General features: G+C 33.5%; 27 protein-coding genes, 4 long non-coding RNA genes and 2 other non-coding genes across 50 annotated transcripts in view; 16 read left to right on the top strand and 17 right to left on the bottom strand.

Annotated features, from left to right (window-relative positions):
* LOC103837579 (cyclin-D4-1) overlaps window positions 1-1,326 on the top strand; it is a 3,184-nt gene extending 1,858 nt beyond the window's left edge. Inside the window, exons 5-7 of one of the 4 annotated variants that reach the window (XM_009113933.2) lie at window positions 67-271; window positions 356-474; window positions 997-1,326. In XM_009113933.2, the coding sequence (XP_009112181.1) occupies window positions 67-271; window positions 356-474; window positions 997-1,149 (477 nt within the window). In that variant the 3' untranslated portion in view covers window positions 1,150-1,326. Of the gene's footprint in view, window positions 1-66; window positions 272-355; window positions 475-950 lie in introns of all 4 variants that reach the window. The other 3 variants (XM_033280017.1, XM_033280018.1, XM_009113934.3) reach the window with 3 other exon arrangements.
* Window positions 1,327-4,386: 3,060 nt separating this feature from the next.
* Window positions 4,387-6,942, bottom strand: LOC103837578 (zinc-finger homeodomain protein 1). Its single transcript, XM_009113932.3, has one exon. It carries the CDS (start codon window positions 5,422-5,424, stop codon window positions 4,654-4,656), a length of 771 nt encoding a protein of 256 aa, XP_009112180.1. The 5' UTR covers window positions 5,425-6,942; the 3' UTR covers window positions 4,387-4,653.
* On the top strand, window positions 6,692-7,919 carry LOC103837621. Its single transcript, XM_009113976.1, has 2 exons — window positions 6,692-6,708; window positions 6,986-7,919. Exons 1-2 carry the CDS (start codon window positions 6,692-6,694, stop codon window positions 7,917-7,919), a joined length of 951 nt encoding a protein of 316 aa, XP_009112224.1.
* A 9,683-nt stretch (window positions 7,920-17,602) lies between these two features.
* Window positions 17,603-20,282, bottom strand: LOC103837574. Its single transcript, XR_004451336.1, has 2 exons — window positions 18,940-20,282; window positions 17,603-18,699 (listed from the first exon to the last, which is right to left on the bottom strand). It is a non-coding gene; the product is annotated as an uncharacterized LOC103837574 (long non-coding RNA).
* Window positions 20,283-20,524: 242 nt separating this feature from the next.
* On the top strand, window positions 20,525-24,380 carry LOC103837573 (protein DETOXIFICATION 27). The gene is made up of 9 exons (XM_009113931.3): window positions 20,525-20,945; window positions 21,017-21,304; window positions 21,837-22,090; window positions 22,176-22,262; window positions 22,526-22,582; window positions 23,345-23,583; window positions 23,700-23,818; window positions 23,894-23,983; window positions 24,090-24,380. The coding sequence occupies exons 1-9, from the start codon at window positions 20,679-20,681 to the stop codon at window positions 24,138-24,140; spliced, it is 1,452 nt and encodes a 483-aa protein (XP_009112179.1). The 5' UTR covers window positions 20,525-20,678; the 3' UTR covers window positions 24,141-24,380.
* Window positions 24,110-28,014, bottom strand: LOC117128141. Its single transcript, XR_004451337.1, has 2 exons — window positions 27,286-28,014; window positions 24,110-24,440 (listed from the first exon to the last, which is right to left on the bottom strand). It is a non-coding gene; the product is annotated as an uncharacterized LOC117128141 (long non-coding RNA).
* An 876-nt stretch (window positions 28,015-28,890) lies between these two features.
* LOC103837572 (histone H3.2) lies at window positions 28,891-29,494 on the top strand. The gene has a single exon (XM_009113930.3). It carries the CDS (start codon window positions 28,975-28,977, stop codon window positions 29,383-29,385), a length of 411 nt encoding a protein of 136 aa, XP_009112178.1. The 5' UTR covers window positions 28,891-28,974; the 3' UTR covers window positions 29,386-29,494.
* Window positions 29,495-29,716: 222 nt separating this feature from the next.
* On the top strand, window positions 29,717-35,196 carry LOC103837571 (protein MIZU-KUSSEI 1). Its single transcript, XM_033280330.1, has one exon. It carries the CDS (start codon window positions 34,185-34,187, stop codon window positions 34,929-34,931), a length of 747 nt encoding a protein of 248 aa, XP_033136221.1. The 5' UTR covers window positions 29,717-34,184; the 3' UTR covers window positions 34,932-35,196.
* A 2,711-nt stretch (window positions 35,197-37,907) lies between these two features.
* Window positions 37,908-37,992, top strand: TRNAM-CAU. Its single transcript is given in 2 exon segments — window positions 37,908-37,945; window positions 37,957-37,992. It is a non-coding gene; the product is annotated as a tRNA-Met (tRNA).
* Window positions 37,993-38,571: 579 nt separating this feature from the next.
* On the top strand, window positions 38,572-45,419 carry LOC117128390. The gene is made up of 2 exons (XR_004451689.1): window positions 38,572-39,138; window positions 39,764-45,419. It is a non-coding gene; the product is annotated as an uncharacterized LOC117128390 (long non-coding RNA).
* A 2,511-nt stretch (window positions 45,420-47,930) lies between these two features.
* On the top strand, window positions 47,931-48,655 carry LOC103837570. The gene has a single exon (XM_009113928.3). It carries the CDS (start codon window positions 48,042-48,044, stop codon window positions 48,477-48,479), a length of 438 nt encoding a protein of 145 aa, XP_009112176.1. The 5' UTR covers window positions 47,931-48,041; the 3' UTR covers window positions 48,480-48,655.
* A 351-nt stretch (window positions 48,656-49,006) lies between these two features.
* On the bottom strand, window positions 49,007-50,707 carry LOC103837569 (ras-related protein RABA4a). The gene is made up of 2 exons (XM_009113926.2): window positions 50,386-50,707; window positions 49,007-49,624 (listed from the first exon to the last, which is right to left on the bottom strand). Exons 1-2 carry the CDS (start codon window positions 50,622-50,624, stop codon window positions 49,186-49,188), a joined length of 678 nt encoding a protein of 225 aa, XP_009112174.1. The 5' UTR covers window positions 50,625-50,707; the 3' UTR covers window positions 49,007-49,185.
* A 3,814-nt stretch (window positions 50,708-54,521) lies between these two features.
* On the bottom strand, window positions 54,522-62,965 carry LOC103837568 (transcription factor TGA1). 3 transcript variants are annotated; one of them, XM_033280366.1, is made up of 9 exons: window positions 57,929-62,965; window positions 56,446-56,634; window positions 56,275-56,346; window positions 56,151-56,210; window positions 55,967-56,044; window positions 55,726-55,798; window positions 55,388-55,659; window positions 55,009-55,236; window positions 54,532-54,921 (listed from the first exon to the last, which is right to left on the bottom strand). In XM_033280366.1, the coding sequence occupies exons 2-9, from the start codon at window positions 56,614-56,616 to the stop codon at window positions 54,769-54,771; spliced, it is 1,107 nt and encodes a 368-aa protein (XP_033136257.1). In that variant the 5' UTR covers window positions 56,617-56,634; window positions 57,929-62,965; the 3' UTR covers window positions 54,532-54,768. The 3 variants fall into 3 exon arrangements, with proteins under 3 accessions (XP_033136254.1, XP_033136257.1, XP_033136255.1); XM_033280363.1 differs by having other exon boundaries at window positions 54,522-54,921; window positions 55,388-55,798; window positions 57,929-61,481; XM_033280364.1 differs by having other exon boundaries at window positions 55,388-55,798; window positions 56,446-56,627.
* A 236-nt stretch (window positions 62,966-63,201) lies between these two features.
* On the top strand, window positions 63,202-64,415 carry LOC103837567. The gene has a single exon (XM_009113924.3). It carries the CDS (start codon window positions 64,032-64,034, stop codon window positions 64,251-64,253), a length of 222 nt encoding a protein of 73 aa, XP_009112172.1. The 5' UTR covers window positions 63,202-64,031; the 3' UTR covers window positions 64,254-64,415.
* Window positions 64,416-66,208: 1,793 nt separating this feature from the next.
* LOC103838187 lies at window positions 66,209-70,381 on the top strand. Of its 4 annotated transcripts, none has more exons than XM_033281405.1 (10): window positions 66,209-68,108; window positions 68,204-68,477; window positions 68,561-68,651; window positions 68,762-68,865; window positions 68,955-69,036; window positions 69,127-69,244; window positions 69,323-69,480; window positions 69,550-69,664; window positions 69,752-69,931; window positions 70,013-70,381. In XM_033281405.1, exons 1-10 carry the CDS (start codon window positions 67,965-67,967, stop codon window positions 70,202-70,204), a joined length of 1,458 nt encoding a protein of 485 aa, XP_033137296.1. In that variant the 5' UTR covers window positions 66,209-67,964; the 3' UTR covers window positions 70,205-70,381. The 4 variants fall into 4 exon arrangements, with proteins under 4 accessions (XP_033137296.1, XP_033137295.1, XP_033137294.1 ...); XM_033281404.1 differs by having other exon boundaries at window positions 70,010-70,381; XM_033281403.1 differs by having other exon boundaries at window positions 69,550-69,931.
* Window positions 70,382-71,198: 817 nt separating this feature from the next.
* Window positions 71,199-71,827, bottom strand: LOC103837620. Its single transcript, XM_033281408.1, has 2 exons — window positions 71,591-71,827; window positions 71,199-71,505 (listed from the first exon to the last, which is right to left on the bottom strand). Exons 1-2 carry the CDS (start codon window positions 71,701-71,703, stop codon window positions 71,316-71,318), a joined length of 303 nt encoding a protein of 100 aa, XP_033137299.1. The 5' UTR covers window positions 71,704-71,827; the 3' UTR covers window positions 71,199-71,315.
* On the bottom strand, window positions 71,199-78,934 carry LOC103837565. 2 transcript variants are annotated; one of them, XM_033281406.1, is made up of 2 exons: window positions 75,333-78,934; window positions 71,199-71,960 (listed from the first exon to the last, which is right to left on the bottom strand). In XM_033281406.1, the coding sequence occupies exons 1-2, from the start codon at window positions 76,252-76,254 to the stop codon at window positions 71,911-71,913; spliced, it is 972 nt and encodes a 323-aa protein (XP_033137297.1). In that variant the 5' UTR covers window positions 76,255-78,934; the 3' UTR covers window positions 71,199-71,910. The 2 variants fall into 2 exon arrangements, with proteins under 2 accessions (XP_033137297.1, XP_009112171.1); XM_009113923.3 differs by lacking the exon at window positions 71,199-71,960 and having other exon boundaries at window positions 75,108-78,934.
* A 304-nt stretch (window positions 78,935-79,238) lies between these two features.
* Window positions 79,239-81,191, bottom strand: LOC103837564. 2 transcript variants are annotated; one of them, XM_009113922.3, is made up of 5 exons: window positions 80,933-81,191; window positions 80,041-80,632; window positions 79,893-79,946; window positions 79,675-79,823; window positions 79,239-79,577 (listed from the first exon to the last, which is right to left on the bottom strand). In XM_009113922.3, the coding sequence occupies exons 1-5, from the start codon at window positions 80,936-80,938 to the stop codon at window positions 79,485-79,487; spliced, it is 894 nt and encodes a 297-aa protein (XP_009112170.1). In that variant the 5' UTR covers window positions 80,939-81,191; the 3' UTR covers window positions 79,239-79,484. The 2 variants fall into 2 exon arrangements, with proteins under 2 accessions (XP_009112170.1, XP_033137298.1); XM_033281407.1 differs by having other exon boundaries at window positions 80,804-81,058.
* A 108-nt stretch (window positions 81,192-81,299) lies between these two features.
* LOC103837563 (acyl-coenzyme A oxidase 2, peroxisomal) lies at window positions 81,300-84,751 on the top strand. The gene is made up of 6 exons (XM_009113920.3): window positions 81,300-81,856; window positions 82,269-82,384; window positions 82,457-83,337; window positions 83,413-83,592; window positions 84,063-84,229; window positions 84,303-84,751. The coding sequence occupies exons 1-6, from the start codon at window positions 81,438-81,440 to the stop codon at window positions 84,580-84,582; spliced, it is 2,043 nt and encodes a 680-aa protein (XP_009112168.1). The 5' UTR covers window positions 81,300-81,437; the 3' UTR covers window positions 84,583-84,751.
* Window positions 84,752-85,098: 347 nt separating this feature from the next.
* On the top strand, window positions 85,099-86,918 carry LOC103837562 (UDP-N-acetylglucosamine transporter ROCK1). The gene is made up of 5 exons (XM_009113919.3): window positions 85,099-85,366; window positions 85,595-85,643; window positions 85,718-86,290; window positions 86,378-86,452; window positions 86,522-86,918. Exons 1-5 carry the CDS (start codon window positions 85,248-85,250, stop codon window positions 86,681-86,683), a joined length of 978 nt encoding a protein of 325 aa, XP_009112167.1. The 5' UTR covers window positions 85,099-85,247; the 3' UTR covers window positions 86,684-86,918.
* Window positions 86,919-87,030: 112 nt separating this feature from the next.
* LOC103837561 (ras-related protein RABH1a) lies at window positions 87,031-88,461 on the top strand. The gene is made up of 6 exons (XM_009113918.3): window positions 87,031-87,161; window positions 87,272-87,342; window positions 87,597-87,685; window positions 87,787-87,898; window positions 87,999-88,089; window positions 88,170-88,461. The coding sequence occupies exons 1-6, from the start codon at window positions 87,054-87,056 to the stop codon at window positions 88,311-88,313; spliced, it is 615 nt and encodes a 204-aa protein (XP_009112166.1). The 5' UTR covers window positions 87,031-87,053; the 3' UTR covers window positions 88,314-88,461.
* LOC117128614 lies at window positions 88,353-90,873 on the bottom strand. Of its 3 annotated transcripts, XR_004452004.1 has the most exons (6): window positions 90,387-90,873; window positions 90,240-90,311; window positions 89,728-89,868; window positions 89,350-89,394; window positions 89,058-89,088; window positions 88,778-88,980 (listed from the first exon to the last, which is right to left on the bottom strand). It is a non-coding gene; the product is annotated as an uncharacterized LOC117128614 (long non-coding RNA). The 3 variants fall into 3 exon arrangements; XR_004452006.1 differs by lacking the exons at window positions 88,778-88,980; window positions 89,058-89,088 and adding an exon at window positions 88,353-88,709; XR_004452005.1 differs by lacking the exon at window positions 89,058-89,088 and having other exon boundaries at window positions 88,777-88,980.
* A 22-nt stretch (window positions 90,874-90,895) lies between these two features.
* LOC103837560 (E3 ubiquitin-protein ligase CIP8) lies at window positions 90,896-92,001 on the top strand. Its single transcript, XM_009113917.3, has one exon. The coding sequence runs from the start codon at window positions 90,950-90,952 to the stop codon at window positions 91,856-91,858; it is 909 nt and encodes a 302-aa protein (XP_009112165.1). The 5' UTR covers window positions 90,896-90,949; the 3' UTR covers window positions 91,859-92,001.
* A 950-nt stretch (window positions 92,002-92,951) lies between these two features.
* On the top strand, window positions 92,952-97,007 carry LOC103837558 (4-alpha-glucanotransferase DPE1, chloroplastic/amyloplastic). Its single transcript, XM_009113916.3, has 16 exons — window positions 92,952-93,386; window positions 93,691-93,741; window positions 93,819-93,907; window positions 93,991-94,051; window positions 94,337-94,415; window positions 94,514-94,650; window positions 94,749-94,907; window positions 95,009-95,085; window positions 95,391-95,530; window positions 95,622-95,653; window positions 95,732-95,806; window positions 95,992-96,064; window positions 96,154-96,242; window positions 96,327-96,371; window positions 96,476-96,628; window positions 96,729-97,007. Exons 1-16 carry the CDS (start codon window positions 93,033-93,035, stop codon window positions 96,831-96,833), a joined length of 1,719 nt encoding a protein of 572 aa, XP_009112164.2. The 5' UTR covers window positions 92,952-93,032; the 3' UTR covers window positions 96,834-97,007.
* Window positions 97,008-97,048: 41 nt separating this feature from the next.
* On the bottom strand, window positions 97,049-97,129 carry TRNAL-AAG. The gene has a single exon. It is a non-coding gene; the product is annotated as a tRNA-Leu (tRNA).
* A 266-nt stretch (window positions 97,130-97,395) lies between these two features.
* LOC103837557 lies at window positions 97,396-99,091 on the bottom strand. The gene is made up of 3 exons (XM_009113914.3): window positions 98,902-99,091; window positions 98,464-98,748; window positions 97,396-97,739 (listed from the first exon to the last, which is right to left on the bottom strand). Exons 1-3 carry the CDS (start codon window positions 98,917-98,919, stop codon window positions 97,692-97,694), a joined length of 351 nt encoding a protein of 116 aa, XP_009112162.1. The 5' UTR covers window positions 98,920-99,091; the 3' UTR covers window positions 97,396-97,691.
* Window positions 99,092-99,391: 300 nt separating this feature from the next.
* On the bottom strand, window positions 99,392-101,363 carry LOC103837556 (small GTPase LIP1). Its single transcript, XM_009113913.3, has 7 exons — window positions 100,970-101,363; window positions 100,808-100,899; window positions 100,582-100,723; window positions 100,204-100,511; window positions 100,071-100,124; window positions 99,870-99,994; window positions 99,392-99,789 (listed from the first exon to the last, which is right to left on the bottom strand). Exons 1-7 carry the CDS (start codon window positions 101,061-101,063, stop codon window positions 99,576-99,578), a joined length of 1,029 nt encoding a protein of 342 aa, XP_009112161.1. The 5' UTR covers window positions 101,064-101,363; the 3' UTR covers window positions 99,392-99,575.
* Window positions 101,364-101,568: 205 nt separating this feature from the next.
* Window positions 101,569-105,136, bottom strand: LOC103837554 (probable WRKY transcription factor 51). Of its 2 annotated transcripts, none has more exons than XM_009113911.2 (3): window positions 102,539-105,136; window positions 102,295-102,453; window positions 101,569-101,884 (listed from the first exon to the last, which is right to left on the bottom strand). In XM_009113911.2, exons 1-3 carry the CDS (start codon window positions 102,778-102,780, stop codon window positions 101,665-101,667), a joined length of 621 nt encoding a protein of 206 aa, XP_009112159.1. In that variant the 5' UTR covers window positions 102,781-105,136; the 3' UTR covers window positions 101,569-101,664. The 2 variants fall into 2 exon arrangements, with proteins under 2 accessions (XP_009112159.1, XP_009112160.1); XM_009113912.2 differs by having other exon boundaries at window positions 102,295-102,435.
* Window positions 105,137-105,393: 257 nt separating this feature from the next.
* Window positions 105,394-105,866, bottom strand: LOC103837553 (CLAVATA3/ESR (CLE)-related protein 21). Its single transcript, XM_009113910.3, has one exon. The coding sequence runs from the start codon at window positions 105,810-105,812 to the stop codon at window positions 105,489-105,491; it is 324 nt and encodes a 107-aa protein (XP_009112158.1). The 5' UTR covers window positions 105,813-105,866; the 3' UTR covers window positions 105,394-105,488.
* Window positions 105,394-109,729, bottom strand: LOC103837552 (glucan endo-1,3-beta-glucosidase 8). Its single transcript, XM_009113909.3, has 4 exons — window positions 108,899-109,729; window positions 107,978-108,434; window positions 107,678-107,880; window positions 105,394-107,248 (listed from the first exon to the last, which is right to left on the bottom strand). Exons 1-4 carry the CDS (start codon window positions 109,243-109,245, stop codon window positions 106,798-106,800), a joined length of 1,458 nt encoding a protein of 485 aa, XP_009112157.1. The 5' UTR covers window positions 109,246-109,729; the 3' UTR covers window positions 105,394-106,797.
* Window positions 109,730-112,036: 2,307 nt separating this feature from the next.
* On the bottom strand, window positions 112,037-117,596 carry LOC103837551 (ethylene-responsive transcription factor ABR1). Of its 5 annotated transcripts, XR_004450818.1 has the most exons (4): window positions 115,514-117,596; window positions 112,883-114,657; window positions 112,726-112,802; window positions 112,037-112,645 (listed from the first exon to the last, which is right to left on the bottom strand). XR_004450818.1 is itself a non-coding variant. In XM_009113908.2 (2 exons), exons 1-2 carry the CDS (start codon window positions 115,926-115,928, stop codon window positions 113,927-113,929), a joined length of 1,146 nt encoding a protein of 381 aa, XP_009112156.1. In that variant the 5' UTR covers window positions 115,929-117,596; the 3' UTR covers window positions 112,037-113,926. The 5 variants fall into 5 exon arrangements, 1 of the variants encoding a protein (XP_009112156.1); XR_626924.2 differs by having other exon boundaries at window positions 112,726-114,657; XR_004450817.1 differs by having other exon boundaries at window positions 112,037-112,802.
* Window positions 117,597-122,226: 4,630 nt separating this feature from the next.
* LOC103837549 (cellulose synthase A catalytic subunit 6 [UDP-forming]) lies at window positions 122,227-128,094 on the bottom strand. The gene is made up of 14 exons (XM_009113907.2): window positions 127,592-128,094; window positions 127,138-127,333; window positions 126,840-127,045; window positions 126,657-126,762; window positions 126,393-126,558; window positions 126,040-126,306; window positions 125,538-125,883; window positions 124,902-125,039; window positions 124,701-124,826; window positions 124,405-124,617; window positions 124,055-124,331; window positions 123,789-123,985; window positions 123,355-123,705; window positions 122,227-123,097 (listed from the first exon to the last, which is right to left on the bottom strand). The coding sequence occupies exons 1-14, from the start codon at window positions 127,670-127,672 to the stop codon at window positions 122,516-122,518; spliced, it is 3,252 nt and encodes a 1,083-aa protein (XP_009112155.2). The 5' UTR covers window positions 127,673-128,094; the 3' UTR covers window positions 122,227-122,515.
* Window positions 128,095-128,463: 369 nt separating this feature from the next.
* On the top strand, window positions 128,464-131,435 carry LOC117127878. The gene has a single exon (XM_033278727.1). It carries the CDS (start codon window positions 129,828-129,830, stop codon window positions 131,376-131,378), a length of 1,551 nt encoding a protein of 516 aa, XP_033134618.1. The 5' UTR covers window positions 128,464-129,827; the 3' UTR covers window positions 131,379-131,435.
* The last annotated feature ends 4,562 nt before the right edge of the window (window positions 131,436-135,997 follow it).

The raw sequence follows: 135,997 nt of genomic DNA, 5'->3' as shown, positions 1-135,997 counted from the left end.
CTCTCCCAAAACTAAGTCCTAATGCTCTTTTTATCGGTTGCGGTTTTTGATCACATTCCTGAACAGGTTGGAGATCCTCAGTTTATGTTTGAGCCTAAATCAATCCAAAGAATGGAGCTTTTGGTGTTGAACAGATTGGAATGGAGATTGAGAGCGATAACTCCATGCTCATACATAAGATATTTCCTGAGAAAGATGAGTAAATGTGATCAAGAGCCATCCAACACATTGATATCCAGATCACTACAAGTGATAGCCAGCAAAACCAAAGGTGGAAAGTACTTATTTTTCTTCATCACTTTGTTTTTTTGTGCCATTTTGGAGTATAATGGTGTGGTTGTGTGTGAGTGAGCAGGTATTGGCTTTTTGGATTTTAGACCTTCTGAAGTTGCTGCTGCAGTGGCACTTTCTGTTTCTGGAGAAATGCACACAGTTCACTTTGACAACTCTCCTCTTTTCTCACTACTTCAAAAGGTAAAAGTTTCTCCACCAAAATCATATATCTTTTTTTAGTATCAATCTAAAGCAGCAATTGGGTGTTCAGTTTCAAGGAAATGCCAGTTATGGAGAAGATTGAAATCATTAAAAATGACACATATATATATATATATATATATATATATATATGTGTGTGTGTGTGTGTGTGTGCACTAACTGATGCCTAATTATAGTTTATGAAAAGCAGAAGAAAGAAAAAAAACAAAGAGAAAGTGGTTTATGTGTCTTGAGACATTTGACTTCCAATACTAATGGAAGACCACTTTAAAGTTTATTATTCTATAGCTGTGTGTCTTGTGACTCATTCTCTCTCACACACTCTAGTCACATCTATTACCAAATTTTGCCTCCACAGTGCATGTTGTGGTTTGGTTGATTATGGTTTCCAATAAGGTCATCCTTTTATACACAGAATTGCTGTTGAGCTCTATATGTTTGTGTTTTGTGTTCAGGAGACGAAACAAAGTGTCAAGCTTTTAAAAACTTTGTTGGTTGCAGGAGAGAGTGAAGAAAATTGGGGATATGATAGGGAGTGATGGCTCAGGCTTATGTTCACAAACACCAAATGGGGTTTTAGAAGTATCAGCTTCTTGTTTCAGCTTTAAGACTCATGATTCTTCTTCTTCCTCCCATACAACACATCTTTCCTAAATTTCTCTGTTCTTATAATCGAATTTGTTATTATTATTATTATTATTATTATTATTATTATTATTATTATTATTATTATGTGTGATAAGAGGTTGAAAAAGAAAAATAATCATAGCATAATTTCAAATAAAAGAACAGTATTTATATTCCAATATTTTAATTTATGATATGAAGACTTTCTGTTGGTAAGTAAGATAGAAAAACAGGAAATATATTTTTTTTCCTGTTCCCGCCAAATAAAATAACGGGAAAAACGTTTCGCTTTCCGTTGATCGCTCGGACTCTCGTAGTATACTTTCTGTTCAAGACGGTGTCGTTTAAGTGATTAAGGCAAGGCGCGCATAGCACGTATGGGCTGAGTATTGGGCTTTTAAGTCTTTGACTTAACGTAAGAAACCACATCTATTGCTAATGGGCCAATATTACATTTGTTTAGCTTTGCCACAAAAAATATATTTGCTGTTTAAGGGGTCGTTTTCGGTATCCGCATGAAACGTATATGTACGTACTAATGTACTATACACATTCGGAATTCGTAATCGGGGAGTATACATAGTTACATACACTCAAGATGTGTGTGTGTCAGTGGGTGTGCATGTGCGAAATTCGAAATGAAAAATTATTTGGACATTGGACTTACTTAAGTAAAGACAACAATACAAAACAAATAAACTTTTATAAATCTTCTTTCCCTGGGCTTCATCATCATGAGTCGTCGTAGTCATTCAACTGTCTAAAACATGTTTTATTTATTATTTTTTCCTTCAAAAAGTTTCCAAAGGCTATAGTTTTTTAAAAAAATTGTGAAAATTCCAAATCTTCAACTACGATTTCATCGAATACTACACATAATAAAATTTCCGAAATTCTAATTAAAAATAAACTTCAAATACTAAAGAAATTTGAATGCAGGGATCAGAACTTAAGAGAATCCTTCATTCAGTACCATTGCATGCTTAAAACACTTTTCGTTTTGCATCAAATTGTATTTTTAAGTACATAGATCGAACAATCATTTGAATTATGGTTACTAAGTGACTAATTAACTACATTGTGAAAAAGTTACTGAGTAATATACTTAATTTGAGTAAAATGGAAAAGTGATTCCTTGCACGTGAATCACCATCAGTGTCCCTAATTAGGGAAATACATTTGAAGCTAATATCATGGAATAGTATGTAATTCAAAGGGGGGAAAACGCTAGCTGGTACTTTTCAATACGCAATCAAATCGAGTTTGCTTTTTTTTCTTCACTTTGCAATATAATAATATTATTTGTTTTCAAACCTAGCTTGAAAGGGTGGTAATAATACCCTGCTTGTGGGTCTCATTTAGATTCCCTAAATGAACCAGAACGACAGTAACTATTCCACAGTGAAGACACTGAGAATGATGATGATCATCATCATCATGAATTGATGATATACACGCATGTATATATGTTTGGTACACGATATTCACATTTTGATGAGTCGTTGCCCTATGGGTTTATGCGTATTGACTGAAAGATTCCGTGAAGAGGACCACAGTCATGTTACTGTCATCTGATCAAAACATTTTACACCAATAATTCAATTTGAGATCACAACAGAAAAGTGTTTCACTACTTCCTATGAACATTTATTGCATATCTCCAGACTCCCACGTCTGGTACGAACAGTTCTCATTACTTCAGCAGCGATTTAACATTTTTACTTCTAAATAAATAAATAAACTGAAAGCGCATAAGTATGTTTATATATGTCACCTATCATTAAATTTTCTTATACTAGTTGATTGTGGTTATGGGATCAATGGATAATTGGAGATTACCAAAATCAAGCTTTGTGGTGAATTAGCTAGGATCTTTTGGTAATATCTATAATAAATAATTGTATTCGAATTCTGTATCAATTTAAAAACATGGGCTAAAAAACAAAGACTTGGTCTTTTTAACTAATTAACCACACTCTTCGGATATTCTTAGATGTTTTTTTCATGTTTCCCTTCAAAAAGTAAATAGAGAGAACGACGACAAAAGATAGGAGAAACAGTTTAGTTAGGTTTTGAAGTAATTAGCTAACTATCACGCTAAAATTTGTAGATTAACAAACGTTAATTACTCTTTATTCTCAAACATGAACTGATCAAAGGCGACAAAGTACAGCTGCACGCGTTTGAACTTTATGAAAATAAAATGTTAGACCCAACAAGAAAAGAGAAAATTGTTTAGAGGACCACAAAGTCATCTTCACTCTTGGAGTGTGCAGCTTTAGCTTTGACAAGAGGGCGTAGAGATTGCCTTATCAAGCAAAAGCATCTCTCTCTCTCAGGATATCTTTTGTGTATATTTGTCTATTTCTCTCTCTATTTTCATTGGAGATAGAGAGAGAAGATGAAGATCGTTGAGACAAGAAAAACTGAATATGGAAGTGGCCGTGAGATGGGGACTCGAATCTTATCTCCCTCTTCTTTCCTTTTTCAATCATTTTGGTTCCCTCTTTCCTCTGCATAGAATTACAGCATAACTAGAAACCCTAATTCATTCATTTGAATTTAGTTTCTTTTCCATTTGGTATCTGGAGTTTTTCACAGCCCGTTAATTTGAATAAAACTACGAGGCTCAATCACTTGTACATTTACTATAACTTCTTACATTTGACGTTGTTACTACTAAATGATTTGTTTAAGAGGATATTAAACATACGTATCAAATGGAAAAAGGTCATTTATCTATGAAAATAAATGTAAAATGAGCCAAATTAACTTTTGAGTAGTATATATGTAGAAATTAAACATACAAAAAGTGAAATAAAGAATGATTACTGTTCTTTAACTAGAAAACAAACAAAATTGATTCCAGGTGAGAGTGTAGGGATTTGGTAGAACATCGTCATTGATATAATGTAGTTATGTATCTGTGCCCATATGTTTTTATCTCTTCTCAGTTCTGCTTCCAAAGAGCCCACATGTCACCTTCCCCAGATATACATTTTCTAATTTGTGTGTAAATAATGATCAAGAAAATATATTAACTCTTACAAATGTAGAACTTCAGAGACAAGAACATGATCAGATTTATAAATGCGTACGTGCGTAAGTGGAATATTAATGGTGAAGCAAGTAAATATAATAACTCTGCAGACACCAAGAACTTAAGAAATAAGAACAATGTCAACCAGTGCTTATTAAGGAAGCACTAACTGAGAAGATTACACACAAAAACAGTAATTATGCACTAACAAATACACATAAATATAAATAAACGAGTTTATATGTATATAAATTCATAGACAAACATGCTAAAGTTAAAGTTTAAACACTGACACATGTGATGTTACTAAAGACCTCACTAGCTTAGACAACTCAAGGATTTGCTAAGAAGAGACTATGGCTGTTAATAACGAAAAACGCAATTAATTAACCAGAAAGATAATCAACAACATCGTTATCAAACGAAAATGGGTACAAACTAAACAATAGTAGTGATCAAGAAATTCAAGAATCATGCATGGTTGCTCTTCTTCACGATGGAGGAGGAAGAGTGTGATTCTGATGCTGATCAAGTGGTGATGAAGACGACATACCACGAGTGTGTTTGTTGTTATGTAACCAAACCTTAAGAACTTGTCTCGGAACTCCAGTCTCTTGGCAAAACCTCTGAATCACTTCATCATCTTGTCTCTGAATTCTCCAACCAATCCTCTCAGCTAAACCTAACATCCTCTCCTTCTGCTCCGCCGTGAACTTTGTCCTAAACCTCTTCCTGATCCCTCCTGCCTCCGCAGAAGAAGTCTCCATTCGATCTTCTGCTGGTGGAGGAAGAGCCAGCTGGACAGGAGAAGCTTGTGGCGGTGATGGTCTGTAACTCACCGGAGCTGGAACACGGTAGGATCCCCGCGGCGGCGGCGGCGGCGCGAGGTGGTGGAAGTAAGGTAATTCCTTCCGGTGGAAGTTACGGTGACAGCCACAAGCGGCGCATTTTAGGGCGTCGATGGTACCTTCGGTTCCAGCTGGCATAAACTCACGACAACCATCCACCGCGTGTCCTCCTATGTTCACCGCTTGATTCTTGAGACACTCTCGGAACCTGAACCTAGAACCGCCGTGAACCACCATGAAACCTCCACCCCCCGTTAAGTTTGTTCCGGCGGTGTCAGGACTTTCAGTAGAGGCCTTGAGGACGCAAGACGATGGAGGAAGAGGAGGAGAGTCGTAAACGGCGTTGTCTTCTTCTTCCTCCTGAAGATTCATTTCTTCTTCTTCCTCGTCGTTGCTGTTGTCTTCAAAGTTCATTGAGTCAAGTGGAGATGGTGAGCTAGAGGTTATCTCTTTCTCTTTATATCTTTCTCTTTTATCTCTTTATTTGGATTTAGCTTTTGAGAAAGGGTTTTATGTTCAATATTTTCAAATATTTAAAGATGTTTTAGAAGATTTTTGTTGTTATTTCATACATGTTTTAATATATTTAAATAAGAGTTTAATTTTATCAAAATTATGTAGTAAATTATATTTCACTATTTTATTTATAATTACATAAATTAACTTTATATTTTATTTTAATGATATTTTCTAAAAAAGATAAAAGAAAAAATATATGCGTATTGAGTCAAAACTATCATGTCTTATAAAAATGAAAGATATATATTTTGATATTGGAGATCGTAATCTAATAAATATGTCCTCAACTACACTTTGTTAGACTTTCTTTTATCTTTATATTGTTTTACCTTTCTAGTTTTAAATATAACTTCAACAGTAAGTTAAAACAATGTAGCCTTGTTTTGGTCAACTAAGCAGTAGAGCCAATATAATTAATTAGTTAGTATCACTACTTCAGTCAATTTGGTATTAGGATAGCTTTTTGGGAAATAAGAAAGTGAATAAAATTTAAATAAACACGATAATTATTTTTGTCCATATGCCAATGGTATAATACAAATTCATTAATATTTCTGCAATAAAGTGATGGGCAGTCTAATCACATCAAAATCAGTAATGCCCTTAATAATTTCAAGGTCTGAATTTTTGTTGGCGACTTTTCAAAAAAAATTACAATTCACTATAAATAAAACAAAATATTGTATTATTTTGGGTGATGAAATAAAACAAAGTTTAATACATCGAGTGTAGATAATTTGCGAAGGTTGAAAGAAAAAACGTAAGAGGTGGATCATTATTAACCGCCTGATTAATTAACACATGCTGACGTTAATCTGTGGTACCAGATTTTTCGTTTGTCTTTTTCTTTTTTGTATCAAACGATATGATTAAGTACTAATACTCATACAAGTTATCTCTAATGACTAATCTCTTCATAAATTCAGGCGTGTCATTCGTGTTCCTATCAGAATAACAGTATTATACGATTGAACGAGGATGTTTTGCATATGTAGTAAATGCTAATGTTCTGTAGAACCTCAAATTACCAAAGTAAAGATTAAGTCTTGAGAGTGATCAAAATAACTCATAGACGCGAGAGCTAAGTAAAATTCTGATGTTACGAACAAAAATGTACTCTCAAAGGAAGAAATAGGAAAATGGACACTGAAAGACGTTTGAGATGACGTGCGCTTACCTGTACTTGTCAGCTGTCAGGAAACCGCTTTCCTGCGTTGAGACACACAGATGATTGGTCTCCGTTCATTATTCATGCACGGAATTATTTTTACATTTTTACAAACAAATACAAAAAAAAATTCAGATCTATAACACGATAGATGGAATGACTTCCTCTTGAGGGGGGCTTAGGTTTGAGAGACCTTACTACTTGGAACCAGACTCTTTCTCTCAAGCTGATATGACTGCTTCACTGCGAAGATGAATCCTTGTGGGCTTCTTGGACAAAAACAAATAGGATAAAAGGCGAAAGCATTTGGAGCATTGATGAGGAAAAACAGCGTTCTTGGATTTGGAAATCCATCCTTCACCTCCGACCTTTAGCAGAACGTTTCATAAGGTGTGAAGTGGGAAATGGAACTTCGGCCAGTTTCTGGTTCGATAACTGGCTGCCCTTAGGTCCTTTGATCAATTTCTTTGGTTATAATGGTCCTCAGCATATTGGTGTCCCTCTTCATGCCAAGATTAGAGAAATTTGTCCTAATGAAGGTTGGCTCCTACGGCCTGCTAGATCACCTAAAGAGCAACTTCAGATCTTACTCTGCACGTTGCCTCTACCAGCCCGATCCCTTGTTCCTGATGTTTATAAATGGTGTGTTAATGATCTCAGTTTAGCAAAGTTCACCACCAGTCTTACTTGGGAAGCCATAAGGAATAGAGGTGAACAAGCTGTTTGGGCTCCTTATGTCCGGTTCAAAGGCCACATTCCACGCCACGCCTTTCACATGTGGGTTACTCAGCAGGACAGGTTGCCTACTCGCGCAAGGCTTGCTACTTGGGATCCAGGTATTGATGCATCTTGTCTCCTTTGTGTTGGATGTGTGGAGACAAGGGACCATTTATTTCTCAGATGTAGTTTCAGTGAACAAGTGTGGCACCTCATAACCAAACGTCTAGGCTATCGGCCTACTCTGTTCCATACTTGGACAGCTTTTGGTGACTGGCTTAGTTCACCGGATTCTACCTGCCCCACAACGCTCCGTCGACTTGCTGCACAAGCAACTATATACAAGCTTTGGTCAGAGCGTAATAACCGTCTTCATAACGAAACTTCCTCTACGCCTCAAAGGATCTTCAAAGACCTGGACAGGCTAATCCGGAACTCAATCCTTGCAAGGAAAGAGCGAAGGAAATTTAGAGGTCTAATGCAAGTTTGGCTAAAGCATTCTTGATTGTTAGTTAGTGATATTAAATCCTAACTTGGAAGTCTGTTGGTGTTTTTAATTTTTTTTTGGGCATCATTAGGCTTGACAGCATAACTCTTTGTTTGTACAAATTAGCTTCATTTTAATGAAATTCACATATTTATCAAAAAAAAAAAAAAAAAAAAATGACTTCCTCTTGAGAATATGTAAAACGTAATTTCGGAATGCTAATAATTTCAAAAGATAGTTTAAGTAGAGAATATATGTATATATAAGTCGCACTGAAATTATAAAACTAAAAGAGACGGTAGCAGCTTTATACCAAAACAGAATTTTAGATAATATTTTCATACGCTTACCTCTTGAAAGCAAGCGTGAGGAGACAACTTTATGATGATTTACAATTCTGAATTGTCACAGCCCATATCGACCTCTATTACCTATCTAGCTGGAAATATATTTTGAAATGGGTATAATAATAGGACTAGTAGTTCGAAGTTTATATACAATCAATTATATATCTTACGAATAAATTGTGAAATTTTACACTAAAAAGCCCTTTCTCAAAAAAAAAATTACACTAAAATAAAAAGCCAAAAAGGCACAGGCATGGCTAAGTTACTAGGGCATCAGGATTCGCGGTAGTTTGAAAAAAAAAAGTAAAACTCTGATACAAGTGGAACTTGTAGATTATCATGGGAATCCATTCGACCATAATTACATCAAAAGGACATTAATGTAACTCCGCTTCTTTAGTGCACATCCATCTTTTTTTCTCACATCATTTTTCTAGAATGAAAAGGGAGTATGAAAATTACCGTTTTTTATTTTTTGTAGAGAAATAAAGAATAAAAATATTCATTATTAAATTTGAAAATAAATATTTATTCATTTTCATTCTTGCAATTTTATTTTTTTACGTTTTTTTTCTATTCATTCCTCTTGTTTCCAGAATGGTCATCAATCGAACCCTAAGTAATATATATAAAGTGGAAAATATTCTATTAATAAGAAATGTTTTCACCAACTACCTATAAAAAAGGCTTCGATAAAGAATTTTGGTAAAAAAAGAGTTTCATAAAATGGGTGTTTCAAAGAGAAGAAAAGGCTTCGATAAAGAATTTTGGTTCAAAAAAAAAAGACAAGTAACATGATTTTTTTAATAAATCTAAACTATTAAAATTGAAATATATTTAGTACTTAACCTTAATTGATTTTAGAAATTATTCTTTATGCCACTGACCTTATCTTAAACTATCACTAGTAATCATTAATAGGTTTTCACCATAATGCTTAACAACTAACAAGTCCATTACGATGAATTAAAATACCAAATAATTAACTATTTATGTCAAACAAATAAAGCTTGGTTTAATAATAAATACAACTCGACCTTCTGTTGCGACCACATTGACAAGACCACATTAATGAATCTCTACACAAGTTTTAAACACAAGTCTTAGCAAAAAAAAAAAAACCAAGTGCATAAGTTATTACTTCTAAGTTACAACTATTAAAATTAAAAATTGCTACCAAATTTTTGTAGTTATGTAATAATCAAAAACATTACTCCACCTTATATGTGTAACATGAAAATAAAATTGTGAAATTATCCGATCTAGTATGGAGTAAGTGTATATAAGATATAATTTGACTTATTCAGCTATTTGAAATTTCATATATAAAATTGAATATACAGTACATTAATTACCTCCAAAAAATATTCCAAATCATCAGAAATTTATTATTATTTTCTAAAAAGTATTTGGTTTCGGAAAAGACATGTTAATATACATACTAACTGATTATAAATACAAACAAGAAATAACTTATGCAATATATCATTTTGATTTGTATGAACAATGTCATACAAATAAAAATTTTAAAATTGTTAAAAAAATTATAAATGTATAACATTATAAATTGAAAAACCACCTGCACTAGCATGCAGGTCAAAGTCTAATAAGTGTTAAAAACAAATAACGGAAATAAGAAAAAAAAATTATTTTGTAAGAGTTAAGAACAATCTGTTTAAAGATCCACATTTGTACCAAAAAATTATAAAAATATATAATGGCAAATCTAACAGTTTAAATTTATTGGAATCATCTTGTGAATGTATCAGAAACGAAAGAGTAATCTATCATTTTTCTATCCTCTGCATCCAACCAAATTAGACGGGAGAGGAGGACTCTTTCATCTGGAGACCATTGGAGTCCGGGGAATATTCAACAAGATCGGGGTACTAGCATGCCTTATCACCAAGACCAATGCCATCTACTGGCAACCCTGCAACACAGACAGATTTCAAGTGGGTTAGAGACCCTTGGGCAATCAAATGCGTACCAAAGTTAAAGGTTCTCCTCTGGTTGAGTATTCAAGGAGCATTACCAGTGGGCGAGGCCCTGAAGACAAGAGGAATAACAGACATCAAATGTCCACGTTGTGGCCTAGATGAATCTCCCTCCCATGTCTTCTTCTCGTGTAGCTTTGCACAGCAAGTGTGGAAACTAATCCCCCTATCCGCTACAATCTCCACAACTGCGATGGATGATATAAAACTGGCTCTGAAACGCTTCCAAAGTATATTTTGTCTTCTGCCCTCGGATTTCTCTGGCAATATCCTACCATGGGTTGCTTGGGCCTTATGGGTATCAAGGAATCAATTGGTGTTTGAGAACAGAGTAATCAATCAGGAGGATACGGCCGCAAAAGGAAAATAATGGTTAAAAACGCATGAGAAAGAAGAAATCTCACCAAAGACGATGGCAAGCTCAGTACTGACTACTGAAGAACCCTTAGGTTCAACCCTCGGATTTCTCTGGCAATATCCTACCATGGGTTGCTTGGGCCTTATGGGTATCAAGGAATCAATTGGTGTTTGAGAACAGAGTAATCAATCAGGAGGATACGGCCGCAAAAGGAAAATAATGGTTAAAAACGCATGAGAAAGAAGAAATCTCACCAAAGACGATGGCAAGCTCAGTACTGACTACTGAAGAACCCTTAGGTTCAACCATCGGAGAACACTAGCAGATGTAATACCGATTCCGCGTGGAATAAAGCATCCAAAGCTGTTGGCTTGGCTTGTATCTTCAGAAACAACGCGGGAATTGAGGTTCACTGAGCTTCCTGGAACCAAGATTTCGTCACTTCACCGCTAATGGCTGAGGCGATGGCGGTTCGATTGGCCCTTTTCACGGCAGCATCTATGGATATCTCCGATCTTCAGGTCCTGTTGTAGGCACAGGGGGGGTAACCCACGAATTGATAAAAATGGTGGAACCAAGGTTTCAACCTGAAAACAAAGAGAACCGATTTTTATGAGTTTTTAGTTTTTATGATGCAAACAGAAACAAATATGAAAACGAATGAGATAATGATGATAATGATAATAAAACAAGATAAATAAACAAAGGATATGATGGAATCAAGCTGCTGGATGTGTATCACTCTTAGCTTGATTAGATGATGAACTGAAATGGATTTGCGGAGGAAGGTTTGATTGAATCTCTCAATCTGATGGAAAGATGGATCGAAGTGATTGACTCTCTCAATCTGTGTACTGAGCTTGTTTGATTTGCACAAACAAACTAGACTCACGAAATCAATAAGACAACAAAGAATCTCTCTTTGAATCCTAAAGACCGATATTTTATATAAAGAACAATTTTGATAAAACTGAATAAACTTTTTATTAACTTGGTGATTAAGGGTTTATCTTTACAATGGACGTCTAGGAGCTTATATAATGCTCAGAGACAAAGGTACTAACTTTCTAAAACAAATAGAAAAGGAAACAAATCAAAACTAAGAAAAAAATCGAAAACTAGCCGTTGGAGCCTTTTGTGGGATTTTGGCTCCAAGTAAAGAATCTGATCTTTCTTGAACCTGGATGGTTTAAGGGGATAAGAGAGCTTTCTTGGGACCTTCTTGAATGCTTGATAGATTCTTATCTCGTCCTTGCCTTGGTAGAAAAAGAGCTGTTGGAGTTTGAATGCAAGAGACTCCAAATAAGGCAGCTTGGTGATAATGGGGATCTTCTTATTCCTATGTGGGCTGGTGCATGGATGAAGTTGTAGAACTCTTCTGGCTCGTGTATAATGTCTCCTGGATGTCTTGGTTTAGTCTGGATGTCGTCTGGTTCTCCTGGTTGGATTGGAATTGCTTGGAATGGATCAAACCGAAAGATTGTCCAATCTTTCCATAAATAGCTCCGGTTTGATTTAAGTGATTCTCCATTGAACCGACTGATCTCCTGGGTTCTGGTGCAGCTAAGGACTTCTGTAATACCTCTTGATTGGTTGAAATGATCTCCTTGTCGCCAATTTCTGGTTTGAAGCTGATTGAACCGGTTAGCTTCCAATTGAGGCGAGTGTAGCACTGGTTTGACCGGTTCTGGAAAATTGAACATATCTTCTGATTTCCGTGTCCATTTCTCCTGATTTTTGGCTTTCTGGAAAGCTGAAAGAATGCTCTTGAATTTGATGACGGGCTTTGCTTCAGACCGCTCCTTACTTGAGCTTAAATCTCCTTCTAAAGTCGCATACTCGCAGATGGACGGACTGAGAAACCTCTGAGTTGTAAAATTTATAACTTCTTGCTCCGTGAATATTTTGGCCCAATTCCAATTGGTCTGAACTCCATCTTGAGTGTAGAATCCATAAAAATTAGCCTGGTGATTTAAACCCTCCTGGTTTGTAAGATGTGGTATTTTTAGTGCACGTATGTCCTGGTTTGCGTCTTGGCTGGTTGAGTAGGGCTTTGGGTTGACCTCCGGTTCAGTTGCTGATCTGATGACCACATCAGGTCCGCTCCGATAATCAAACGCTCCTTAGAGCTATCACTCGCAAACAACCGATCAAAGAGATCTACGGCATCTTAGCTGATATCAACCGTCTTTCTCTTTCGTTTGCTTTTCTTTCTTTTGTGTTTACCCTCCATTATGAGAATGCAGAAACTGGTGGGCTTGCCAAAAGCTCCCTCAGGGTATTTCTTTCTATAAGCGGGCCTCCTATAGACTGAAATTGGGTCCCGGCCCACTTTTATCCTTAATATATGTATTTTCGATCAAAAAAAATCTATCATTTTTTTCAATCAAGATTCCTGATATTACAAACAAGTATATCCAGTGTCATATCTTGGTCCATTAATAGAAACAAGCAACAAAAGCAAATTAAGATGTTGTAGCAGAGAAGCCTTAATGAGGATTTTAAACTATCAACTTGTAGACTATACTTTAAACACTGCATTGCAATAGTCTCTGATAAGAAACTGAAACATTAAATTAATAAATAATTCAAAAAGGATGAGAGATAGTGAAAAAGAGAAGAGTCTGTTTTTCTTTGAGATATTATACAAAACTGTAAAATATTAAATAGCCAAATGTCATTTTGTAAGTGGGTTTACTTTTAAAATACAAATTTTAGTTACATAATAATTTATAAGTATTAATATTTAATATATGAGATATGCATTATATATACTAGAGATTTTTTCCGCGCTTCGCGCGGATTGTGTCTTATAAATTTATTTTATTTATAATATTATTTGTCGGTTTGTTTCTTTTACATTAATTTTTTGTTTTTCCAATGTTAGTTTTTCTTAATTTAAATTTATATGTTTATAGTTTTTCTTTTTTCTGGTTGTAGATGGAGAATTATATTTTTTATTGATGGTTTTTGTATGTGACATAAACTTTTTGAAATTTTAAAATAATGTTATATATAGTACAATTAACACATTAAAGAAGAGAAACATATTTAAGCACATTTTATACAGGTTTTATATACATAATTTTAAACATTATATATGTATATATTATAAGTTTGAAACATGTAAATGTTTTCTAAAGTTAAATACTTGTTCTGAGTTTACATAACTTATCGAAAGTTTTATCTTTTTAAAATTTAAATCACAGAAAAAATCAAAAAGTCAGTATAGATGGGTTTTCTTGGGCTTTTAAATCAACACTGAAAATTTACATGAATCATATAACAACAGTTTTATAAACAACTCGATAAAATTTGACCGAGCCAAAGATTTTCACACAATATGTTCTTTCTTCTTCAAATTGCGAAGAGCCTATAGGCACAAGAAAAAAATCATAATTTTTGTTTTCACTTATATAACATTTTTTTTCCTTTACACACGGAATTTATTACACTGCTATAAGCAATTGAGAACTCTATTCATATAAGATTCACATCTATGTATTTTGACAAAGAAGAATTTTAGCCATCTTTAGTTTCGGAATGAATCAACTTTAGTCATATATACTATATTTTCTCTATGATTCAAATCTTACAATTTTAATATATGTGCAGATTTCCATGTGAAAAAACATGCACGCCATCTATCGTTCAACCTATTACTTTTTCCAAAGTAAACACTATAATCCTCGTTTGGTTAGCTCCACAAACTAATCTCTTTGGATCAGTGTAACCTTTCAGAAAATGATAATCTTAACATCTTACAAAAAAAACAACACATATTGACTTATTTATATGAATATATATATTATTTTAAATCATTATAGTGGACGAAGAAATCACCATAATTTGTACAACAAATTTTCTTAGATTCACTTCATCATATTCACCATTTTACCATTTTAATTACATAATTTTATATGAGCTTCTTCACCTTTCCCGGTTATTTTCTCTTTATTTATAACTACAATATAAAGTTATAAACTATATATATATATATATATTATAAATTAATAATTTATTTACTCTTAAAGTAACGATTAAAAATAGAACATAATTCAATATAGATATATGATTCTATTAATAAATTAGCAGTTACAAATTTGAAATTTTTAGAAATATCAAAAGTTTTATATTAGTTAATTATCTTCTAAATGACATTTATTTTTAATTCTTTTTGGATGAGAATATTTTGGCTGAGGTGGATAGTCTCAAAAGCCTTGAATTTAGTCCCTTTTATATAGTAGGATTATGTCACTATTGATGCTCTTAGAACATTCTCATTGATTAAAATATTAAAATTAAGTGAAAAGTAAAGAATATAAATTTAAAAATAAACGAGAGAAATTTTTTTCGGAGACACTCTCTCTTTTTAGATCCCAAAAGATTCACTCGCAATGTACCCCATTATTATTGATTATAGATTTTACAGAAATAAATAAAAATAGTAATATATTTAGTTTTTGCGGAATTTATGTGGGTATCTAAACTAAAGATGTTTTTTTTTTAAAAACACACAAAAAAGATGTTTTTAGGTTCTATTTTTTTTAACTACCTCGTTTAGGTTCTATCTAAACATTCATACGTCGATCTTGGATACACTATAATAAAACCTTTTACAGATGGGCAGCCTTCCCCTGTTTGGGCTATTGCTGGTCCAGCGTATTTATTGTTTTATATGATGGACCTATTATTAATTGCGATAATTTAAATCAGTATATGACTATTGGCATCCACACATTTATTAGGAAACATATGACAGATGGGGCAGCCTTCCCCTTTTACAGATGGACCGCTACATCTTCGGCGAGCCATAGGAAACGAAACTGGTAAGCCAACAAATCACGACGACAAAAATTTCGGACTATTGCATCCACAAATTTATTTGTTGATTTATTTTTCACTCACACAGTTATGAAGATGTCTTATAAAACTAGTCGAGTTGTTGTTGTCACACACTCATCAGTGACAGGCCCGGCCCTAGGCTAAAACCCGTAAAATAAGAGTTTTGGGTGCCAGAATAAATAAGTAAATTATGGGCGCCAAATTATCCAAAGGTTCCTTTAGCCTAGTGGCTTTAGGAGACAAAAATAAATGATCTTCAACCATAAGTCGAAGATTCGATATCCAGCTTGGGCTTTCATATTTGCTTTTAATATTTTTGATAATAACAACTGATTTAGTCACGTTCCTTTTTTACAAGATATAAGCTTTGAATGGTGACCAAGGAACGGAAGGGAACACTGAATTCCTTATCATTCTCAAAAAAAATCACCCTTCATAAGGAATAGTTTTTCCTTTTTATTCCTCTCCATTCCCTTTTTTGTAGAAAACTATATAACAAAAGCATTCCTTGTTAAATTTGATAAGGAACAAATATTCTTTTTCATTCCTGCAATTTTATTCCTATATGTTCCTTTCCTATTCGTTCCTCGTGTTCCCGAAAAGTCACCAGTCGGAGCCATAATTTCTTTCTTTTCAATAATTTAGTTTGTTTATATATGCATACAAAATCTAAAATAGAGACTAGATAAAAAAAACTGTATGTCTTTTTTCGGTTCATCTCAAACAGATTCTTTTTTTTTCTCTGAAAAATGGTATCTTCTATGATTATTTGATCGTCGATGCACAATGGAATTGTTGAATCTCACCTTTTTTCCTCTTTTTTATTTATTTTTTATTTTTTCTTTTTTGAAACTTTTATAATATGGATTACGATTTATGGAGTTTGAACAAACATAACATTATCATTAAGTTATGTTTCTGAAAATTATAAAACTAGATAAAATTATGCACAATAAAGTTAATGTTAATCTGAATTGATAACTAAAATTGCATTTTTCTCTTTCTGTGTACGTTATAATTTTCATTCAATCACTAATATTTCTCTGATTTCAGGTTTTTATACAAATTTTTTAAATGATTAAACAAACTGAAGATAATATTAATTGTATATATAAGATGGTTGAGACACAGGTTGTAAAATAAAATAAAAGTTTATATTCTATTAGTGTTTTGCATTATTCTAATTTAATATTTAAAATGTAATATAAAAAGTTAATAATATATGAGGGGCACCATTTTTTATATGTGCTTTAAGCATCATTTCGGTCCGGACCGGCACTGATCAGTGATTCCACGTACGGAAAATAATTGAACACTAGGAGGGGAATGGTTTTATTTTATTTTAGGTATTTGACAACCAGACACATAACCATCGATCATTGGGTAAGCGGTGGGATATCACTTGTTGCAAACCATATAGTGTTACCACGTGACTCGGACTTCTGAACTCTGTACCTTTTTATCCAATGTTTATTCAGCTTATTATAATTCACTGGAGGCATAGCCTCCGCGCAAGCGCGGAGCTGTGTACATTGATGCGTTTTGTAGATTTGTATAAAGAATTTTGTCGTTTGTTTTTTCTTTGTTTTTGAACTTTTGTTTTTTTATCTATAATAGTGATGAATGTAATAGTGGAAGGCACACAACTTGATTAGGTTGATATTAGAATAACCGGTATTTTTTTATGTGTTCTTGGTAATGATTTGATCAACCATCAGTATTTTTATCGCTTCCATATTCAAATGCCAAAGTTCTTTGGATTGATTAATGTGTACTTAGATAGTGGCTAGTATATCACTGAAAATAGTGTAAGGTAAAAGATATAAAATTTGGTTTTAAAAAAATAGCAAATTATACGAACATAAATTAATTATTTTACCCCGAATTAATTTTAAAATATAGAATTCTAACAAACTTGTTTTAAAAAATTTAAGAACTCTAGAGATTTATAAAATTATATAGTTACAAAATTAAAAAATTAGTGGTTTTTGCTGGACTTTGTTAAAAATGTGGTGGAAAAAAAATTTGGAATAGATTGAACAAAAAATAGAATTTGATATAGTTTATGACCTAATATAATGATCAAATAAAATCTGGGTTTTAATGGTATAGTTGTGTGTTTTCATATTTGTCTTTTCATTGTCTGGTGTTGAAAGTAATTAAACACTAAAATATATATCTAATACAAATAAAGTAGTAACATGTTGCTTTGTAACATATTTCCTGTCAGTGCTAACACAAATGCAAATAACATGTTTTTTTTTTTATCTTTTGGCTAATTAAAACTCTTAAACTCCAAAGAGCAAAAAAAAACCTTGTCTTGTTGTCGTTAGTGGGATAGCTTCTGTTAAACTATTCAGATTTGTCTATTTCTTTTTATTCGTATACTCTGTTTTCAGTTTTCTCTTGTGCAAGAACATGTTCTTCTCAACCTGAGACAACTTGAATGGACTTAATGACATCACCAACTTTAACAGCCATAAAATCTTCATTTTGAGTAACGTAGCCGAAGATAGCGTAACGACCGTCCAAGATGTTGGAATTGCTTGGCGTCAGCTCACTCACTTTCAGCACCAAAAACACTTGGCTCGATCCTGGTCATTCTCAAACTCCTGTTCTGCATTACATATAATTTGAATATATATTGTGGGGAAAGTTTGATGTCTTACATCTCTGGATCTCCATGCCATCGTAGAAATGGCGCTCCACCAAGTCCACAAAGTTTCCGGCGGTAACAGGGGCGTTATAGCCATCGAGGACACTGCAGAAAACACAATCCTCAAGGTTGGGGGTTGTCCTTGATCTTGACATTCATGTACACAGTGGCTCTTCCCTTGATAAGATGCATGTTTATATACTCTGCAGGGACTTCATAAGGGAAGCCATCGACCATGTCCTCTTCTATTCTGCAGAGCGCCACAGGACAGGAAGATCTCAGCTGCAGTCATCAAGAAGGGTCTAAATGAGCAAATATATCAGCTTCCTTACTAATCCAAAACCATATTGGTTTTTTTTTTATCTCTCATGCATTACACCTTTGAGTAAACTCATCCACCAACATATTGGAGAATCTCTTTCTCTTTAGGAGCAACCACATCTCTCTTCCAATCTTCGACAATCTGTCGCATATCTTGCACACCAGCTTCCAACTTTTGAATCAGTTCGTAACCATGATCCTTCTTCGCCTCAGCAAAACCCGCCACAATCATGCTTTTCCCTTGCTGCAATGATCCACTTGCTTGTCTCACATTCTACAACAACAACAACAATGGAAAAAAAATGCAGACTTGCATACATTCTTATAATAGATCATACTTGCTCTTCATAGCAGATTAACTAACTGACTTTAATCATGCTTACTTACACCTAATCCATACTTCTAGCCTTTAGACAAATATTGCAAGCAATTAAAACACTGTTCTAACAACTTTTCTCAGACCACTCTCTGATCATCTCCTAGTTTGACTTACTCAGTTTAATTATTAACTAACCTCTTAAGATGACTAACGACTCTTTAGAGATGTAATGCAAGGTTGCCTCCTTCTTTGACTCTAAGTTAACTTTTTCTTTTTCTTTCTCTTTCACTTAAGACTTTGATTCTCTTCTTCTCTGCCCATTGTCTTCACTCTTTCTTGTTTGCAGGGTTTATATCTCGTAATCAATTCTAAACAGCTTTTTCTTAGGAGATCCAACCAAGTTTAGAAACCCCAAAACTGAAATCTCACGGCACAACTGAAATCAAAAAGTCATCCAACTTTTTTGGAAGGGAAAGTGGTCAGATATATTTTTCTTAAGTAAGAAATACCAAAAACATGAGAAGATGTTTAAATTAGGGACTGACCTGTCTTGATTGAACACTTTAGTTTGTGACAGAGCTGTAGAGAAGACCAGACTATAAGACAAAAACAAAACCGAATGGGAAACAATTATCTCTCTTTCACTCTGACTCTCTTCCACATATTACTCCTCTTATGCAAAACTCCTAGTGAGGAAATAGACCACAAGTCTAGTCATTGCTTCACCGTTCTTAAGGTCAGAACCTTGCACATGACGAATTTGGCCAAGATTTGCCATTTGATAAAGAGCTTCACAATTAATAACGAAATTATATATAAATTTCTAAAATATAAATTAGCAAACGTAAATGAAAAAACAGGCAGTTTTGAGTTCGTGTTTGCAAGAGATTGAAGATGTCAAACTTCCTAATCATTGTTCTAAATTTCATCTATAGCAGGAATGGATCTGTGGATCACTAAATTCTGTTGGAAGAGTAAAATCATGTCTTTCAAAAAAAAAAAACAGTGATCGAAAAATATGATGCTCGATAGTATAAGACGACAATACCTTTTCTGCAAGGATAAGGAGAGTGATTCCATAAATTTTCATTTTGCTTGATGTTTCGCGAGTCCAAGAAAAGGAAGGGGAGGCGACCAACGACAGCATCAGACGGAAGTATTTCAAAAGAGGATTTTAGATTTTTGAGAGAAAATAAATTGAGAAAGCGTGTTGGTGATGCTTGATTCCATTTTCCACCTCTCCGATTTATAGTATCTGAGGTTTCGCGAGTAGATACATACAAAGCTAATGCTTTGATTGTAAAATACAAGGTAAGGAAGCGACAGAGTTGAAGACATAGGGGAGGTCGAAAGTTGAAAGAAAGGAGACGGCAAAAAGATATTAGATTCAAGCCTATCTGACGTGTCAAAATAAAATGTTGTGATTGGAAGAATATTTTTAGTGATGTGGATAGCCTAGAATTTCAAAATATCTTACTTTTAGTATTGTGATTAGATCGCAAATCTGACCAAATCCAATTATTAAGACTACTGCAGAATTTTTCATTAATTAAATTATCTGACCAAATCCAATTCTTAAGACTACTGCAGAATTTTCATTAATTAAATTTAACTTTTTCTTTTGAATTCATTGTGTTTTTTGGCGTATCTAGTGTGGTCAAACCTTGGAAACTCTTATTTTTGCCAAAATAATCTAAAAATTTATTATGATGCTATATTTTAAAATGCTATAAATTTCAGATATATATTATATACTGGACAGTAGAAGTAGACATATCGTTTTATAACGTATATGCATTGGAAAAGCCAATTCAGACACTACTTATCTCTAGTAGTCACCTTTCTTTTCACTTCCATTTTTTCTGTTAAATATAAATCCAAAACCAAAAGATAAGAAGAGAGAGAGTTAAAAAAAACGAAAAAGAGGATTGACGATGGGAGGAAGAGGTGGAGGAGAGGAATTAGAGTCACTGTTGAAAAGCCATAACCCGGCGGAGGAAGATGGTCGAGGATTGAAGAAGAGAGTTTGGGTTGAGACAAAGAAGCTATGGCAAATCGTTGGTCCTGCGATGTTCAGTAGATTAACGTCATATTCGATGCTTGTAATAACCCAAGCTTTTGCTGGTCACCTCGGAGATCTTGAACTAGCCGCAATATCCATCGTTAACAACGTTATCATCGGCTTCAACCTTGGCCTCTTGGTAAGTTTTCATTTTTTTCGTGTTTTATTAACTTAATACGATAATACCTAATTAATATAAACGCCGTGCAGCTTGGAATGGCGAGTGCGTTGGAAACGTTGTGTGGGCAGGCATTTGGAGCAAAGAAGTATCATATGTTGGGAGTTTATATGCAGCGTTCTTGGATTGTTCTCTTCTTCTGTTGTCTTTTATTATTACCGACATATCTTTTCACAACTCCGGTTCTCAAATTTCTTGGCCAACCAGACGATATCGCTGAGCTTTCTGGTGTTGTCTCCCTTTGGGCCATCCCTCTCCATTTCTCTTTCGCTTTGTCTTTCCCGCTTCAACGTTTCCTCCAGTGCCAAGTCAAAAACCACGTACGTAATTCGATCTAATCCTTTTTTTTTTGATAATAATGAGTATTCCAACCTCGAGTTTTCTAAATGAGATCTATATCATGGTTCCATATCGCATGGCTAAGCAAATGATAACTTAATTCGTGATAGAAATCGAACATGCTAGTATTAAAATATTACGTTTTGACCCAACATTTTTTTATCACTGGACTACCACCCGTTTGGTTTGATTTAATTGCTTTCTTTTTGACTAAAAGTTTGATTTAATTGTTATAAATGCGAATATTTATTTTGTTGCTTTGTTGTTTTGTTTGGAAACAGTTTTTTTTTTCACATGTTTGTTTCTATGCAGTGATTAAACTAAATTGAAAATATTCAACTTAAAAAAATATCAACTTAGTATTATAATAATTATGTCTAAAATCATAAAAAGACATACACAACGAATGAACGAAAAATACCTATGAATGCTTTTAGGAGTCTAGATTTGTTTATGATAAATCTTTATTTGATAACAAATTTTGTGACTAATCGTTTTTTTGGGGTTATTTAGGTGACTGCCTATTCGGCTGCGGTTTCATTGGTGGTTCACTTTTTGGTTTGTTGGTTGTTTGTTAATGGGCTTAAACTCGGAGTCGTGGGAACTATGGCTACGATTAGCATATCTTGGTGGGTCAACGTTTTTATTACACTGGCTTACTCTGTTTGCGGCGGCTGTCCACTCACTTGGACTGGCTTATCATCCGAAGCCTTCACCGGGCTTTGGGAGTTTCTCAAACTCTCTGCTTCTTCCGGCGTCATGCTTTGGTACCATATGAATATACATGCTTTTGTGACATTGTCTAATGAGCCAGTCACAGTCTTTAACGGTAGATGTTTTGTTTTTGGACAGTTTGGAAAACTGGTATTATCGGATTTTGATTATAGTGACTGGAAATCTTCAAAATGCTCAAATAGCCGTTGACTCATTGTCTATATGGTAAGTCATTTTGTTTTTTTTTTTTAACACAGGTAAGTCATTTTGTTTATGGTAGCTTATTCATTTATACTATCATGATGACTGATGAAGAAAAAGTCATCAATCATATAATCTTATCGCATGGTTACGTCTACTTTTTGGGTTGTTGCGGAAAGGTCATAATTGGCTTTTTTTTTTTACTATCTTTCTCTTGTTTCTAAACAGTATTATATTATACCTTCAAGTATGATTAACTAGTGCAAAAAAAAAAAAACTGTTCGCAGTATGGCAATAAATGGATGGGAGATGATGATTCCTCTCGCTTTCTTCGCCGGAACCGGGTAAAATAAAAGTTCATCTTCTCTATTTACTGATATCTAGATCGGTTTAATCCACTTTGATACTACCATATAAAGTGCTACTTGGAATAACATACTTTTAAAGGAACGTTATTTTCTGGAAGATGTAGGAAACAAAAACATAACATTTCGTATATGGGTTAGATCCGTCTAACTTCTTATATCTTCTTCCGTGTTTGTTTTGTATGCATGCTTCTTGTTTTTTCCCAACATGTCGTGTTGGCTGAATAAGACTTTACGAGGACACAAATTAGAGATGATTCCTCCTTTATATTCTGGCTTTTTGTTGTCCATTTGTTTTTATTGTTATCATGGTGCTTTTGTGTGGAGTATATAGATAACATTTTGAGGCCATAAAATTAGCCGCCTGATTTATGTGATAGGAAATAATTGATCTATAGTTTAATTATACTTAATTAAGGATTAGGTTGTTAACCAACTATTTGTGTGTATGTTAATCTTAATCTAAAACCTTATTAAATTCCTTTATCAAAGAAAGAAAAAAATAATTAGATGAAATATAGAAGAACAGTCAAGATGCTAAAAAATCAATACTTTGATAGCATGCCCTGACGGGATTCCTTCGCAGCTGGTTAGACCGTGAATAGATGGACGCTTCTGATTAATTATATATTTAGATTTTAGAATGAAACCCTTCACAGTCTACTTATTAGCTAAACTTATACAAAATGTTAATCGTCTTTTGACTGATTATACACTAAGATTATACACTAATCATTGCAGTGTACGTGTGGCAAACGAGTTAGGAGCAGGTAACGGGAAAGGAGCAAGATTTGCGACGATTGTATCAGTAACACAATCGTTAATAATCGGATTATTTTTCGGGGTGATAATAATGCTTTTCCATAACCAAATCGCTTGGATATTTTCTTCAAGTGAAGCTGTCTTAGTTGCCGTTAATAAACTCTCTATCCTGTTAGCTTTCACCGTATTTCTTAACAGCATTCAGCCGGTTCTTTCGGGTACGTTACAATTTGATTGTTTTTTTTTTTTTTTTTTGAAACACTCGTTACAATTTGATTATTTAACTTATATATCAAGGCAACGCTTTTTCTGTTAACTTTTCATTTGTGAGTAGGTGTTGCGGTTGGATCAGGCTGGCAATCATACGTGGCATATATAAACTTGGGATGTTATTATTGCATCGGTCTTCCATTTGGATTTCTAATGGGATGGGTTTTTAAATTTGGTGTTATGGTAATGTCAATTTTCATTAATCTATTGTAATTTCTTTTTTTGATATATGTAACTATATATTCTGTGATTTTACAGGGTATTTGGGCTGGTATGATCTTTGGAGGCACTGCAGTTCAGACACTGATCTTATGTTTTATCACATTGCGATGTGATTGGGAAAAAGAGGTAAAATTAATATATTGCATATTTATCTTTGATTCGTTATTAGAATTCAAAAGAAAAAATTATAATTCAAAATTAGATTATAAATTTTTAAAACTAAAATTTGCAGGCGCAAAAGGCAAATGCTCGTGTTAACAAATGGTCCAACACTATAAAATGAGGATTAGAATTGGTAGTGAAAATGTTCCGAGGAGTATATGTAACTCATGCTATACTTAAAGGGTCGAACAACACTCAACAAAAAAATTCTTGTCGTATTTAATGAATAATTTGTAGTTTGATCTTGTGTGTTTAAGATGGTATATCTTGTAATCAAATGTGATACTTAATGTATACTGCTTACAGATGTTATCTGTAAATTTCAGTAAACGCAGTAATACAAAAATGCCTTTGTAAATTTCTTTCTAAAAACTTGTATTGTGTGCCAATATCAGAAAATGGTTACATATTAAACTGGCTACTAGATTTTGATCCGCGCTTGGAAAGCGCGGGTTTGTTTTTGTAATTAAATATATTGTAAACGAATTTCTAATAAGATAGTGTATAAGTTTGAGCACATTTATACAAAACCAGGGACCAAACCGTACCAAGCTGAAAAACCAAAATTGAATTAAATTGCATAAATAATATAGCAAATCATAAATCTATGACCGAAAAATTAAAACAGAACCGAGAACCAAATGAGTACTTGAATTTTTAAATAAAAATTATATATTTAAAAATATTAATTACATTCAATTTTTAAATAACAACATATCCTAAAAATACTATTTATAAACCGGATAACACGAAAACTTGAATTACCCGAATATTTTTATTTGGTTGATAAATAATTTAGTTAACCAAAAGTATAATTTATGTATATAATTATTTATTTCAAATATATATAACTATGTTTAATATAACACATAGTATCAAAACTATTTTCAAAATAATATTATATTTTAAAATAAGTAGATTTTGTTCTAAAACGCAATTCTACTGCTAACATGTTTTAAAGTATCGATATAGTGTTAATAAATAACAAAGTGTTTTCAAAGTTTTAGAAGTTATCACTAACGGATTTATAATTGGTTAGACTAAATATCTAACCGAACCGAAGATAAATAGTCATTTTCTGAAAATATAGCAGATGGAAAGATTGAACCGGTTTTATGTAGATCATAAACATATCTATGGATTTTTATAGGAACTGGTTTGGTATTAAAATAATACAACTAACTTGGAATATTAAGTTGTGACAAACATCGTTTAGTTTGTGAATGATAATGTTGAAGTGTTCATATATATAACATGGTTAATGAAATCGGTTTAGTTAATAAGGTTAGTATAAAATAATGGTTCATTTCTGTAAAAAAATGTATTTTTTACAATCGATATTATATTTTATTTATAGTCTTTGAAGGTATTATCTATTAAATAAATCATAAGTAACCATATACTATATAAATATAGGGTGGACATTATTTAATATTAGCTCAAAATATTTATGATGGAATAATGCGTATATAGTAAACGTATAAGTAGATAATTAGGTTAGTACCATTTTTTATGACTAATTTGCTTTTAATGAAGAATAATTAAGTTAGTAGTATGAGAAATAATATGAATTCTAGTTAAATGAAATAGTTCAACTATGACTTGTTTTAAGTAGATTTTTTAGGACTCCTTCCCTTTTAATAGTATTGACTAGATTTTGACCCGCGCTTTAAAAGCGCGGGTTTTTTAATTATAAAAAAAGTTTGATATGAATTAGTATTTTTTTGATTGTATGTTATTAGTTTACTTGAGATTTTGTATGTATATATTCTTTTGTAAATCTCTCTTAAGTATGGAAATTTTATCCGGATCCAAAAAAAATCAACTGAAACCAAGTAAAAGATATAGGTCTGGTTCGGTTCCGGATACATGGCAAATTACCTATTGGGTATGTTTTTGGACATGCGATCTCGGTTTGGGTCTGGATCTTACCGGAGACCCGATCGGGTACCCAAAGTATGCGAAATATTTTGTTTAGATTAGGTATTTTTGTGTATTTCGGATATGTTGCTGGTGTTACAGATATTCTTTTAACCTTCAAGTTTGGTTTTTCGGTTATAGTTTTGGATAAATTTTTAAAATTTTTAAAATATATTTCAGGAATTTGGATAACTTTTTGGTTCATCGGATCTGATTTCAGGTAAAATTAGTTTTTTGACTATTTGAATATTTTTGGGTATTTGTTTGAATTTTTGGGTGTTTGTTCGGGTTTGGGTGTTTTCGGGTTTGGGTGTTTTCGGGTTTTTGGGTACTTCGGATTTTTTTAGACTGATCCGGACCCGATACATTCCTGAAAATTATAGGTATTTTAGAGATATTTAAATTATGGGTCCGAACCAACCTGGACCCGAAAAAACTAACCCAAACCCAAGCCAAAAAAATTTCAAATATCTAATTGGCTCCAAATTTTTAGGACTCAAAGAACCCAAAATAAAAAAGAACCGCCCGGTACCTAACCCAATGACCCAAATACTCAAGGCTACTCTCTTTCAATATATTTGTGTGTATTTTATAAGAGTTGCATTTGTTCACTTGATAAGACTTAAGATTTGTTTGGCATATTTTTAGCTAACTAAATAGTATAAATTTGTAGGGTTTTAATATTTTTAAAAAATTTATCTTAAATAATAATTTTTTTATTATAAATATTTTCACAAAATTATTTTTTTCGTAATACATATAATTTTTTAACAGATGATTTGTTTATTTTTTTTGTCAAATTTGATTTTGTAAATAGTTGGATATATGTTTGACAATTTTGAATTACATTAAAAATGTTAATTTTTTCAGTGTTCAAAAGTTTATATTTTGTTGATAAGTACTTGCCGTATATTAATAATCAGGTTAAAGGTCGTCGTGAATATTGAAAGATAAGTTATATCAAGGATTAAAATGTTTATATTGAAATCAATATATGGTTCGCAATCTTAAAAAAAAATGAATTTATCAAGGTATTAAATTTAGCAAGAGATAATAATATGATTATGTGGAGGATGATATTGCTTTAATTGTCGTTATTGTATCATGTATTAATATGGCTATTAATAAAAATGTTAGATGGTTAGAGAAAATAAAGGTAGGATCAAAAAAATATTAATGAGTAGGTGCAACAAATTTTTTGTAAACAGATTTTGAGGATGATTTTATTTTAATAGTATAGATTAAAATACATAAAGAAAGACCAAAAAAAGTTAGTCTAATAAAAATGTCTAACAATCTTGTATAAGTAGATTTTTTCAGAATGCTTTCCTTTTAATAGTATAGACAAACTAGTTTTTCATAGTTACATGTATATATTGCTTTTACCACTACTAGTATGTTATCACTTATCACCAATTCACAACTTAACTCAATTTCACTATAATTGTTTGAACATGTTACCATAATCAAATATGGTTTATGTCATTTATGTCTTTTTTGCAATGTGTCTTTCTTTCTTTCTTTTCCATCTCCATGTCAATACGTCGTTATTCTGAGATCAACAGTAGATAATTAACGTAAAGCTAACATATCATATCCAACGGATGATTGATAAAAAAACAAAAAATCAACAAATCAATCAAACTCAGTTGTCCATTCTTCAAAATCTAATCCCCGTTGGGCCATGGTAGTTGCATGACTTACCGAACTCTGACTATATTGTACTCATTTATTCCTATATAGAAAACACAAATCGGTTTGCTAAAGGTTTTTATGTGTTACTAAAATTTGAGAAAAGTTAAAAAATATTTCTCGACGGTTTTACTGGGCCTAACCCGAACTAGTTGCTCCAAAGGCTTTTCTTTGAAGGGCCCAAAAGCTTACATTAAAAGTAGGGGTGTTCAATCCGGATATCGGTTCGGTTTCGGTTCGGTTTTTTTCGGTTTTCGGTATTTCGGTTAGTAAAATATGACTACCATTCTAAATCCATATTTACTTCGGTTTGGTTCGGTTTATATACCGTCGGTTTTCGGTTTATTCGGTTTTATACCAAAAAATATAATTATTTTGTTTGAGATCATATTATATGAATTTTAAAGTCATATTCTCAACACAATCATTTATAAAAAATATATTACATATTCAAATAAATGAACAAAAAAGTAAAAATGCTTCTACCATCAAATAAAATAATCAAATCTATAACTAAAATCAAAATTTGAAATTTTGAAGATAAAAATATGAAACAAAACAGAAACATGAAAGAAATTTTTTTTCACTCTTCTATATTTAGTGTTCATTAAAGTCATGCTTTTTCAATTGAAAATTTTCCATTAATTATTGTCCATCAAATTAATTTATAATCTTCATATTAATTTAGTAAAGATTAAAATAAAGCAAAAATATCAAAAAAAGACTTAGAAAATAAGATGTCTGAATTGCGATGTATTGTTATTTAGTTATATTTCAAGTGTTTTACAAATTAAGGTTTTTTATTACTATAAAATTATGGTAATAGTTATTAACACAAATTTAACTTATGTAACAAATAGATTTTCATGTATTGTTATAAAATAGATACATATTTACATGTTTCTACTTTTAATCGGTTTTGTTCGATTTATTCGGTTTAATCGGTTATATACCAAACCATATCCAAATCCTACGGTTTTTATAAAATTATATCCATTCGGTTTATATGGTATATACCAAAACCAAACCATATTGTCTATTTTGGTTTGGTTCGGTTCGGTACGGTTCGGTTTTACCATATTGAACAGCCCTAATTAAAAGTTTTGAAAAAACGCGCCTAAATCGAAAAATCGCGAACTAATACGATTGGTTGGTTCACATACGACGGGGATCGCTAAACTTAAAACAATCACAGCCGTTGATAATACGAAAGATCTAACGAACGAAAACAATCTACGCTTCTTTTATATATAAACCAATCTCAGTCTCCAAGAAGCTCATCAGCAACAACCAAAACTCTCAGATTCAAAATCTCCTCTCTTTGCTAATCTTCCCTCAACCTCATGGCTCGTACCAAGCAAACGGCGAGAAAATCCACCGGAGGAAAGGCACCAAGGAAGCAGCTCGCGACCAAGGCGGCGAGGAAATCAGCTCCGGCCACCGGAGGAGTGAAGAAGCCGCACAGATTCCGTCCCGGGACGGTGGCACTGAGAGAGATCAGGAAGTACCAGAAGAGCACCGAGCTCCTGATCCGCAAGCTCCCGTTCCAGCGTCTGGTCCGCGAGATCGCGCAGGATTTCAAGACGGATCTGCGTTTCCAGAGCAGCGCCGTCGCGGCGCTCCAGGAGGCGGCGGAAGCGTACCTCGTCGGGCTCTTCGAGGACACGAACCTTTGCGCGATTCACGCGAAGAGGGTCACGATCATGCCTAAGGATATCCAGCTCGCGAGGAGGATCAGAGGCGAGAGAGCTTAAGGAAGATCGAAGCGTTTTTGATTTTGCTTTTGTAGTCAAGTTTGTTGATTAGGTTTGCGTGTATGTTGTTCGATGAATTGCCTCAATGAATCAGTTTTATCATATTCTATCTTAATACTCAAATTCACATTCAACTGTTGATGTGAGATAGATATTTAATAGTAAAAACATAAAAAACACAAAGTAAGGTCTCTGATAATTACCGAGGAGATTAACCATATTAAAATTTTGAAAAACACAAAGATAACAAAAAATCAAAAATTATTTTAGACTACCATAGATATCAAAAAATCTATATGGCTTCAACATCCGTTTGCAAAGGTCGCTTCAACTATTGAATTTTTTTTTGTGGGCCGACATATCGCATTGTGAGTGGACATATTTGTTGTATATATTGCTTTTGATTTTATCTCATCCAATAATTCAAACGCATATTTTATATAATAATTTTTTTAAGAATAATTAAAATTATATCAAAATTAAAGATTTTTTTATCTATAAATAAAAACTACTCACATTTCATTTGGATACAGAAAAAATGTCATTTTTTTTATAATCAAATATTGCTTTTGATATTATTTAAAAATAAGCTTAGTATAATAATTTAAATAAATATTATTAAAATTTAATTTATTTCAGTTTCTAAATTGATTATTACTCCTTCCGTTTCAAAATAGATGATGTTTTAGAGAGTTTTTGATGTTTCAAAATAGATGATGTTTTCATATTTCAACGTACTTTTTAACTTTATCAAAACTGTGTAATCAATTATATTTTGTAGTATGTTTTGTGATTGGTTGAATAATTTTTAATTTATATTTTAATGATGATTTTTAGACAAAAAACAAGTTTCTTAATATTTGCGTCCTAACCCTAAAACTTCGTGTATTTTGAAACAGAAGGAGTAATATGTAATTGTTATGTTTTAAAAAACAAAATTATGAAGTAAAAATTGTGGGGTAGAGTGTTGAATTCTTTAAAACAAAACTATTATAGATGTTTAGAGTGAAATGAATGTTGAATAAATGAAATGAAAAAAAGAAAATATGATGTGAAATGTTAAAAAGGAAAAATGAGAATGTTGAAAATGGAGAAGGTGTTAAATCCATTGTAGATGGTCTTAACTTCAAGAATCATATGATCATGTATAAACGTCGATGATCCTACGACCATGCATAATAGCCGATTTGACTCTACGATGGATTATAAACAGCGTTTTTATTACCTCACAGCAGGGTATATTGCTGATATTTTGAAAACCTGTCTAATCTTACACATTTTACGAAGTATAAATTTGCAGGAGGGTATTGAGCGATCGAAAAGATTAGTTATATCAAAATTAGGGAAAACCCAAAGATAAAAAAAAAGAACAAAATTATAGTACACTTTCAGAGATAATCAATTATAATATGCAGACTTATATAGAGATGAATAAATCTAATTTCATAAACTAATATAGAAATGTATAATAAGCGATCTCGTAATCCCCAAAATCTCCTAATAGTACGTACGAATAGCTGGGTGTTCAGTTATGCACAACCGACTAAAAGTGAGAAAGTTACCACCTACAAATCATAAACAAGAAAAAAATATAAAAACTCACTAATCTCTCGGTGGAATGTCAAGGGATTTCGTATGATGCAAGGAAGCAATCAAGTTGAAAAAGCCTAATATATTTGAGAAAGTTATCAACTTCACCGATCACAACGCACGATAACTATGACAATTTTTTTGGTATCACCAATCACCATAACAGTGAGTCAGTGAACAAGTGTCAAACATATAAAATGTCCCACCACGTTTGAACTTTGGGACATTCAGTAAAAAATTTCTGTAGTGACTGTAAGTGAAGGGGAACAATAAACTCAAGAAAACGACGGACATGTGAGAGGGATCAGCTACAACAAGAAAAAGATAATTTGTTTGTTTTAGTCCAAACAAAAAGTATGAATTCACAAACACAAAAACATGGCTTATATATGAAAGCTTCAGTTGTTGCAGACAATGTCAAAAGTGAAAGATAATATTTCAAAGGTTGATGATATTATGTGTTGCTAACTTTCTATCAATAGTCATTCTAGTGGCACGTTTGGAACAACTAACTTCTGTGAGATTCACACAAAGAGGTTACTATTTTGCAAGGAGGATCAGAGGTGAAAGAGTCTGAGGAGGGAGTGATGATTTGGTGTCTAGTGTTTTTGGGTTTGATGATTTTCAATTTGCGTTCTTTTTTTGGGGTTTATGTAATTTATATCTTTGCATTATTTAGAATTGGTTTGTTGGCGGGATTGTCTATGGCTCCATGTAATATGTTTGTCGAAATTCTCCAAATAATATTCTCATGTTCAGTATATAACGTAGTACTTATCCTAATCATTTATATTTCTGCGCATTCGACGGGATTTGCTATTTGCCCTATTCTTCTTTCTAGTTGAATCATTTATACTTCAAAACATTGGAGACGCCATTATTAAGAAAATTACAATGCTTAGTTAATATATAATATTTTCCTGAAATAGCCCCCTAGATATTATTTTGAGTATGACAAAAGCACTTTCTTATCTTCATGGGGTCATGCATGTGCATTTCAACTGTAGCAAAGGTATAACTTTCCATAAATAGTCGGCCTAGACTTGATCAAAGATATTCCTCTTTTATAATCTCTATACTATGTATTGTAAATGTCGTTGGAGATTGGTGAAAAAGGGTCTTAAACGTGGCCCCTTAATCCTAACATTGGTCACTTAATGCGTGCTTATTTGATTTAATTGCGTTGTTGTTTCCTACTTGTTTGATGGCGTCGGTCAAGATGAAAAGAACAAACGATAAATTACCAAAATAAATTGAAAATCCAAAATAGGTTGTTGGACAGCCGAATAAACTGGGACAATGATATATTGTGTTGTCATTTCTTTTGTATAAATCCAAATATTATAAAGTTTACTGCTTTTGAGTGGAAAGAACCAAGCTAGCAAAATTTTATGAAAAAGCGCAAAAAGACAACGTTTCTCCAACATCCGTCGTTGTGCAAAAGCAAAAATATATGCAAATGCTCCAACGCGGAGATAAATTATTGAAACGAAAAGGTCCAACAAATTAATAATGATGATAAATTTTCCAAAATGTTAATAGAAAATAAACGTGTCAAGTGTCAACTATCCGGTGATATTTTCCTGATTGACCTACGAGGCCACGACTAGGACTCGATCGACCAGAACCATTCATTGTGTGTTACTATCACCGGAGAATTTGATATTCTTACTGGATACGTACCACAGAATAAAATGGTTCGAATGTTGTCCAAATTTAGTGGGAATCATGACGATAAATATTGAGCCAATAATGGTAACAAGGTCAGCCCCTATGGATCAATCCTTGTCGATGGTCGAATAGACGGCTAATTTGGCTTTGTCGTTTATTTATAAGTTTTTGTTTGTCGTATTAAAATTGTGTTAAATTAACCGCAAATATATAACAGAATAACATATCACAAATTTCACATTTAGAAAATATGTAGTTAGGGATTGGTCAATGTATATTTCATTTATTCATGTGTAGTTATGGTTGATGTTGCATACCCTTGACCCTTGTTGTAAATTTGTTGTAGCAATTCTTGTATCCTACTAAATAGTAATAGAATAAAGATGTTTATAGTAGTCTCATGTTATAATAGGTCTTGGATACTTAACACAAACGAATACATGTGGATTATATTTACCCATCTAAGCATTGCATATATATATATGTGCCACAAATATGATTATCCACAAATTAATCAATAATTTCTTTACGGACCAATTTGCCAGCTAAAACGCAAGAAACTAAAACAAAAGAACTACACGAAGAGGGATATGAGAGACGTGTGGATCCATGAACTTGCTGATTATCGCTTACTAAAATTATTAGCAATATTTTTAGTCAAAAAAAAATTTACGAGCAATATTATTGTTTAAATATGCACGAGCATAATCATTAGATAGATAAAAACTATATAGATTACTACAAATTTCTTAATACGTAACATAAGGTAAAATGACGAATAATGATACAAATGATTGGTCATGTCAACTGTGGCTGTACGGAAGTTTCTTAAGCCACCGTGTCATTCTTTTCTAGCCATCAAAATGATTCATACGAATTGAAAAAATCAATACTATAACATTAAATTCATTAATCATGTATTTTTTTCTTACTTCATTAATCAATGTAACAGAAAACATCAATGTTCATATATCATGTTATGCTATTGAACATAGATAAATTAGAGCCATTATTTCTGAAGCTTTCCTTTATAATTAACAGTCACATTCTTTCTTTTGAAAATAAAATTAACAAGCGCATTCTTTAATCAAACCTATATTACATTATTACTGTAAAATATTAATATTACGTCTATATATATTTAATTTTTAAATCTCAAATATCTATATATATATATATATATGTGTGTGTGTGTGTGTTTGGGCGTGTACGTAGGCATGCAGTTGTTCGTTTTATAATACGATAATAATTTTAAGTGATATGTTACAAAAAAAAGTGATAACGACAATAATCTTAGACTAATATATACCATTTAGGCAATTTTAAACACATAAAAGAATTTATTTTTGCTTTGCATAATATTTCTAAAGCAAAAGTACATACTATCATTTTCAATTTAGGACCATTTATCTTCTTTTTTAATGGAAATTTGGGCCTCACCACATAACCATTTCTCTATATATACATCCACCCTACTTAAACCCTAACACACATATGCACTTAAATTCTCATCATTTTCCCATAAATAAAAAAACACCATGTCCTTCACCACAAACCCTCACCGTCGCCGCCTCTCAGCAACCACCACAACTACAGCCGTAGACTGCCATAAACAAGTCCGTTCATGGCGCCTCCTCCGCACCATCGTCCAACTTCTCATCCCATCTTGCTACTGCACACTCGTAAATCCAAATGACAATCAAGAAGACAAATCTCACCGCCAAATCAAACCAAGAACCTCCTCAGTGACCACAAACTCCTCATCTTTCACTGGAACAATCTTTGGTTTCCGACGTGGCAAAGTAAACTTCTGCATCCAAGCAACAAATACCAAAACCCTAAATCCAATCATTGTCCTCTTAGAACTCACCGTCCCTACCGAAGTCTTAGCTCGCGAAATGCAAGGAGGCGTGCTAAGAATCGCTCTTGAATCAAACAATAGTGACAGATATGATTCACATCAAGATTATTCTTCTTTTTCTCTTCTTACAACACCTTTATGGAACATGTACTGCAACGGTCGGAAAGTTGGTTTCGCCATCAAAAGAGAGCCTTCAAAAGCCGAGCTAGCCGCTTTGAAGGTGCTTACTCCGGTGACCGAAGGAGCTGGAGTTGTTAATGGAGAAGAGATTAACCGAGCGAAGAGTGATCATATGATGTACTTAAGAGCGAGTTTTAAACGAGTTTTTGGATCGTTTGATTCAGAATCTTTTCATCTCATCGATCCACATGGGATTATCGGACAAGAACTAAGTATCTTCTTTTTTAGATCGTCACGGAAATGATCTTTGGATCGTTTTGTTTTCGAGCATATGGAAATCAATCGGTGCACTATACGTTGGGATGATATCGAGACTCATTGGTGTTTTTTACTGTTTCGTTTAGGCAAACTAAACCGATTGATGTGAATCTCGTAATGTTCTTTTTTAGCTATGCTTGATTAGATGAAAATGTAATAAGCATAGTTTTTTTAATGATCTCAACTTTTGTATGCAGTAGTGGTGACCATGTGTGTTCATGTGTTTCTTGTAGTGCAAAGGCTTTTAATCATCTATATGATATATCTATGTGTATATCATTACATTTGCTTTCTATTATTATCAATAATTTGGGGAATAAAGTTAATATTTATAGTCGGCCATCTTCGTTACTAGAATGTGCATGCATACAAGCAAACATGATAATTATTATATAACTAATAGCAAAAGCAAATTATACATAGTTACATGTCTTAGATCATTATAATAGTTATAATAGTATAATTTACAAACCAATACACATATATAAATATTTGTATATCATTAGTTATTTCTATCTAAGATGCTAAATTCACATCGTACATATATTCAAACAGTATATATGAAAAATAAGGCATCACTTGTTTAGCTGACTCTCCCATATAATAACACACGATTGAATGCAGTGCTAAATCATCATCCAAGCAACTATAAGCAGACAGTCTTTGAGACTTTGACCATAAACTAAGTAACTAGATTTCCACCCGCACGGTTGTGCGGGTATATATTTTCACATTTATATATGTAGACATTTGTTTTACATAATTATTATATATTTTTAATGTTACTCACATATTTAAATGTTTGTATAATTATGCCAAATATAATAATTTTATAGTTTTCATGCTATAAATTAAACTCATCACATATATATATATATATGTTGCTTATTATATATTTGTCTTATTGAATTTGCGTTTGATTACTAAACTAAATTTTTTAATGCATGAAACAACATATATGAAAACAATTTTGTATTTAATTTATTTATAATCATGATCCGTAATTAAAATCGCTAGATTTTTTTAGTAATTTCTAATGTTTATTAACTTTATATAATAAATTACTGTATATTAAAAAGTTTAAGATAAGTTAAATTTTTATACATGTATTATATAGTTTACTAATATTAATCCGTTCTTCCAACATATTATATTTTTAGCATAAATATTTTATATTTATGAAAATAAAATATGTTAACTTATCAATTTAAAATAATTTTATCATATTTTGTTCAGTGTAACATTTTTATTTTAAAATGATAGATATTATTATAAAATTGGTAAAATAGGATATAGTTTTATTCTTTTAGTAACATTTCATTACTAATTACAAAATTAGTTAAAAATATTTATATTCAATTTATGACAATTAAGATCTTATTATAATCCTTTTCATGAGATTTGTTAGAATTTTATTTTTTTATTTTTAAAATAAAAGATATTATGATTAAAGTAGTTAAAAATATTATGTATATTAGCATTAGTGATATACATTTATTATAAAATTTAAATGATGGTCCAAATAAAAATATCACTCATCAAAAAATCATGATTTTTATTTTATTAGAAAACAAATTTGAAAAAATTAAAATAAAAATAAATATAAATATTTATTTCTAACAAAATCTTTAAAAATTATTAGTAAATGTATTTGTGAAATTAATTAATTTTATTTTATTTAAATTTTCGTTTATAAACCAAAACTATATTCAATTTTAATTTCTAATTATATTTTATGATAATTTAAATTAAAACTAACTAATTTTTGAAAGTAAATTTAAGAAAGATTCTAAGAAGATTTTAAAAAGATTTTGTTAGAACATTTTAAATATATTTATTTGTATTTCAAATAAAAAGATAAATATATTAAAAGATATAATAATAAACTTATGTAAAATATGATATTTTCTAGAAATGGTCCAAACTTAAAAAATCACACATGAAAAGAAGTCATGACTTCTGTTTTAATATATAAGATGAGATCATTCTTCGAAAGAAAATAAAAACTTAAGTTATGAAAGCAAATCGGAAATTATTTGTGAAAACTACACTATTCAACTCGAATACTTTTTGGCTTCCCACGACGAGGCTGAGAAGTAGTCATGAAATTTTAGATATCATTTTTTTCACTCAAAACAATTGTGATACAACTCATATTCATGTTCATAAATAAAACTCATATTCATGTTCACAAATATTCTATACTTGTAGTTTCAAAAAAAAAAAATTCTATACTTGCAACAATTTTGTAAACCAAGTCTATAGTCTTAACTAAAACATCTTTTATTGGGATAATCTTTGTTCTCTTAAATAAAGAAAAACACGTACGTGTGTTGAGGAGGTCAACGAGAGCCGAGACTTATCATGGGAGAATAGTAAGTGTCCACGCGGCGAATCCATCACTACAAGAACACTCACAACTTTTTATTAAAATATTAATTTACAGATACCCAAATAATTTCTTAATGTTACAAAAATTATTCATTCGTGACTTTATACTTTTGTTTGTGCCTAGAGAAAATGGCAAGCTGGTTGTCATAGCTGTTGTTGATTCCCTCTGTCTTTCCAATGTTCTTTTGTTTTTAGCCATACAAAAAGATCAATAATATCACATCATTCTATAAGTATTATGGTGAATCCACAACTTCTTACTCTTTTTTATTCAAACCTGATTACCACAATTTTTGTAGCTAATAATATTTATAGCTACGAAAATGTTGTCGCCAGTCCGCAGCTGTATGGACAATCCTTTAGGCATATGCTCTAAGATCTTACTTTAAAAGTCAAAATGAAGTGAAGTTAATTCATAAGATCTGGTATATATAAAACACATGGATTTATTTGTTTGGTTTTGTGTCTCACATGATCCAGAATATTGCAAGATACTTATATACACTGACATATAACATTAATATTTGTGTTATTTGATAAATGTAACTTCGCATAATCATCATGACAACATGGGGTGGTGGCGCAGTTGGCTAGCGCGTAGGTCTCATAGCTATTGAGTGATCCTGAGGTCGAGAGTTCGAGCCTCTCTCACCCCATATTCTTTCTTTTTACATTCTGTTTTACTTACTTGGGCTGAATGGGCCTTTTGGTATTCTATAAATCGGATTCTAATTTAGAAATTAGGAAACAAAAGTTTTTGTTGATATATGGATATTTTTTTAGAATTTTTTTATCAACGGAATGCATTTTTAGAATAACTTTTCAAAAAAATAACTATTTTAGGAAAGTCATCATTTTGCAGAGAAATATTGTAGATTTGAGATTGTAATTTATAAATTAGGATAACAAGAATTTTATTAAAAGACATACATTTTTTTAGAAATTTTAATCAATAGATTGCATCTTTTAAATAAGTTTTCTAAAAACTACTATTTTGGGAAAGTTATTATTTTTGTAGACAAATATTGTAGATTTGGTATTCAGATTTAGAAATTAGGATAACAAGAGTTTTTGTTGATTGATGGAAGTTCTTTTAAACTTTTTATCAACATAATGCATTTTCAAAATAAATATTCTAAAACCTGCTATTTTAGAAAGTTATCATTTTTGTAGAGAAATATTGTAAATTTAGGATTCTGATTTAGAAATTAGGAAAACAAAATTTTTTGTTGATATATATGCATTCTTTTAGATTTTTTTTTATCAAAGGGGTGCATTTTTAAAAGAGAAATTCTCTAGGATATACCTTTTTTTTTGTCACAAATATAGACCTTAAAAATAAAAATGACCAAAATAGACTTAGATGTTTTATTAAAAGAAGTAAATATACACTTATACCCCTAGGATTAATTAATCTAGACATTAGAGTTTAGAGTTAAGGGGGGGGAGTTTAAGGTTAAGGGTTTAAGGTGTAAGGTTTAAAATTTAGGATTTAGAGTTTAGAGTTGAGGAGTGGGGGGTTTTAGGGATAGGATTTAAATTTTTTAAAATTGAACATTTTCAAAATAGAAAATGCTATTTTGGTCATTTTAGTTTTTGAGCTCTATTTTTGTGACAAAAAACATAAAATGGTATATTTGAGAGAATTGCCATTTTTAAAATATATGTTCTAAAAACAACTAGTTTAGGAAAGTCATCATTTTGTAGAGAAATATTGTAAATTTGAAATTTTAATTTATAAATTAGGATAACAAGAGTTTTTATTGATAGGTGAACATTCTTTTAGAATTTTTGATCAATAGGTTGCATCTTTTAAATAAGTTTTTAAAAAAATTACTAATATAAGAAAGTTATCATTTTTGTAGAGAAATATTGTAGATTTGGGATCGTAATTTAGAAATAAAGATAACATGATTTTTTATTGATAGATGGACATCTTTTTAGAATTTTTGATCAATAAGTTCTGTTTTTAAATAAAATTTCTAAAAACTGCTATTTTGGAAAAGTTATCATTTTTGTATACAAATATTATAGATTTGGTATTCTGATATAGAAATTAGGATAACAAGAGGTTTTGTTGATTGACGGAAGTTCTTTTAGATTTTTTTTATCAACATGATGGATTTCCAAAGTAAATTTTCCAAAACTGCTATTTTAGGAAAGTTATCATTTTTGTTGAGAAATATTGTAGATTTGATAATCTGATTTAAAAATTAGGATAACAAGAGTTTTTGTTGATTGATGGAAGTTCTTTTAGAATTTTTTATCAACATGATGCATTTTCAAAGTAAATTTTCTTAAACTGCTATTTTAGGAAAGTTATCATTTTTGTTGAGATATTGTAGATTTAAGATTCTGATTTAGAATTTATGAAAACAAAAGTTTTTGTTGATGTATGGGCATTCTTTTAGAATTTTTGGTTAATAGGTTGTATCTTTTAAATAAGTTTTCTTAAAAACTGCTCTTTTAGGAAAGTTATCATTTTCGTAGAGAAATATTGTAGATTTGGGATTGTAATTTAGAAATCAGGATAACATGAGTTTTTATTGATAGATAGACATTCTTTTAGAATTTTTCATCGATAGGTTTTGTTTTTAATTTTTTTTTCTAAAAACTGATATTTTGGGAAAGTTATCAATTTTGTAGACAAATATTGTAGATTTGATATTCTGATTTAGAAATTAGGATAACAAGAGGTTTTGTTGATAGACGGAACTTCTTTTAAAATTTTTTATCAACATGATGCATTTTCAAAATAAATTTTCTAAAACTGCTATTTTAGGAAAATTATCATTTTTGTTGAGAAATGTTGTAGATTTAGGATTCTGATTTAGAATTTAGGAAAACAAAAGTTTTTGTTGATGTATGGGCATTTGTTTATAATTTTAAATCAACGAGATGCATTTTTAAAATAAATTTTATAAAAACAACTATTTTAGGAAAGTCATCATTTTGTAGAGAAATATTGTAAATTTGAGATTTTAATTTATAAATTAGGATAACAAGAGTTTTTATTCATAGATGGACATTCTATTAGAACTTTTGATTAATAGATTGCATCTTTTAAATAAGTTTTCTTAAAAACAACTATTTTCGGAAAGTTATCATTTTTGTAGAGAAATATTGTAGATTTGGGATTGTAATTTAGAAATCAGGATAACATGTTTTTTTATTGATAGATGGACTTTTTTTTAAAAATTTTGATCAATAAGTTCTGTTTTTAAATAAATTTTCTAAAAACTGCAATTTTGGAAAAGTTTTCATTTTCGTAGACAAATATTATAGATTTGGTATTCTGAAATAGAAATTAGGATAACAAGAGGTTTTGTTGATTGACGGAAGTTTTTTTAAATGTTTTTAACAACATAATGCATTTTCAAAGTAAATTTTCTAAAACTGCTATTTTAGGAAAGTTATCATTTTTGTTGAGAAATATTGTAGATTTAGGTTTCTCATTTAAAATTTAGGAAATCAAAAGTATTTGTTGATATATGGGCATTCTTTTAAAATTTTTAATCAACGAGATGCATTTTTAAAATAAATTTTATAAAAACTGCTATTTTGAGAAAATTATCATTTTGTAGAGAAATACTGTAAATTTGGGATTGTAATTTATAAATTATGATAAAAGAGTTTTTATTGATAGATGAACATTCTTTTAGAATTTTTGATCAATAAGTACTGTTTTTAAATAAATTTTCTAAAAACTGCTATTTTGTGAAAGTTATCATTTTTGTAGACAAATATTATAGATTTGGTATTCTGATATATAAATTAGGATAACAAAAGGTTTTGTTGATTGACGGAAGTTCTTTTAGAATTATTTTATCAACATGATGCATTTTCAAAATAAATTTTCTAAAATTGCTATTTTAGGAAAATTATCATTTTTGTTAAGAAATATTGTATATTTAAGATTCTGATTTAGAATTTAGGAAAACAAAAGTTTTTGTTGATATATGGGCATTCTTTTTGAATTTTAAATCAACGAGATGCATTTTAAAAATAAATTTTATAAAAACAACTATTTTAGGAAAGTAATAATTTTGTAGAGAAATATTGTAGATTTGGGATTGCAATTTATAAATTAGGATAAGAAGACTTTTTATTGATATATAGACATTCTTTTAGAATTTTTGGTTAATAGGTTGCTTCTTTTAAATAAGTTTTTTAAAAACTGCTATTATAGGAAAGTTATCATTTTTGTTGAGAAATATTGTAGCTTTGGGATTATGATTTAGAAATCAGGATAACATGAAATTTATTGATAGCTGAACATTCTTTTAGAATTTTTGATCAATAGGTTCTGTTTTTAAATAAATCTTCTAAGAACTGTTATTTTGGGAAAGTTATCATTTTTGTAGATATATATTATAGATTTGGTATTCTGATTTAGAAATTAGGAGAACAAGAGGTTTTGTTGATTGATGGAAGTTCTTTTAGAATTTTTTATCAACATAATGCATTTTCAAAATAAATTTTCTAAAACTGCTATTTTAGGAAAGTTATCATTTTTGTAGAGAAATATTGTAGATTTAGGATTCTCATTAGGAATTTTGGAAATCAAAAGTTTTTTTTTTTGATATATGGCCATTCTTTTAGAATTGTTAATCAACATGATGCATTTTTAAATTAAATTTTATAAAAACAACTATCTTAGGAGAGTCATCATTTTGTAGACAGATATTGTAAATTTGGGATTGTAATTTATAAATTAGGATAACAAGAGGTTTTGTTGATTGACGGAAGTTATTTTAGAATTTTTGATCAATAGGTTCTGTTTTTAAATAAATCTTCTAAAAACTGTTATTTGGGAAAGTTATCATTTTTGTAGATATATATTATAGATTTGGTATTCTGATTTAGAAATTAGGATAACATGAGGTTTTGTTGATTGATGGAAGTTCTTTTAGAATTTTTTATCAACATAATGCATTTTCAAAATAAATTTTCTAAAACTGCTATTTTAGGAAAGTTATCATTTTTGTTAAGAAATATTGTAGATTTAGGATTCTCATTAGGAATTTTGGAAATCAAATGTTTTTGTTGACATATGGGCATTCTTTTAGAATTTTTAATCAACGAGATGCATTTTTAAAATAATTTTTTATAAAAGCAACTATTTTAGAAAATGCATTATTTTGTAGAGAAATATTGTAAATTTGGGACTGTAATTTATAAATTAGGATAACAAGAGTTTTATTGATAGATGGACATTCTTTAAAAAAAAATTATGAGTAAGTTCTGTTTTTAAATAAATTTTATAAAAACTGCTATTTTGGGAAAGTTATCATTTTTGTAGACAATTATTATAGATTTGGTATTTTGATATAGAAATTAGGATAACAAGAGGTTTTGTTGATTAACGGAAGTTCTTTTAGAATTTTTTGATCAATAGGTTCTGTTTTTAAATACATTTTCTAACAACTGCTATTTTGGAAAAATTATCATTTTTATAGACAAATATTATAGATTTGGTATTCTGATTTAGAAATTAGGATAACAAGGGGTTTTGTTGATTGATGGAAGTTCTTTTAGAATTTTTTATCAACATGATGCATTTTCAAAATAAATTTTCTAAAACTGATATTTTAGAAAAGTTATCATTTTTGTAGAGAAATATTGTAGATTTAGGATTCTCATTTAGAATTTAGGAAAACAAAAGTTTTTGTCGATATATGGGCATTCTTTTAGAATTTTTAATCTACGGGATGCATTTTTTAAATAAATTTTAGAAAAACAACTATTTTAGGAAATTCATCATTTTGTAGACAGATATTGTAGATTTATGATTGTAATTTATAAATTAGGATAACATGAGTTTTTATTGATAGATGGATATTCTTTTAGAACTTTTGATCAATATGTTCTGTTTTTAAATAAATTTTCTAAAAACCGATATTTTGGGAAAGTTATCATTTTTGTAGACAAATTTTATAGATTTGGTATTCTTATTTAGAAATTAAGATAACAAGAGGTTTTGTTGATTGATGGAAGTTCTTTTAGATTTTTTACTTATATAATATGATTTCACAAAAGCAATCACAATTTTAGTGTTGACTTTTAAGAGATATTAAAAATAGAACCTAAAACTATTTTTTTATGATAAGCATATTTTGATCAAATAATTAAAAAATCTTTTTAAATAGCATATACTTTTAATGAGGTGTATCTATTATATTTTAGCATTACTAAAAATTATTTTTCTTAATATTTATTTTCTTTTTAATTTTATATTTTCTTTATGTTTGTGGAAATTAATATACCCATAATCAAAATACCCAAGCAAATCTGAATTCTCATTTTAAAGATTATTTAAAATAATTTTCAGTTTACCTTTCAATAATTGTTACAATATATTTTTATATATACGCATGAGACTTCATAATATTATCGTTATATTCATCTATGAAATTTTCAATCATATACTTCAGTTTATTTTTATTTAATTCTAAGCACAATATATATTACGAGTTATACATATATAATCGTACTAAAATATATTTACATATTTAGGAAAATAATCAATCTAAATACAAATAAGAATTTAATCAAAATTAACTATATTTATAATAAAATAATATAGTTGAATTCAGATAAACAGATGTAGTCCAATATACCCAAGTGATAAACAAATCAATTATTGATCCAAAAACATCCAAACCGACTATATATAACATATCTAAAATCATATGTCTAACTAAAATAATATAATATTATTAATATAAATTATAGATATAAATTATAAATTGATTTAAAACCAAAATTAAATATCAAGTAATTATAATATATTAATTTTATAAAGATTTATATCGATATATGAGCACGGAAGAACCACCTACTATATTCTTAAGCAAGGAGCGACATTGTCAAAGAAAAAAAATATTTTTGGCAAAAAATGTATTTATAAACAGATATAGACATTAGCGCACAAAAAAACAATTTCTTTTATCTAATATTTTAAAAGCATTATAATGATTATTCTATGTGTTTATTTTTAGTTGTTGTTTTAAGTATATGCACACAGATTAAAAAAATATTTGATTTTACATATTTTCAAAAAGAAAAACATTATTATCTATACACATAATTATATTTCAACTAATATAAAAATAACTGAAAAATATTGTTAATTATTTTTGCATTGAAATTCTAAAAAACATTTATTTCAAAACGAAGATTTTTCTTTACAATGATAATTAAAGTATAATTTTTGCTTAGTCGAAACCACAAGGTTAACTTCTTGAATTTAAAGACGATAACAAACGGATAACCATTAAACGTTTAAGAAGATTCATTGAACTAAAACAGTTTCCCGGATTAGTTAGTAACAAGAGGATCTACTTTGCTATCTGGTCCATCGTAAATCACGCACTCCCACGATCATGAACCGTACAAACTTCTAGACTTTGTCAACCTCGATGTTTCAATTTCCCATAAACTACGGTCGACCTTTTTGAATACAACTCTCACGTGCACATGAAATCGAAGTTTACGGCGCACATTCTTCTAGAAACAAATCAAATACGCACAAGTCAGAGATATAGCTCTTGATAGAATTAAAAGTACACTAACGCGAGGAAAATATAAAATATTTTTTTTTACCAAAAAAAAACGGTTTATATATAAAATAATATTTTTACCAAAAAAAATATATAAAATAATATTGGAGAAAAGAGACGGTATCGCATTGGGCAGGAGTGTTTTTTTTTTGTTACGCGTGACAAGCGAGTCAGGGACCGAGTACACCGGCCACGGTCACCGTCAAATGATACCTAACAAGTGGGTTCCATAGTCATGTTGAGTGTTGGTTTATATCACGACCGTCCATTGAGTTTCTTTTGTTGACCGATCATCTTGCATTATGGTAGTGTGAACGAGAAACTAGATTTTATTAATATCACGCGTTTGAGAAGTGAAATGAAATTGAAATATCTTTGAAAATTTTACATGTAAGAACATCTGTAAATTTAACAATATAATAAATTAAGAAGAAAAAATTCACATTTAAAAATATGTATACTTTTCATACATAAATATACTTTTTATTAAAATGATCAAGTAAAGTAAAAAGATTGGATATCACAATAAATCAAAATTAACCATAAGAACTAGATTTTGACCCGTGCAACGCACGGGTGTTTGTTTTCACTTTTTTATACATAAATTATTGTTTTAGAACATAAGTGATATATATTTTTAATGTTAATCATATAATTAAATATTTATATAACTATTTCAAATACAATAATTTTATAATTTACATGTTATAATTAATTAATTGTTTAAACCTTATGTATTTGCTATTTCTTATTATATATTTATCTTATTGTATTTGCATTTAGTTATTAAGCCAATTAATATATTCATGAGAAAATATATTTAAAAAATATTTTGTATTTAATTTAGGCTAAAGTCTGATCCGTATTTCAAAACTTGATTTCTTTTTACCAATATTTTTATGCTTATTCATTTTAAATGATTTATTATTGTATATATAAAAGTGTAAGATATGTTAATTTTTAGACATGTATTATATAGTTTGTTAATTTTAAGCCGTTCTATCATCATATTATATTTTAAATAAATAGTTTATATTTACGAAAATAAAATTTATAAATTTATCAATTGAATATAATTTTATCATATTTATTTTAGTATAATAATTATATTTTAACGTGATCATGACTATAAAAGTAGATAAAATAGGATATAATTTATTTATTTTCATTTCTGTACGATAACTTAAAATACATTAAGTTATTGTTTAAATATTTTTACACAGATTTATTAGAATTTTAAAAATATAATATATAAATATATATATTATATTTAAAATGAAAATATATTATGATTAAAGTAGTTACAAAGATTTTATATTATTAACTTTAAAGAAATACATGTTAATTTTTATACATGTATTATATAGTTTGATAATGTTAACCCATCTTACCAACATATTATATTTTATTTTTGAACATAAATATTTTATAATTACGAAAATAAAATATATAAATATATAAATTTAATACAATTTTATTAAATTTAGCTCAATATAATAATTTTATTTAGCTCAATATAATAATTTTATTTTAATATGATTGATTATGATTATATAATAAATAAAATATAATAAACTTTTTTATTTTTCATTTTATATAACTGAATATATTAATGTATAATAATATTTTAAACTAATTTCGAAATTAGTGAAAATCTGTAAATATAATTTCGAAAATGAAGATCTTGTAAAAATCTTTTCAAACAGATTTGTTAGACTTTTAAAATAAATATATTTATATTTAAAATGAAAAGATATCAAAAGATATTATGATTAAAATATTTTAAAAATTCTATTTATTATTAGTCTGAATTAAAATGTAGTATGAATTTCTATGAATAGGTCCATTAGGTCCATTTTAAAAAAAATCACACATAAATCAATGTTGTAACTTCTGTTTTAATATATAAGATTGATGAAAGCTAAGTTGTTTATTGACAAGTATAGTTGACAAAAAAAAGACGAGTATATTTCTTTTCTATCCAAACATTTTCTATCCAAACATTTTTATTAAAATGATCGAGTAAAGTAAGGATCTGACTGGTTCAACCGCAGCGGTTGCGGTTGTGGTTGCGGGAGTTTGCGGATGCGGGTGGTTGCGGTTTCTAGCGGTTTTAAGAGATTTGTACGACTGGTTCTGCGGTTAGAAATTGGTGCGTTTGCGGGATACTTATGACTGGTTAACTACCAAATGCAGCAACGGTTAAATAATAAATTAACAATATTTACATTTTATACAATTATAAAAATATCAAAAATAATAATATTATAATAAATATAAAAGTTATATTTAGAAAGTTATACTTTAAATTTTTTTTAAATTATAGAAAATAATTTTATTTTAAAGTTTTATAATATTAATTAAAATATAATAGATATATTTTAGCATTTTTATAATTCTAATTTAATTTTTTATTGAATATTTTTATTTTTGTATTTATATTATTTTGGAAAAAAAAAGAAATTTTTTTTATCCTCCCGCAACCGCCCGCAACCGCAAACGCTAGCTGGAACCAGCTTTTGAATTTATGAAGTTCCGAGCGATTTGGAACGGTTTGAAGCGGTTTGAGCGATTGTTGCAAAACGCCAACAACCGCTACCAACCGCAAAAGCTGCGTTTGCGGGTGGTAGCGGGAAAACCAGTCATACCCTAAAAAGATTAGATACCACAATAAATCAAAATTAACTATAAGAATTGATGAAAGCTAAGTTGTTTATTGACAAAGTATATTTCTTTTCTATCCAAACATTTTCGACAGTATCAGAATAATGAATGATACACAATGTTCAGATTATATCAGAATAATCAACAATCATTTTCTTCAGTTTGACTGGAAAAAAACAATCGTTCTTAATTATATCGTGTTAACTTATTAAATAACCAATCATTTTAGTTTATTGACGTAAAATGAAAATTATAAGTGGGTCCTTTACACGTCAAAGCTATGTGTGTTTCTGCGAAAGCCTTGTCAGTATAGCGAAACGTTAATGAACTTTCTTTGGTTATACCGACGTTGAAGCACACGAGGCAACACCACACAAACTTAGGCACGCACGTGCACGTTCGTGTGTGTATATATATATATTACCTAACATATAGACCTCTCAAAGTGGTAAAGAGAAGACTAAGAAGAAGAAGAGAAAATGGAGTGCAGAAAACACAAGCACCAAGGCAATAGAGGAGTATGCCCTTCTTGTTTAAGGGACAAACTCTCTCGCTTACCAAATACCACGACGTCGTACTACGTCACCAACCGATCTACTTCCTCATCCACCACCGTTTCCTCTTCTCCGTCGTCGCCGGTAAAGGAACTCCACCGGAGAGCTGGCTCCATGTCGATGTCGTTCGCGGTGAGGGAAGCGTTGAGTGGTCAGCTGGTTGAAGGACTGAAGAAAAGCAGATCTATGGCTCATGTTCCCAGGGATTCTTATATCGTTAGGTCATCCAAGAAGGCAACGGAGAAATTAAAACCCACCACGGTGAAGAAGACTGGATTCTGGAAGAAGTTGCTTCACCTGAAAGGGAAGGGCGGTGGTGCCGACGTCGGAGGGTTGGTTGCTTCACGGCAAAGAGTGTATTAATTTAGTATTTTTAGAATTTTCTTTTTGACGTGTACAGCTACAGATTTGAAATAACTAAAAATAATGCTATATACGTAAAAGATACGTAACGCTATGAAATTTCCTGGCATTTGACCAACCAATCCGTGATTTTCTATCAAATCTTGGAAGTATTCAATTTACTTTTCTTCTCTTGATATCTACCTAATTACTCATCTCACGCGTCATGTTGTTCTTTATTGGATTACAAGTATAACAAATCCTTGATGTAGAGACATATCAAAGTTTTACAGAAAAACGTATGATATATACTTGTCTACAAAATTAAATTTGCTTTCCTTTCTCACTCAGCTTTCACCAATCTTTTAACAGTTTTCATTATCTAGAACATCATCAGCGTCCGTGTTCCACTGACCTGCTGGTCACTGATATATAGGCTGGTTCTCTTGGTCGCTAATATATAGATAGGACGAGCAATCAAGTTTGGCAAAGAAGAGAGCGAGAGTGAAGTTCGAGTTCATTTGTTGTCGTTCCAGGACATGGTGGGATTTGGTTTTGTTTATTGTGAATGAAGTTATAACACTAATTCGTTTTAGTTGGATTCAATCCCAAAACACCTCACAAAAGCTGCTAATGAAGCAGTCAACAAATAATAACGACTCTGGATAGTAGAAACATACCAACCAGAATCTAAAACTATGTTTTAAGAACTTGAATTCGTTATAATCTACGAGTTACAACACATGTTACTCTTTGCTGGTATCACCTGACCAGGACCTGGAACAATATCAATCTTCTTACCAGCAAGCGACCCATGTTGTTCTTCTTCACTCACAGCAAGACTTTTCTTGTTCACAATGTTGAAAATCTCGTTCAGGACCGTTGAGAAAGCACTCTCAACATTGGTTGCGTTAAACGCAGACGTCTCCAAGAAGAATAAACCTTCTTTCTCAGCAAACTCTTTAGCGTCTTCGGTTGGGATAGCTCTTTGGTCTTCAAGATCTGACTTGTTCCCTATAAGGATGATCACAATGTTCTTGTCGGCATGAGCACGCAACTCTTCTAGCCATCTTGGAATGTGATCAAAGGTTTGGCGTCTGGTTATGTCGTAAACCAACATCGCCCCAACCGCTCCTCGGTAATATGCGCTTGTTACCGCTCTGTATCTGTTCCATCGATACAAAAGAAACCAAAGTCACAACATATATGCTATAAAGACGCTCTATAATAAAAATGTATTTTATTTATAACCTTTAACAAGCATGAGATTAGGGGACTAGGATACTATAGTGCAAACTACTAAGTGGATTATTCTAGACTGTTAGGCTAATAATTAACGGCAATGACGTTTAAGGGCTGAGATTAATGCCATAAAATTTGTTGATTACAGTAATTATATAAATCTTGATGGACGCCACATTCGAAATTCTTTTTAGGTTTAAGAATACCATATGTATCAAATTAGATATCGTTATAGTTTTCTCACGCAAATTAAGAAAATCATTAAAAAAATTATATATCATTCATTGTTTTTCTTAATTTAGTTAGAGGTAAAACACAAACAAACGATTTTTGTAACAAAATTTTACACCTGTAAATATTAAATACGGGATCTTAAGGTATTCACATAATTAACAAGTACAACTTATTTGTAGCAATTTCTTTAGTTTTTTTTTTCTTAGCATTTTTCACGTTTAAAGTTTTTTGTACAAAGTTGAACCAAGCTGACTACTAGTCTGCATAAGCCTAGTACATAAGAATCACTTTGACGTCTAACACAAAAGCATATAAACTATTCACCTTCCTAATTGCTGCAATTCATCTTCAGATCCCAACAAACGAGTTACTATCTATCGGATCCATGACTAGAATCGTATAAGCTCTAAAGTTCAAGCAAAAAAAGTTACAGAGAAGTTAGTGAGATTACCGTTCTTGGCCGGCGGTATCCCAGATCTGAGCCTTAACGCTCTTGTGATCGATAACAAGCGTCCGAGTCTGGAACTCGACGCCTATAGTAGCCTTCGAATCCAAACTGAACTCGTCCCTCGCGTATCGAGCAAGTATCTGCGACTTCCCAACCGCAGAATCGCCGATCAGAACCACTTTGAACACGTAGTCTATCTTCTGCGACGGGTCTCCGTAACCTCCTCCTCCACCACTCGCCATATTCAATCCTCTGCTTCAAACTTTTTCAACTAGAGCCTTTACCCTAAAGAGAGCTTTTGGAAATTTTAAACGCAGAGAGATCTGATACGGTCGTCTACGTCACTGTCAACTATTGGTCAATATTTTTAATATTATTATTTGTGACGTGTTTTAATATGCATCGTTAGATTCTGGCGGTGGGATTTGACAGATGGATAATTTATCTTTCTGTCAGGCGAATGTTTTTGGGTAAGGCTAGTTAGCGATAATGTAATTAAGAAAAATAGTTGTTTTGACTGCACATGCGGACCTAATTTTTTTGTGAACATTTATTAGTTTATTTTTTATTAATTCAAAACCCAAAATGCTAATTTTTTATTTATATTTTTTTTTTAAATTAAATAAAACATCAAATTATTTATATATGACAAATATTTTTATTTATACAAATATTTTTTATTAATATTTAATTATAAATAATTTCATATCTTAATTTTCAATTTTTATAATAGAAAAATATTATTTCAAGATAACAATACAATATATAAGATAACAACACAATATAATAAGAATTATCTTATTATAATATATACAAAAATTATATTTTTATATGATAATTTCTTATTTATATTTTTTTAAAAATTAAATAAAACATCAAATTATTTATATATGACAAATATTTTTATTTATACAAATGCTTTTTTATTAATATTTAATTATAAATAATTCATATCTTAATTTTCAATTTTTATGAAAAATATTATTTCAAGATAACAATACAATATATAAGATAACAACACAATATAATAAGAATTATCTTATTATAATATATACAGAAATTATCTTTTTATATGATAATTTCTTATTTATATTTTTTAAAAAATTAAATAAAACATCAAATTATTTATATATGACAAATATTTTTATTTATACAAATGCTTTTTTATTAATATTTAATTATAAATAATTTCATATCTTTATTTTCAATTTTTATAATAGAAAAATATTATTTCAATATAACAATACAATATATAAGATAACAACACAATATAATAAGAATTATCTTATTATAATATATACAGAAATTATCTTTTTATTTTTAAATATCTTTTTAGATTTTGGATAATTCTTAGTTTTAATCACTTATATTATTAAAAAATCAAATTCGTTTTTATTTTTTATTAATTTATGTATTTAATTTATTAAGGGTATAATTGATATTAACCACTCTAACTGTTAACGTGAGAGTTCTGTTGCAAAAATTTACTTCGTAAATAATAGTATAGATAGATACAAGGGTTAACTCGCAATTAACTGAAAGGTTTCGCCACTTTAAATTGGACCCTAACAGCTAGTGCTGAGCATTCTCGTTTTCAGGTTCGGGCCGAGCTTCTATTTTTACAAAACCCCAAAGTGGAACCGTATTACAAATCATTTGGGTTTGGTTTGGGTTTAAAGCCCAAAATACCGAAAAATCCCAAAAACATGAATTAAACCCGGAAAACCCAAAAAAATATTCTAGTTATTCGGATTTGTTAAGATATTTTTTATTTATAAATTATATTTTATATGTATTAAAATTAAAAATAATTATTTTTTCAATATATTCAAAAAAAATTCGGGTAACCGTTCGGTTCTCAGTTCGGTCTCGGTTCGGTTTTGGTTTTTTGATTTAGAAATATAGGAACCGTTCAGGTTTTTGTAATTTTCGGTTGGGTTTCGGTCTCGAATTTTTTGGTTCGGTTCCGGTTCGGTTTTCGGATAATATGCCCATGACTACTAACAGCAGAACATTTCCAACCGATGATACTATTTTAGTGTCAAAGTCACTATTTTAGTACTAAATTTTTTGGTGTTTCTAACCACAACACCAAATATTACTGTGAACAAAATATTATTCATTATTATATTATTAAACAAGATTCTATTAGTTTTTAATAGTTTAGTAGAATATTTATTATTTTATAACTACAAGATATTATTAACTAATATTAAAATTGTAAATAAAAGTTATTTAGTCTTATGAGTAATAAGTTCCCTGATTATTAGATATTTTTAGATATATATTTAGGCTTATGTTTTAAAAGTTATGTTGTTGTATGCAATTTTTACCTTTTAGTTTTAATTTTGTAATTTAAATTTCATGTGTTTGAATTAAACTTTTTTATGTATTTTAAAACTACTTTTTATATTTTTCATATAAATCAATATTTTATATTAAATAAATGTTAAAGATAACAAAAGAAATATGGTATATTTATTTTTATTAAAATATCAAATCTAATTATAAAATAATACTATAAGTGAAATACAATCAAATATAATTAAACAATATTTTTTAGTCAAATAATATTGAAGTAAAAAAAGTTTTGAAAAATTTTTTTTTGTCATTGCTACAGTATAACACAAAATATAATGTGACACTGTAGTAAGGAAGAGAATCACACCAAAATAGCGTTGTTTTTGCCGTACGGTTAAAGAGAGAAATCATCAAATGTTGCACTATAATAGTGTTTACTTAAGGTCAACTGGGATATAACAAAATAGCCCGGATATGATTATTATATGTCGTTTTTTTTTCTCAGGCGAAAGTTTTTGGTATTTGATAATGTAATTTCAGATAATACTAAACTATGACCGGTCGTAAATACTCGTTACTCGGCTTATACTCGCTACTCTCCCTATTTTCGTCTTAATTTTTCTAATTATTCGTCATTATCAAATAGTATAATTTAGATATTTGCAAGTATAAAACAAGTAATAAGTATAAAAAAGTTTCCTAACTCGATTTGTATTACCGGTTACTTGCATATAGAAAACAGTTTTGCTGTTATGAAAAGAAAAAAATACTCTTATATCGAAAGATTCTTGTTTTGTTTATTCTTTTTGTTTACAGTACGCACAAATACTTGAATTAGATTTCTCATAACTTTTTTAGTAGAATAAACAAAATAAATTTTCATGTCTATTTCTAGAATATTGTTTAGTATATAATTCATAAATACTCGTAAATATTTATAAGTAACTCACAAATACTCTCAAGTAACAAGTAATATAGCAAAATAAATAACTTGCAAATAACTCATTTTTGATTAAATAGTCTAAATAACAAGTATTCATTTTTAGTAAATCTAAATTATTCGTATAAGTCAAGTATCAAGTATACCAAAAATTGCAAGTAACCAATTTGTGCGCGAAGGTCCAAATCAAAATTAATTGAAAGATGGAAAGCAGGGGAATGGCATCCACAAGAAGAAAGAGACCGACCATCAGAAGATGGCAGGTTGTCAAGCAGATTTTGCAGCTTCAGCTGCTTCTGCTGCAGCCTCTTCTTCTTGAAGCTTCTTGAGAGAAGGAGGTGGTCTCACAAGTCACAACAATGCTCTTCTTCCATTGCCAGTCAAGTTATTTAGAAAACCTCTTCCCTATGACCTATCTCTTCTTCTATCTCCCTCTCTCTCCTCACCATCAATATCCTCGCTACCTATAATACCAACACACAACCAAAACAGCATACATCTTTAGCACCATAACAGGGAGGGATAGAGGTGAAGCTAAAAAGCCAAGAAAGTTAGACAATTTAGTTTCATCGAAAGTGACTCTACTCTACTGCACTTGCCACTTAAAACGACCAGACACGACATTACACAAAGTTCGCGACTTATTGGGTTTAGAAAAAAATTAGAGTAATGACGCATATGAAAAATATTAAAAATGTTTACCGTCTAATTTATTATTATTTTTACTATGCATTTTTCAATAACTAGCAATCATATTCATCAATTCAAAGATTTTCAATTAATGTTTTTAAAAATTATACAACTTATTAAAATCAATTACTAAAAATGCTTTAGAAATATAGAAAATCAATCATGAACAAAAGTTGATCTAACAGATATTTCTTTTGGAATGAGAAAGAGTAGCTAAATTGTTTAGTTTTTTTTCTAAATACAGTACTGGAGTTGTACATAATAATAATCCCTTGACACATAATTCTTTTATATTTACAACTTTTTCAATACATGGTTTTCAAATTTTATGATTCCCGCAGAATTAAAAAAAATAAGTATCAGCAGCAACCCCCATTTTATTATTATGAATAATCCTCTGTTTTACAAAATGCACTCATCTTCATTCTTGTTGTTTTGTATCCAAGAACTCAAATCTAAGTTGGTTCACGATGTCTAGTTGCCCAACTCGAGCTCAACGCTCTAAGCCGTTGAAAATACTCACCAAGAGCCAACAACCCTCGAGCCGCTTGTCGTGTAGTCAAGATCCTATGCATTTGTTGCAACGTCTCATGTCTCAAATGATCAGCCTAATAAACAATAGAAACAATTCAATGAAACTAGTACTACTGTCTTAAAATGTTGTTTTGATTATTAAAGCTAGTATAATCTTTGACCTGATTAACAAAGCTGACCGAAGCTTCTGCTCTCTCCATTGCAGAATTCACCTGAGGAATGTAATTTCCTTCACCTAGTCGTCCACCTGCAACACAATCCGCAAGGGTGTGTTGTAGCTTCTCCATTCCTTGAGATAAAGCGTCTTCTGCTTGCTGGCAAGATTGTCTTAGGTTACATACATCTAGAATCTGCTGATCCGTCATGACATCAAAATGTGGCAAAAGAACCTGCAAAATAAAGATTTAAAAACATTGTATTAGATACGTCAAAAATTGGAAGAGGTATTAAATAATATATCCGTTTATCACTAATTGATTTTAGGTTAACACATTATTATAGTTGTGTTATTTTGATTGTTCTTTGTTACTTGTTTTCTACCTTGATAAGATCCGAGGGTCGAAAGCCGCCAATCCATAGGAAAAAACGTTCTGCAGAAGTTCTCCACATCCCTGACATGACGAAGAAAACATCCTCTTTTGCAGCAGCTGATTTCATCCGGAAAAGATCAAAATAATGTTTCATGGCGATTTCAACAAGCAAACGAAGCTCCACATCGCCGACGTGTCCTTGCAAAACAGTTCTTAGTTCGCATATCTGTTTGTTCTGTTCTTCAATCCATTGTCCATACTCCATCTCAAATGCAGCAATCCCTGTTTTAATCTTGACGTTCAAGTTTTGATTCTTGTCAAGAATACTACCCTGTTCTTGATACAGACCTGGATTCATGTTTTCCGAGAAACCTAGAGAAGTAGTAGTACTAGTATCTATGCCATTCCCAACGTAGAATCCCTGTTATCATCCAACTTTCTATCAGAATTATGGAAGTCGAAAGAAATATATTTTTTAATGACTAAGAGGTTTTGGACCGTACATTGTTAGACTATATTAAACAAACTCATTTGGAGAGTAGAACCCTCACAGCAAGATTTAAAATAAAAATTTGGTTTATTAACTAACCTGTTGTCTAGCACGATCGAGTTCTTGCTCTAACTGTATTAGCTTCAATCTGCTTGTTTCTAGCTGCTGAACATAAGCCTACAAATAAACAAAGAAAAAAAAATCTCCCGTTGAATAAACAAATTGAAACGAGATCAAAACATTATTTTCTAAGGAAGTAAATAGTGTTATAAACTTTTCATACCTTCTTGCGCAAGCGACTTTTCTTGGCAGCTTCGCGGTTCTGCGCAAGCCGTCTCTTTATCTGTAACAATATTAAGATTCAGCATATACGCTGAAATAAAACTGATAGAAGCATTAGTAGTTACCTTATCAGGATGTCTGGACGTGGAAGTTTCTTGATCAAAGATGAGGGGAGTTCCATGGGAAGTATCCTCTGACTAGAGAAAAATAAGGTCGAGAAATGAAAGCTTTTTAGATTTTAAGAAACAAGAACGTTTGTCATTAAGAGATAGAAGAACAATGAAGCAAAAAGGTACCATGTTGTTGTCTAGTTTCTGATTATTCGGTATTATAATGTGGCTTGGGGTGTTGATATTCCCATTGCCAATATTGCTCTTGAAAGTTTCTCCCCACATACCAAATTGATGGAGAGGCTCGTATATATTAACTCTTCTCGGTGGCACGAAATGTGTTGATGTTGAATTCATGCTTCTCTCAACTGCAAACTAAGAAGATGCAATGTTTTTAAAACAATGTGTGATAGCATATAGTTTAGGTCTCAACCAAAAGTTAGATCACACAGAGTCAAATAAATAGTAAAAGTTGTGATGCTTCTCCATAAAAACTATTTCAATCCTCAAAAAAAAAAACAGGACCAGTAACATAACCACTTTATATTCCAGCGATATGTTTATACAAAGACAAAGAAAAATCGTAGAGAGCATGAAGATTCTCTAAGAACTCGGAGAAGACCAAAAGATAACAAGAGTAACATATGTTGCAGGGACAGCTAAAAGAACATAAAGGTTAGAGCACCTCCAACGAGGGTTCTTCCCATTGGAGTTCTTAAGATATGTACTATGTATATATCTATGTATGTATATATTATATAGGTATAAATATTTGTGGAATCCACAACTTTTGTGAAACCCCATAAACAAAGGTTCTTAAAGATTATTAAAATCTCATTTTAAGAACCTTTGTCTATGGGATTCCACAAAAATTGTAGACCCCACAAATACTTATACCTATATAATATATACATAGATATATACATAATACATATTTTAAGAACTCCAATGGAAAGAACCCCCATTGGAAGTGTTCTTATAAACTTTAAGTAACGTTCCCATCACTCAATTTTGCATCCTCCTACAATCCCTGACATCCACCTAGCTATAAAAACAAAATACTGAAACTTGCCTACCCGAAAAAAAAAAAACTTATCCTCAATAGTGTTTGGAAGGTGATACGAGATAAAGATCATAAGCAGAATAAACGCTTCAGAAGTCAAGTTTCCACTTATTGAGAATGTCACTTTATTTCAGCATCAGTAAAGGTGGACCAACAACTTAACAACAAGATTAACAGTTAAATTTTCATCCACTGGTTTACAAAACGTTTGTACGAAAACATAGAAGAAAGGTGAAATAAAAGAACAAGAGATTGCATCAGAAAAGCAAACACAAATCATGAAGCCAGCACACACATAATCCACAAGTGCAGACAGATTGAAACTTCTCAAATACAATACAGTTCTTGAGCATATTCGAATCAGTACCAGCTTCAATTCCAAGCAACCCACAAAAAAATATTGAAACAAACCTAATCAAAACAACTAATAAGATAACAAAAATGGTGTTAGACTTTTAAGTGCTAACAAGATTAGAATGAAACAAATTAGTCAACGCCGTGAAGTCTTTGACTTTTCACTTCTTGTTTTTTTTCCATCTCCCTCGCTTACACTACGGAGAAAACAAAATCTATAGATCGGCTAAGAACAGAGATCTAAAGCCTTACCTTCTGATGGTTACTCGCATCAAGGAGGTGACTTGAAGAAGGCCAACGTTTGTCGCGAAAACCATGAAAGAAGGAAGATATTTAGCGACAAGATCGGACGTAACGCCCACAAGTTCGGAGTTCGAATCCAACCGTAAACAGAAGGGGTTTTAAAAGCTCTTGTTTGTGTCTCAGGAACTCAGGTCTCATCATCTCGAAGAAGTAAAAGAAGAGGAATCATGCGAGAACACGACAACTTTAAATGAGACTTTTGACGTTGTTATTTAAATATTTCCCAACGTCAGAATATAAATTAACAATATACAATATGTAATAAATTAACAATATACAATATGTATTTTTATTTAATTTTGTCCAATAATGTAGCTATGTTAAGTCAATACCAACTATTACATGTTTCTATAGTATTTTTCCTCAACTTTTAATTAATAAAAAGACTATACCATTTTATTGCGTATATTTTTGTTTGGATTGGTGTGAGAAGAAGAAAATAAAACTGTTTTCCGCACTAAGCAAAACTTATCAGAGAAATGAAAAATTAGCGAATTAATATGTATAATTCGAATCTTAATATTCATCAAATGAATGTGATTAAATTAAAAATAAATTTCTTATTCGTTTTATTTTTCAGTTGTCATATGTCTCCACTACCTCTCGCTGATGTGCGCACCAGGTAGATCCATTTTTTAATTCTCTTTAAATTCTCCTTTTTATCCATTTTTCTATACAGTTTTGGTTAGCTGTTACATGATGTACTGTATCATGATATAATATTAATTAACGTCTTAAAGCAAGTAAGCGAACGACAAGCACGACTTCTTCGAAACAATCAACGTTTATTTTAATCTTAAGCTTAAAAATATTAAATCAATTTTTCTTTCTGAATCAACTGCATTTAGCAGCTAACCCAATTTGTATTAATTAGTGGAATATACTAAGTTAGTATTGTGATGTAAATATGGACTTTTAAAAAAAAAAAAAAGTAAAGTAAATATGGTAACATTAATTCATATTTTCTTGTTAATACTAAAAAATCTTAGCGGTCGAGTACGAGTATAATTTATTTTAATATACTGGGTTATAGCCTTTGGGAGTCCAGACAGGCTAGATTGGTAGGGTTAATTGGGTGAAGGAATCACCTAAATAATATATTGCAACTTTGAATTGATGTATTAAAAGTTAAACATATTGGCCCTTCGAGCTCCACGGGAGACATTATGCATTTTTATCTATTATTAAAAATTATTGCTTGGTTGTATAGTCCTGAAGACATAATTAATGAAAAGTTAACATGTCTCGTTGATTCCCACAGTTAGCTTTTGGACCATAACCCATCATCACATATTGATTGTATCTAGCTTAGGAGTTAGACCTAATCAACTGAGATTTTTAGTAGTCTATACATTTTTAGAAGTCTATACAGTTATGTATACTTGCGTGAAATGACGAAATATAGTAACCATTTTGTTTAGGTACTTTACTCCTTAGTTGAATAATTGATGTTCTATAATTTGACTCTGTATTGAAAGGATTACTATTCTAGAGTGTAATTAATGCATTTTGTTCTTAAAATAAAATAAAATTAAAATATAAAACATGACTGGAAGAATTTTACTGAAAATAAATTAAACATTAAACTAATTAAAAACAAAAAAAAAATTCTAAATGAAAGCATGTGTTTATTATTTTTATGTGAAAACTAAAACATCAATTTTGTAAATACAGAAGAAATATTAATCAAAATAATGCATATGGCATTCAGGGTTACAATCAATACATGACGTGAGATGTTTCATGGACATGCATATGCACAGAGAACGAAGATAAATTCCACAAATTAGGTACAATAAAGACGAGTAATATTTTTTTTTAAATTATAATGCATGATCTAATATATTGGATTGTCTAGTAGGAGGAAACTAACTACAACAGGATAAGTTTAAAAAGTAATAACATGTTAAATAATTTGATCGTTTTCTTAAACTTCGATCGTGCAAATGATTTGTGTGAAAAGCTAACGCTACAATTCACATGAGGGTGGCTTTTAGACGTATGAGCGAGCCATGATGGATGAAAGGTATTGGTGAATTTTAGTTTAACTCTATCCACGTATTAATATACAGCAATATTTATTGACGAAAAATATAATATCATAAAAACGAGAAGATAGCAAAAGAGACTTCACGTAAGCTTTTGCCTATTTGTAGAATTATTCTCCAAGTGCCATCTTATAAAGTGGTTTGCCACCACGAGTGGCTACCTCGTGTTTGGATTTTCAGTCTTTCTTTTTTGAACTTGATTTTCAGTCTTTCTTGTTCATATTTTTCGCATAAACGAGGTTTATTTAGCAATAAGATACTTCTTCGTGTATCTAATACATGATGATACCGTTTAAATGACTAAATAGAAGTGATAAACTAATCGTTGATCTGGACTATCAAAGCCACTTCACAATAACTGAGAACTATTGGTACATTTGCACTTGCTTCACTGATGATGGTTATATCAGCTACAAAACTCGATATTAGGCGACAGACACCGCTATTAATGTATATAACTGCAAACAATAAATTAGTAAAATTATTAGTTTAGTACTGACAAGAGCTAGCATGACTAAATCATTGATTTGTAAATAGAATCTTGCTTTCGCGTACCGTATGAATTAATTAAAGATCAGTGATGTAGTGAGTACATGTTGATAAAGTTGGATTCATGGAATGGCACATGCATAAGCCTAATGGAGATACAAACTTTACCAATGGGATAATTAACAAAATATATGAAATCAAATACCAATTTTTTATTAAATATGTATTTTAGAGAGATTAGAGAACTTAGAAGTAAAGCAACATTTGGCCCCCATCATTGGACCATATCTGATTTGTTATATGATAGTATAATTTATTCTTTAATTTATTAAAAGGATTTTGTAGTATAATATAGTGATTATGATAGATCGACATGTGTGCTCATGTATATGCATATAAACAGTGTTCATTGAGCGTTTTGGGTCATTGTTTGCGTCATACGACCATGTAACTTTTTTAAAAAAGACAATGTAATCAGGCGCTTTTATATTCTTAGATTTATTATCTCAAAACCTTATTAATTTATTTTTATACCAAATTATATTTCTCATCTTTTTTTATATCTGATTCTTTGTTAAAAGAGTTATTCGAGAAGAGATTCTCGAAAAAAGAGAGAGGCTACCCAGTAAATTAGTAATGAATTAATAAATAATAATTCAGGGAAAAAAATATTTCAGGGGGTTCATGCCTAGGGCTCGGAAATGTCTTCACATGGTAGAAGTAGATCCACTTATCCATTTAGGTATACAGGTGTAATAAGTTGGGTATTACAGTGAATATATTAGATAAATATTCGATGTTAATATAATATCGGCAACTATACTTGTTTTACAATGGAGATTAGACTCCTAATAGTCGACGAAACAAAAAACAAAGACTCCTAATCGTGTATGCCTTTGGCCTGTTCACCTACCAAAAAAATTCGTGCAAGTACTTGTCATCTAAGCATTCTGTATATATTTTCAGAAATATATGCTCCATTTTGAAATATCCTTTCTCCGTTTCACAAAGAGTTTAACTTAAGGGGGTAATTCAACTGAGAGTTTGATAAATCAACTGATATTCAAACATGAATTTCAAAAACTTATTTAAAATCTACTGTTATTGAACTTAACATTTCGTAGAGTACTTTAAAATCCATTGTTATTGCAAATATTTTAAGTTGTGGAGTTTTAAAGTTTTGAGGTGATTTTAGGGTGTTTGGGTGGAGTTTCTTAGTTAAAAAATTAAAACTCAGATCCTATGGTCTTAGGTTATATTCTAGAGTGGTTTAACAAAAATCACCTAAATCTCTGCAATTTATAGAAATCATCTCAAACTCCATTAAAAGTTAAATCATTTCAAATGTTATATTGAATACACCTCCTTAGATTTTTTCACATATTAAGAAACTGATTGAAATGCATTTATGTTTTTATTAATATTATCTATTTAACCAATAGTATTTTAGATAAATAAATTTATTTATAAAATCAATGCAATCTACAATTAATATATATTGAGCTAAAACTAAGTATAAATTGTATTGAAATTGTAGAATGACATTTTTTATGTAACAAGAAAAAATGCTAAAATGACAATTAATATGAAACAAATGGAATATTTACAAATATTCAGAAATAGCTAATATGTGATAGATTGATAGCCCAGATTTATGGTTCAGTCTTCGGAGTCACAAGTCTAGAAAAATCATATTCTCTCTTTTTTTCTTTCTTTGAAAAACACTTAGAGAGCAAGAAACATGATCATGTATTAGATTCAAGAAAGGGTATTATAGCGTGATCATAACCGTTTACTCCATGCATGAAATGGAATAGTAAATAATGTATAGACATAATCGTTTACTCCAGACAATGTCTTGTTTCCTTTGGTTGTTTTGGCTACTACTAGTATCCGTGCAGCAGTAGGACGCTCGGGTTTGCTGTTTTTTTTGTATGTTCATTTCCAGAGGGTTAGTTTTTTCGTGATCCGCTTTCTCCGTATGAGTTTTCGGTTCAAAAGATGTATACGATCACGGAAGATCAGGTTTGGGACCGACAATCTTTGAGTCTACTTTTCGAATGACGGTATCGTCGCGTGGAAGTTTTCTCTCGTGCATCGATGGTGCATATATCTAGTTTGGTAGTACACTCGTGCTTTGATTCTCTGAGTTGGTTTGTGTTGGGATGGGTTGTTGGAAGCTGCAGTAACTGTAGCTTCTAAATTTGAGAGCATTTATCTTTTGGTAGCTCGTGGCAACCGGTTACTTTATCTTCGGCCTTCCGACCTTGTTTAGTCATAACTCGTTTCGTTGTTTAGCTAGTAAATAGGATGGCCAATCTTTTTTGGTTTTATCTTATTGTTTATCCGTTTGTTTAGTTTCAATTTTGTATTCCGTTAATAGTTTTTTGACAATTTAAGAATTGGTATAATATTTAATATTTTACCAAAAAAAATAAAAAAAATGAGAAAACAGTAGAAATGATGTGAGGCTCTTCAACGGATTAGGCCACATATTATAACGTTGGAAACAATAGTATAGATTATTGGCTATTATAAAAAAAATAAAAATAAAAATAAAAGAAAGACCATTATTGGCTATTTGGGCTTGAAGCAATTTAGGCCTAAGAGCATGAGCATCAGTGAACCCCCTTTGGGGTTCACCTTCTTAATTTTTTATTATTAAAGTTTTTCTTTTTTTTATTTTGATTTTTTTTTTTTAAAAAAAAAAAAAAAAAAAAATTGACCAATCGCGGGCCGCCACGTGTCGTGGGGCCCGCGCTACAGTGATGAACTTTAGGAGAGAGGGTATCATGCAGAAGAGGTGAGAAGGGGTGAGTTCATCACTTTTGCTTTTTTTAATATTTTTTTTTTCTCGTAAAACGTGTGAACCTCCCTCTTGAACCTCTAATGCTCTTGCTCTAAAGAGCTTAATACATCTGTCTTTTCAATAACCGAAGAGTGTCACATTGTCAGGTTTTGACCCATAGTTTTAAGTTTAAATCTGAGACTAAAATTAATATATTTAGGGGATTCACATATAATATTTATAATTTTATGTTAATATAGTTTTTCTTCTTCTTTTTGATGGTCTGATTGGCTGATACAGAGATCTTGATAATCGTTGCCTAATACATTTCTAAACTGAAATATGTTAATCTTGCAAATATTATACGAAAAGTTTAATTTGACAAACCCTATATTGAAAAGAATAGGAACATCAAGCCTTGATTTGTTTTAATTTTATAGTTCTAAACGATAAGCGCTAATTGATTTAAAAGAATTTTTCTGATTTCCTTGAAAAAAAAAAATACAGTAAAACCGCCTATGCCTACCTTTACACAAAACCCACAGCTACCAACAGATTCGGCGCGATTTAAAAACCATTAACGAAATTTTATATTAATAAGAGAAATATTGACTCAACCTTATCCAATCACGTCAAAGCAGTATAAATAAACAAACGTTGGACTGTCTACTGATATATATAACCCGAGAGAATAAATAACCGAAAGCGATAGAGATCATTTGATTCAATGTCGGACATAGCGATATTAGTGGTGGAGGAGTATGAGCGGAGGGTGAGACAGCCGGAGGATTCGAAGGCGGCGACGGTGGACTTTGATTGGTGGAAGAAACTTCCCGGGAAGATGATGACCATAGGAGTCGACGAGAAGAAGATAGAAAGTTTCATGAAGAAGTTTGAGGCCAAGTCTCAGTTTGCTATTGCCATCTCACATGGCGTTTTCTCTGCTTGAAACCAGTTTGTTTATAGCTAATCTCGTTTCTTTATCACTGCTTTGTGCTTTCCTTTTCCTTTGGGAGTTTTATGTAAAAAAGTAAATATCTGAATTAACCAAATGTAATAGTCTGTTTGTTTATTTAAACAAGTAAAAATGTTGCCTAACTATGTTTACATATTTAAATTTTATATGATTAGTACCAACCAGCTCAACACAGCCCAAACTAATATTCTAGTGAGCCTGTGTTGTGTTCATCACGGAACTATATATGTAATTAGCCTACTAGGTAATAAGCTTCTAAAGATGGTGACAATCTGTGTGTTTTGTGAAAATATCAAATATGAATAAAGAACTTTCAACAAAACTGAAGATTACCGGTCGAGTCTGCTGAGATCTTACTATATTCCGAATTTAAGTTTAGAAATAAACTTAACGAGCCATGAATTAAACGAAGTAAAAAGTTGTTTTGGACCACATATAATGACCAAAACGAATGTTCATTTTGGGCCTTCATATCATTAATGGGTTGATTTCGTATTAGGGCGCCGAAATCTAGCATTCAGACCCAGAGCAGAATACTGTAGCTTTAAGATAGTTTATCAGAAGCAAACGAAAATAAAAGGTGGATGTGATAGAAGCATTGCATCATGTGGATTTGTCCCCGTTGAATCATTATTATCATCGTCGTCGTGTCGATAAAATTTCGAAGTCATCCCAAACAAGTTATGATTTCTCACATACTAAGGCCATTGTCAACTTAATAAAAAAAAGTGTGATAATTTTGAATAGAGGTAAAGAATAGTAATTCAACTAGTTTTCTGTAATTTTTTCTTTTCTTTTAGCTAAAAAATCTAACTACTATTTTAGAAATTAATGTGTAATCTGTTAACCTTTGAAAAGTAGTGACTCCCGGAACTCTTGTTTTCTAAATGCGATTTTTATATCCAAAAACCAGAAGAAAAACACTCGTGAGATGTCAATTTTTTTAGCATCTCCAACATAATGGACATACAAACATACACTGGACACGATATGATGCAGTTTGGTTTCATGGTAGACAAATCAATTTCAATCCAACAAACCAAGTAGTATAACACTAGACCCTAGACATATGAAACGTGGCGAGACATCGTCCTAGTCCTTTTGTTAACCCGGACTTTTCAAACATGTTTTTTCTATTATTTGGTATAAAGATTTTGACTTTCACTCTTACATGTTCAAAAACTAGTTTGGGATTTGATATAAAAAAAATCGTGTATATGTATAATCGTCTGGAATATCATTTTACTGATAGTCCGTGGATTGAGTTACTGAACGTTCGTGGATTCAGTTCTTAATAAACCTTCAAATGTATGCGATTGTGGACTTCGTTTAAAATCCGAATTGTGTGTATGAACATTTATTTGACTAGCTGTGATGTTCTCATGGTCACATAATGACAATTAATGTAATTTAACGAACCATAATTGAATAAATAAAAAAAACGATAATAGAAATTAATTGTAACGGGATAAATAAAACTTACGCGCTGCATGACTGAGAGTAAGTTGAATACCGTTCAAAAATAATACAAAAAGTCAAGCATTAACAAATTTATTACTACATTTTTCGTTAACCAATGACCGTTATTTTATTTTTAGTACCTACTACTATATACTTTGTCTCGCTTGTATTCATATGCTATAGCGTCGGAGTTGACATTTGCCCTACTTTATGGACGTGATGATTGTCCAATGTCACATTGGACACTTATAATGCCCATTTGATTCCCAAATTCGTAAACTATAACCTAATTTATTGATTCAAAACGTTATTATAGGATCCAAATCCTACTTAAAGTCGATTATGCCCATTAATAATGGATATCATATCAATTTGTGTATGCATAAAAAGAGTTTTTACCTTTTCAAAATTACGAAATCAGTAGAGAAAATAGTGGGGGAGGGGGGGGGGGGGGGGGGGGGGGGGGGCGTAGCTACTGATGAAAAGGCCTGTCCTGTCGTGCCTATGAAAGAACGCATTATACACTCCAACTTTCTTTTTCTTTCTCGACTAGTGGATCTTGTATCTATATTTTTTTCCTAAGCATGTTAGTTATGGTCTTGTATATAGTATATACAGATATACTAATCTCATAATTTACACTTACCTTTGGAACCGTGCATCTGATGGGAATCGATATTTAGCTACAGGTTTATTTTATAGAATATCTTAATTAATTAGCAGGGATAATTTCTGTTAATATAAAATAATTACCTATATATTTTATGGGAAGATAATTACCTTTGACTGTGTATACTACTGATAATTTTCAACTGAGAAAATAATTTGAGCTCCAGATTTTTAGTCATAAACTAGTTTTTAATTTGTATGACGTAGTTACAGATTGAATATGGATAGATTCATGTTCATAGTTAGATATAATATATATTATATACTTATATGTGTGATGATCAAGTAATCAACGTGGAACATCACTGTAAAACAACAAACCTAATTTAAAAAAAAAAAGCAACAACAAACCTGCTTTTTTTTCTTTTTTTTCATTGTCTCTCTTGTTGCGATATAACTGTTTGCCCTTAAATAGTCTATAAATCTTTGGGTAATTATTTTGATTTCCAGTCTCTAGAAGGAAATATAAATATAGTTTTGTTTTCACAAAAATCTAGGGCTGTTCAATATGGTAAAACCGAACCGTACCGAACCGAACCGAACCGAAATAGACAATATGATTTGGTTTTGGTATATACCATATAAATCGAATGGATATAATTTTATAAAAACTGTAGGATTTGGATATGGTTTGGTATATAACCGAATAAACCGATGAAAAGGCCTGTCCTGTCGTGCCTATGAAAGAACGCATTATACACTCCAACTTTCTTTTTCTTTCTCGACTAGTGGATCTTGTATCTATATTTTTTTCCTAAGCATGTTAGTTATGGTCTTGTATATAGTATATACAGATATACTAATCTCATAATTTACACTTACCTTTGGAACCGTGCATCTGATGGGAATCGATATTTAGCTACAGGTCTATTTTATAGAATATCTTAATTAATTAGCAGGGATAATTTCTGTTAATATAAAATAATTACCTATATATTTTATGGGAAGATAATTACCTTTGACTGTGTATACTACTGATAATTTTCAACTGAGAAAATAATTTGAGCTCCAGATTTTTAGTCATAAACTAGTTTTTAATTTGTATGACGTAGTTACAGATTGAATATGGATAGATTCATGTTCATAGTTAGATATCTATAATAATAAAGTGGAGTTTTCTCCCACCACAAGCTTCCACGTTCTTTTTTTTGATGTGGGCATATGTCGCCACGTGTCGACGCTCAATTGGTTACTTCTTTTTTTTATTTTTTTTTTCTATTATTTGGTTTGGGCTCTTGTGAATGTGGCCCATCTTAAAACACGATCTTCGTCTTCGTCTTCTCCCTTCTCATTCTCCAACGCGAGGCGCAGAGATTCAGTCTGTTCAGTATCCATAACGCATCCTCTTTCAATAACTCTGCAGCTTAACTCCACCTCACCTCTTTTAATCCACTCCTTCCACTTCAATTGTTCAATCAATTCCCCTCTTCGTATTCCATCGTACCTGGCTTAATCCTCACCTATAAATACGACATCTCACCATCTTGCAATGCACACCTCAGATCCGACGAAATTTAGCAGTAAACTCTTTTCTAGCAACCGATTTCGATTCCGATGGCGTTCACTCTTCTTAACGACTTGAGAGCCGGCCGATGCTCCAATACTGCCGAGGTCCGTCTGCTGAGGCTTTGGGAGGCTAGGAATATCAACAAAGGCGGAGAGCTTATGAGTCTTGACATGTTGCTCATCGATGAGAACGTGAGATCCATTTTTTATCTTCTAAAACCTCTTAATAGTTTTTTTTAAATTAATTTTCTATAGATTCTGATGTTTTATCTTCATTTCTCCATCAGTCTACTGTCGTGCACGGAACTGTCTCTGCCCTTCTCCAGCTTAGGTTCAGACAGCGTATGACCGAGGGATCTGTATACACACTAAGCGGCTTCGATGTGACGCGTAGCAGCCCGAAATACCGGCTATCCGATGCGCCTGTTGCCATTCGTTTCAATGATGGCACCGAATTTGAAAAGCTAGCAACGACATCTCGGAGGATACCCTCGGAGCACTTCCGTTTCCGACCGTACGACCAGATACTTGGACTAGCAAACACTGGGAGACAACTCCCCGGTATGTAGTAATTTTGTTATTTTATTATGGCCGTTGTTTACTTATGTCTTGCTCTAACATTTTCCCAATCCATACTATGTCAGACATAATGGGAGAGCTCAGTGCCATTAGGAGCACCATAGCGGACCGAATCCATGGGGCTCAGCGCGTAATGCTAAACTTGCGTCTTGGAAGGTATTTTCAAAATTTTGAATTCCATTTGTTATACTTTAAAACTCTAACGTATCACTGACTCACTTTTTTCTAACATCGTTTATATGAACCGATACTACTGTATGTGTTAGTATCTTTGGCTCCTTGGCCCTTTCATTCCATAACAAGCTCGATGGGTACGGAAGAGAGCCAAGGATCGTTGTTGTAACAGCCGTGAATCCTAAGTTGGTTTCTGGTGAGTTTTCGTGCTGTCATGCAGAGGTTTTTTTTTTTTTTTTGGTTTTGTTGTAATAAACTTATATAAGGTCCCATGTGTTTTTGCAGGAAAGTTATATTTGAATGGTACTTCTGCGACACGTATTTTTTTTTACTCCGAAACTGCTGTTGGAGCGGATGCATTTGCCAGGCAAGCATCCTTTTCCTTATTTGATAACGCAAATTTGACTTTTTTTGCTATTGATTTGTCATAATCGTTTACATGTTATTATCTTCGCAGATTGCCAACTGGTGATACAGACCAGTCAGGGTCTTCATCAAAGGTGGTTCACGCACAGAAGATTGAACCCATGACGGTTTCAGAGCTTAACCAATTTATTTTCACCGCCGATCCTCAGGTTTTTTTGTTCACATGTTCTTTATTTTACTCCTTCCTAGACTGCGCTTAAGATTGTGATTTTCTCTTGATTTGACAGATAATTGAGTTCCTCTGTACAGCCAAGGTGACTGAGATTCAGCTTGATGAGGGTTGGTGTTACATTGGATGCTCCACTTGCTCCAAGAAACTCATCCGAGAGGAGACTTCATTCACATGCGTCCCATGCAATGAAACCAATGCTGTGGCTAAACTGAAGTAAATTATTTTTGCTTGGTGCGTCTTGGTGTCTGTAAAAAAGTACTAAATTTCATTCCAATCCGACAGGTATCGTGTGATTCTCTCCGTGTCAGATGACACTGGTTCAGCAGCTTTCCTTGGTTTTGATGAAGAGGTTGCTAGCCTGACTCATGTTCTTGCTTCTGATGCTGCACAGATCGTGGTATGCCCGCTAATCGACCTCTACGTTTTGAGCGTGAAATGTTTTATTGTATACTTAGTTTACTTATATTTTTCCTACACATTGCAGGGGATAGGTACTAATGCCCAAGTTGACATCGACCTACCTCGCTCGCTCGCTAATCTGGTGGGGAGTACCTACACTTTCCAGCTCAGGTTAAAGGACTTCAATTTTGGTCCAAATCACCGAAGCTTTACCATATCTCGCATTTTCCCCGCACGTGATCTTGCGCCAAAGCCAACTTTTTCTGTGAGTGTACCTGAGTTCTCTTTATTTGTAAGTGACGCTCATATATTGATCTCATATAAAACTATCGGGTGTTGCTAGCAGGAGGGTGGCGAGGATACCGATCAATCTCTCCCCCAATCTGTGGCAACAGGATTAGATGTCAGAGCTGGTATCATAAACAGTGTTGCAGATCAGCTCACCAAAGCTGGTGGTGCACGTCTAGCACATGAAGCAGTAGCATCGGGTGAAGACGCTGGGGAAGCAACTGCACGTAAGAAAGCACGTGTGGAATGAGTGCTAGCTTGGAACCCAAACAACCACGATTAGCCTATGTCATTCTCTGTTTTTTCATATCTGGATTTGCTTTTTTTTTACTTTAGTTTCTGCTTTTTTTTTTTAAAAGTCTTTGCTATGTCATTTTCCAAATATTTCTTAATGAAAACCTATGGGTCGTGGTTGTCCTAATTCCTATTTCTCATGTGCCTAGCATTAATTATTTATTATAGATTATTGTAGATTTAGTTATGTAGAGTTTGAACAAGCTAACTTAACCAGTGTATGAACCATCGTCCTTTATTTTTTTCAGAGTTCTAATGTAAAAGAATATGTTAACCAACTTAAAACATTTGTTTACGTCATGTTAACAAGGTAAATAAAGAACTATTAAAAAGTCACCTCAAATTGTGTGTTTAATTCCCTATAAAGTTTATAAATATTGGGTTTGTGCTATGGGTTATTCATGTATTTATTATTAAACAAATTTTTGACTAAGTTTGCATTGTAGAGTCATATATTACAAAATCAAAACATTAGTATATAAATAAATCCATTACAAAAGTGACTTCAGCGTGGGTATTTAAATTTCCCTCCCTTTCCTCTTATGTCAGTGGAAAAATTTATTTAGCGTGATCGAAAGATCCAAGTGAAACAAAGAGGATTGCATGTAAAAACATTGACCAGCGAATTTCCACTGCTTCTTCGAAGACCTAATGACAAGTACTTTATGTGAAGAACATTTGACAACTTTTAAGCTTTCACATACTTAATATTTTTGTTCTCCCTTATTACTATATGATTTATATATAAATATTTGATCCAGAATATTGGTCTCAGTATGCCATAACAATACGAATATTTTTGTGCTTAAATATAAGCACGATCAAGTCTTTGTTATTTTTGTCTCTACTGTTCCTTGTTCTGTTTTCTTCTCTCTCTCTTATGGATGAAAATGTGTTCTTCTGTTTTCATGGAATTGACAATTTCAGTGAGTAAAGAGTTCATTGTTTTACAATATAAAGTGCTTTTGTATCTTTATTGATGTCTATTTACACAAAGAAGTATGTAAAAATAAAATGTATCAGGACAAAAGAACGATTCAGAGGATTGAACCAATTAGAAGAAGAAATCAACGGGTATTAGCGAGAGCCCAGTTAGCTTCAGTTCCTCTCCTAGGGATGGCATTGATCTTAGTACAAGCATCCACTTGGAAGTTAGCTCCACATATCACACCTTCGCTGTCAATCATCGGCATTGCCTTCATGTTGTCCTCGGGATGTTCAAAACTCTTAAGCCCGATCTCACTATGTACATACTCCCTGCAAAAAAATCACACAACATTAAACACTTCATAAATCACATGTCTTTCTCTCTCAAATGTTGTTTCTTGTGTCTTTGACTTACCAGTAGGGAAAGGAGCAAATGATTTGGCACATCATTTGCTTTATGATCTGACCATCATCAGACATGACAACAGACCCGTCGCCGAGTATTCTCCAGTAAAGACTCTCCTCCATCAGAGCTCAAAGCTGAGAAAACAGAGAAGGTTTGAGTATCGTAGACGACGAAGGCGAAGGCGAAGCTTCCTTCGAGACATCTAATGACTTGATCTGCAGGGTAGGGACCACGATCACGTAGTGTTCAATAAGCTTTGATCACAAACAAGGCCTCGCTTGTGTTCTTCTCCGTGAGTCCGTACTGGCGGTTCAACGTGCAGAGATTGCTTAACCTCCCAAGAAAAATATAGTAGACTTCGTCAATCCCACAGAACAGCCTGAAACACAGATTGCAAGAATCAACATGTATTGTGAAACATGAATCTATGACATGTGTGTTTATATAATATACTCTCTGTTTCACAAAATGTGTAATGTGAAACGGAATGCAAAATGTTTAAAAATAAAAACACAACAAACAGAACTTACACATATCATCAGACTCGCATACAAAAACAATAAAGTGAAACTTTTGAAAGACTAAAATTTCGGTTTCGTTGGATAACTTTTTTTTTTTTCAAAAAAACTCATAAACTGATTCTTATTCAAAATACATCACACTTGACCATAGATATTGAAGTTTATTACGGAAACTCTTTGACCTAAGCCACTTCAAAACAAAGTACGATATAACTGTCGGCTGACCTAAATATGATAAATTTGCATGGAGAAAATATAAAGAAGACAATGAATGATATTTAAAATATAACATCTGCATTCAGCTATGAAAAGAAATACAAAATACATAAATCATCCGAAATATTTTTTCGAAAATCGCAGGCTACAAGAAATGTGAGTCAAACAATATTTGACATAAAAAAAAACAACTCAAAATAATTTATTATTTATTAGTGAATAATTCAACGTAATTAATTCAAGAAAAATAAATTCGGTGACATGATAGTTCATTATATTGCACCATAAAATTAAAAAAAAACCATCAAATGTAACATAAAAAAAAACCACAATTATTAATATATCAGTAACCGGCTAACTGCCATCTAAAAAAGTTCAATATTATATCTTAACCAAAGAGAAAGACTCACAAGAAAACATATTTCTCCACTACATTCAAAAACCAAAAGCAAACAAATAAGATGGTATCAGATACTTCGGTAAACAATTATAACACATATGAAAGCACTGACAGTTCTGACGGAAATTCTTTGGTCTATTTCAAAAACCTTAGCCTACGATATTGCAGCCACTAAGGATGACGAATCAAAGTTAACGAACTAATATTTGGATAACGACAATCCGGAGGTTCATTACATTGAGGGGGTTATATCAGTACATTTCCACTACAAATCTATCAAATGACTCAACCATCTTCGCCAATCCGCAGATGAGAACTATGACAACGGTACATATCTTTATGATATATTAATGTTGTGCAGAAAAAAATTTGAAGAGGAAAAATAATATTTGAATAAGCTGTCTTGGAAAAATAGTCAATATAAATCCGATCAATAAAGAATAACACATACGAACCCGGCGCGTAGCGCCGGAAGACCACTAGTAATATATATTATATACTTATATGTGTGATGATCAAGTAATCAACGTGGAACATCACTGTAAAACAACAAACCTAATTTAAAAAAAAAAAACAACAACAAACCTGCTTTTTTTTCTTTTTTTTCATTGTCTCTCTTGTTGCGATATAACTGTTTGCCCTTAAATAGTCTATAAATCTTTGGGTAATTATTTTGATTTCCAGTCTCTAGAAGGAAATATAAATATAGTTTTGTTTTCACAAAAATGAAAAATCCATGTTTTATCACTCAATTAATTTGTAAATACAAGTTGAGATTTTATTTTTTTTTAATTTATAGAGATATTAATTTACAAAAATTTTCTTATTTAGATTTTTTATTTTAAGATATATTTATTCTAATTTAAGAAAAATATTTGATTTTAATGTATAAACATTACTTGCTATTTATTGAAATTTGACATTTATATTAATTCTATTATATTATTTGTATATGTAATATATATTGCATAGAACTTAAATGTGATTTTAGATCTAATATTACTAAATCTCATTAAAAATATATTAAGTGTTAAAAAATATAAAAATAATTCTACTGTAAATATAAAAAAAAATATAATAATAAGTTTTTACTTATATAAAATATGTATAAATATAAATTTATAATTTTAATGAGACTATATATTTACATATATTTTTAAAAAAAAATTATTATCTTATTATTTTATTGATTTGTGTCAAATTTTGAAGTGGTCCAAAATAAGACCGACGAAATTTATTAGTTTATAAAAATTATTAGTTTGTCGAGTATATAATTTATAAACTGCTAGTTACATTAAAAAGGAAGTTTTATGAGTTGCTTACTTTTACTAATGTTTCTAGAAAGCTTTTGCGTAAATACATAAGTAGAAAAAAGCAGAGATATTTTGAATTGTTGAAGCTAAAACAAAACCATTGATCTCAAAGTACAATAAAGATAGAAGATCTTATAGCATCAATCAAAGGGATTCTTGAAAGAAAATATGAGAGATTGATTATACCTGCTGTCCCCCAAAACGGTATCGTCTTACGCGTCTTAGTGGAGAAAGTGCAATTCTAGCTGACATCTTTTTTTTTCACTGAAAAATGACTAGTATTTTTTGGGGGGGGGGAAATGGGCACTGATCTCTGATCTCACTATGATAATGGAGCTATTCGTGATACAGAGAATGGTTGTTAAGTTTAAGAAATCAAGATTAATTATATTTAGTCAACGCAAATATTATTCGAGAATAAATTCTGGCCATTTCTTTATTCAAAAAAGGAAAGAGTTAAGAAGAAGAAATTGAAATTGAAATCATAATCGAATAATTTGGTTCTGTAGTGCGACTGAAGCAACTGTGCTCAGTAACGTGAAACCCCCGATAGATTTAACCATCGAGTTTAGTTGGATGGATTATAATGACGACAATTATGATTAAATAAATTATGGGACATGGAGTTGTGACGTACTGGATAACGAATGTTTAAATGTCGAATTATGCTGACGACGAACTAATATATTTTTTTAATTTGGCTTATAATACAAAAATTGAAAGATAAGAAGAAAAAGATCAAGTGTTAATTTATGCGAGTTGCAAATAAAAATAAGATGATGAATTTTGGATAAGCGGTGGCTAGCGATTCCCTAGATCTCGCCACAAATCACTCTATCTCTGCTTATTATATCTAGGCAAACAAACTAATAATTCAAGATGAAAAATAATACAATTTAGGGTTCACTCATACACAACCCTAATAACATGAGAGCTACATTTTTCTAGCATGTTAGTTGGGTCCATTGTGATACATACGTTGCTCTTAGTCACATGCTTCTTAATTTTTTTTGTAATTGTCCCTTAACTAAGTGAAATTTCAAACTATACCACGAGGCCAATGAAATTTCAACGTACACAAACCTCGAACTGATATAACACTAGAAGGAAAAACATTGGTCGAAATTCGAATATATAGAAAGTCATTATCATCAGAACATAAAAGATTCCAAAATCTTTCCATTAGATTTTCTTTTCCTTCTTTGTACGAATATAATAATAGATACGATTATAATGTAATAAACAAGGTTAGATTAAATCTAACTAATCTGAAGTAGAGATCCATGATAAGTCCACCGTACCTTCATTTCTCACGACCCCAAAATTATTATTCTCCGTTCCAGAAGCAACCGGTGTCGTGTAAACATCGGATCTTTCAACCGGTACCATGTCTAATCCATGCATAGTATTTAGGGTTGGCTGCGTCATCGATGACGAAGAGGCCATAATGTTTTGAAGCCCTTCAAAGTTTGTTCCCACGTCCACGTGTCCAACACCATTACTTGTTCTCAAGCTCAGCGATTGATCTCTTAAAGGGTTTGCGATGTTTTGCGTGTTCATGTTAAGGAGAAGACTCTGGTGATAATTTGTAGAAGGAGGATTTAGGTAAGGATGACTCGTTGATGATGGTGGGATAAGTTTATGAGGAAACGGTTTCAAGGGTTGTGAGGATGAAGAAGAAGGGCCAAAGAGATCAAATCTAGACCTTGGAAAAGGAGAAGATGATAATCCTGAGAAAGGATTAGAAGGATTACCAGTGAACTCTTGAACCATGGCTCTGAAGTTTGAAGTGTCGGTGGTCAAAACAGTCGTAGGCGCACGTCTCGAGACTCGAGATCTCTTCTTTAGATTCCTTGTTGTGGCCAGACCGTTTTTCTTGTCGGTAGGGACAGAACATATGGGACTACTTGTGTTTGTGTCCGAAGCTACTCTCAGATCTTGTTGAAGTGGATTTGTGAACAAGATTGGTGGTGGTGGTGGCCTAGAGCCATCGGTAGGCTTCATGGTCGTTGTTGACAATAGAGGACTATCTGTTGACCAGCCGGTGTTGAAATAGTTAGCTATGAGGGAGTCAAGCTGTGTTTGACCGGCGATGTTGGCGGAGACGGTGGTTGAGTTGTTGAACAAAGCGGATATTGATTGATCTGCGCGTGAGTCGTACTCTTCTTGGTCTCCACCACCACCGCTTGAGGATTGCATGCTACTACTGTTGCCTGAATCCATGGCAGAGATAAAGAGAGAAAGATAGATGATGGCTTAAGAGAGAGAGATAGGGTTATGATTATTATCTTTTTTGGGTGCAGAGAAACTTCAAGAAGAGGAGAGTGTGAAAGGAACCGATGCGTGTGGGAGAGAGAAGCCAATAAAAAGTGGACATAATTTTTTACACTATTTACCTTTTTCTTTACTTGAAACTTGAAACTTTGAAACGTGGAACTACGGTTAATTACATTTTCGTGTATAAAATTTTGACTGAAAGAGAGAGAGGGGTGATCGAATTAGGTAACTACGTTGTTTGATCGTTCACAAGAGCGGTTCGTGGTAGATACACATGCTAACTAACCTACTGAAATTAAGTATTCTACCACCTATAATATCGAATTAGCAATTTATACTAACACTTCTATTCTAACACCTTTATACAAAGTTCATTGTCATCAACTTGTTGAAACGGTTTATATTTGTTTACACAGCATCATCTATAGCTGTGTGACGCTATATAGGTGTTGTTTTAGCAATTTGTGTAGGTGTTGTTTATAAGACAATTCTCACACCAAAATACCATAGAAAGTTTTAAATACAACTTTTGCCAAAAAGTTTTAGATACAACTTGTTTAAAAGGGCTGTCTATGTTTTTCTAATAAAAACATTTTCCTTAAAAGGTGATTGCCCCAAAAAAAAAGACTACACCAATAAACTTCTAAATGTAATTACTTGACATTAATACAAAATTTTAAAAGTATTGAGATTAAATTCAAAATATATCTTTGTTTTTACCAATGCGTGCTCTGAAGTGTGGTATCTAAATGTGAATGGAATAAGAGAAATGGTAGACGGGATTTACCAACATTGACCTATGGGAGGAACAACTTATTCATGGTTTTACAATTTATTTATTTAGTTTCTAAAAATGATCACTAAATGATAAAAGTGTAAAAGCAATAAGCATTGCTCTTTTATTCTTTTTCAGAAATTATAGTTACCTTTTAAAAATAATATCATATTATAAGAAATTTTTCCTAGATTTAACTATGTAATATTATTATAAGAGATTTTATTTGTATTTTTCTGTCTATTAGAATTATATTGTATCTGTGTTTTCTAAAGTGGAATTTTAATGAAAGGCTAATATCCAACAGTCGGCATCAATATGTACTATATGTACGAGATGCGTAATTACATTTGATTAGTAGAGATACATCAAAAGACACAAGTTGTCAAACAGAGCACATCTTTTGATCGGGTTCATGATGGGTGATGCCTAACCAAATTAAATTTAGAAAATGAACAATGTGTTCCTGATTTAATAGTTATCTTATGGTTGAAATTCATCAAAGGCAAAATACTCCAAGTGTATTCTTACTCTCAAATCTTACAAAGGCATAACATAACAATCAGCTTTGATTTATTTGTTGGTATGTTATGTGTTTTCTTATATTAAAAATGGAATAAAATTACAATTCAAAATATGAAATAAATTTTAAACAGTATTCTTTTCATTAAAATCAAAATGTATTATTTCACTAAAAATGTCAAATATTTTTATTAAGAATATATAACACATAAAATTGTATGATTTTACAAAAGACACTTATAATACAAAGAGAAAACATATAAATAAACCTTATATATTAACCGATCATAACATTGGCATAATGGTTTCTATTAATATTGTCATTGTATTCGAAATCAAATTCGCATAATAGATATCTATTAAAAACTCAAATGCCTTTTTGATCAAACATTTTCTATAAAAAATCCGGTAAATTATGTATTTTGTTTGGACGAACACGTATTTTTGAATTTTCCTTTTCAAGCGATTATCTAAGCTGTTACCCTCAGTTAAGCAATAATTATATTTTCAAATAAAAATTACTTCATCCACTATAAGAATACTTTTGTTTTGTCCGTTAGGTTTTGTTGGTTTCCTCACTGGTTTGATGCTTTGAAATCTAATCATTCGCCGAGCACCATCACATGATATCATAATATCTACATCTACAGAATAATAAGTACACCAAGATCATTCAGTATCTATTGTATTTACTCTTTTTTCATGATATGATTTAATTTACGCGAGTAGGTAATGCAAGCTATCTAAATGATAACTGCTTTGAGTCTTGTAATAACAAGAATATATTCATGTTTACATCAACGTTAGCTTGTAAACAGATCAAAGTGTACAGATGTACCACTATTTTGCTATATATATGATAATTATAAGTGTGGAATAACGCCACGATAGGAATAATACGATGACAGTTAAGCAAGCAGCATTCAACAAAAGAAGAAGGGTGCAGGTAATTGGTCAAAGGTGGTTTGGTTCCCGACAAAGATGACTTAACTATGAGAAGCTCAAGATCCAATGCAGTTGACAAAATGCTCGCGTTCTTTCAAACAAAACCGTTTTGTCAAAATCCTCAAGAACGGGGTTTATTGTTAACCAGGGACCACATCTCGAAAACCGATCCTCGAAGCCGGAGATAAAAAAGAAAGAATGGGCTTTGCAATATACATAGGCCTTAGTTACAAGAGCTCTACACTGTCATATTTTGGTTTGACGCTGTGAGTTTAGAGAAGAGAGGATGAAAAGGAGAGTGTATAGATGCAGAGCAATTAAGGACCGTTCGGCCACTTGTCCTAAAGGACTAAGCATCTGCTCTCTGATCCAGTTGAGAGAACGAGAGAGCCTAGTCATACCATGACTCTGGTTTTGTCCGGTTAGGACTACTTTTATTTATGTAGCTTGTTCATCAGAACACGCTTTGTTACGTAAAAAGAAACATACGTGCTCTCCATAAAAAAAATCTAAAAATGGAATCAATTGGAGAAAGCTACTATCAACTGGGCGGGGATAGTACAATTATTAATGTTTTTTGAGTTATAAAAATGTTTGTACATAAATGAGATTGTGGTAATGCTGTTGTTAGCTTTAAAACATAAAAGAACATTTCCATTTTACTTGGAAATAATTAGAATGCCAATGCTACTAGTTAATTGCCACTTGAACCGCCTGATTAAAAAGGTTTATCAAGGAACAATTGAAGTAATAAAAGGATGAGAAATTAAACAGAGACATGCTCAAGAGACATACACAGAGACCAATATGCTAACAACTCCTAAAGAACAGAGACAACTTGCTAGGAATGACACCATAAGTTATAATACGTACATGAGTTCCTTCAAATATAAAGAAGGTTAGAGAGCCTTACAACATTTTAAACCACCAGTACCTAAGAGTTGTTGTGTTGAGGTGGTTTTGTAGCTCTTTCCAGATCAATCTTGCAATTTTCTCTAAGCTCTTTCATGGCTACAAAGCTATCCTGCTGCAGATTATCAATCACAATCCACCATCAAACACACAGAAGCTCTGGAGAAAACTTTTGTTCTAAGAATCTAGTAGAAGGCTCTGGAGGAACTTACAAGGCGGCTGCCTTCACGAGCCAAGATGTCATTCATGTTAAGAAAGAGAGATGTCCATTGACCCATGACATCAAATTCTACATCTGTTGGCTCTTCTTTACTATTCCTTTGGATCAAGCTACTAGTTTCTTTCTGGCTCTTCTTCAGCACTGTAGTCAAACACAAGTTCATGTAACCATTATCAATCAAGAGTTTTGCAGTGTAATGAGAAGACTTACCAGACAATCGACCTTTGATGTCCTGGTAGTTAAGATCAGACCAGATATATGCAGCTGAAGACATTCATTACATCCACAAAACTAAGTTAGCTACCACTATTAAGAAAGAGACATGATCAGTAAAAAGAACATTGAAGAATCAGACAACCTTTGAGGCAAAAAGAACAAGAGCAAGATCTAAGCTCATCATCAGCTTCCATATCGTGGTTTACAATCCCCACACTGTCAACAGGCAACACGCCCGTTCCTTCAGTAGCCACCATCGCCAACCTATCATCACTTTCTCTATTGCTGCTACCGTACAAAGTCTCCTTCAAGTCTTCACCAGTAACAGCATCGGTTTGACTAGCAAAGTCAGCAACGTTCGAGCCCTTGTTGTCACACTCTCTCTGACTAAGTTCCACCACAGCATCATCACCAACTCTAATACCATCAACTGCATTGGTTTCACCCTGAGACTCCTTTAAATTCTCAGAATCAGCATCAACAACAAGTGAGCCATCGTTTGTATCAGTACTCCTAGTACTCTCCTTGACCAAGTCGTCCACGACTAAACACAACCTCTTGGAAAACTTCACACCAGAGCCTTCACGAGCAAATGTCTTACCGGAATCGTCTCCAGATTTCAAAAGAAAATCACTCAGAATCGAAGATAGTCCTCTCTTGCTTGGAACAATAGTCATATCACACAAAGGGAGACGCGTTTCCTTGGACACTAAGCTGCAGCTATCTCCAGTCATCTTCACAGACAAGCAAACACAAAAAGATGAAAACTTTACCCCAAAAAAACAAAAACCCTAAATTCTAGAGTAACAATTCACAAAAATCAACAAAACCCTAATCGAAAAATTCAATTCGGAAGCAGAAACTGATAGAAAATGAAGAAGAACCCTAAAAAAGAGAACTTTTACCCCAAAAACAAAAACCCTAATCGAAACCTTCAATTTCAGAATCAGACACTGATATGAAATGAAACGATTCGTAGATCAGAAGAAGAAAATTAAAATCAACAAAAGACAAATCGATGGAGTTTGGGTTACTGGCATCTGTCGGAAAAATCTTCGTTTGGTCGGAGAAGAAGAGCTTCGGTCGGAGTAGGGGTGAATTAGGGTTTTTGAGGCGGGAACCTGTGAGGATTATTCGAATAGGCGTTTGGTTAATGGGCCTTAATTGCTTAATATAAGCCCGATAATGTAAAAGCCCAATATTTAAGTGGGCCCTATATTTAACCAATCTTTTTACTCTTTAGACAACGATGTATGTTACTGTACTTGAAGATGAGATCATATCTAGATATCCTCGAGAGGCGCGCCAAAAGCGGTCAAGATTTTATCCACTTATAACTGACCACGTCATCTACCTTGTCCTAAAAACAACTGACCGCGTCATCTACCTTGTCTTTAAAGCATCCCCTTTTAACAAAAAAAAATCTAGAGATTTCGTTTTTTAATGTATTTACCATAATTCAACTAATTGAACGGTCTCCTCTTCATCTTCATCTCCTCCACCGTTTCGAAAATCTTCATTTGATATTTTCTTTCTCTAATGGCGTTGGAAGAGTTTTCCGAGATAGCTGCGGCGAGGAGGATTCAGAGACTGTCGTCACATATCTCTCCCGCTTTAACGGAGCCGCCGCAGCTGCAGACGGAGGCGTGCTCTTCGCGGACGAGGAAGCTGGTGGTCAACGGTCAGGCGTTGTCTCTCTACATGAAGGGGAAGCACAGGGATATTCAGGAGAAAGTGCACGAGTTCTACAACTCTCGTCCCGATTTGCAGACGCCGCTCGAGATCTCCAAGGACGATCATCGAGAGTTGTGTATGAGGCAGCTATATGCGCTTGTGAGAGAAGCTGGTATAAGGCCGTTTAGGTATGTGGCTGATGATCCGGCCAAGTATTTTGCGATCATGGAAGCTGTTGGGAGTGTGGATATGTCGTTTGGGATCAAGATGGGTGTTCAATACAGGTTAGTAGTACCTTAGCTTCATAATCCATTAAAAAAAAATTGAAACATCATGTGGTATTGTTCTTGATGATTAAAGTTGTTATGAACAATAAGTAGATTGACTATAACCCTTTATATACGGTAGAGATTTATTTAGTAATGCTTTCTCTATGGGAAAACATAAGGACAACATTACAGGATGATTTAACCGTCTAGTGGTTTTGATATTATGTAAAAACAAAATTATCATGTGATTTCAACTTAAAATGAATCAAGGGTAACTAGATTTTTTTTTGTCATCAATTAAGGGTAACTAGATTAAACATAGTTTTTTATATATTAATTCATTATTTTTCCAACCACTGATATGTCAGTCATTAACAATGTTTTGTCTTGGGATCTGTCTTTTTATTTTTAATATGTCTATGTATAGTCTTTGGGGAGGCTCTGTGATCAACTTGGGAACAAAGAAGCATAGAGACAAGTATTTCGATGGCATTGACAATCTAGACTACCTCGGTTGCTTTGCTATGACTGAACTCCACCATGGTGAGTGATATCTAATACTGCATGTGTATGTGTCATTACTTCACTAACTATTGTCTTTTTTTTTTCCTTAAGGTTCAAATGTTCAAGGTCTCCAGACCACGGCCACATTTGATCCCATCACAGACGAGTTCATAATCGACACACCACACGATGGAGCCATCAAATGGTGGATAGGAAACGCCGCAGTTCACGGAAAATTCGCCACAGTTTTCGCCAGGCTCATCCTTCCAACGCACGACACCAAAGGAGTCTCAGACATGGGCGTTCACGCCTTCATAGTCCCCATAAGAGACATGAAAACACACCAGACCCTCCCAGGCGTCGAGATTCAAGACTGCGGACAGAAAGTAGGTCTGAACGGAGTCGACAACGGGGCTTTGCGGTTCCGTTCCGTGAGAATCCCACGTGACAATCTCCTCAACCGCTTCGGAGATGTGTCACGAGACGGCAAGTACACAAGCAGCTTACCAACGATCAACAAAAGATTCGGTGCAACACTCGGTGAGCTTGTAGGTGGACGAGTGGCTCTTGCTTACTCATCCGTTGGTGTACTCAAAGTCTCGGCCACTATTGCTATACGTTACTCGTTGTTAAGACAACAGTTTGGTCCTCCGAAGCAACCTGAGGTTAGTATTCTTGATTACCAGTCTCAACAACACAAGTTAATGCCCATGTTGGCTTCTACCTATGCGTACCATTTCGCAACTGTGTACCTCGTGGAGAAATATTCGGAGATGAAGAAGACTAACGATGAGCAGTTAGTTGCTGATGTCCATGCGCTATCTGCTGGTCTCAAATCTTATATAACGTCTTACACGGCTAAGTCGCTCTCGGTCTGTAGAGAAGCTTGTGGAGGACATGGTTATGCAGCTGTTAACCGGTTTGGAGGCTTGAGGAATGATCATGATATATTCCAAACGTTTGAAGGAGACAACACAGTGCTTCTACAACAGGTAAGAAACTTTCCACCTTGTCCTGAGAGTGAATGGCCATGCTTATAGTGTTTTTGTGTTTTTGTTTTCTTGTAGGTGGCTGCTGATTTACTGAAGAGATACAAAGAGAAGTTCCAAGGTGGGACATTAACAGTCACATGGAGTTACTTGAGAGAATCGATGAGCTCTTATTTGGCTCAGCCAAATCCAGTTACAGCTCGTTGGGAGGGTGAAGATCATCTAAGAGATCCTAAGTTCCAACTAGATGCTTTCCGGGTGAGTTTACTTCTTACTGTATATAAACTAGGCACGCGGGTTCGGTTTATTCGGTTTTGCCTAAATCTTGCTTTATTTAAACGGACTAAAGTTTGGTTTGGTATTTGGTTAGTTCGATTTGAAAATCCTCTCAGATTTAACCGAAGTTTTTGAGTTCGGTTAGATCTTGGTTTAATTTTGTTTAAAATTCGGATAAGTTTGGTTAAATTTGGTTAGTTCAGATAGTTCAATTACTCCGGTTCGGATATTTGGTTAGAGTTGGTATGGTTTGGTTATATTTTTTTTTGAAAACATAGAAAACCAAAGTAACTACCAAATAGAATCCGACCCGAACCAAATTTGAACCAAAAACCGAAAATTTTGGTTCGGCTTCGCTGGTTCGATTCGGACAAAAATCCCAGGCCTATAATAAACCTCTCTGGCTCTCGTTGACTTCTTCCATCAACCACACTAACATATTTTCTCCACAGTATCGAACATCACGTCTCCTACAAAGTGTGGCAATGCGTTTGAAGAAACACAGCAAGACACTTGGAACATTCGGTGCATGGAACAGATGCTTGAACCATCTCTTGACACTAGCAGAATCTCACATTGAAACAGTCATTCTCGCCAAGTTCATTGAAGCTGTTAGAAAGTAAGTAACATACAAACACACACATACATCTACCCCTACAAATCAAGTTTAATAAACTGTCTGTTTCTTTCAGGTGTCCGGACCCAAGTGCAAGAGCTGGTCTGAAACTAGTATGTGATCTTTACGCATTGGACCGAATATGGAATGATATAGGAACGTACCGTAACGTGGACTATGTGGCGCCTAACAAAGCCAAGGCGATTCATAAGTTGGCTGAGTATTTGAGTTTCCAAGTAAGGAACGTGGCCAAGGAGCTAGTGGACGCGTTCGAGCTGCCTGATCACGTTACTCGAGCGCCTATTGCTATGCAAGCTGATGCTTATTCACAGTATACTCAAGTTGTTGGATTCTGAAAATGTTGAAACGAATAAATATATTTATGTCTCAAGATTGATGATGATCTCAAGTTTGGAATATGTTATATAGTTACAATGTATTAAAAACAGAGTTAAGAGAACAAACAGAGGAATATTCTGTTGTTTGTTTGTTGATCTAAAGTTATAAAGTGGTTACCTTGCCTAATGCACATTAAATATTTTTTTAAAAGAGAAAATATAAAATAAAAACATGAATTTATTATTATTCTAAATCTAGATATATCAATTATAAATAAATAAAAACTGAGAGAAATACACATAAATCTGAACTTTGGAGTATATATTCTATAGTTACAATGTGTTAAGAACATAGTTGAGGGAATAAAACAGAGGAAAATTCTGTTAATGTTTGTTTGTTGATTCAAAGCTACACACAATCCAGAAATAATATTCTATTTATCTTTTCTAATTGTTTACTAAATATGTTTCTCAATAAAGAAATAATTTTTTTACAGTATCATAATTTATACAACTTGTCAGACAAAACGACACCGTTGTTGTGGATCTTGTCTTAAGAACAGGAAGACGTATAAAGTAAAGTAGAACAGAGGAGAAAGTATCCACCTTTATCACAATAAGTGGTGAATCACCGAAGCAGAGGCGATCTCGTGGATTCACGGTTACCGCCTTACCGGTGATTCATGGCGACGCCTAACGGTGTAAAGAGTCAGTCGAGGATGGGTCCCACGGTCTTGTTTTATTCAATATTGCTTACGCTTCAGTACGGAGCTCAGCCTCTGATCTCCAAACGCTGCATCGGGTAACCATATCTGGACACAACCTATGTAGTCTCTTAATCTCTGATATTTCACTTTCCTGTTATGTAATATCCTGCTCGAAAAAATGCGATCTTGGCTTGAATAAGTCTAGTCTAGAGATGGAATTAGAGTTCTTTGGCATGTGTTAATGTTATAAAATGCGATTGTTACAGTAAAAGCTAAGTCACTTCTTACCATTTGTAAGTGTTGGTTGGATCAATGTTTTTCAGGAAGGAGGTTATTGTAACTTCATCTGTCTTAACGTGCGAGATTGTTAAGGTACTGAATCCTTGTTTTCCTTTCTCCTTTTGCAATTATTATGAAAATTCAGCTGTTACGTCCTTTATTTACAGGTCATATGTGCTCTGATTCTCATGGCAAGAGATGGCAGCTTGAAGGGATTATCAAAAGAGTGGACCTTGATGGGATCTTTGACCGCATCAGGTCTCCCTGCAGCCATATACGCACTCCAGAACAGTTTGCTGCAGATCTCCTACAGGAGCCTTGACTCCTTGACTTTCTCGATCCTGAATCAGACGAAGATCTTCTTCACAGCCTTCTTCACATTCATCATACTAAGACAAAAGCAATCAGTTCAACAAATGGGAGCTTTGTGTTTACTGATCATGGCGGCGGTGCTTCTAAGCGTTGGAGAAGGGTCTAACAAGAGTTCAAGCGGCGGCGTTAATCCTGAACAAGTGCTGTTTTATGGGATTATACCGGTTTTGGTAGCCTCTGTGCTCTCCGGTTTAGCTTCTTCTCTATGTCAGTGGGCTTCTCAGGTGAAGAAGCATTCATCGTACTTGATGACGGTGGAGATGTCTATCGTTGGAAGTCTCTGCTTGTTGGTGAGTACGCTTAAGTCTCCTGATGGTGAAGCGATTAAAAGACATGGTTTCTTTCATGGTTGGACTGCTTTAACCATGGTAACTCCTGAACCATTCTGTTGATGTGAAACAAAAAAACTGTTAGCACTGATTGTTTTTGATGCAATGTGAGTGTTGTTGTTACAGGTTCCAGTTATAAGCAATGCTCTCGGTGGGATTCTCGTTGGCCTAGTTACATCACATGCCGGTGGTGTAAGAAAGGTAAATTCATTTAATTACACAGTCAAATATTCTTCAACAAAAGCTGAAATATAGTTTTTTTTTGAAAAGGGATTTGTGATTGTGTCGGCATTACTTGTGACGGCTCTGCTGCAGTTTGCGTTTGAAGGGAAACCACCTTCATCGTATTGCCTCGTGGCTCTTCCTCTTGTGATCAGTAGTATCTCACAGTACCAGAAATATCCATACATGGATAAGAAGAAGAAGGTCTAAGAAACCTCTTAGCATCTTTTTAGATTCTGCTAAATATCTTAGATGATGATAGTGATTCTTGGACCATTCAAATGAGAATTTGTATTATTACAGTGATAAGTTAACACATTGAATGAGTCTTGTAATGATCTGAATCCGAGTTCTGAGATTTAATTACCACCAGATTTACCAAAACCTTTCAAATATTGTAAAGAAAAAAGAAGAATATTTATGATTCTATTGTTTCCTTTTAATTTTTATATAATCCCATTTAATCTTATACCAAAAATATATCTTACCTTTTTAAATTTAGTATTTGTCAAAATATAATAAGAGAAATGTATAAACGTGATTGGTGTCACCTTCCCTAACAATCCAAAGCCTTCCGAGGATGACACATTTAGGCAATTACAAGCTGGTGTTCCTGGGCGATCAGGCCGTTGGTAAAACCAGCATCATTACTTGTTTCATGTACGGTAACTTTGACACCAATTATCAGGTTCGATTACTCCCCCATCTACATGGTTTCCATTGGAACATTTCTTTTTGGTCATCATTGGAGTTTTATCATGATCCTGATCTGTGGGAGTTTGCTTTTGTATATTGAAGGCTACAATTGGAATTGATTTTTTGTCCAAAACAATGCGGCATGAAGATACAACTTTCCGTCTGCAGTTGTGGTATATCCATCTTTTGATTCTTTTTGTTGTTCTTGTCTTGTAAATGCATCTCACTCATCAATTTATTGGCGCTGCGTAATCTACAATCATTCACTAGCGATACATATTAGAATAACATTCATGGACGATATAGGTTTCTCAGGTTCCATCATCTGATGTTCTACCATTAGCATGTAATTGACTATTAGTGCAGAGACGTTACAATGTCTATGATGTAACATTGTGTTCTTGATATTGTAATAATTGATGCGCAGGGACACGGCTGGACAAGAGAGATTCAAAAGCCTGATACCGAGTTATATCAGAGATTCTTCTGTTGCTGTTATTGTCTATGATGTAGCTAGTAAGACTAATTACTCTATGCAACTTCTTTTTTAGCATTGAAGTTTCAAAACCGGTCTTGTTCTCTATCTTCAGTTCTCAATAGTTCTCACAATGATGTAGATAAGCAATCATTTATCAACGCCTCCAAGTGGATTGAAGATGTCCATGCGGAAAGAGGCAATCAAGTCATCATTGCTCTCGTTGGTAACAAAACCGATCTTGTTCACAGAAGGTAAGCAAACTCAAAGTCAGATTACTGTAGAGGGATCCTGAGTTGCTTCATTTCTTTGATTAAATTTTCTCAAATGAGGTTGTTCTTGGTGACTTAACAGGCAAGTTTCAATAGAGGAAGGTGATACCAAAGCTCGTGAGCTTGGAGCTTTGTTCATAGAGACTAGTGCAAAAGCTGGATTCAACATTAAGGTAAACAAACACACAAGACAATGGTAATGCATTCTCTTTAAGTAAAGCTTAACTAGTTTTTTGTTTTGTTTTGAGTGAAGCCTCTGTTCTGTAAGATTGCGTCGGCGTTACAGGGGACTGAAACACAAACTTGGACGAGACAAGAGGATTTGGTGGACGTGAACCTAAAGCCAATGACCAATTCATCTCACTCACAGCAGCAACAAGGAAACTGTTCTTGTTAAATGATATATTAGATAGCTTTTTAATTAGAGAGTTAGGAAGACAGAAAAAAACATTAATGCGATTTGATAAAACTATTGTTACAACAACCAAGAGCTTCTTTCCGTATGTAATAGTTTGTGAACCTGAGTGCAATGATTTTTTTGGAAATTTCAACAGTACAGTATGTTTGGAATAACGCCATACAGAGAGAACAAATGAAAATAGATACTATTTTCTTGATAAAAAGAAGATATTGTTTTTCTTGAAGATAAGTCTTATCACTGTAATCACAATTGCATCTGAGACATCAAGCTAAAGACCACACAACATCAGAGTCTTTTAGCTTTCTCTAAGGTTGCCTTGCCATCCATATTGTTGATTTCTAGCACTACCCATTGGGTTCTTTAATCTTTGAGCTTAATCCATATTTTCCGAAGCCAAAAAGTTAGTGTGAATTTATTAGAAAATGAGGCTATAACCAAAAACGTTGTAATTTTTTTTTCCATATAAACAAAGACATTATCGGATAGAATTGTTCATCAAAAAAATTACCGATCAAAACTTGGTTCAAAAATATAGACGGTTAACAAAAAAACGAATTTTAATAACACAAATATATTCTATCTCTGTCTTAAAAACTGGCTACTCCAAGGAATCTTCAACCATTTGCACCAGATTCAAGCACTCCTGTCACAAATCAGATTTTTAGGAGACATTTGTCCCAAAATTAATCTGTTCATTTTCTAAGCTGACAAACTTTCTACCTGTTATTGGATAATGAAAGGAACGTTGAACCTGTTATTTTAACAAATGTACAACTCAGTTTTGATTTTGAAAAAACTGGTCTTAGTGGGATTAAACAGTTTGATTAATAATATAAAGGGATTATAATATTATGGGTCGGCGGGTGGGTGGGGGTAACGACAACGATGGATATACTCTATATCTCTTTGAATTAAGATAACACATAAGAGCATGATTATCCCTAGCACCCCTAATGGGGTGCTTAATCATTTTTTAGTAATAAATGTGTATTAAGAATTTTATTTAAGATACCTTTAAATTTGTGTCCTCCAATGCAAGTATCTTATTTAGGGGTTCCTAAAAAAAATTACAATGAAACAAGTTAAGAAGAATGAAAACAAGTAATCTTTCATGTGTACTAGTCTAGGACAAGGAGAGATGATAGAATCAGCCAAATTGGGTTACTGTGATCCAACAGTTTCAACTAATTTATAAACCAAAATAAAGCTCAAACTTTCTCTAGTTCTCACAGAAACAAGCAACTATATGGTTCCAAATAACATGGCCAAAGGAACAAGTACTCGTAAGTCAAGACTACTAACCTAAAGTGCAGCGGAGAGATAAAAAAAAAAGTAAATTACAATAGCAATGAACTACCAAAAACAGTTAACATCTGTTAGAAACATGTACCTGCGCTTGTTTCAGAGAGCCTTTTGGGATACGGCCGGCACCACCGAATGGGATTGGTCTAGGCGGTATTTGAATTGAAAGATCCGAGTGTGTTCCGCTCGGTTGAGAGGTCTGCACATCTTCACTAGATTTTTCTTTCACCTGATGATCACCAAGTAGTAACACATGTCACAGTTCAGGCCTTTCTCAAACACAATAAAGAGATTACAACATTTTTTCACATAAAGAGATTGAATTTGAACCAATGACATAGCTAATCCTTCAGATCTCTAGATCATTTACTTGGAACTATGCCTTAAACATCTTGAACGTATGTCATAACAGCAGAAAAGGAACACACATGTCGATAAAGCAAGAAACTTTCACTTCAATCCTCAGCATATGAACAAAAAAACAGAGCAAAAGATTCTATACTAAATCATGATCCTTTCAAGTGACCATAAAGACTCAGACTTTACACACTAAGATTCATACCAACACAACAACACTAAGTACGCTTAGATTGAACTTACATGCCGTCTCTGAAATCTTCGTTGATAATCTCCTTTATACTCTCACCAAAATACATCACTGCTTCATTCAACCTGATAAAAAGCCATCAGCTTTAAAACCCACAGAAACTAATAAACTTTGTGGCAATGAAAAAAGAATAGAAAAACCTGTAGACGGTAGGTTCTTGGATGAGGTTTGGATCATACGATCGCCACAGAGGAGACATCATCGCGCCGATGAATTAGTCGGTCAGAGCAGGTAAAGCTTCACGGAGCTTGGGCTCTGTGTCGGGTTTGAGCTGCGCTTGGCGAAGGTCAGAATCAAACCACTCTCTGTTTATAAATCGAAAATCGTCGATTTCGGCGAAGAGGCGTCGAGTAGAGGGAGAGAGATGAGGAGAGATCACCGTCAATTCATCACGGAGCCGTCGAGGAGGGGTCGAGAGAGAAGACAGAGTCATCGAGAGAAAGAGAGACGTTCGAGAGAAAGGAACGGGAAGCGTTGTTTGGACAACACGTGTCCAATAAGACACGCTGCTTATGAGGCTTAATTAAGCATCGCTGCTTCTCTAATTCTTTTCTTTTCCTTTTTTTTTAAATCCAAAACCCAATAAGCAACCCATTAAGCACCTGGGTTAATGGTGCTCTAAGACTCTTCCTTTTTTTTTTCTTTTGGTTTTCTGATTCTCCATCGGATCTGAATCCGGATCCGACAACCCGACGGTAAAACGATGTCCAGCGCTCCGTCGGATGATGCGCACTGGTGCTACCACTGCAACAAGCGCGTCGTCGTCGAAACTCTAGACGATTTCGTCGTCTGCTCCGAATGTAACAAAGGCTTCGTCGAATCGATCCACCCGATCCCACGCTCGCCGCCGCTTTCCCCAGATCTGAGGGTAGAGGACTCCAGCATCGGCTCGCATTTCCTCCAGATGCTCCGTCTCTTAACCCACGCGCCGTCGCCGCCTCGGCTCGATGTGTTGTCGTACGAAGACGAGTTCTTCGGGTTGGAGATTAATAGCAGAAACGAAGAGGATGAAGACGACGAGGAGGAAGAAGAAGAAGAAGAAGAAGGAGAGGATCGAGGAGGGGAGATGTTCCCGATCACGACGCGATCGATAACCGGAAGAAACCGGATTCTCGATTGGGCCGAGATTCTAATGGGGATCGAGGATAATTCGGATCGGTACGCTGTAAACGCGGCTGATTACGTCGACGACGGAGCTGGTTACGAGGCGCTTCTCCAGAATTTAGCGGAAGGGGACGGTGGTGGTGGTGGTGGTGGTGGTGGGAGGAGAGGAGCACCGCCGGCGGCGAAATCGGCGATTGAGGCGTTAGAGACTTTCGAGGTTTGTTCTGATGACAAGATGATGGTTGTGGTTTGCGCTGTGTGTAAAGATGGAATGGTGATTGGTGAAACTGTTAAGAAGTTACCGTGTGGGCATTGTTACCACGGTAATTGTATTTTACCGTGGCTAGGAACTAGGAACTCTTGTCCTGTTTGTAGGTTCCAGCTGAAGACTGATGATGCTGAGTATGAGGAAGAGGAAGCGAGGAAGAAAAGAACCACCACCACCACCACCACTGCCTTGACCGACTCTGGTGCTTCTTCTTCTTCTTCGGCTTCTTCCCGTTTCTAATGTGGGAAAGGTCTTTCTCTCTATATATGTGTATGTGTGTACCATTTCTTGCGTACTCTTTAGATTATAAAACTCTTCTTAGTCTCGGCATTGTTTTTGATTGCAAACATCAACAAAGAACACAAAATCCTGATGGGAAGACAGTTTAGAGATTGTGTATATGTGTTGTACCTCTCGATTCTTGATAGTAGGTCGGGTGTGTGTGGTGACGCCAATGGATAAAACTTGGTCAATTGATCATTGGTGAATTCCCGAAATAAATGAGACCAGAAGTTGTAATTCAACAAGTAGTCAAGTAGCTAGATATTGCACATCAGGGTTGTTATTCTCCTAGTCGTAGTCACGTATAAGCTGCACAAAGGAGAAGAGCATTGAGTTTGTTTCAATCTAAAAACACTGGTATAATCACCAAAACAGTTGACTCTCCTAACACATTTATCACTGCATGTCCAAAAACAGCTTACCGGTGGTTCAGAAGGGAGCTGTACCAGAGTGCCTGTTCATAGTATATCATGTAATCTTTTTCTTTTAAAATGTGAAGATAAAAATTTGGTAAATAGTTAGTAAAAACAAAAAAAAAAATTTTAATAAACTTTATAACAATATAAGTTTAGTCACCATAATTAATACTCCACCCGTTCATAAAAGATCCATGTTTTAGAAAAAAAATTATTTTTAAAAAAATACATTTTTTACATTTTCAATACATTAATTAATGAAAAATTCTACTTTTCAATAAATACAATTGTGTTTAATAAAATTTAATTAATCAAAAATTATTAAAAATGATTATTTAAGAGTACAATGTATTGAAAAATATAATTTTATATATTTTTTTAATAAGTGCGGAAAAACTATAACAACGATCTGATCTTTTATGAACAGTGAGAATATGTTAAAACAATGATTTCAGAAGGAAAAAAAAGAATCATTTTATAATAAAGTCAATATACATTATACAATGCCATGTGATAAATTTTGGATCATGGGTTTTTAAAATTTTTGGGGGGGCATCACTAAAAGCCCAAAATACGGCCTTGAAAAATGGCGCCATTGACGAAGATATCAACACACGTGATGATCACGTGGATATATCACACACTTCACTCTCTCTTTCTCCGTTAGCAAAAGAGAGACGAAAATATCTTCTTCTTCTTCACTTGGAGAATCTCTGATGACGACTCTTATCTCGTCTCCTTCCCTCAAGCTTCTCCGATCACCACCCTCTCGTGAATCTCCGATCGGCGCCGCTTTCCTCGGAAACAGGCCGAAGGCGTCTCGGCCTCTCAGTCTCCGGCTCCGAATGGAGGCCGTTTCGAGTACTTCTGTTTCGAGCATTAGCGTTGGCGAAGACTTTCCACTAGACTACGAGCAGTGGATGCCGGTTACGGATCCGGATAGCCGGAGAAGAGCCGGCGTTTTGCTCCACCCGACGTCGTTTCGCAGTCCTCACGGCATTGGTGATCTCGGAGAAGAATCGTTCCGGTTCATCGATTGGCTTCACTCTACTGGCTGCTCCGTGTGGCAAGTGAGTTAATCGAATGTAGATTGATCTTCGAATCATTAGTCTGTGTAGAGTAGGAGAAGTTCTTCGCCGTTGATTGTAAGGTTAGACTAAGAGTAAAAATTCTATTGGCTGGATCATAGTGAACTTGTTTTGATGAGCAAACCACGCGTTTGTGGTCGGGTGGTAGCATGACGTTCCAGCGTCGCTAAGTGAACTAATCGGAATACAGTCAGATATCCCTAACGTGTGGCCACCGGTGATTTAACATTCCCTCGCCTGGAGCGGTTTACCGTTTTTTTGTTTTTGTTTTTGTTTTGATGAGCAGGTGCTTCCTCTTGTTCCTCCAGATGAAGGAGGCTCTCCTTATGCAGGACAGGTTTGTTATTTTTTTTTGTTTGATTGTTTATTTCACTTGTGGAGTTATTAACTGCTTGTTGTGATGGATACTTGTAGGATGCAAACTGTGGGAATACGTTGTTGATTTCTCTGGATGAGCTTGTGAAGGACGGCTTGTTAATGAAGGATGAGCTACCACAACCAATGTGCTAATCTTCTTCTATATGGTTTTTAAGTAGATTCTATTGTTTTTGTATTGTCTCTCATTCTCAACTCCATATCTATCTAGTGAGGCTGATTCTGTGAACTATCAAACTGCTAACAAGTTGAAGAGTCCCTTGATAACTAAGGTACACAATGTGGCTTTCAAACCAACTCACTCTTCCTATATAGATCTGTTAAAGTTTAAATATTTTGATTTATGTTATTTTTTTCTTATCTGGAGTTAAATATTAGTGAATGAAGATAATGCATTGAAGTTTAATAAATTACTGTGTTCTTAAGCTAAGCTGCCTAGCACCATCTCTCTGTATACGTGTTTAGTGTTTTGGTGGAAATATTCATCTATTTCTTCATTGATGATAGTCTCTGATCTGGCTTGAGAAGGTAAGTTTGATCACTGATTTTTGTCTCAGGCTGCAAAGAGGCTTATTGGCGACAATGGTGAACTGAAGAGAAAACTGCAAGATTTTCGTACTGACCCTTCTATATCATGTGAGAAATATACAATCTATAAGATTTGTTTCTTAACAGTCTGCTGGCTAGTCTGAATACCAAGTTCTCACTTAGGATTTTATGTTTACAATGCATAGGTTGGCTTGAAGATGCCGCTTATTTTGCTGCTATAGACAATACATTAAACTCATACAGTTGGTTCGAGTGGCCTGAACCACTTAAAAACCGTCATCTTTCAGCCATGGAAGCTATATACGAAAGTCAAAAGGAATTTGTAAGATTTTTGTGGCTTTTGCTAACTCTTGGATTTGATTTCATTATGAATTAACGCTCTGTGAAACCTTTGGGATAACCTCTTCTTCTTTACTGCAGATAGACTTGTTCATTGCTAAACAGTTTCTGTTCCAAAGGCAGTGGCAGAAAGTTCGTGAGTATGCACGGAGTAAAGGAGTCAATATAATGGGGGATATGCCCATTTATGTAGGATATCACAGTGCAGATGTTTGGGCAAATAAGAAACATTTCTTACTGGTAAGTAAAATTTTTAAATATGAAGGCAAACAATGTTGTTGTGTGCAAAAGGAGAGTGAGTTAGACTTTCCTGAAGGCCGCTTTTTTTAATCTTTTCCCAGAACAGGAAAGGCTTTCCGCTTCTAGTTAGTGGTGTTCCTCCTGATCTATTCAGTGAAACCGGTCAACTGTGGGGAAGGTTTTGATATTACTCACTCTCGTACTTCATATTATTGGTTTGATGCTTGGTTAGTTCTTCTCACTAGGATAAGTATGTTCACGGCCTATGTTTCTTACTAGTTTATGAATTATTTTTCGATGGACAATGGTCACAATATAGTAAAATAGTGTTACTGCAACATAGGCGACGTGAATAAGTCGTTGTCTTTTCCTAGACCATTTGCTGTACTTCACAATCCTGCCATAATTCGTTACCCTTCATTCTATCATTGTTTTCTTACTCACCATGGTATTGATTGACCTTTTTCATTCATTCTTTCGAAGCCCTCTTTATGACTGGAAAGCGATGGAGAGAGAGCGATTTTCATGGTGGGTTCATCGGATAAGACGTGCACAAGACTTGTATGATGAATGCAGGATCGATCATTTCAGAGGATTTGCAGGGTTTTGGGCAGTCCCTTCTGGTGAGTTAATCTTTAAACTAGAAAAGAGTGACTGATCATATTTGTTGGTTACATTATTGGGTTGTAACTTCACTGGTGTGATACACTGCAGAAGCTAAGGTTGCCACAGTTGGAAGATGGAAGGTACTTTGCTTAACTAACTAATGTAACTATAATCAGGTAAAAGAAATGAAGAATTAAAAAAGTTGTCTTAATGTGTAGGTAGGACCTGGAAAGTCATTATTTGACGCCATTTCAAGCGGTGTTGGGAAGATCAAAATCATAGCTGAAGATTTGGTAAGCTCATTTGACTCCGTTACAGAGACAGTCAGTAGTTACATAAAAGTCGACTTACTAGACATGTGCATCTAGTTTGAAATGAACTTGCTCTTGCTGGTAAATAATATGGAGTATGAGATATTGATACCTTGACAAAACATGAGAGTGTTTGCTAATGGAGGCTACGTTTTACCACAAGACAGGGAGTCATTACTGAAGATGTAGTTGAGCTGAGGAGATCAATCGGAGCACCTGGAATGGCTGTCCTCCAGTTTGGTAAAACTGCTTGGCTTCCTCATGTTCTCCACTGTCTTTTATCATCTCTCAACCTACTTTGTGATAATTTTTTGGGGTTATAATATCAGCTTTTGGAGGGGGTGCGGATAACCCACATTTACCTCATAATCATGAAGTGAACCAAGTTGTATACTCTGGAACTCATGACAATGACACTGTAAGTTCTGTTTAAGCTTTAAATTGATTTTACTGAACTCCGGAAGAAATGTATATATCTCATTGATTTTTTCTTGTTATATAGATTCGAGGGTGGTGGGACACTCTGGATCAAGAAGAAAAATCTAAGGTCATTTCACTGGTTATTTAACACCTTTGAACAGATAGTTCTTTTTGTTGGTTGCAGTTTATGATTGTAAGACGATCACAATAGCGATTTTTTTCACGTTACAGGCAATGAAGTACCTGTCAATAGGTGAAGAAGACGATATATCATGGTCACTTATCAAAGCTGCCTTCTCTTCAGTAGCTCAAACCTCAATCATACCGATGCAAGACATTCTCGGACTTGGGAGTTCTGCCAGGATGAACACTCCAGCCACTGAGGTTAGTCAATTGCTTTTTTTATCTAATTAAAGCTGTAGTGAAAATTTGGAAAAGTTAAAGACGATAAGAGTTTGGTTTTGTACATGTGAAATACGCAAAGGTGGGGAACTGGGGTTGGAGGATTCCGAGTTCAACGAACTTTGATCATCTTCAAACGGAATCTGACAGACTTAGAAGTCTACTGTCATTGTACGGTCGGCTTTGAGGAAATCATACTACATGGCAAAGAAGAAGGATCATCTCTCGTTTTCTTATTATGATAAAACGCTAAATAAAGTACACCAAAGCATATATGTTTTGTTGAAAAGATTAATCTATTTATCTTGTCAACAGCCAAAACTTAATTCCAATCTTCATAAGGTAACCTTAGGTGGAATCAGTAACAAGTCAGTTTTCATCAAAAAATAAAAAAAAGTGTATTGTTGACAGTGGGATTTGAACCCACGCCCTTTCGGACCAGAACCTTAATCTGGCGCCTTAGACCAACTCGGCCATATCAACTTTGTTGTTCGGTTATACATTGCATTATACCTAAACTGTCTACATACATCTGCTACTGCATCTTTTTTCCTGGTCAAATGCTTTTACAAATACCTACAATCTATCTGCAGGAGTTTACAATAAACTCCAATACCTTAAGCTATCCAATTTTATCATTAAGGTAGTGACTAGTGAGTTTAAGACATGAGCAGGATGATTGAAAAAGATCAGTGTTTCGTTTTTAAATGGCAAACACAATATTTTAAATTTTATAATCTAAATGCAACTTAGTAATGTAACACATATCTGCTCTGCATTACACAATATAAAAAAGAAGTGTACCAATCTCTACATCAAACCACAAAAGTAGCTACACTTCACATTTACCAAAACATCATATGGTTAGACAGTGTAAGATAACAAGTAAGCAGCATACAAACTTGATTTAATGCCTGCTTCCGCAGTAATAAGTTGCCACATTGCCATTTTTCATTTCTGTCTTCAAATCATCATCATTACTATCATTATTATATATAATTGAAACAGCTGAAGAAGATCCATCTCCTCATCGTCTCTATTACCTTCAAGCTTTAACGCAGCAGTTGAAGCAGCTGAAGATTCCTCTCCTCGCCTGTTCCATGTCACATACACTTACATGTTAGATTAAGAATCTTTTATTCCTAACTCAATTTTTATATCTTTGATGTGATTCTTTAACAATATAAACTCAACAATACCCAATCCAACCCCAAATCTTATAATATAAAGTCAAAATCTATTTTATGAAGTTTGGTGGGGGGTATTATCAATATCATGCTTAGATTTAAATAGCATAAGCAACTAGACCAAACACTCAACTTGGACCACATGTACCCCAATTGCTAGAAATAGCCATATAATGCTTACAGAGTTAGATTCCACAACCTAACCTATCCACAAGAAGATAAGGCCCACATCAAATGAACACACACAGCTAGAATCCATACACACAAGTCAGTCAAAACCTAAAAAAAGCAAACTACAACAAACAATGTGTGACCCAAAGTCTTAACCATAAAAAGCTAAAAGGTTAGACCCCAAAACATAACCAAGCTAAAGACACCTACCTACCGGTTTCAAGACAATCAATCAATCATACAATTCAAATGAAACTTTAAGAAAATGAACTTGTGGTGAATAAGCACATGACTAGAACAAACAGTGAGTAACCAATAGATCTAACACATAAGCTAGATAGATATAGTTATACAAAGTTAGATTCTAATCAATGGGAGCAAAGCTAATCCAGAACACAAAATCAATCATTCAACTCACACTAAACAATCAAAATTTTAAAAGTTAAAAGTAAATCTTACAGAAGGAGGATGTGGATGGTGGTGAGAAAACTCATTGTGGGTTTTGTTGTTGTCACTGTGAACGGTGGTGAGCTTAGGCTTAGTATTATCAACCGAAGCAGGCTGATTATGAAATGGGTTGATGAGTTCTTCTTCGTTGCCAAGACTGGCACGAGAAGGATCTCTCTTGTTCTGTTTCCTCATCTCTCTGATCTTAGAGAAATCCATAGAGTAATCAGGAATACTTCCTCCTTTCTGATCCCAATCTCCAAACTGCGGTACTGACAGCCACGGCGAGTTCTTGTTCTGCCAACAAAACAAAAATCTTCATTTTCAATAAACTTTGATTTATACAAAAGAACAAAACCACTAACACAATCGATTAAAGTTCTGGTTTTTGAGACACGGGTCAAAACAAGAACTAAACAAAAGAGAAGATGGAGTTTGAGAGATTCAGACCTCCTTAGGATCTTCCATATGATCAAAACCTGTAGACAGTAAAGAATCCTCCTTTTTTTAAATAAATTTTTCAATCAAATGAAGAAGATTACGATGGTGGTGACAGAGGAATGAATATATAATAAGCTTTTATTTAATACAGCAAAATCACAGCTCGATTGGGTGGTGCTGGTACGATTACACTTGACTGTTTCTTTGTGAAGAATTACGATTATGCCCATTCGCTCGGACACGCACACGGTGTGTCCGCGTCAGCTTCTTACTGGGCTTTCTTTCTGGGCCGTCTTACTGGGCTAGCCTTAAATATTAGTCCTATTAAATATGACACTCTTTTCTTTTTGGAACATATTAAATATGACACTCACTTTGACATCGTCCAAGACAGATGCTAAACAATTAGATTGTACTACATTCAACTAACATTATTATGATTTTGCAATCTGTTTTGACTGTCTCAAACAGTAATACATGAAAGCCAACAACAGCAAAAAAAATAAAAACACTGTCAAAGAATTGGTTTTTGTTATAAAAACAATCCAAAGAGGGTTTTGGTTTACACACATATTCACTTTAGTACTTTACCACCTACAACCACAAAGAAAGAAAGAAACCAATGGAACAATAACAAAAGAATAAAAGGATCCAAAAGCAACATAGATTCATCATAAGAGATGTCAAACGTTAATATCCATTCGCTTAGATCTACCACTACCATTGTTACTTGTGTCTTGTAAACTCGAAAGAGAGAATCTCGGTACAGCGTAGCTATCAGGAGTAGACACTGGCTGCTGCTGCTGTGGATAGAGTGTATGAGGCGGTGAAGTTAGGTTCCTTTGTGCTGCAAGTGGCGGTAACGTGTTGTTGTACTTGTAAGGATCTCCATGGAAACTGCAAACAATCAAAACCGTAAAAGACTAAAACCCCCACTTACAAAAAAAAAATCTTTGCTTTTTTAGCGTTGTTGTTACCTTGTTCTCTTGTATAACTGATCTTCATCACTTGTGATCTCATCTAACCGTTGGGATGATGAGGTTGGAATAGACCACGGTGAAGCTGCTGGTTGTTCATCTGAGAAATATCTTCTTCTTATCAACTGGAAAGAATAAAAAATGGTTTTATCAGGTCTAGAGAAGGATAGTTTGGAGATGTGTTTGATGATTGATACTAACCATCCGGAAAAACTTGTTCAAAGCTTCCTTATCATATCTAGTTTCTTTAGCAGCCTGTGGGAAGAAACTAATGATTAGTCTACAAGGCTACTTACCAATACTATAAACAGAGACTAGTGATTAGTTTACTTACCGCTATGAGACCGGCATTACCAGGAAAGCTTTCAAAGAGAGGAAGATCTTCGCTTGAGGAAAGCAAACCTTGCTTCTCAACCCAATGACGAGCTGCATCAACAAGGTTCCCACTGCTTCCTTTCGTTCCTTCCTTTGCAGCAATATCTGCTTTGTTACCAACAACAATGTACGGAACAGGAAGACCACCTGGACCTCCTCCTGAGGGTAAAGGAGCTGAGAAAGTTCCTGTCGCTGCAACCTCAGACGCCCATTTCTGCAGGCTTGTTTTTGTTCTTCTCTGAGAGAGATCATGAACAAATATAACTCCTGCAGTAAGTAAAATTCTTGTTTTAGACATAATAAGGATGAATATAAGTTAAGAGAGAGAGAGAGAGACCGTTGATTTGGGAATAGAAGAGAGAGCGGCAGTCTTTGTATCTTTCATGACCTGATACATCCCAGAGCTCAACAAAGAAGTCTCTCTCTGAGTCTCCTTGAATGCTACTTGAAGAACTACCTGGACTCCCGTAAGTTATGTGCTAAGAAGAAGGAGCAAACAAAAGGATTCTTCAGCTCCTTTACTAATTTTGAGAGAACATTTTGAGATGGTTTTTAAGTTATACCTTGACACCAACTGTGCATCCAATGGTTTGAGATGGGCGTTGAATAGAACAACCTTTGTTGATGAGCTGTACAAGTGATGTTTTTCCCACACCTAAAAAAAAATCAAAGGATGTGTTCAGAACATTAATACTAACTTGTGTTTGGTTCCATATAAGCTTAACCTGAATCACCAACGACCAAGACTCGAACTTGGCCACACAATGGCGCTAAGATCTGCTCTTTACTTTCCCTTTCACGTTCCCTCCAAAACCTCATCTTTTTTTCTTACTCAACCGAACAAAACTAACACTGTTCAATCACAGTTCCTCCGATTCCAATCAAAACCCAGAAGAAAGAGCTTCCGGAAACACTCATATCAACCTCTCAACCCTAAAAAGGAAAGACCTTTATGATCCAATCACCACCGAACAGAGACTAATCAAACTCCCCAGGAAAATCAACGCAGCTTCTTCACCGAGGATCAACACTCGAAACCGATCGAGATAAGCAGCAGCGGATCTGGATCGAGATCAGAGATCCTTTACGAGTAAGAAGAAGAAATGAATCGACTTTTTCATTTCCTGCGTATGTTGTGAACAAAAGGTAGAGACGATGAGATAGATCGCTCCGGTTACTCTTTACCCAATCAAAACCGGATCAAACCGAATCCGTTATAAACCGGACTGGCGCGGAAACTTTCTTTAACACGTACGATAAAAGTACAACACTGCACATTGGCAACTATATATATATTTTTTTTTATAACCATATCCATATATAATAATTGCGAAATAATTAACTTCGTTAATATTATACCTATAGAATTATACAAGGCGATATATTGAGATTTTACAATGATGCTAGGTTTCTGATAATATCAAGATGGAGGAGATATATGTTGGATAGATTGAAGAAGAGAGTGCTGGTTCCAATTGTTATGATCATAAGACGAGACCATGTCACTGTAATAGACATGTGAGGGAATCTCATGGTTATGGACTCCTTCGTAGGTTGTAATCACATAGGCTGCATCTTTACCATCTCTCTCTATCCTCTTCTTCACCATGCAACCTTCACTTGAGCATTTGTAGTAATTCCTATATATACATATTCACACCATCCATTCACCCTTAATTAGTTTAGTTACTTTTATAAATCAAAAATCCAGACTGATCTCCATATATGTATTATTAATATACATGTGGGCGATTTGTTTTGTTTTTATCTATGATACATGTCTACATGAGTCAAAATAAGATTTTGATGATGAATGATATTTTAGTCTATTTACCACTAATCAATTACAAAGATATGTCTGTATAAAAACAAAAACATACAAAAAGTTATGTAGTTTGATACAAGTTAAGTGGGTTGGTAGATAATATGGGACCATTAAACAGTATCAAGCAACCATATGTTAATTTCTAAAAACAACTAAATAAAATATTACAAATCAACAACTAAATGAGATGAAATGAGCAATTAAACTATTTAATTAATTTATTACCTCTTGTTAATGTTGTTTTTGACAGATTTCTTCCCATACTTCCTCCATTTATAACCATCATCCATCACATCCATCTTTGATCTCGTTCTAAATGCAACTCGATGACTCGGCGGCTCCTTCGTCTCAGCATCTTTAATTCCCCTGTTTATGCAGTCAAAACTATTAAGAAAAAAATCATTATACAATAATACAAACTGATAATGTTTGGTTAAGAATCTAACCAACATATATAACTAAAACTCACGTTGAGTCCTTTTTACTCAGCGTCATTACTGCGCTGCCAGATCCGCTGCTATCACAAGTAAGTGTCTCCGACGAAACGATGCTTGTTGGAGGTGAATTTTCCTCCTGAACTAATCCATTGTTGCCTCCTTCATCAACTTCAAACATCAAATTGGTAAAATCGAAATTATCCATAAAGGGACTAATAAAATTTTCATCGGATAAGAACGTGAAATTAGGGTTAGGGTTTTGAGGGAAATTCATTTTCTTGTTTACAGAAACAAATGAGAGAGAGAGAGAGAGAGAGAGAGAGAGAGAGAGAGAGAGAGAGAGAGAGAGAGAGAGAGAGAGAGAGAGAGAGAGAGAGAGAGATCTTAAAGCAACTAAGAACTAGTAGATTTTTTTTTGTCAACGAAGAACTAGTAGAGCTAAAGCAAGTGATGAAGGGAAGACAGAGAAATAATGTGTCTTTCACTGATAAACTTATAAATATATTACGAAAGTTTTTATTTTTATGTTGTAAGGAAATATAATTAAGAGATAAGATTAATAAACATTTACAAGCAATTTCAGCGTGGTTACTAGGAAGGTGCTTCAACACCAAGTGTGAAAGAAGAGGAAGATGACGTCATCAGAATGACGTATGGAGAGACTATACATGGTGGTGAAAAGTGAGCTTCACTTTAAGTAATGAGTTTTGGATATAGAGCTTGAGGTCCACGTACGAGCATAAGGTCCACGAACGTCATAGTTAGTGTTTCGGTAACGTGGATATTTGGATGAGTGAGGATGCAAGTTGCATGTTTGACTTACTGGATTCTGAAAATGTAACTATACTTTTTAGAGATATTGTGATAAAGCTTAAGTTTGAATGTCTGGCCTAACTTTGGTTTTAAAACTTTTAAAAGCAAAAATATTGGCTATCCGGTCTAATCTATTTATGCAAATGTAAAAAATACATCAATATGTTTCAAAATATAGAGATCCTATTGTACCACAATTAAATACATCAATATGTTTCAAAAAAAATTAAAAACTTAAAAATCAAACATAGTTCAGTTCTGATAGGAAACGTGTTTCTTATGGTCGACAAAAGATTATATATGTTTTCTTATTATTCGTTGTGTTTCCTTACAAAAGTTATGGCTCATAGCTAAGCAAGGTATCAAGGATATATTATTACACTCACTGACCCACAATGACCAAAATTTCCTAAGTCAACGATTCAAAGTGGTCTTTAAATCTTGTCTTGAAGGTAAGATGAAATTTCCTGGTGCCGCTATTAATTGTTTTGAACCACAATATAGTAGTTGCTCTTTATTTATTGTGTTAAAACAGAAATATTGACAGAAACATGTGATGTGGCTTTTTATTATGTGATGTGGCTTTGTTATAAGAAAATTCATGTGATGTAATCGTATAAAGATTACATGCAAATGGTTAAGAATATTGAAATCATCTAGTAATATAATATGTAGGGGTTTCTTTAACTGAAATACGATCGTCTTTAGAAACTATGAGTCATGTGTAAGTTTAAGTAGAGGAAAAATTAAATCCTATATTGTCAAGGACGGACTGAAACAGGCGGGCGGCTGGTCAAGGGTGAAGGAATGTGCCAGTGTGAGGTTCAAATGAAATTACATACGTTAATTTTTTTGTATTGCTTTTAATTTTGAAAGTGATGGAGGCCGGCAAAAAGAGAGAGTGAAAGTGATAGAGGTATATTCATGAACGCCTACCCTAGCAGAAAAAAATGCATCTTTCTTTATTCTAAAAATATATATTTATCATATAGATAGTGACACTTATATTCCTTGAAATCTAACTTGGAAGAAAGTTCCAAAGTTTGATTTTTTTATTTAATCGAAACATTTATTTTGAAGTTAGCAACATGATTAATGAAGTTTTTTTATGGTGAAGTTCTTAGTGAAATATAAGAAACCGTTTCTTAATTTTTAACTAAAAAAACTAAGAACGGACTCTTAAATATCTGTTCTTATAATCTGTTCACTATGTTTCATATTAAATATCACTTTAACATTTTTTTTATTACAAAAACGTATCAATTTAGAATTTCAATTCAATTTTTAATTTAATATTAATTACAAATGCATTGATTTTATAAATAATTTCAGTTTTCTCAAATATTATTGATTGAATAAGTGTAATTAATAAAAACTTAAATGTGTTTTAATCATTTTTTTTATTTGTGTGAAAATGTCAAAGTAACATTTTTATGAAACGGATGGAATATAATTTTTATACTTTATAGTAGATTTGAAGATTTCTATACAAAATAAATTATTAAATGTTTTTGTAATTACTTTCTTATTTGTGTATATACTATGCGATGCCAAGAGAAACCATAAACCAGAATAGAAGAGACTAATTTTTTTAATCTAAAAAATTTCACTGTTTCTGTCATAAAAAAAAAAAAATCTAAGTCTATAAAAGCAGGCGCGGATTTATGGATATCAAAAATAAAATATCATATAGAAGTGCATTAGAAAACACATCAACAAGTGTTGAAACATATGGTTATCAGATTAGCCACAATCAGCTATTAAACCTAATATATCAAATGGTTATATTTTTTTTTTTTAAATAACACATGTTAAGTGTTTACAATCCAAGAGATATGATCGAACCTTGGATTTTTTCAAGACAAGTCCCATATGGAATTGATACCCCATCTCAAACAAAGAATCCAACCTTTTTCTGTTAATTTTTGTATTTCTTGTTTAATTTATTTCTAATTTTGTACTACGATTCATACTAACTTTAATTAGAACTTTTGTCTTGATCATACACAACCTTTAAGCTACTTTTGTACCGCTCGGATTAAATTATCAATCCAACGAGGAATGAAATTGTAAATATTGCAAAAATGCTTTCTATTTATTAGAAAATATTAATCTTAAAATCAAACTAACATATACGAAGGGGAAGTATGTTTTGCATCTCTCGTTAATCTACTTGTTGTGAAGAGGATTTGGACCGGCGGGGATAAATCGCTTCTCTTCTTCTTCTTCTTCGTTGCCAACAATCTTTCTCCGAACTTTAGACGATCCTCGCCTGAATTTATCAAACACTGACATCTTCTCCACGGTTACAGACTCGTGATGATTCTTGTAGTATTGTAATTGACCAACGCTCGGATTATGATTTCTTTTTGTAGTGTTGGATCTTCCAGCTTGGATCGAACTTGAACGTGACAAAATTAAAATCAAGGTTGTAAAGACTAGAGATATTAAAACATCTCGCTTAATAGCATATAGTGAAGACAAAATTACCATATTACAAAATTGAAAAGGGGAAAAAATATAGAAGCTCGAGTATCTCTCTCAAATCTTGATCCTTCCTCTTTTTTGTTTTTGAACAAAGATCCTTCTCCTTCTCCTTCTTGAGTCTTAAGATAATTAAGTAAAAGTAGGAGAATTGTAGAGGAATAAGGAGAGAAGTAGAATGGTCAGCAGCAGCATTCATTACATGAAATCTGGCAGTGATATGACTACACAATTATCACAGCTTATCATTTCGTACAAGAATAAATATTTGTGTATTAATACATTTGAAACTATCATAGATTTGTATGTATTAATCTCATTTGCTAGACTACTACTTTTAAATCTAGTTAGTTTAAAACCTAATTAATAACAAGTCAAGAACAAAAAAAATATAGTTTGGTTTTGTTAAAACTATTATGTGAACAACTACATAAACAAAAGTTATGTAAGCATGTCAATAACTCATATTGTTAAAGTGAAAAAATTATACAGCATAATAAAAAAATATGAAGACATCTCTGAAAACCAATAAAAAATAGACATCTTTCTTTTGGATAGCATTTAGTACTCTCACCAACCCACATTTATCGTCATGTCAATGTCTTTAATTCCCTTGGATGACACAAAGCCTGCTAAATAAATTTTATATCTAGAACACAATGGATGTAAATATCTGTTTAATTATGATTCAAAAATGATAAATAAACAATTTGGTGCAACGGTTAAAGCGCACAATTATATATTTTTTTATCAACTAGATTTTGTGAATACAATTGAAACTCTTTTTGTTTTTTTGAATGAATGTGAAATCTTAGCATGCAGTTGAAACTCAAACGAAAAAGTAATTAATTACAAACGAGATATGATTTGATTATGTCAATCTATTAAACATAAAGGAGTACTAATTCAAATGTTATCAAACGAAAAATATATAACAATTAACGGAATATAATAAATACCCCAAAAGTGTGAAAAAAACAAACAAACAAACAAATTATATAGCCGCAACTAATCCAAGAAGAATAAGTCCAGCGACAATAAATCTTCCGAACACATAGCTGATCCTGAAATCGCCACTTCCACTGACGATCTGAATAGGGAACAAGCAACTTCCAACGGATGCATTGTTCTTAGTAATCATAGCAGATCCTCTGAAATCACAAGCCCTAACGTCTTGGCCCTGAATCTGGAAAAACATGTTAAATGCGTATGATATGTTTTGGATTTTGTCGAGGTTACTACATGTGGACCCGTAAAGCATGGCGGTGCAGTCACCATGGTAACACGCATAGTCTAGGTCCGGACCAACTTCATCTAGATTGATCGTGTCTTTGTTCACAACGCACCATTGCTTATCTAAGTATTGCACACCTTTCGCTGCCACGGGTACGATCTTGCGTCCTTGTCCCGTGAAATCTAGCATAAACTTCGGTGTTCCATCGTATCTGTTGAAAATATATTGAATATAACGAGAATATGATATTTTGTTTTTTCAAAAAAAAATGTTTTGTTTTTCCTCATTATATCTTCATACAAGCATAGTATAATTTTTGTTGTTGTAATAGTTTAAGCATAGTATAACATAAGTGGTTATAAAATAGTAGTTTTAACGTATAAATACTGGTAATGATGATAATGTGATGAGTGGAATAATAGAACATCGAAATAGTGAAATAACAAAACATGGAAACACATCAAACACTAAAAAGTTTCTGTAAAAAATACTCAAATGCTCGAATTGGTTTTGAATCTTTTGATAAATGATTGCCGTAATGATTTGTAACGCATGCATGCTATTAGACTATTAGAGCGTAACAAAGTCAGTTAGGAAAAACTTAAGAAACTCGATTTATATACGTTTGAATAGCTATTACCTGAAGATTCCCCAATGTCTTTCGAACGGTCCAGGAAGAATACTCTTCATGTCTTCGTCGAGTAAACCAAAGAGATAAACTTCTAATTTCTCAGGTCTCAGTGGAGTCCCAACATCCTTAGCAAGTCTTTTCATAAGTCCTGCATAGAACTTCTCTGCTAGCTTCGGCGTCGCATATTTATGACCATCCGTTGGCCACCCAACCTATACATAAAAGAAAAAGAAATAAACAAATTCAATAAACGCTCTCAATATTCTTGATACACCTATCTAATAATCAACAACTTGCTTATCAAGTTACCTCTCCAACGATAATCTTCATATCTTTAATCCCAGCTTTATTCAACGCGTAAACCAGCGTGTCGTAATTCGCATCAAACACGTTATCGTAATTCTTTCCGTTATCAGGAATGGTCTGACCATTACCATCGAAAAACGCATATTCGACGGGAAAATGTTGGTTCAGATAAAGACTAAGGAAAGGGTAAATGTTGACGGTGAAAGGCAAATCATTATCATGGAAGAACTTGACGATGTCGAGCATTATTTGCTTAACATCGCTGCGGAAATCGCCTTCTGATGGCTTGTCGTTAGCTGATTCGTAAACTTCAGCGTTTTGTGGGATCGTGGCTTTCATTACATCGGTATGTCCGGCCTCTTTCAACGCTCTGTGAATGTTCTTTAAAGCTGGAAACGTTGTTTTCAAGTATGATCCATTGTATGCTGACAAGAACGGCTCGTTCCCCACAGCCACGTACCTACATAGCATGGCAATCGTGTGAAAGAATTAGTCAAACAGTATGTCTTTTAAGATTAGAAAAAAACCTTTAGTATATAAAAAAATCTGATTTTGAGGTTATATATATTGATCCAAGAAATTATAAATATTTTATTCTCATAATCAATATATAAACTATAATATGGGTGTTTATTTATTTTCTATTTAAGCGTTTTTGTTTTCTTCATGCTTAATTTGCTTTTGTTTATAACAATTTATCTACTTGTTTTAAACCAAAAAAAAAGGTTAAGATATAAACGTGGCAGAAGCCATTTATCACCTAAAAAAAGGATGATCTCAAATCTGGTATTTAAATCAATCAGATAAAAAAAGGATTAATTAATTGGTTTAAGTTGTTGTCTAGACATCTATCTAACTGAGACAAGACTGATCCCAACATCGGATTAACGTCTACTGAATTTTAAAATATGTTAGTAAAGTTACTTGATGTTGACGCCATCCTTGCGCATGTAAGCAGTGATATTTTCTTTGACCCAATCTTTAGCATTACCGTAATCATCAGCTAGAGTTTCAAGAAGGTTATTAGGGATTCCGACCATAACCTCCATGCCCGAACCGGCCAAGGCATTCATCGTCCATGAATCAGCGTCAAAAAGCTTCACTTTATTGATCTTGTTCTCCTTAAGCATCCTAACAACAATATCAGGATTCAGCGGATGTGATGCGATATTACCCCAATTCACACCGAAGCCTTCGACAAAACTAGCCAGGGTCAAAACGGTCATTACAACCGTCCCGAGGTTAACGAGCATTGCTGCCCTTCCGGCCATGTTGAGAAGGCGACGATGAATGAGATTGGTTTTGTTTGATCTCGAAGATGTGTCTGCTTTCTTTGATTGATTGCTGTGTGTTGTTTTTCTTTACAGTAGGTGAATTTATTTTCTATGCGTCTTTGGGTGGTCGTTGTTGTCTTAATAATTAAAGATGTTTTTAGGTTGTTATTAGTGAAAGGTTTTAGCTTAAAATAAATTTCTATATTTAGGAAGAATCACGAGTTAATACAGGTGTATTTTTCGGAGATTTGGAATCAGTTAGGGCTTCTTTTTTTAGTTTAGAGAGTATATCTTTAATTGGTCGATTTGTTAATAGCAGTATCTAATAATATTGAATGGTTGCAACTTAAACATTTTTTTCAATGTAAAGGTGTTTCAACGTAACTTCTCCTTTCCAATGTTTAGATCTCTTTTAATTTTGTTTAACTAATACTCGGCCCGCCCTACGGGCGGGATATTAGTTAATTTGATATTCACTAAATGTTCGAGTTGAAATTTGTTTTAAGATTCAAGAATTTGATTATTTGTTATGTGTTACTTATTAATATGCGGTAGTATAGTTGTTTTTCGATTATTCTTGCTTTGGTATTATATCAAATTAACTAATTGTCCAACTCATAATTATAGATGTACAAATGTAGATTTGTGATAAAATTTGATGACAATACTGTTTTTTTTTAATTCTTATTCATAGTGGAGTGTGCATGTGTCAGAAAGAGACATATATCAACTTTTATGTTTTTGCGTATGGATTTTAAATATATATTATTTTGTATAATGCATACTTGCTCTACAACATTTGCTTGTATACTAAAAAAATTGTTTTCTATATTTTTAAAAGAGAAAATATTTAGTCTAAAATATAACATGGGCATATGTATTGACTATATATAGAAGTTGGTGTTATTTTAAAATGACATATGTATAGAGGTTTTTCAACCATTACTTCACTGGCACAAAACATTTATAACTGCAAATACCTTCTTTTAAAAGTAAAACTAATAAAAGCGTGAATGTATTTTGATATATATTATATGCATCAAGTTATAAAGGTTGGAAACATTGCAAAACTGTTTAGAGCAAAGTTTTTAACTTCACGATTTTCATCTTGACGTCAGTTCAGTGTCGGCCCTGGCCACAAGCAGAAGAAGCATGGGCTCCAGCCGATACGATAATAAATATTTTCGCGGCCACATATTTATTAAAAGTGACTTTAGCCTAGTGGTTCTAAGAGAAATTACCAGTGCTGGAGGTGTTGGGTTCAATTACCCCTGACAGCGTTTTGTTTTATTTTGGTCCCAAATATAAAATGAGACACGTGTCACTCCCATAACGTATGACTTGATGACGTGGCATCACAGGAGGGAGACGAACATATTTTTATATATATATATATTAATATGATGGTTGTGTATGTTGTTTTATTTATGGTTTGCATTATGGTTTCTGATAAATGTCAATGATATATATTTTACGTGTACATCTATTATCATTATCTTCTCTGTTAAAATAGAAGTACCATTTTTATCTACCATAAAAAAAGTCATACTAGCCTTATTAGGTTCATTTCATTAATTACATTTATTTAATTATTTATATTAATCTATTAAATATATAAAGATATTAATAACAAATCAATTTTAACTGTAAATTTAAATTTTATTTTTAGTTATAACAAAATGTTCAGAAAAAATCTAACAAAATTTTTCTAAAAATTTAAAATATTTTATTTAAATTAATACCATTGATTAATTTTGTAATTAATAATATATACTATTATACATTAATTTAAATAAGATTTTATTATAAAAAATAAAATAAAAGTGTATGCTATTTTTCAAATTTTATAATTATATTATATATCTTCTTTATTAAAAGAAATACCATAAAAAATCATACTAGGTCTATGTCATCAATTTCATCTATTTGATTATTTAAGTTAATCTATTTAATACATAACATTTCTAAAAAATCTTATAAATTATATAGATATTAATAATTAAATTTTAACTGTAAATTTAAATTTTATTTTTACTTATAATAAAATATGTTGGAAAAAATCTAACAAAATCTTAATAAAATTTTAAAATATTTTTAAATTAATGCAGCGATTGATTTCATAATTAATAATATAATATTATTATAATCTATTTACTTGTAAAATCCCACAATATACTAAAATAAATAACATAGAAATATAAATTATGCTAAGAAAATATCAGTTCTATAGTATAACTAAATTAAATTTTAAAATGTATTGTAATCTGTCTGTAAAAATTAGAAAAAAAATGAAGGAGATTCTCAATTTGTTTATTTCATACTATGAATTTATTTTACCAAACTCGAAAATATATTAATATATAATAACAATTAATAATAAAATAAAATGTATAAAACAAATCATTATACATTAATAATATCGAATAAGAAACATAACCAATAACATTATAGATTTACATAATATATAACACTAAAATGTAAATTATATATCTTTGAAAGTTTTGCAATAGTATCTGTTATATATTTATAAAATAAAAATCTACCCGCACGGATAAACGGGTGAAAAATCTAGTTTTTACTTATACGCTGTCATATGTTTTAGATAGTTGAGGTGCGGTTGATTGATTATTTCTCATAAACCTAAATAAAATATATTTCATATTAGTTGACAAAAAAAAATATTTCATATTAAAATGAAAAATATCACATTCTCCTGATAATTCGTGTACGAAAATAATATTAGTGATTTATAGAATATTCATTTAAATACTTTAAAATTCGTAAATTTATTTCATATATGAACTTATCCGTACAACTTATCTTTCATACTATTTTCGCAAGACATGAAATGAAATGTAGTAATCAATATAAATATTACATATGTCATAATTTACAGCTAAAACAAGTTACCAAACTTCTCTAGAAAAAAAAATTATTAGGCGATAACCAGAAAAATATTTGGGATCGATCAGAAATCATTCTTGAACAATCCACAAATTTGACTAAAAATAACTTTATCACTTAATATTCATACAATAATAGTCCTACTTGAATTCTTCCACTAAAGTCATTATCAAAATCTCCCACTTAAATTGATATAGGCATATAGCATTACACACAAAAATAACTTTGTTTCTAAGGCCATAAGTCCCAAAGATTACCCGTCACGCTCACGTCAAGTGCTCCTTGAGCTGTCATATCCTCTAAGGAGGCTGTGTAAGAATCAACAATGCTCTGTGGCTTTGAAGCTGCAGATGTCTTGGCTGGCTCAACCTTCACCGGGCAGCATAAGCCATAGCTCTTGGTGTAAGACTCAAGCTCGTGGCTACTAAAATTTTCTTTGGCTTTGGTTGGTTACAGTTGCTGATTCCCTTCTGACTCAAAACGAGGCAGGGATCTGCGGATCAATAACAAAAAATGAACTGTGCCGTTAACGGAAACACTACCGCTATGATTAGTATTGGTTAGTCTACTTACCAATACTATAAACGGAAACTAGTGATTAGTACTTTACCGCTATGAGACCGGCATTACCAGGAAACATCCTATGAAACCTTAATTCATCAAAACTAGAGAAAGTATTATTATAAAGCTACTAACTTGTGATTGATTCCACATAAGCTAACAAATCTACCTGAATCACCAAGACTCGAACTTGGCCACATAATGGAGCTAAGATCTGCTCTCCTTTATTTTCCCTTTCACGTTCCCTCCAAAACTTCATCTTTAACCAAACAAAACTAACACGGTCCAATCAAGTTCCTCCGATTCCAATCAAAACCCAGAAGAAAGAGCTTCCAGAAACACTCATATCAACCTCTCAACCCTAGAATGGGAAGACCTTTATGATCCAATCACCACCGAACAGAGACTAATCAAAATCAACGCAGCTTCTTCACCTTCTTCTAATGAATCAATACTCAAAATTGATGGAGATAAGCAGCAGCGGATATGGATCAAGATACTTACGAGTAAAGAAGAAATGAAATTAAACGACTTTCCTTTTCTTCCGATTTAGGGTTTACATCTCAACAAAAGACTTAGCTAAGCAAGTAATGGAGAATGCAAGAATAAAAAACATGACAACAATCGTGAACCAAGGATAATGTTTTTAAAGGCTTTATAGCTGGTAGGCAATAATACGATAACGTCACTATAGTGTAAACAAAGATATAAAATCAAGTTCCAATAACATCTTTTGGTAAAAAAAACATATGGGAATTTCAACTCATCCATCAACACTGATACACCTAGTGTGGTCCACTAAAGGGAGAGGGGTATAACCCCCAACAGCACCTCGCTTGTGTCCTCCTTCAGATGGTTCCGCTAATCGCGCATTGATAATTTACATATAAGGAAACATACAATTTACAATAATATTTGAGATAATAGATTTATTTATATGATCCATGTATTTTAATATTAAGCTAAAATTAAATATAAATTGCTTTAAAATTTTAAAATAACACTTTTTGGGCAGAAAAAAATAATTAAAGTTAACATTTTTTTATGAAACATATGAAGTAATTTTCTTTCTTACAAGAGATTATTATACAAAATTATGATAACCACTGAAAAAGGAAGAAAAACAATACAAAATTCTAAATACTATAATATTTTTTCTGTTTTCTGTAACAAAACACTATAGTAAAAGAAAAACAAGAAATGAACCATTCAATTAAGAGGATGGGCTATTATTATAGTTGTTATTATTATTACTAGCTTTGCCTAATGACTGTAGATCAAATAGATGACCAGTTTCGCTGGCTGATTCTGGCTTTGGTTGAACTGCTGCTGGAGAAAACATAGAACGAGACAAAGAAGTTGATGTAGATTGCATCGTTGAGCCTCCGGTGTGGCCAAAACGCAATGGAAATGACACTTGATCATATAAAGATTGTTGTTGATGCTGAAATTGTTGTTGGTGATGAGCCAACTCCAAGTAACTGAAGTTGTAAGATTGCATCAGCAGCTGAGAATGAACGTTTTGATCGGAAGCATGTCTTACGGGCAAAATGGTACTTGTAGAACCCGAGTTTCTTAACTGTGTTGGTCTCTGAACAGCTGTTTGCGGTACAGATAGTGTTGGAGTGGTTGAAGCGGGTCGAACTAGTTTAACGTTTTCAGGGAAGTTTAGTTTGGCTTTGTTGCCTCTAAACCGAAGAGCAGCTTCGTCATAAGCTCTTGCAGCTGATTCAGCACTGTCAAATGTACCGAGCCAAACTCTAGCCGCTTTGAAAGGATCTCGAATCTCAGCCGCCCATTTCCCCCACGGTCTTTGTCTCACTCCTCTGTATCTTCTTTGAGGTCCGTCCCCACTTAACAATGACGTTTCGGTATTCGCATTTGGTGTTGTTGTGTATTCATATGTTGGGACTGAACCTGACATGTTGCTCGAAGCTTCTCCCACTGGAAACAAACAAACATAAAACATATAAATTCAAACTTTTGTTTTAGCTCACTAATAACTCTCTTTAAATCTAGTCAAATAATGATATTATAAAGAGAAAGTCCTTAAAAACAAAACAAAATCAAAAGGAGTGTTCAGTGATTACGACAAAGTGATTAGGCCAAATGGGTGACAAAGGGCAATGCACAAGTAGTAAACAAAATGCAAGTGGAAAATGACTTTTATGCAAATGGAGGGAGATAGATTCTTTTGGCATATCATCATCACTAATTCACTATAGTTAATTGTCCGACCTTATTGTTATAATCCCAAAGTATATGTCTTCTGGTAATCAAGTACACACTTTCGTAAACTATTTAAGAAATATTAAACCATTTTTTCAAAAAAAAAAACACTTGGAAACTGGTATATGCATTGGTTCTTCGATAGTCCTGTGGAAAAAAAACTACTCATTTATGAAAAGAACTCATGGAATTTCTAGAGGAAAGCAAAAAAAAATTGCGGTTAATTTTGTATATTGCGTGAGTGCAAAAAAAAAGAGCAACTTTTTTCATTAAAATTAAACAAATAAACACAACAAAAGAGCAAATATTTAGATTTTGTGTTTTATATGATGCGACTCATACACTTGATGTATAGAATAATATACCACATCACAAATTTATTAAAACATTTATCATAAATGTTTTCAAAATCTCAAGATTCATTTGAAGTTTTGACAAAATTGAAGGAAAGATAGTTTTTGTGTTTTGAGAATCCACCATTCTTTTATATACACATACATACACGTGAGATAATTCAAACTTAAGCTGATTGTCCACGCGTGTGTTATTATTAAAAAAAATGAAAAAATACCTCTGGAACTAGAACTACCGCCTGCGAAATATTGATCAACCGTCAAAGTATTAGCTGCCTTAACGTCTTTGCCACCGCCGCCACCTTCCTCCAACTCTCTTCTTCTTTTCTGCCCGGAGGAAGAAGAAGAATTCGACGTCCCTTCTCCACCGTATTGACGAGTAGGAACATTTCCAGCGACGACATGGGTCAAAGCAGAGACGATTGCAGACATCTCTTTCTCTCTGCTAATACTAAGAGACGAGGAAGGAGGCGTGAGGGAGTTATCAAGGTGGAGGTGGTCATCTTCCGCCGAAAATGAGTAAAGCCATTGATCGATGTCAGATAACGTCCGGTGATCATCATCTTCACGAGTGGTAGGCTCGGCTTTTTTACCAACGTTACCTTCCTGATCTGCCACTTTTAAGGCACACATACAATTCTCTCCTTATAATCCTTGTCTGAAACTTGCAGCTTATAAACCCACAAATAAAAAAAGAAAAGGAAAAATATTATTTTTTTTCTTAGAGGGAAAGAAAACTCTGCAGAGAGAGCGAGAGAGTTTTATCAGATGTTCTTTTCTTAAGACAAAGAATAAGGTTTAAGCTGATAGATATAGAAATATTTTTATTGTGTGTAAAACCCTTGTCTTAGCTCAGCGCCGCCAAATGAAAGAGTCGGCTGCTCTCTGTTTCGGTCGTGTGAATGTAAAACATACACATTTAAAGTTTTAAATATAGTATATTATAAAATAAAGTAAATAACTTTATATCATAAACTTGAACTATACTAACGAAAGGAAACTTGGTTTTGATGATTCTGGTCAATATGAATTGGATATATGAAACGGATTGAAACTTTTGCAACTTGTGGGTGATACTTAATTGCATCGACATGTAACTGAACAGCTAACTGTTAATCAAAACTTAAACGAACCTAATTGACTACATCTAATTAAGTAAAGTTTAAGCTCGGGGAGGGGAGGGGGGGGGGGGGGGGGGGGGGGGGGGGGATTCTATAGCACTATAGCATGATAGTGTTATTTAGTTAAACAAGCTGCATAAAAAAAGTTATTAACTTATATTTTTACGTTTTCTATGTATTTTTATTAGACGATAGTTAAATTGCTAATTCCTAAAATTTCTTTAAACAATGATTTTATATCGATTTGAAAATTCCAAAACATATACTGTACTACTTACTTCTTAAAACAAAAAGAATACAAACATTCCTAAAATACGGAGACATTAAGACACTGATATTAAATATTATATTATGGTTCGGTGATTAATAACTAATAGTATAAGAATGAACTGCTGAAAAATAGGTAAAACCATTAAATGAAATATTATTATTTGTCTAATCGGTGAGCTTGAAGGTCAAGTTGAGAGAGAAGCCGTGCTGTACAAAAGCGCGTTCTCTCACGAGTCCGGTGTTGGTTCATGCCGACGTCAAATGCTTCGTTCGGACGGTGTGGTGGTGAAAGGCCAAAGCACATGCCTTTTCTGGGCCGTACCTACAGCCCACTTGTTTCAAGCTTCGTCTTTCATTTTGTCTTCGACCGTTTGACCCAGGAAATATTCTTCGTTTTCGGTTTTTCTTTCTCCGGTCTAAATGCTTTATACGTTTACCAATCTCAATAAACTTAAAAGATGATATTTGGAACTTTTTGTCGTTGTCAACTAACACTGATATATCATATACTTTTTCTAAGAGAATTTTGTAAACCGCTTCCCTTTTTTCTTTGATCAACAACCGCTTCCTTTATATAGTTTGTTTTTGCTTAAGCGAGTATACATTTTCCCCTCTTTACTTCAACTATTAAGTAAACTATTCAAAGCTAATTCAAAATTTCAAAATAATTTTTCATTTCAAAAAAGTGTCAGTTTGACTATTTTCACACAGATTAAGAAAATAACTAAATGTATTTAATTTTTCATTAATTACATATGTTTGACCCATAATATTTGAAATGACTAAATTATTTATAAAATTAATGCATTTGTAATTAATGTTAAGTTAAAAACTGCATTATAATTTTAAAATAATACTTTTTAACAAAAAAAAGGTTAAAATGACACATTTCAAAATAGGAGGAATATAGTACTGACAGCATTTTAATAATTTTTATTACACAATTATCAGAATAAATTTATCTTCCCTAAAATAAATATAGAGAGACTCTTAACCAAGGGACATTCAAAAGACAAGATCGATCCAAAGGAAATCCAAAAATATTAAATAAATATTTTCCCCATGTGTGCATAACCTAATCTCTGGTTAAATTCGCATTAACACGACGATTAGACACTGATTATTATAAGGATATCCATTCAACTTGCAATTCTACAACTTAATTAATTAGCATTGGCACTAAGAACCAGAAGACCTGATCAACTTAATTAGTTCATCAGGCGTATACGATATATATAGTGTCCTTTTTATTAATGCCTTTAACATCAACTTGTCTTTTTTTTATCAAATAACATTAACTTGTCATTTCTATAAAATAAATAAGTAAAATATTGAATCAAACTTGGTTAGTTAAACCTGATATCACAAGAGAGAAATTAAATTACCATGATAAAACTAATTATTATCATAGGGGTTTTTCATAGAGTTAATGCACAAAAGCACCAAAATCGTATATATTTGATGTAATTTGTTTTATTTAGTTAATAACTTGTGATTAGTATTTGGACCTAGAAAACTTTTGGAATCACATCAAAATTATATAAAAAAAAAAAACTTGTGGACGTTTAATGTATCTTCATGTCTTTAGGAGACCGAAGAAAAATATTCGTACGAAAAAAGGAATACTAGTTACCACTTATGTTTAATCTGAGTTAAAAGTTGCCACTTGTATAAGTATCCTCAATAATTGACAATTGGGTATCACAACACAACTTGATAGTTGTATATGAGTGTACTGTATATCTAAACCAAAGGATGTGCGACAGTGCGAGGATATAGTGATAATGTGATATAAAACAACTGGTTATTGATTACTAGTTAATTGAAAATATTCAGTGATTTTGTACGGATAATTAACTGTTTAATTATAATACAGCTCTAATTGTATAGAGCATCTAGAACTTATTTTATATTTTCTTAAAATATATAGAAATAATTTAGAGATTGTCGACAACGCGTGTGCACCCTTTAGTCCTTTACTACTATTGATATGTTTTAAATAAAATACATCTGTTGCATTTGAATATGATTTGAAAATAAGGTGTCGACATGAAAATCCGGATTTTCCTATGTTATTTTTAAATTATCGTAGCTACTATATATGGACTTTACACAAAGAAAACTACTATTTCGGTAATGCTTTTGTCGTTTCTGTAACATCTATCTATATATTAAATCATTAAGTTGATACATGTATCCATCACATTTGTTTATATTTGCATGTTGATATATGAATGAAAGAGAATTCACATTTGGGTTCTCATTTAACAGGGAAAGATTGTTTAATGCTTACTTAACAAATTTAAAACTCGATAAGTTTCAAAAGAAAAAGAAAAAAATTAAAACTTGATCAAATCATTTTATATATAATACATGTAAATCCATGCATGCATGCATGCAAAGATTCAGACATATCATCAGGCATAGAAGCACTGGATACTATGGGGTTATATAACTCAATACTATATAGATACATATATGATATTTCTATTAGTCTCAAACTTTCTGTGTTATTGTTAAAATACTTTTTACTATCTACATACAATTTACATGTACAATGATGGTAACACTTAGGAAAATATTTGATAATTTATGATTACGCATTAACAAATAAACAATAGTTAAGAAAAAACAATACTTTCTAATCTTTTGAACTTTGTTAGCCAAAGTCATCATATTAAATTCTACAAAATATTTGTCCCCTGGTAAACGCTAAGCTAATCTGGCGAACGAAGATACGGCAAGTATTCAACTGAACCTTCTATTCAATCATATTTTAATTTTAATTTTTCTAAAGTTATGAGGTTCTGTTGAATCGAACTTTTCGTGTGTCCGTTATAGACTTATAGCTATAGATTAGTAAGAAATGTACATTTCACGGCATCGTGATCCTTCAGTTTTTATAACGGTCAAAATATGTATTGGTTATGTCAAACATATGTTAATTTAGACGACTACATTTCTCAAAGAACCTCAATATTTTTGAAAATTATTACTTAGGTCTCGTCAAGTGGTTTTGAGAAAAGTGGTCATCTATATTCTATACAAACCTTACATCAACTGAAACTCAATCTACTACATGACAACCAGAATGTCAAAACCTCATGGGTACTCAGATTCAACGCATTAAAGATTATCATACCTACAAATATTTTGTGGGTCGACAGATACTTCGACCATTAAACAGAGAACTGAAATCGTGTCTAACACGTGGCAGAAAAACTGACTTTGCTAACAACAAAAACAAAAAGTAGGACAAGACTCATTGTCTCAACACCTACAAGTCAACCACTATTTTATTTTCTTCAAACAAAATCCAAAAAGAGTCAACATTCAAACCAAATATCACATCTTCTCTATTAAAAAAGAAGTACCATTTTTATCTACTATTTAAAAGTCTACTAGGACTATTTCATTAATCACATAATATGACATAATAATTAGTAGGAATATTAATAATAAATTAATTTTAACTATAGATTTAAATTTTATCTTCAATTATAACAAAATCTGTTGAGAAAAATCTAACAAAATCTTACTAAATTTTTAAATAATTTTTATTAAATATTGCATTAATTAATTTTGTAATTAAGTAATATAATGCTTTCATTTAAATAAATTATCATCTACCACTAAAACGGGTTCAGATTTGTTAATCATGCAGTTTTTTATACAAATGAAGTTATTAACATATGTTAAAAATTTATTTCTATAGTTATATAATTTCAAAAATCATATGTTGAAGAATATTTTTTTATTTTATTATTTCAAATTATGAAAACTCGAAAACGTAATAAAAAAGGTAAAATGTATAAAACAAACCCCTATATTAATAAAGTAATAAGAAACTTAAATAATAAAATTAAAGAGTTGTAAAATACATAACACTAAGATATAAATTGTATATTTAAATTTATATAATAATATCAAAATTAAATATTTATAAAAGTAAAATATATCTGCACGGTGTGCGGGATAAACTCTAGTTCATAATTAATATCTGAGTAACATTCTATAAAACTTTTATGCTTCCGTGTCACTAAGTACAAACCCTTACGGATTCCACATTTATATTTCAGCAGCCAAAGCAACAATAGACAAATGTGCATACACACACGAAGCGTTTTGATAAAATGTTAGATTGATTGATCATAAAACAATATATTTATAAAATTAACATGGATATGAAAGAATAATGTTTAAATAGCTTTAAGTAACATGTGCTCCAAACCATCGACAAAGCAGCTCCTTCAACTTTGGCTTCGGATAGTATTTTGTTGACATATGCGATCACGCATTGTCTTGTCAATCATACAAACAAGCTGTTCCACTTGTTTCTGCAATGTTGTTGTGTTTCCTATCGTTCCTCTCCCTCCAGATAAAATAGATGGTGACTTGAAAGACCAATCTCAGCCAGATAAATGTAATTCGCTCATAGATACCTGTCTGAAGGCGCATGATAGTGATATCCCAGTCCGGGTCAGAAACAACACCAAACAGATTTCCTGCTACTTTGAGCCACAACATAAAGATATAAGGGCAGACGAAGAAGAGATGATCTCTAGTTTCATCTGGTGTAGACTCACCACGATAGAGATAACCTTGCGGACTGCTTCACTTATTGCTACGCTAACCAGTAGAGAGCCTGCAGTCTCGAAACGCTAACCATGTGATAAAAGCATATCGAAGAACACATTGAGGAAACCAGACCAGCTTACTCCATGGTGCCTTGTCCTTGCGACTTCTAATCTGTTGCTAAGCGAATCATGTTTTCATGCTGTAGTTTGCAAAAATGATTGCACCGTGCTGGCTATACAAATATCTTTTGGGCCATTAGGTTAACTTCGTAATTACTAGTTTATCCAGCCCAGATTGAAGGTCCAAGCCAGTTAGACCCTGGATCAATATATGTGGTTAGGCAAACAAAAGGACCATCAAACCGGATAAGAAAACTATTCTCTCTTTTTTTTTGGGCAAAACTATTCTCTTTCTTTAAAAGTCAAGAACCAAATAAACCGAATTATCAGTTGATTATAGACTTTATGGTTTAGGTTTCTTGAACATTAACCGTTAAAAATGTTCAATCCAGCTTTTTGGTATACATTGTCTTTGATTTTCCTTTTAATATTTTTTTTCCTTTTTACAACATAAAAATTGATTGTCATGTATATATTTTTGTTTTAATTCCAACTGTACATGTGTTTTTAAATAAAAATTATATGTACACTAAAATACTACTCCCTCCCTTTTAAATTAATTGTTGAAGAATAAATTTTTCTTTGTAAAATAAATAGACTTAGAATTTAAATGCAATTTAACATTAATTTATTTTTTATCTTATCTAAATTTTAAAATAATAAATGCTATAGAATTTTGGTAACTAAGTAAAAGTAAAACTGAATGTTTAACAATTTTTAAAATCTATGTTAAAAACTTTAAACAAGTATAAATCTAACTCATGAACAGCCTTATAACAGAGAAATCACATTGTTTTAAAATTGAAAATAAATCAAAGTTCTTTTCGTAAAAGATTACAGACAGACTGAAACACCTCTTATGTAATATTCAAAAGAGATCATAAATATTCAATTAAAAGAATAATTTACCAAATCTTTTCTCTCAACACCAAAGAACAAAACAAATAGACAACAAACTTCTTCTATATCTACAACACATTCTTGCAAAAATAACATTCACGTAAACAAAATTAAATCTTTTTTTTTGTTTCATCGTTTAATGAACACAATGAAGTAGTCTTTTAAGAGGGTAGATAATCTCTCTCTCTCTTTCTTACCTCTCTTGATCCGTGGGAACCAACCTTGGATCAACTCACAAGCAGTCCAAACCACATATCTCGAGAATAGGACCACCTTTAGCCACAAACGGGTTAACCCTTACCCAAAGAAGTGTAAGAATAGAAGCCAGGAGGATGGACCAGACGACAATAATGGTCGGCATTCTATCTTGCTTCCCAAGCAAACCTTTAAGGAAAGGGTAAAGATGAATAACCACCCAAAGTGCAAAGAACAGTCTTCCAAAAAGCGGTCCCCATGAGTCATATCCATTGCTTATAGCATCAGAGATTCCAACTACGATTCCAATGACATTTATGATGAGAAGAGTCGTGGGAGGGATGAGAAGTGAAGTCCATTTGAAGAGGTAAAGGTCTGAGAACTCGCCGTCATCAGCTGCTTTTGACGTGACCGTGAAGTTAGTGTCCACACCAGCAAGAACCTTGAGAAGACCTTGGAAGAGAGCAAAGAGATGAGCAGATACACCTCCAATGACCCAAAACTGTTCATTTCTCCACCAGTCATCGATCCCAACTTTGCCCCATTGCATCTCGAGAATACCAGTTACTGCAATGGACGAGAAGAGTGCCATGAAGAGAATACTCGCATAGTTGCTTATCTGCAAAAACATATTCCACGTTTTCAATTTTCAACATAAAATTAATTAACCATTTATATTCTACAGTCTATTTAGTTGAATAATTTATGATATTTTTGTTAAGAAAATGTAAGAAAATAAATGTTTTTTTAATCTGTGTGCATAAATCTAAACTGTTTAGAGGGAGAAAGTATATAAAGATTCATATTCATTCATTAGGACAATAACTATTTTGACTTTTGAAAACATACTTAGAGAGCTCAAGATGATTGTATTACCTCAGGAACGATAAATTTGCCTGTGAGAAGACAGATGGCTGGGAGAGAACAGTAGACAATGAGGGGAAGGGAGGTCCATGGATAAACCACAGAGTTAATGTAAGACAACCGCTCAAGCCATTTCAAACCACCTCCATAGCCATACCAAATAGGACAATGCCTACTCAAGAAAATCTCAACAGACCCAAGAGCCCATCTAAGAACTTGATGAAGACGGTCTGAAAGATTGATGGGAGCTGATCCTTTGAAAGCTGGTAACTTAGGTGTGCAGTAAACAGACCTCCAACCATGAGAATGCATCTTGAAACCAGTGAGAATATCTTCCGTAACAGAACCGTAGATCCACCCAATCTATGTTAACACAAAAGGGTCATCATCAAAAATCAAGAATCTATTACATGAATACAAGAACATGTTTGGACACAATGATGTACCTCTTTTCCCCACTCGGTTTTATCTTCATACCCACAGCTAATGACTTGGATAGCTTCCTTAAGCAGACAAGCTGGACTTGCGTTTCTAGCCATCCCACCATTCTCCATACGAGCAGATGCAACAAAGACAGGACTCTGTCCAAACTTCTTCTCCAGCTTCAATTGCATCGCCTCGGTTGATAGTTCTACATTAGACCCTATAAGAAAGAAAAAACAATCTTTAGCAACAAGTTCTGACACCAAAGTGAGTTAACACTAGTGTATACCTTTAGTAGTGACGCGACCCTCTTCAATATTTTCTAACGCATGGATTTGCTTAGAGGCTTCTCTGTTCTTCTTCTTATCAGCAGCTGCTGTCTTTGCTTTACGGTTCTTTCTCGAACCACAGCAGAGGAAACACCATTTTGGCCAGCAGTTACATGTCTTACGTGGAGCCTTCTTCTTCTTAGGTGCATCAAACCCGTAAAGAGCTTGCCTCCTGAACACACAACCTGTCCCCACGTATATAGGTCCTTGTAACCCATCCAAACCCTTCATATTGATCTGTAAAAACAAAAAGATCCATTATTAGTTTGAAATGTACTCCAATGGATATACACAATGTGAAACTACTTACATCGAAGAAGACAACGTTGCGGTTTGAGTATCGATCGTGCCTATCAATCCCATCGAATCTTTGAGGGAACTGAACGTAACAGATTTTTTTTCCTGACTGAGGATCCATCATGAAACACATTGCTTCTCTGAGAGCTTTGCTGTTGTTGATGTAGTGATCACAATCAACGTTGAGAAGATAAGGAGCGTTTGATAGAACCCCTGAGACTCGTATCTTCAAAATACATAACAAAGAGTCAAAGAACCATTGAATAATATACAAAGAAGAAAAAAACTTAATAAAAGTATATAACTTACAAGAGAATTCATAGCTCCAGCCTTCTTATGGTGATCAAATCCAGGTCTCTTCTCACGAGAGACATACACCAAACGAGGCAACTCGTTGTTTTCCACATCACGCACACCATCACTTCCAAGGAAAACCTATTTACAATGAAAACAAGTAAAGTTTCAGAAACATAGAATATTAAAGAAAGGTTTAAAGACTTTGAAACTCACCTGGATCATGCCGGGGTGATCTCTTGTGCTATTACCAGGCCAAGGTGTACCGTCTTGCATAGTCCAACCTTCCTCAGGCACTTTCTGTGCCGTTGCTACTAAAGCATTGATCTTCACTTTGAATTCTTCATAATCTCTCTGTCACACAACACACACACAATCTTCCAAATCAGTATCTAATGTAATCATCTCGTTTTCATAAGGAATTTACATTAGAAACTCTATGAATTAATACTAACTAAATTAACAAAAACTATATATTTATAATTTTCACCAGTTCTATGGTGACCGGTTCAAAATATGAAACAATTAGATAAGATAACAAATATTTATTTATTTACATCTCAGAACACATTTACATTTTATGATACATATCTTTTATACACCAAAATATCTAATAAAAAAATATGGAAACCGGATTTATAAAATGATCCCATAAAATTAATCATTCTTTTTATTTTACATAAAAACTTACTTTAGAATATATAAATTTAAAAAGTAAATTTCTGTAAATTAATAAATATATAGATTAACAAATTATCATATTCGCAAAATTATTAATTTAGAGTTTTTTATCAGAAGAAAAGACTGATACCAATGAGAAGTGAATGTATAAAGAAGCAAAGAAGTAGTAACCTTCATGGCTCGCCGTTCTCTGACAAATGCAGGATGGACTTTGTTCTTCAAGTAGTCCATCTTATGGCAGAAGTACCACTCAGGAGCACGAGGCTCGATACAGTATTTCTTACAGAAAGGAACCCATTTCCTCGCAAATTCAGCAGTCTCGGAAAGAGCTTCGAAAGTAAGCATAGCAGCACCATCATCAGATACATAACAAGCAACTCTATCAACAGGATAGTCAACCGCAAGAATAGACAAGACAGTGTTTGCTGTAATAAGCGGAGGCTCTTTCAACGGATCCACTGTACTGACAAATACATCCACAGCTGATAGTTCTGATGGTTTCCCTTCTTTCTCATATCTGCAAACAAAAAAAAGGATGAAAATTATATTACCAACTTTTCAAGAAATCACCAGGCGGTAATTAGACACTTTATAGGGGATTATTGATTAGGCAGGCGTCTAGACCGATTTTTAAAATAATTGTTCAAGAAAATGGTCCAAAGTGTTGTAGTACCTTAATGAGAGACGGTCCAAGTATGTTTCTCGTTCTATAGGGTACCACTTAGGGAACTGATCAAGAACCCATGAAACAGCAAACCATATCTCACAAATAACAGATATAAGCCACAGTGCATATGCATCTTTGACCGGGTGAAGAATACGGTAGTGAAAGAAGAGACCAAGAATCACAAGACGTAGAACAATCAACATCCTGTAAGGATTTATCTTGCTTGATTTGATTGGTATCTTCCTAGACAATGGCTGCCTTCCCTCATCCATCCTGAAAAATACACAAAAAAAAGAACAAATATTCATAAATATCAAAGAGACATAAACCAAAAGACTTTGTGTGTTCTGTCTTCTTACATTGGGATGTCATCACCATCTTCAAAATCAGGATCACCTTCATGTTTAACCACCTGAAGTTTCTCATTCTGCTTTCTTTTCCACTCCTCCATACGGTCTTTCCAAGCCACACTTCCGTAACCGTAAACCGCAAGATCTTTCTGAGGTACCATAGGTCTTGGATGTGCTGCAAGCAATTACACAAAAAAAAAACTCAGTAACCATATACAAAAAAAAAAAAAAAGGTTTAGCTCATTTAAGTACTTCAAAAATCCAAGAATGTACCAGCAATGGTTGGGTCAGAGAGAGAAGCCGGGTGGCCTCTATGACTATGACCACTAAGTGAAGGAGGAACAATAAGCGCATGTCTGTCTGAAGAGATCTCAATGTCCTGTCACAAACAAAAGCAAAGAATATTATAGAGCCAATAGATACTGAAGATGGCTTTATGAGGAATGAGAGTCTTACCTCGTCACCATAAGTCAGCAATGGGATCTGAGAGCCAGGAGGAGCTGAATCCAAATCAGACTGCGGGAAGCCAGAGTGGCGACGAGAGACAGACATACCTTCAGAGACCTGATCAAATCCAATCCCACCATTGTTCATGTAATCAAACTCATTGTCTATATCATCAATGTCATCTTCCTCCTCATCATTCTCAACTCTTGGACTTCCTAACAACACATGCCAACAACAACAACAACAACAACAATCAGCAAAAGTCTCTAAACCGGAATACAAAACCGGTTTAAACAAAACAATTAACCTTTAAGCCTTTTGTAACGGGTTTTGCACTGAGGACAAGCTTGATTGCCTTCTCTTCTTTCGTACTCGTAGCAAGGTCTGCAAACAGGGAACGCACATTCGTTACAGGCCACGAATGGTTCTCCATCGACGGTCAATTCGACCTCGTCTCTGCAGATTTCACATGTCTGTCCTCTCAGCTCTTGCACTGATCTTATCTGCAACAATTTAAATCATCAGATTCACTACGGATGCATCATTGAGGTTTGTGTCGGTAACTGTTGACTTGAAACTTGGAGAATTAAGATAAATCCTTTCTCCCACCGACACAAACAATTCTAGATAAAAATTAGCGGAATCTAACGGAAACCCTTAATGCTAATTGGTCAAACTCAGATCCAGAATAAAAGGAAAAGACTTTCGGACAGAAACAGAGGAACCCAGAAAGAGAAAAAAAAAACAGAGAGATCTCTTACTCTGGCACTCTCGTCGGCATTAATCAGAACGAACTCGTTTCTGTTGTGAGAACCGGCGATTAACCGACCACCGGTATTCATGTTGTCGGAAACACAGACGCTTGATCTCACAGATCGATTGAGAGAGAGAGAGAGAGAGAGAAACAGAGTGTGTTAACTCAGAGGAGAAGCTCTGTTTTTTAGAGATCCAGAGTCCATAAACAGAGGTTGCTTCCGAACAAAAGAAACAGACTTTGATTTTTGAAAAAAAAGGAATAGTGTGTGTTGTGTGTGTGTATGTGTATAAGTGGTGGTAATGGTATTGATTCAGCTTCAAGCCACGACCTTTTTTTTTGTTTTCCTCTCTCTCCTCTCCGAAAGCTCACAGTCACAGAAATAAAGGATGATCCTAGAGAGAGAGAGAGAGAGGCAAAGCTGCAAATGCTTTCACAAACGCGTAAGGAAGAAGAAAATTAGTGAGAGAGGAGAGAGAGAGAGAGTGTGTGATTAGTTAAATGGAGAGAGATGATTAAAAGGCAATTATGTAGATGAGGAGGAAAAAAAAAACACCAAAAAGGCGATATTTTACGAAATTCAGAGAAAATGAATAAATTTTATGTGGAGAGAAGCAGTGTGGGACCCATTAAACCGGTGTGCTCTCTCCTCTCTCTACTCCACTTGTTCTTGTTCTTTTGTGTTAAGACCCAAACACACATTATTAATCATTAATCATATTATTACTCGTAACTACTTTCATTTTTATTTATTTATTTCTGGTTATGTGCATGGATCACTCTAGCATTTATTTAATCTTTTATTTTCATAATAACAACCCTGTTTTAGATTTCACTCTTCTTTTTTTTACCAATTTAGGATTAGTCGGTTTATCTTTTTATTAACCACTCTATTCTTCTTTTTTTTTTTTGATAAAGGGCTTTATTAACCACTCTATTCTCTTCAGTAAGCATGTTGTATTGTTTTTATTAATTAATTGTCTGAGTAGATTTACATTCTTAGTACATGTGCAAGGCCATAATTGTATTATAATTTTTTTTGTTAAAGAATAATTGTATTTTACTATTTGGAGTGAAACTTATATGAATGTACGGGAAAAAAATTACAATAAATTCAAGGTCCTAGTTATTGTCCTATTATGTAATAAATTCCTCTTGTTTTTTAAAGAGGCTTCTAAAATGTTGAGAAACAGATATAGGCATTTATGCATAATAACCATCGTGTCCAAGATCCTATTTTCTAGGTCTTTTGGTAGTATTATTGTTCTATTTGATAACATACTTCATCGCCATCTTTAGACGATGCACCGTTTTCTTCATGGGCCGTTTCACTGGCTTTGTAGCATCTGTTGACTGCATCGGGTTTAGATTTTATCTTCGTCGGTCCTCGTTTATTTAGATAATTTCCGGTATTTTTTTTTGCAAATTCATATTAAGAAATGCTTAATTTGTTAACCATAAGTAAGGTCTGGTGAAAGTTCCATTTAATTTGAGAAATACTGTATGTTTAACACGATTAAACAATGGAAATTTATCAATTATCTCTTAATTGAAATTTTGCAAAGAGTTTACCATCAAAATGTTTTGTTAATTAAGCGTCAAAATTAAATGATATTTCTTCTCGAAGTCTTTAATAGGAGTAAAAATAATAATATAAGGGCACCGACAGTTTCTATAAGAACATGTGGCACGAGGGCTTGAGAAGACAGTACACAGTATTCAATCAATCATGAACACGACATTTGATGTGGTAACCTACTAAAGTTCGCAATATATATACTATAATTTTGTTGTGCAACATTATAATATATAAGTTTCCAAAATATATTATTAATTCTTTTGCTAATGTTTATATATTTATTCTCCCGGGTCTCAAATTGTTAATAATATAAATTTCTACGAACAAATTTAGAATATTGGTAGCGTTGCTTCTCAATATATATCAATATATCGGACTTTTGTGCGACGGCTAGGGTTTCCCAAAAAATTTCTAGATCTGCTCTCAATCCTCCATTTCTTCTGATATACCCTTAAGATCCCAATCAGCTTCGACAAGAAAAGATCAAGCTGAATCCATTAAGCCATAATAGCTTCTACCTTCTCCCCAAATCTCAGCTCCGTGTTTCAAACCCAGATCTGCGAATCTACTGAATCGGGGCTCCTGAATCCGACTGAGACGTCTCTAGTCTCTCATTAGGCCTCTGTGGCTTCTCCGGTACACCGGAAATAAACATCTCTGGAAAATGTTTCGACCAAAGAAGAAGAAAGAACTCTCCCTGGTGGAGGAACTTAAAGAGCTCGAGCTGCTTGAAGATGGAGAAATGGTTGACATTCCGGAGCTAGAGAATGACGATCTCCTTGAAGAAAACTCTCTCAGTGTGATTGTGAGATGTCTAAACCCCTCAGCTCACAAAGTAGGTGGACTTGTCAAAGCATTACCCCCGATATGGGGTCTTGAAGATAGAGTTCATGGAAGAGGAGTAGGTCCCGACCGTGTCCAGTTCATCTTCCAATCAGACAGGGATCTTCACCATGTCCTCACCAGAGGACCGTGGTTTGTCAATGGATGGATAGTGGCTCTGGATCAATGGACCCCGACACCATCTCCCGATTTCCTCCGAAAGATCCTTTTTTGGATCAGGATTCGGGGTCTACCAATACACCTTCTCAAGAAGAAAGCGGTAGATAGTCTAGTGGGGCCGCTAGGTGAAGTGGAGAAGGTGGAACTCCACGCAAAAAACTCCTCCTCAGTAGACTATGTCCGGGCTCAGGTCTGGATAAAAGCTGACGAGCCACTCCAATTCCGTCGCATAGCAAGATTCAAGACAGGCGAAGTGATCCCGACGGAGCTGGAATATGAAAGACTGATCAAAGTGTGTTTCATCTGCAAACGGCTAACTCATGATCAGACCAGATGCCCAACTCAAATGCATCTTCTGGGACGAGAACCCCCTAACAGAGACCAGCACGGAACAGAAAGAGGATCACAGAGAGGTCTACAGGGAGGATCAAACTCACAAAAGGAGATCGCTGCACCTACTCAAGCTCGAAAGACGACAACCCGCAAAATCTCAAAAACACCGAGCCAGCGGAAAACTGTGGACCTGAAAGGGAAGGGTGTGGCGGGAGGCTCTACTAGAGTTTGGAAACAAAAAGACCTGACCAAACACCTAAGGGAGGATGGAGCAATCTCAAAGAGTTCTGGAGAGTCATCTGCTCCTTACAGTAGGAAGTCCTCCTCAGGAAAAAAGAAGAATCCCCAGAACAGAATCACTCCCCCCAAGGAAACCAACAGAGAGCTAATATCGGTTTTTGAAAGGCTGAGTAGTGCAGAGGATAACCAACTTGACCACACAATCCTTCTAGAGCAGTCAGACCCAAATACCAGTAGCTCCAAGGCGCTATCTACCCCAAAGGACTCCCATGAAGGACGCTCTAGCAAAGGAAGTCGCAGTCCCCCATCAGTTTTCGAAAGGCTTGGCTCTGGCTCCAGAAACTCCTCAGAGAGAAAGCGCTTTGTAACAGAGGTAACATCATCCAAAAGAAGAAGGCTAAGCCATAGTGGGGACAGGGAATCAAAAAAGCCTCGAATGGAAGAACAAGAAACATCAGTGTTCAAGCGATTGGGACACAAAAATGGTGATTCAGGAGAAAAGAACTCAGAATCCCATTTTCATTCTGCTCAAGTAGCAGCTTCACACCCTCACCATTCTGTCCGTAGGATAGTATTGGGGAGTGGTAAAATCTTGGAAGAAGGGTTGATGGATAATTCCAACCCTTCAAAGTCATTATGAGAATTCTCAGCTGGAACTGTCAGGGGTTGGGGAATACCCCTACAGTTCGACATCTAAAGGAGATGCTTGGTCAGCACTCTCCTGAGATCCTATTCCTCAGCGAGACCAAAAACAAAAGGAGGTATTTGGAAAGTTTAGTGGAAACTTTGGGCTTCAGTAATCTGAAAACAGTGGAGCCAATTGGTATAGGAGGAGGACTTGCAGTGTTCTGGAAGGAGGCTTGCCGAGTGGAAGTGCTGCAAGCCCACAGAAGAGTCATCGACATGAAGATACACTGGCAAGACAAGATTTTCTTCCTCTCATGTATCTACGGTGAGCCAGTAAAAGGGAAGAGAAACGATGTATGGGAAAGGCTCACACGCATAGGTACCAATAGGAGAGGGCCCTGGATAATGACTGGCGACTTTAATGAAATGATTGATCCCTCTGAGAAGCTGGGAGGCGCTGTAAGAGACATTGCTGAAGGGAAAGAGTTTCGACAGATGCTGCACGCAAACGGGCTCTGGAACATTAAACATTTCGGGTATCAGTTCTCATGGGCAGGTATCAGAAACAATGAAAATGTGCAGTGTAGACTCGACAGGACAGTAGCCAATCAAGAATGGCTTGACATGTTCCCTCAAGCATCAGCAACCTATCTGCAAAAAGTCTGCTCTGACCATAGCCCGATCCTCACAACCCTAGTCGACCAGATCCGTAACAGACGAGCTTGCTTCAAGTATGACCACCGCTGGGTACGTCGTGAAGGCTTCTCCAGCACAGTCATACAGTCGTGGAAAAGACAAGGACCCGGTCAGCTTGGACTACTTGGCAAAATTGCCAATTGCAGAAAAGACATCTCAACTTGGAAGAGACTAGCAAAGCCAAACTCCGCCCTTAGAATCCAAGAACTCCATTCCAAGATAGATGAAGCAATGCGATGTAGTTTCATTAATAGAGAGGAGCTCAACCACTTGAGAGACTCCCTCAATGAAGAATATCACAACGAGGAAGTCTTCTGGCGTATTAAAAGCCGTCTCACTTGGCTACGATCGGGGGACCGAAACACCAAGTTCTTTCACGCCGTCACAAAGAATCGCAGAGCACAGAACCGCATCTATAGCCTCTTGGATGATGATGATAAAGAATGGTTTGCGGAGAAGGACCTAGGAAGACTGGCAGACAAACATTTCAATCTTCTATATGCTTCAGAAGATGTTGGGATCGACATGCAGAATTGGGAGGACATACCTGCGGTCATCACCGAGGAGCAGAACTTGCGGCTCATAGCGCCCATCACTACTGAAGAAGTAAAAGCTGCAGTCTTCGACCTAGACCCTCACAAATGCCCCGGTCCAGATGGTATGAATGCATTCTTCTTCCAGCAATTTTGGGACTCCATGAGTGAGGACATTACGGCCATGGTCGCAAACTTCTTCATCACGGGGAAGTTAGAAGATGGCATCAACAAAACAAACATCTGCCTCATTCCCAAGAAGCTCGACGCGAGGAAGCTGGGGGAGTTCCGACCCATTAGTCTGTGTAACGTTGCTTACAAAATTGTCTCTAAGCTGTTAAGCAAAAGGCTGAAAACTATATTGCCTTGGATAATATCTGAGTCACAAGCAGCTTTTGTTGAAGACAGACTCATTTCAGACAATATTCTGATAGCCCATGAACTATTGCACGCCCTCAACTCAAACAACAGCTGCTCTAGAGAATTCATAGCCGTCAAAACAGACCTTTCTAAAGCCTTCGATCGGGTCGAATGGACTTTCCTCAACAAGGCGATGAAGACTCTCGGTTTCTCAGATGCTTGGCGTGCATTGATCATGGAATGTGTAACCTCTGTCCAGTACCAAGTACTCATCAATGGAGCTCCTCATGGTGACATCAGACCAACCAGAGGAATAAGGCAAGGAGACCCGCTGTCTCCTTACCTTTTTGTGATTTGCACTGAGATGTTGGTCCAAAAATTGCAAAGCGCAGAAAGAAAAGGAGAAATAACTGGACTAAAAGTAGCAAGAAGCGCACCAGCAATATCTCACCTTCTCTACGCCGACGACAGCATGTTCTATTGCAAACAGTCGGATGAAGAAATCTCTCGCCTCTCTGCGATCCTTCAAGAGTACAGCATGGCCTCAGGTCAACGCATAAACTACCAGAAATCAAGCTTGTACTTCGGAAAAAACATTCTGAGTGTTAGAAGAGAAGAGATAAAACTGAAGTTAGGAATGGAGCAAGAGGGTGGAGACGGCATTTACCTAGGACTACCTGAATCCTTTGGAGGTTCCAAGGTATCAATACTCAGCTATCTCAAACAAAGACTGGAGCAAAAGATTGGAGGATGGCAAAACAAATTTCTATCCCCAGGCGGTAAGGAAGTTCTCCTCAAGGCGGTTGCTTTAGCTCTCCCGACATACACTATGTCATGCTTCCTCATCCCTAAGACCATATGCAAGAAGATAGCCTCCCTAATGTCAGACTTCTGGTGGAAGACCAACAAGGAATCCAAAGGAATGCACTGGCGCAGTTGGGATTATCTATGCAGGCCCAAGGACAAAGGAGGAATCGGGTTCAAGGACCTAGAAGCGTTTAACATTGCGCTTCTAGGGAAGCAGCTCTGGCGTATGATCACCCACCCTACATCCTTGCTAGCCAGAGTCTTCAAGAGCCGTTACTTCAGAGACACAGACCCCCTCAATGCCACTTTGGGATCCAGACCCTCCTTCGCTTGGAGAAGTATTCATGCTGCTCAAAATCTGATCAAACAAGGAGCAAAAGTGATCATAGGAAACGGGAGAAACACCGGAATTTGGGATGAGAGATGGCTGGGAAGCAAACCTGCGTCGCCCATTACAGCTACAAACCGGCTAGCTGCTCCTCTTCAGAATTCACTTGGCCTAGGAATGCGCGTCAGTGACCTGATGACAAGCCCTGGAACGGAGTGGAACGAGGAGATGATCTTGCGGCTATTTCCACAAGATATCGCAACAAAGATCATCTCAACCAATCCACATGGACCAGCAGCTGCAGATGTTTACAGTTGGGAGTACACAAAGACCGGTCACTACACAGTCAAGTCGGGCTACTGGGTGCAGCTAAACATCATTGAGACAAACGAGCAAGAACAGCAGATGGATCAACCGAGCCTCGACGCTTTAAGCCAGAGAATCTGGAAACAAAACACAAGCTCCAAGATCCACCATTTTCTGTGGAAATGTGTTAACAATGCCCTCCCCGCAGCAGCAAATATGAAACGCAGACACATCACAAAGGATGGGCGTTGTATGCGCTGCTCGATGGAAAATGAAACAGTAAATCACATCTTGTTCGAATGTCCCTACGCTCGCCTTGTCTGGGCATTATCTCCAGTTCATGCACCTGTTGATGGTATTATGTCTGACTCTCTATACTCTAATTTATGGCGTGTGATGAGCCTCCAAGATAGATATCCTAAGGAAGAAGCACACGCTGATCTCGTACCATGGCTGTTATGGCGCATCTGGAAAAACAGAAATGATTTCATTTTCCAGGGCAAAGACTATGCAGCTCAAGACGCAGTCAACAAAGCTATCGAGGACATGAAAGAATGGTTGGAGAGATTAGAGGAAGAAAAGAAGGAGGTGACAAAGCCCACAGTAGATAGACCGCGAGTCAAATGGAAACCCCCACCACAAGGTTGGATCAAATGCAATGCTGATGGGAGTTGGCACAAGAACCAACAGAATCAGGGAGTTGGCTGGGTGAGTAGAGACTATACAGGTCGGCTGCTGTGGGCAGGAGCTCAACGGTTTCAGGGAGTGGGCTCACCAATAGAAACTGAGGCAATAGCGCTGCAATGGGCAATCCAATCGATGTCTCGCTTCGGTTACAAGCATGTCCAGTTTGAAACAGATTCTATGGTGCTGGCCAAGATGATTAATGGTAAGGAGGAGACATGGCCAAAACTGAAGCCAATCATACAGACGATCACCCACTCCCTCTCAACAAACCGGAGCTACAGGGTCGAGTACTTTGCTCGTGATGGAAATAAAACGGCAGATAGGATAGCGAAGGAAGCTTTTTCTTTTATGAATCATGTTCCCAAGTTGTATTCTATTATGCCAAGTTGGTTAACTCATGTCTTAGAGGCTGATATGCCTTCTCTAGGATCAAACTCTGATGTAGGTCCTAACAATGTTGGATAATGAAAGTAGTTGTTGAGCCAAAAAAAAAAAAATATATATCAATATATCACATACACAATCTGAGTTTCTCTCTCTTCTCTCTGTTCTCTATTCAAATCTTTCACAGAGAAAGATGAGAGATGAAACCTTTTTGGTCGCCGATTCTCTTCCGGCTCCTCTCCCGCTTGTCGGGCTTTTGATTCCGGGAAGCAGTGGCTTTCATAGTTCATGCTTCGCCGGCTTTCGACTCTGGGATACGGTGGCTATCTCAGCACCGTTATTGCCGGCTTAATCCCGGTCTTTTCCGGTTGTATTTCGATTGTCGCTTCTCGTTCTGCATCGCTCATCTGTCTCTCGATCTAGCTCTTCGATCCTTTCCTCTCCTCCGTTTTGAGTTGTTTCACCTTCGAGCTTACTCTATTCATTAAAGGTGACCGATTGTTCATTCAGGATTCTCGATGTGGTTAGATC

This window comes from Brassica rapa, chromosome A09 (genome assembly GCF_000309985.2).
Source record: "Brassica rapa cultivar Chiifu-401-42 chromosome A09, CAAS_Brap_v3.01, whole genome shotgun sequence".
Taxonomy (NCBI): domain Eukaryota; kingdom Viridiplantae; phylum Streptophyta; class Magnoliopsida; order Brassicales; family Brassicaceae; genus Brassica; species Brassica rapa.
The sequence above is the reverse complement of the archived record's forward strand: the minus strand, read 5'-3'. Positions and strand labels throughout refer to the sequence as shown.

Coding starts and splice junctions, on each gene's coding strand:
- LOC103837578 (XM_009113932.3), bottom strand. CDS start 5,424: ATGAACTTTGAAGACAACAGCAACGACGAGGAAGAAGAAGAAATGAAT.
- LOC103837573 (XM_009113931.3), top strand. CDS start 20,679: ATGGGAGGAAGAGGTGGAGGAGAGGAATTAGAGTCACTGTTGAAAAGC. Junction 22,263..22,525: donor GTTGACTCATTGTCTATATG/GTAAGTCATTTT, acceptor AACTGTTCGCAG/TATGGCAATAAATGGATGGG. Junction 23,584..23,699: donor CATTCAGCCGGTTCTTTCGG/GTACGTTACAAT, acceptor ATTTGTGAGTAG/GTGTTGCGGTTGGATCAGGC.
- LOC103837572 (XM_009113930.3), top strand. CDS start 28,975: ATGGCTCGTACCAAGCAAACGGCGAGAAAATCCACCGGAGGAAAGGCA.
- LOC103837571 (XM_033280330.1), top strand. CDS start 34,185: ATGTCCTTCACCACAAACCCTCACCGTCGCCGCCTCTCAGCAACCACC.
- LOC103837570 (XM_009113928.3), top strand. CDS start 48,042: ATGGAGTGCAGAAAACACAAGCACCAAGGCAATAGAGGAGTATGCCCT.
- LOC103837569 (XM_009113926.2), bottom strand. CDS start 50,624: ATGGCGAGTGGTGGAGGAGGAGGTTACGGAGACCCGTCGCAGAAGATA. Junction 49,625..50,385: donor GATACCGCCGGCCAAGAACG/GTAATCTCACTA, acceptor TCGATGGAACAG/ATACAGAGCGGTAACAAGCG.
- LOC103837568 (XM_033280364.1), bottom strand. CDS start 56,616: ATGAATTCAACATCAACACATTTCGTGCCACCGAGAAGAGTTAATATA. Junction 56,045..56,150: donor AAAGTCGCTTGCGCAAGAAG/GTATGAAAAGTT, acceptor GTTTATTTGTAG/GCTTATGTTCAGCAGCTAGA. Junction 55,799..55,966: donor TCGATCGTGCTAGACAACAG/GTTAGTTAATAA, acceptor GGATGATAACAG/GGATTCTACGTTGGGAATGG.
- LOC103837567 (XM_009113924.3), top strand. CDS start 64,032: ATGTCGGACATAGCGATATTAGTGGTGGAGGAGTATGAGCGGAGGGTG.
- LOC103838187 (XM_033281402.1), top strand. CDS start 67,965: ATGGCGTTCACTCTTCTTAACGACTTGAGAGCCGGCCGATGCTCCAAT. Junction 68,866..68,954: donor GAATCCTAAGTTGGTTTCTG/GTGAGTTTTCGT, acceptor GTGTTTTTGCAG/GAAAGTTATATTTGAATGGT. Junction 69,481..69,549: donor AATGCTGTGGCTAAACTGAA/GTAAATTATTTT, acceptor CCAATCCGACAG/GTATCGTGTGATTCTCTCCG.
- LOC103837620 (XM_033281408.1), bottom strand. CDS start 71,703: ATGGAGGAGAGTCTTTACTGGAGAATACTCGGCGACGGGTCTGTTGTC. Junction 71,506..71,590: donor ATTTGCTCCTTTCCCTACTG/GTAAGTCAAAGA, acceptor ATTTTTTTGCAG/GGAGTATGTACATAGTGAGA.
- LOC103837565 (XM_033281406.1), bottom strand. CDS start 76,254: ATGGATTCAGGCAACAGTAGTAGCATGCAATCCTCAAGCGGTGGTGGT. Junction 71,961..75,332: donor TGGGGTCGTGAGAAATGAAG/GTACGGTGGACT, acceptor TCTGTGTTTCAG/GCTGTTCTGTGGGATTGACG.
- LOC103837564 (XM_009113922.3), bottom strand. Junction 79,824..79,892: donor CATCAAAGGTCGATTGTCTG/GTAAGTCTTCTC, acceptor GTTTGACTACAG/TGCTGAAGAAGAGCCAGAAA. Junction 79,578..79,674: donor CTCGTGAAGGCAGCCGCCTT/GTAAGTTCCTCC, acceptor GATAATCTGCAG/CAGGATAGCTTTGTAGCCAT.
- LOC103837563 (XM_009113920.3), top strand. CDS start 81,438: ATGGCGTTGGAAGAGTTTTCCGAGATAGCTGCGGCGAGGAGGATTCAG. Junction 83,593..84,062: donor TCCAACTAGATGCTTTCCGG/GTGAGTTTACTT, acceptor TTTTCTCCACAG/TATCGAACATCACGTCTCCT. Junction 84,230..84,302: donor TTCATTGAAGCTGTTAGAAA/GTAAGTAACATA, acceptor TGTTTCTTTCAG/GTGTCCGGACCCAAGTGCAA.
- LOC103837562 (XM_009113919.3), top strand. CDS start 85,248: ATGGCGACGCCTAACGGTGTAAAGAGTCAGTCGAGGATGGGTCCCACG. Junction 85,644..85,717: donor TAACGTGCGAGATTGTTAAG/GTACTGAATCCT, acceptor CTTTATTTACAG/GTCATATGTGCTCTGATTCT. Junction 86,453..86,521: donor ATGCCGGTGGTGTAAGAAAG/GTAAATTCATTT, acceptor TTTTTTGAAAAG/GGATTTGTGATTGTGTCGGC.
- LOC103837561 (XM_009113918.3), top strand. CDS start 87,054: ATGACACATTTAGGCAATTACAAGCTGGTGTTCCTGGGCGATCAGGCC. Junction 87,899..87,998: donor ACCGATCTTGTTCACAGAAG/GTAAGCAAACTC, acceptor GTGACTTAACAG/GCAAGTTTCAATAGAGGAAG. Junction 88,090..88,169: donor AAGCTGGATTCAACATTAAG/GTAAACAAACAC, acceptor TTTTGAGTGAAG/CCTCTGTTCTGTAAGATTGC.
- LOC103837560 (XM_009113917.3), top strand. CDS start 90,950: ATGTCCAGCGCTCCGTCGGATGATGCGCACTGGTGCTACCACTGCAAC.
- LOC103837558 (XM_009113916.3), top strand. CDS start 93,033: ATGACGACTCTTATCTCGTCTCCTTCCCTCAAGCTTCTCCGATCACCA. Junction 95,531..95,621: donor GTTTTGGGCAGTCCCTTCTG/GTGAGTTAATCT, acceptor GATACACTGCAG/AAGCTAAGGTTGCCACAGTT. Junction 96,065..96,153: donor AATGGCTGTCCTCCAGTTTG/GTAAAACTGCTT, acceptor TTATAATATCAG/CTTTTGGAGGGGGTGCGGAT.
- LOC103837557 (XM_009113914.3), bottom strand. Junction 97,740..98,463: donor ACCATCCACATCCTCCTTCT/GTAAGATTTACT, acceptor GACATGGAACAG/GCGAGGAGAGGAATCTTCAG.
- LOC103837556 (XM_009113913.3), bottom strand. CDS start 101,063: ATGAGGTTTTGGAGGGAACGTGAAAGGGAAAGTAAAGAGCAGATCTTA. Junction 100,125..100,203: donor GTAATGCCGGTCTCATAGCG/GTAAGTAAACTA, acceptor TTCTTCCCACAG/GCTGCTAAAGAAACTAGATA. Junction 99,995..100,070: donor TGAACAAGTTTTTCCGGATG/GTTAGTATCAAT, acceptor TATTCTTTCCAG/TTGATAAGAAGAAGATATTT.
- LOC103837554 (XM_009113911.2), bottom strand. CDS start 102,780: ATGAATTTCCCTCAAAACCCTAACCCTAATTTCACGTTCTTATCCGAT. Junction 102,454..102,538: donor CTGAGTAAAAAGGACTCAAC/GTGAGTTTTAGT, acceptor TTTTCTTAATAG/TTTTGACTGCATAAACAGGG. Junction 101,885..102,294: donor AAAAACAACATTAACAAGAG/GTAATAAATTAA, acceptor ATGTATATATAG/GAATTACTACAAATGCTCAA.
- LOC103837553 (XM_009113910.3), bottom strand. CDS start 105,812: ATGGTAATTTTGTCTTCACTATATGCTATTAAGCGAGATGTTTTAATA.
- LOC103837552 (XM_009113909.3), bottom strand. CDS start 109,245: ATGGCCGGAAGGGCAGCAATGCTCGTTAACCTCGGGACGGTTGTAATG. Junction 108,435..108,898: donor AAGGATGGCGTCAACATCAA/GTAACTTTACTA, acceptor CATGCTATGTAG/GTACGTGGCTGTGGGGAACG. Junction 107,881..107,977: donor TGAAGATTATCGTTGGAGAG/GTAACTTGATAA, acceptor TTTTATGTATAG/GTTGGGTGGCCAACGGATGG.
- LOC103837551 (XM_009113908.2), bottom strand. CDS start 115,928: ATGTGTGCCTTAAAAGTGGCAGATCAGGAAGGTAACGTTGGTAAAAAA. Junction 114,658..115,513: donor CGGTAGTTCTAGTTCCAGAG/GTATTTTTTCAT, acceptor GTTTGTTTCCAG/TGGGAGAAGCTTCGAGCAAC.
- LOC103837549 (XM_009113907.2), bottom strand. CDS start 127,672: ATGAATACCGGTGGTCGGTTAATCGCCGGTTCTCACAACAGAAACGAG. Junction 127,046..127,137: donor CCGTTACAAAAGGCTTAAAG/GTTAATTGTTTT, acceptor ATGTGTTGTTAG/GAAGTCCAAGAGTTGAGAAT. Junction 124,332..124,404: donor GCAACGTTGTCTTCTTCGAT/GTAAGTAGTTTC, acceptor TTGTTTTTACAG/ATCAATATGAAGGGTTTGGA.
- LOC117127878 (XM_033278727.1), top strand. CDS start 129,828: ATGTTTCGACCAAAGAAGAAGAAAGAACTCTCCCTGGTGGAGGAACTT.